The following is a 103,252-nucleotide window of genomic DNA, read 5'->3' as shown; positions in this document are numbered from 1 at the left end:
GGTAACCTTCAATAGATTAAAAATGAATGTCAGATGAGCTTGGTGCCAGTGCTGGCTTATCATTCAGTGATGAACACTGAGATAGCAAATCAGCCCGCCGCATCGCGCAGTTCTGCGGTGTTCATATATTTTATGCCAGAACGCGTATGTTCCTGGCATCAACAACGCAACGCACTCCATGGAGTGCAAGATGATTTTGTGCGATCTCGTGGATAGCCAGATAGCAGCTAATTCAGAAAAAACCTACTCCACAGTTAGCGAAGGAAGTCGCGTCCATTCAGCTAGTTATAAAGTAGGTAGGTCAACACGTACCTTCCTGAACGAAAAACATGCATATCACATTGCGCAAGCCTGGTACAAAATGTTGTTTGTACCAAACCCGCTTACTAACACATTTTATTAGGCGTCGAATTTCAATTCCTGGAGCTGGGTCGGCCACTCTAGTAACCCGACACGGAGATAAGGCGGCCTTGGCACAACCTAAACATTTTAAAAGAAACCCACTCCAAGCTTTCTTGCGCAAATATCAACTTTATAATTTGAAAATAAGGTTATAATTTTCAGTTCTTTTGACTCGTACAACATCAGGGCAATTTCACGCTACGTAGGGCTGGTAGGTAGGGTATTAAACTTTTAAAAAAAGCTATTTTTATTTACTAAGTAGGTATATATTTTAAAAGCTCCTTTCAAGCGCCTGATCTAAAATCTTGCTAGGCCGTAGATACAAGACCCATCTCAAATATTATGTAGTAATATTAAAAACGAATGTATGACAATAATCGACAACCCTATACAAAGCGGATGTTTTAATCTCGAATCTGGGACTCATATTAATGAACAGTTTTAATTAAATGTTAAACACAACACAAATGGCATAAATAGGTGCCTTATCTATAGTTTCAAATATTTTTTAGTAAATTGTTATTGTTCTGAGTGTGTTTCATTTCATCGAAATTTCTTCGGTTGTGAAAACCTATTGAATTTGCTTAATTCTTGGACATCCCGTTAATGTTGGCGATTGGCTACTGCTAGCTTACAGCCGCTGAGTCTAGAAACTTAAAATTTTGCGTGTAAGTTTATCACTATAGGTACATAATGTTGATCTCTTTTATGAAAGGATTTTCCGAATTTCCACCCGACGCGAAGCCGGGGCTGGTCAAGGTAGTAGACCTGAACCCGGCATTGCATAATGCATGTCCATATCGGTTGAGGCGAAGACGATAATAACAGTTCTCAAAAATTGAGAATAACCATCCCCTTTTAGTTGGTATGTCAATCCTCCTATCAGTCACATATCAAGCCAAGAAAGCAAATACGAGGCGCAGTGTTAGTACAGTGATAATAATAATTGCTGCTGGGTGTGATAACACTTAACAGTCATTATCTAATATTTGTACAGCTAACAACGATTAGATAACTTGTAAGATCCAACGCAGAGTTACTAAACTAGTGTAGCTCTGATAGATGAGGAACTATTTCTATTGTAACTAGCTTATGCCCATGACTTCGTTCGCGTGGACTACATGAATTTCATCCCCTATTTTATCCCCTTACGGGTTGAATTTTGAAATATCCTTCCTTAGTGGATGTAAACGTCGTAGTAGCTATCTGCGTGCCGAATTTCAACCCAATCCGTCTAGTAGTTTGAGCTGTACGTTGATAGATGTTGATGTTGTTGGTTCATTTACACGGATTTGTCTAAAATTTTTGTCCAAAATAGAGAAACAAGGGTCATAACTTTCAAAATAAATACACCTACACAGAATACTCATTCTAAAATATGAAGGGATAAACCGATAAAATATCTGGCAGGAACTAACTATCTGCACTCAGGCGGCGCAAGATTGTGGCGTGTGGAATTCCCTAGAAGATACCTATGTCTAGCAATAGACATCTAGCATAATGATGATGATGATGAAATCGATAAATTGGTTTAGGTTTAGATCTAGAACAACAAATAACAGAATAATCGACGTTTTACGTTTCTATGGAGAAGCTCGTATGAAGTGTAACCTTAACTGGAATAGTAATTTCACTCAAGGGCTCAGGCTTTAGTGGGCGCTAAAAATTGCGACCTCCAGTTCAGGCAAGCCTTTTACATTGTTGATACTTCGCAATAATTAGAAAGTCACGTTTTCAAGGGTAGATGTAAAAAAAGAAAACCCCACAATTTGCATACGCTTCGCAGCAAGAACCGGTTGTTCCGTATTTATTTATGGGATTAGTTGAAGGGCATATGGAAATGATAACTTTTTACGATTTACGCCTGTTCTTTTTTTATAGAACGTTTGATTAGTTGAATTCGACGCCACAAAAAGTTACCTACAAAGCACTTATAGACCATACAAGTAAGACAGTTGTCTGGCCGCCAACAAGAGAGAAACGTGTTGAAATAAACTCTAAAACAAAGGAGTTGGCGAGCAATGAGGAGTGAGGGTGTAGTTGGGATAGTTTTGTCGCTGGGCTATGAGCGAGTGCGCCAAGCGATTAGGTTGATCCCTGCGCAAACTGTGCCAGTATTTTGACAGCTAAGAGAACGTCGCTGACCGTTTGTTAACCCCCGACCCAAAAAGAGGGGTGTTATAAGTTTGACGTGTGTATCTGTGTATCTGTCTGTGGCATCGTAGCTCCTAAACTAATGAACAGATTTTAATTTTTTTTTTTGTTTGAAAGGTGGCTTGATCGAGAGTGTTCTTAGGTATAATAAAAGAAAATCGGTTCAGCCGATTGAAAGTTATGAGCTCTTTTCTAGTTCTTACTGTAACCTTCAGTTGTCGGGGGTGTTATAAATTTTTAATTTACACTTGTTTAGCTCTTTTCGCTGCGACAAACTAGTGAAGAGAGAGTTCTCGTAGGCAGTGTGCAAAGTCATTGACCGAATTCGTACATCGATTTGATTACCTATACGTTTCTTCAGCGAGACAATAATTGATACCTAGTCGCTTCGTTGTCGGCGACGCGACGGTGGGACAAGTGCTTCATAGATAGAATTAGGAGGTTATAAATAGCCAAATGCAAAGGAGATAGGAATATAATAAATAATAAATATTTATTATCTAGTACTAAAGCAATAACTAATCCATTTTATTAATACCAGCTCGCAATTACCTACCTACTAATGTTTGGTTTTACCACATTTTACCTGTATCTACGGTGCAGTGTTGCGCCTCCTGCTTACATCACTTAGCTACTACTTCGTTAATCCTTGAACATGTTACCAATTTATGAGTGAACTTAGCAGGAGGTACTCGTAGGTATCACGCGCCTATTAACATTTGAATAGGTGAAGTATAATTCACCTCAATCATATTAATCACCTCATAGTGATTTGCAAAAATGCCGATAGAAACCTTCCATAAACATTATACCTAAGTTTATAATAGTTGACACACTATAAAATTCATATTCATGTATTGAGCGTATCGCTCCGGGCGTGTGACCCGCTACCGGGTGACGGCGATATGATTTTTACTGCCAACGCATGTACTGTCGTAAACGAAAACACAACTTAACAAAAAAAATAGAAGACTGGGTCTCCGTTTTCTTATGGACGCGGGACGTGGACTATATTCAGATACAACCAACCTATGCATCCCAACTCTTGAGGTCGGAGATTTCTTTAAGAACACCTTGCCCCCTTAATCTGAGCTATAGGCAGAGCGAGTCGCAAGCCTCTGTAACACCAAAAGTGTGACAAACCAGAATGTGAACCAAAGAAACAATCAATTCCTCAGGCAACATGGACCGACGATGAATTGAATATTGAAATAAATATAATCATCATCATCATGATCAACCAATCACCGGCTCACTATTGAGCACGGGTCTCCTCTCAGAATGAGGATTTGGCCATAGTTTACCACGCTGTCACATGCGGATTGTCGTCTTCACACACCTTTGAGGACATTATGGAGTACTCTCCTCTTACGTATGCAGGTTTTCTCACAAGGTTTTCCTTTACCATTAAAGCAAGTGATATTTAATTGTTTAAAACATAACTTTTTTTTATTAACTATAGGCAAGCGCTTGACCACAATCACACCTGGTGGAAAGTGATGATGTGGTCTAAGATGGGACGCGTTTACCTAGACTGTGCCTATTCACTCTTGTTTTAAAGATACCCGGATTGAAGAACTCCGAAAAATTAGAGGTGTATGATCGGGAAAGACTCCCGACCGCCCGCATTGAAGTCGCACGTCTTAACCACGAGGCTACCACGGCTCTTTTCAATTATCAAGGTGTTGTTATTTTATAGGCGAGTGTACTCGACCAATACGCTTGGCAGCAATCGAGACAAAGGCTCGTAAAGATACGCAGCGTATCGTAGGCTTTACGTAACAAAAACACTCATTGAAAACACACACGAACGTAATTTACCCAGCATCGCCCTGCCTTGTTGTATTAGCAACAAGAATTTACTCCAATATTGGATTTTGTTGTTTCTTTAACACAAATTCGCTCTCAATTTTAGATTTCCTTTACCTAAACCATTTTCTGTCTTGATACGTAATACCGAATGTAAAGATTTTTTTATAATAATCGCCGTTTATCGAGAAATATTGCAATGACCATTTTGAAGATTCAGTAAAACCTCTAGATATTTAAGTCTAATAAATAAGTTAATTTGTTCGTCGTAAGATGATATACGTAAAACCCCACCATATGGCTGTAAACCCCCAAACCGCGTTTAAAGGCCAAGGGTCACTGGTAGAGATCTCTTATAGAGATAAATGCTTCCCTCTCTTCCTTTTTCTCTTTATTGTTACAACTTTCTGGTAAGTACAAATAAAAAAAAAAATTCAACCTAATGCTCGTTGTAATGAACTGTTGTATGTAATCAAACTGTCACCTCAATCGCAATGTATCAAGGGAAGCCTTATTATGGAAACTTTGCTCTATTCTAACCCTAAACTTAACAATAGGCATATCCCCTTTTATGTAGGTAATAATTTTATTTTAGTATTTTATGAACTTACTGTCTCCACTATATTCCCTGCCTATTGACACTTCATCTTTGCAACCCGCAAAGCTATGTTGGTTACTCTGATTCTCCTAGGGATCTCCTCATTTGACCACGTAGACTCGTAGAGAAACTCCACTCATAGCTCTCTCCATCAACTGTTGAGTGACTGAGCTTATGAGGCCATAATTAGCAACCACGTATGTTTTATATTTGTTTACGATATTGCCATTGGGTTAGGTATCCAGCAAACAAACAGACCTGATATTAAGGGATTACTGCTACTCTTGCAAGCCTGCAGCACCAGATAAGATTCCTAACGCCTTGCTAGCGCTTAAAGAATATGGAAGCACGGAAGCCCAGTAATACCGTAGTTTTGAGGAACTTCAGCTGTCGGTGGCATAGCTTGTGTGTGTGTTGCAGAATTGACTTACTGTAAGGTAATCAGGCGTCCAGGTAGTGAGGATGTTTGTTTCTGCCATGTATCCCAGAAGATCCCATCCCAGATCCCAAGATCCAAGAAAATCGATCCCAGAGAAGGTGATATCAATGAGAAAGAGTGCCTAACTGCCGAATATCATGACAGTTCTTCTCTGTAGAGTCTACTTTCAGGGCCCGTGTAAAACTTTGACACGTCTATCTTCAAATCTTTGTGACATGTAATAAGAGCCACAATAAATTGGTCTAGATAGATAAAATAAGTGTTTTTGAATTTGAAAGAACTCTTCTTCCCGTTATAGAATCGACAACAAAGGGAGTTGAGATCTCTGTGGTACTCTAAGGCTTGGAGCAACTCCCTTTCTTAGAGCCTAGAGTTCTTAGTTGGTGTCCTTAGAGTCTAAAGACTCCAACGTGTGAACGTGTTTTCTATTAGGTAGCTGACCCCCTCGTTCTTACTCAGATGGGAATTCTTATAACACTTTTCTTAGTAGGAGTCCAGGTTATAGAGAAAACTCCATATTCGCAAAATCTCTTGTTTCTATAAGTATTTTTTTTTTGATTCATTATAGGCAAGCACTTGACCACAATCACACCTGATGGAAAGTGATGATGTGGCCTAAGATGGGACGCGTTTACGTAGAAGATACCTATTCACGCTTGTTTTAAAGATACCAGGATTGTAATTGGTAGGAACTACAAGTATGTTTTAACTGTACGCTAACTATGTCAGTCATTATATCCTTTTATACACTATGTAGAATATTAAATAATGATTACGTTCGCCGGAAAGTCACAGCCCTATCGCTTATTTATTATCGCTGACATTAACAAGTAACAACATAGCGAGAAGTGGAAGTGATTTTATTTACGTAAAACCCGCCGTATGTAACGGTTGCATAAAATAATTGAATAATGATTTCCTGAACTGAGCAGGAAACCATATTGTGCACAGTCTAGACTCCAGATTGAAATCTTAAAAGATATTAATCTTTCCTAACTCTACATTCCACAATTAACTAAGAAGTTTGTTCATACTGTACCTACTTATTAGTCTTATTTAATGTTTTTTTTTCTCTATAAAAAAAGAATATTAGCGATGGTAATCATGACTAATACTCCCCTTTCCCCTTCAATTAAGCGTAAAAGCTTGTGCCAGGAGTGAGGAGTGTGTGAGGAGTGGGTACGACAATAGTGCAACGGGTGGGGTTTGAACCGGCCGACCTTTCGGAATTCAGTCCGTTCCTCAACCGTTGAGTTATGGAGGCTAAAATGTTATAGCTATGTCTCCACCTAATTGTAAAATTAGCCACATTATATAGGGACTGGCTATTCCATAAAATTGTGGGATTCCATAATATTGCAGTGCTGGCCATATTGTGAAATCATAAACGTTTGTCGATTTGGCCACCAGAGTTTGGTGGTTTGGCTATACCAAAAACGTAGGCTCACCAAAAAAGATGTTGTAAGTAAATCTATACTGGATTGGGTTGGATTTATTAAGGGATAATAACTGGTAAGTACAGGCCAACCTCTCTGGACCAAGCAACGGCTTTCGAGAGTCGTGACAGTCGTAAAGGCAGATTCCGATTTCCGACCACGGTTGTCCGACCAGCCTTATCCAGTTATGATTTGGATCAACGTGGATTATCTAGACCAATTGGGCTGATCCTCTGCGCTGTCGTTAATAAGCTACACGGCACACAACCGTCACGCATTTTATTGCATTGTATGATAAATAGAAACATCCATGTCCAAGAACAGTAAGCAGGTACTTTTCTCTTGTCAAAGAAGAATAAGCCCTCCGTATAAAATAGATACCTACCTAATGTAATGATTTATTTATTTAATTAAACTTAACACTATGTTAATACCTATTATACAAGTAAGTAGGTACTAACTTGTTTTAATCAGTCTATTATTAGCGTACATAAACAGACGTTATCCTTATTTATATGATTTTGCGTGTCGTTCATTCTAGAATAAAATAATCTGAGCTATTACTAAGACATTTTTATAAATATACACAACACTCGTGCTATGTGATAATTGGTAATTAACTATCATAAAGAACTGTGCTTAATTGTGGAGTAAAGATTGCGTACCTGGTAAAAATAAATAAATCTAAAATGTTTTAAGATGTATTTTTGTTAATTGAGGTAGGTGCCTAGCTAAGTTAAGGAATACAGTTTTCTATTATTTTTGAGATTATATTCTCGGTCTTCTAATTATAAAATTTTATTAAATACAGGACCCCGAACCATCTTTAATTGCAAACCACGCGTGCCATAAAATCGTATAGTTTCCAAGATCAACGATTTTACGAGTACATCGACTTAAATCGAATAAAAAAGCAAAACCAAATAAAAGTTAATGGATCCAGTTCAGTTCTCGTTCGCTGAGCACCGCCAAGTTGATGTTCGGTGTTGCTACTTTACTGATAATGTCATTAAAATCAGCAAAGCTTCAATTACCTACAACACTTTATTGTTTTGATCACGTAAAAAGTTGGCATTTACTTATTGACTAGAGGATGCCCGCGACTTCGTCCGCGTGGATTTAGATTTTTATAGATCCCGTGGGAACTCATTGATTTTCCGGGATAAAAAGTAGCCTATGTCCGTCCCGGGATATAAGCTAACCCTGTACGAAATTTCGTCAGAATCGGTTACACTGTTGGACCGTGAAAAGGTAGCAGACAGACAGACAGACGGACAGACACACTTTCGCATTTATAATATTAAGTGTGGATTATTTGTAAACATATACTTTTTAAAGTAAGCTACGTTTTTCAAACGGCCATTTATATTCACATTTTGCGATCTATTTATTGATATTTAATATTTTATCTACATTTTTTATTTACTGATAATAAAAAAATAGCTACTTTTTTAATCAGTGGGTTTCTTTACATATTTTATAAAATATATTTTTTTTTCATTCAATTTATCGGTAATTTTTGTAATAAATAATAATACATTGGCAACACTAGTTAGTTTACAGAGCTTAATCATGCACTGACTCAACTTCTTGGATAGGTATTGCTCTGCAGTCTGCACAAGAAATAATTTTAAAGTTGATTGACTTTATTATGATTATTATTTTTATAGTCATCTAAATTAAAAACGAATACAGCCCATTAATTTAATAATATTCCAGATTAAGGTTTTATCATCTTAGCCTTTACAAACGTCGAAATACACCTGGGTATGTCTATAGGTCTTTCTATAGCGAAAGTATTAGTTTGGTAGGTTTGGTTATGAATTGAAATGAATGTATACGTTTATTTTAATTCAATATAATACCTACCTAGCTACCTACCAGGCGCAGAGTTTGTCATATTATCATACTAGCTGACGCCCACGACTTCATCCGCGTGGATTTAGGTTGTTCGAAATCCCGTAGGAACTCTTTGATTTTCCGGGATAAAAAGTAACCTATGTGCTAATCCAGGATATTATCTATCTCCATTTCCAATTCCAGTCAAATCCGTTCAGTAGTTATTGCGTGAAAGAGTAACAAACATACACACACACAAACTTTCGCCTTTATAATATTAGTGTGATAGTTAATAGTTAATTATAGTTAATAGTTAATATTAGTACCTAGTAGATATCCGACAAAACTGGTGCATCTATCTAGGTACCCAGTCCCTACCTTGATTACTACTTACTGGTGCACTTAAGTAAAGTACCAGTCGTGGCTTGTCAAGTTTTCTTCTTTTTAATTCGAAAAAATAACATCATAAATAAATAATCACAAGAGGAAGCGTGACTTATTTTCCGCGTAATTCGAAAATGAATCACTTCCAATTACTATTCGAAAAAGCAAAGGTTATTTGAGGTTAATCGCGAAATACCTATTATTGAGTTTGAACGACCTTCACTTGTTTCAAGAACGGTCTTGATTCTAAAATTACACTTACTAAAATGTAAATTATGAATAAATTGAGTACATTTAGTATCTACTGCAAAGACTGCAGCATCTTCGAGATAGCATCTCTTATAGCTTATCAAGAGTCTGATGCATTGTAAAGGCAAGCGCAAACCGCATCATAGTGCTTAGATGGCATAGCGATAACTGTCTGTCGATTGGTTACCTTTCAAGACTAGGGAAAGCGCTCCGCAATAACTTTAATTTTGAATCATCATCATCATTATCAACCACTGCTGGCCATAGGTCTCGTTTACAGACATCCACACGCCACGGTCTTGCACCACCTGAATCCAGGTCCAGCAACTCCCTGCGACTCGTTTGATGTCGTTTGACCATCTTGTGGAGGTGTACGGATGCTGCGCTTTCCGATTCACATTCTAGCGCACCTAGTGACTAGGTGATAGATCTAGATCCTAGTCTCACTCCAACATCTATCAGTTTTTCGAATTATGTGCCTGCCCATTGCCACTTCAGCTCCCCAATCCGTTGAGTTACGTCGCTTAATCTAGTTCTCCTACGGAACTCCCCAATTCTGATTTGATTACGTAGCGAAACCCCAAAGTGAAAATGTCTCAAAACTTGTTTTGAATAGTCAGCCATTTAATCATATTTTATTTCAACGGCAGACACTTAGCTGTGATAGCCTAGTGGTTAGAACGTCCGGCTTCTAATCGGAAGTCGGGGGTTTGATCCCGGGCACGCACCCCTAACTTTTCAGTTAAGCACGTTTTTAATCAATTAAATATCACTTGCTTTAACGGTGAAGGAAAACATCGTGAGGAAAGCTGTATGCCTGAGAGTTCTCCATGTTCTCAAAGGTGTGTGAAGTCTGCCAATTCGCATTGCGCCAACGTGGCAAACTATGGCCTAACCCTTTTAACTCTGAGGAGAGACCCATGCACAGTAGTGGGCCGGCAATGGGTTGATCATGAGACACTTGGCAGAATGCTGACAACTTGGCAGTACCACAGAATAAAATGTGTCAAGCACTGAGCCAGTGTTATGGACTATGGCCGAAACTCTTTTCATTCCAAGACGAGACCTGCGATCGGTAGTGGACCATGATCATGATGTTGATGATAACCTGACAGGTATGAAGCATTACAAAAATCAAACATAATCTACTTCAGCATAGCACGAATGTAGGCCATGTGCGGTGAGCTTAATGTAACATTATAGTTTGGAACGTGCGTAAATGAATTCATTTTATTAGCGAGTCTGGTTCGTTATCAAGTATAACCCACATAAGCTGATATCGGATTCCGCTGCAGTCTGCTGAACATGAAACTTGCTAGTAAAAACAATCTACACTTCCATACTTATTACTGGCTGGCTCATTTCTTGCGCAACGGATAAATAAAACTTATTACTTATTACATTAGTAATATTATAAATGCGAAAGCGTATCTATCTGCCTGTATATCTGTCTGTCTGCTAGCTTTTCACGACATATCTGATTAACCGATTTAGACGGGTACAGAAATAGCTTGCATCTCGGGGGCGGACATAATATGCTACTTTTACTCCCGGAAAATCAAAGAGTGAAACACCTAAATCCACACGGGCAAAACCGCGAGCATCATCTAGTCCTCTGTAACATAAATGACAAAACAATACAAAGTACAGCTCGTACATAACGTAAACGCTCCAATAAGAAAAAACCAAAATCATAGTAAATTAAAAGTTACTTACCTTAAAAAATTACATAGACGTAGGTATTTTAATAATAAGTCTAATGTCTTAAAGTATTATCTTATTAAACTAGGTACATGTACGCGAATATTTCACTATCTTAATATCGCACTTAAACTAAAATATAATACTGTCTTTTTGGGTTATCGGTCCCGAGTGTCTTTGAACCTATATATAAGTTGTGATAACAATAATTTCTATGACAAATTAATTTGTTACTTTACCTAACCTAACCTGATTATTTTCGATCCTAATACATGTGTATTATTTTATTATTTATTGGTAAAAAAACTAAAAATATACCAACTTTATTTTATTTATTTATCTTATTTAATAGCTAGCCTTTGTCCAGAGACTCTTGGCTCTAATATGTACCTAGGACTATAAATTTGCAAATATGTAGTCTGTAATGACATGCGCAAAATTACTTCCCTGTGCACTTTGATCCTAAACTCCCAAAGCGTGAGGCCAGCGGTAATGGCTATTGTCTAGAACCTAGCCGAAGGTGCAAAGGGTATATGCCTAGATAAAACATAATATTGTTTATAGGACCTATTTAACAAAATAGTACTGTTGTTTTGGAGATTTACTGTAATATAAGATATTTTGTTTTCGTTTTTACCCGGCTACGGGAAAACCAAAAGGAAGGATTATGATTTTAGCAGTCTATGTAGTACCTACCTGCCTATGTAGGTTTGTATGTTTGTATTTATGTATGTCATACCGTGTGGGATGTCAAATGAAAGAGGAGAAAATTCTGGGTTCATAAATGTAAATGTACTAACTACAACATTAAAATATACCAAGCGACAGAAAAACAATTTTACTATAATATTTAGCGTTTATTATAACAATCGCAGTCGGGTTTTAATTTTCAACTTTTTGAATGAATGTTTTCTGACTAATAATTTAGTCCAAGGGTCCAAGCGACAGAAACACAATTTTAGTAAGTAGCTGTATATTAATTAGAGCGTTTATTAAGATGACTGTCGGGTTTTAGTTTTGTACTTTTATCTTGTTTATAGCTTCATCTAGGATTTTTTTTAAATTACAACTTTCGTAGTTTTGCTTTTCTAAAGTTGTAATTTTGATGAATCCGACCTCTTCTATTATAATGAGACTTATAACATTATATCTACTCGAATGATAATGAGTCTGTAATCAGGCGATGTGCTATTAACAATTTTCGTCTGCTATCACTTATCAGTCAACAACTTTTCATAGTATCACCTAATGATTAATACTTACTTACCTAATTATTTAGTTAATCGGAGTTTTATCATTCAAAAACAATTGACTGTTATAATAACTCTTCCTTGTGTTATAGAATTGTATGAAAAACAAGGAAATTCATATATGTTTAGTGAAACGTTTATAATAATATTATTTATATATATTATTTACCTAAATATAATTACATATGTACATCGAATCGATAGAAGTACAATTTGTAATAAATGAGATACTTCATTGGCCGTGAACCGCCATATCCACATGCGATAAATATGAAATATATTTACTATAGATACTTATTTATGGTATGATAAATCGATCAACTATAAAATGTGTGTATATCATACTATGTGTGATTATTGCAGCTGCGATCTGACTATGAGTCATAATAAATTATCGAGTGAGTTCTGGTGAATAACATCCAACTAGATACGATTAAAATTCAAACTTTTTTACACGAGAAGATTTAATTTTACCATAGTGAGATAATGAGTAAGTCTAAGAACCGAAGTCGAATTTCGTCGGTAGTGATTCATACAAATAACTCATAGTAGGTATGTATACGTGATAGATGTAGACTGTGATAGCCTAGTGGTTAGAACATCCACATCCTAATTGGAAGTCGGGGGTTCAATCCCGGGCACGCATCTCTAACTTTTCGGAGTTGATCACTTGCTTAAACGGCGAAGGAAAACATCGTAATGAAACCTGCATACATACCTGAGAGTTGTCCGAAATGTTCTCAAAGGTGTAAAGTCTGCCAATCCGCACGTGGCCAGTATTGTAGACTATGGCCAAAACCCTTCTCACTCTGAGAGGAGACCCGTACTCTGTAGTGAGCCAGCGATGCGTTGATCATGATGATGATGATGATGATGTATGTATACGTAGTATGTACGTGCGACCGACCTCAGCGAGGGATGAGTAATGTAGATAGTAAAGTCTCTACTGCAGTGTAGAGGCACATGAGTAGATATCCCTACTTACTATATCTCCCTATCCTTGCTCTGTGGTAGAGGCGTGGATGGTGTATATAATATCACTAGTGAGATTGTAATACCACGGCTTTGACGATATACCTGCGACATATACGAGAACCTCACATTACACAGCTGCTTGGCATGGCAGCCTCTATTTTCCCACCCTAGTGCGAACATGAATGTTCCTTCATATTCAAGTAAGCAGTAATATTTCTGGTGCTTCGATGGTAAATAGTTATATTATGGCATGCATCTAAAATTAACTAGCTCATTGTTATTAGCGGCTGGTGCTCTATCTGACTGCATCGTCACTTTAGCTAACAGTCAACGTAATACTATAACTTGAAAAAAAGGGATTTAAAAGTATAAATTATATTAGAATCATATTCTTATCAATCTCTCTAGGCATTACGGAGCCCATGACAAGACATAGTCCCTCACTGAGATTTGGTACCAATGGGATAGTCATCTCGGTTGGTAATCAAAGTTACCCAGTAACAAGATTGGAGATTGGCTGCTGTTATATGTATGTATTTGTTAGATTCTGCGTATAACACACAAATTACCTACCTAAACCACATGAGCAGATAACTACATATCCACTGAGATACACCTAGGTATACAGGCCCGCTCACTGCTAGAATTATATACCTATTAAAAAGTTTATCTTGTCATGTTGCTGTTTCCTTCCTTATATCATAATATCATTAGTTTTAGTCCTTGAAAGAATGTTTCTTATCTAATAAGTTCTACTCCTACCATAATAATATATCCACATTAATTTATTCTTATTTTGTCATCCACGACTTCCCGTCTAATAATCTAAATACCTTACACCATTTGTGTAATCAAGGAATAGTATACTTGTAGGTGGTGTACATGTTTAACCAAGTGTTCCTTTATTTGGTTTACCACCAAAAATATGAAATATGTACTTTAAAAACTATTCACTCATAAGGCTCTACGCACATGCTGTTTTTGAAAATAAGTAGGTAGATATCAGTCTAGGTATTTCATTTTACATTTCACATTAATCCTACCTCGCGTGTACCTAATGCTCACTATTCTCTCTGAATCTTCAAGAGCCACCCTTCGTTCGTCCGTTTCGAAAGTCAAGGATACTTATCATATCATCGGGTCTTTTCTATTTTCGTGTTTTCTAGATTATCAAAACGTGAAAGTAGAAACTAGAAACAGAATAACTGGATATTAATTACTTACCAACATGCAGCTTAAATCGCTGGGTCTAGAAACTTGAAATATTACATATACCTATGGCTTATATTAACAGTTATGTACCTATACATTTTTTCAAAATCTGTTTCTCTTTCGACTAAGCATACGTATAAACTAGGTACGGCCTAGGGCGTGGTTCGCCACGAATTCACAACCACTGTTTAGGTGCGAGCCTCTTTTTAACCCCCGACCCAAAAAGAGGGGTGTTATAAGTTTGACGTGTGTATCTGTGTATCTGTCTGTGACATCGTAGCTCCTAAACTAATGAACCAATTTTAATTTAGTTTTTTTTTGTTTGAAAGGTGGCTTGATCGAGTGTCCTTAGCTATAATCCAAGAAAATCGGTTCAGCCGTTTGAAAGTTATCAGCTCTTTTCTAGTTACTGTAACTTTCACTCTTCAGGGGTGTTATAAATTTTTAATTTACACTTGTTCGACACCTTGTTTAGGTTTTATCTTGCCGTTTTCTTAAAGTAAATAACCATGCGCTTGGCTGCAATCACACCAAATAATAGGTGATGCAGCACCTAAGGTGGAGCATCACCTATTATTACTTAGTAGGTGCCTATTTACTCTTCTTTTTAAGGCCTCAATATAGAAGTTGGTGCGGAGAGCGGAAGCCGTAAGGGCATGTCATAATATTCTAGCAGTGCATATCACAAACGAGGAAGCATGTGGTTTTGTACGAGTCCGTGGAATTTCGACGACCTATGCAGACCTTAACGATGCCTCGCGGTCCGATAGTAAAATGGCGAAGGAGGACCTAGATTAATTAGTTCCTTAGCATACTTTACCAAGTAGAATAACAGCCAAGCAACCTTACGCCGCCGGCGTTCTAAACTTTGGAGCTTAGAATTGACCCACGCTTGGTCGCCAATGAGTCTCCTGGCGCGACGATCTAATGAATCTAATTCATCAAGCTTATACTTGGCAGAGTCATCCCATACATGGCTGCAGTACTCCATGCACGACCGAACTTGAGCTTGGTAGTTGTATGGAGTTGGTACCTATAGTAATAATAACTCTGTGTACAAGGCAACAAGGATGCAAAGATGATTATAAATAAGTTGTGCGCCGTGTAAATCAACATCGCAATTTAGTTCTCGTGTCACAGTACTCGGCAATATTTGTAGCCGTTCCTCATTTACGTATAAAGCACTAATTGGCTTGCTTAAAATACTCTCTGTTCCTTATTTGCATCTCTACGGTTGTTTTGATGTACTGTTACCTACTATTTTTGGTCTTTCCTTAATAAATTATATACATCTTGTACTTTCATGGTAGGATCTTCATAAAGTATTTATCAGATGCAAAATAGTGGTTGTTGACTTTTCTTCGGCATAGATAACCAGCAACAAAGTTGCAAAATGTAAGTACACGTATTACGTAGTTATGAAAGTGAAACTCAAATAAATGACAAGTACTACACATAAGTACCTAAGTACTTCACTTAGTAGGAACTTACTTAGTTTAATTTAACTTCGTTTCCTTTTTCTGAGGATCTTATCATGATCCTTTTGAACTTTAATTTTTGCTTGATTAGGTCATACAGTCATATTCATAGTCACAAAGTCATAAGTTCTACAAATATTTCTGTTTCATAACATCTGAAATCTGAACTTTACAATTTAGGACGTAGGTATTTAGTATTTATCTACATACTTATTTATTTTATTTGCGCCTGCAAACTCTAAAAATCAAAGGCTTTTTATGCCATCATATTTTTTATTATTTAGGTAAATATGTAATTAAACATATGACGTACTAAGACTGTGTCAAGAATTAAACTTTTAACGCCCTTTAATGTTAATTTAGCTTATCCTGAACCACCTGAACGCCGCGCGCCGCCGCACCGGCCGCCATATTGTTTCCAAGTTATATTTCCATTTCCTAAGCAATAATGTACGCAGGTCCTAGCGCGGAAAAATGCGTCGGTTCACTATTATAGTCGGGGTTTATTGTCGTTACTCTATTGTGTGTTGTGTGTGCGTTCGATAAACTTTGTTTAGAGCTAAATGAGCGATACCGTGGTCGTTGACCCTGCCTGAAATAGCGTTGCGTTCAGATTGCGCGTTGATAGCCCCCGCAAATTGAGATCTCCTTGGATAAATGTGCATTATTAGTAAAAATTACCCCGGAAATATGAATACGTACTTACACACTAGTACTTATAGTAGGTATCTGCAATTAAATAAGTATAGTTTGCTTTAACGGTAAAGGAAAATGCCTGAGAGTTTTCAAAGCTGTCTGAACTCTACCAATCTGCACAAATACACATAATTAACCACCCACCCGAGCATAGGTTACTTATTAGATCCTACTTTGTAGTTAATCTTCGTCGTTTTATTGAGAAATTTAAGTCAATTGTTACAACAACTTAACCATAGCCCTAATCCGATAAAATTTTCCATTTTCTGATAATGAAATTCATTAAATGAATAGTATAGATAAAATAGAAATTAATAAAGTATAATTTCAAACCTCAAATTATGTTACTGTGACATAACCGTTTTTAAGTGATTTGATAATTACAATTGGAATTAACGTCACATGTTACGTACGCTGTAGTAGGTTCTATCTTAACTGTTGCAGTTAATTAATCTATTATTAACTATATCTAACTACTATTATATTTCAATTGCATCATCATGATTCATGATGACAGGAAACTCTGCTTTCACTCCTGTTACAATAACAAATTATAGTGATAGCATTCATTACCTACTTATTTAGATTTCTGTGGATAGCGAAGAACGGAAAACCTTACATAAGTAGGTAACAAGTTTTACTACGTACCTACCTACCTACTACTTATAATATGATGCCCGCAACTTCATCTGCGTGAATTTAGGTTTTTTAAGAATCCCGTTTGAATTATGATTTTCGTGCATATCGCATGTTGTATGTTGCCACCATACAGATTTGTCTGTTCAGCGGATTATAGCAAACTAGAGGATGCCCGCGGCGTCCGTCGCCCGCGTGGATTTCGGTTTTTTTTTAAATCCTGTAGGAACTCTTCGATTTTCCGGGATTAAAAGTAGCCTATGTTCTTCCCCGGGATGTACCCTAAGTCTTTACCAAAATTTCGTTAAAATGAGTTCAGCGGTTGGGCTGTGAAAACATAGCAGACAGACAGACAGACACACATTCGCATTTATAATATTAAGTATGGATTAAGCTTTTGGGTCCTTGTGGACTTCCGCAAAGTAACGCCTGCTTCTATACAATACGTCCATCCATATTTATATGTGTATAGTGAATATATACATAAGTGCCTACGTAGTTATTCATTTAAAACATTTTGGAATAACACAGTCACTTCACTTTATCTTTAGAGATAATCGTCTAGGTATCTAGAGTTAATAGGCACACACTATCGAAAACAATGCCCGATTAACTTTGAGTTTGAGCTGTTTTATTGACTTATAAAACGTTTCAAACCTCTTACCTTTATTGGCTGTCGGTAGTGAGATAATTACAGCTCATTAGATGAAAAATATTAAACTACTAGCTGACGCCCGCGACTTCGTCCGCGTGGATTTAGGTTTTCTGAAATCCCGTGGGAACTCTCTAATTTTCCGGGATAATAAGTAGCCTATGTGCTAATCCAGGATATTATCTATCTCCATTCTGAATTTCAGCCAAATCCGTCCAGTGGTTTTTGCGTGAAGGAGTAACAAACATACACACACATACACACAGACACACACACATACAATCTTTCGCCTTTATAATATTAGTGTGAAGTAACTACCTACATATTTAAAATTCTACATTACCTATGTAGAATTTTAAATATGTAGGTAGTTTTAAAAAACGTGCACAATTGCAAACTTTGAACCCTTGCAATATTGACGTTCCTTTTACATAATATTATTTTCAGAATATTTTATTTTGATTTTGGAAACAGAAGTAGCACTCCGGTTATAACTTTGTCATGTAATATATACTCTTCAACCTAGGTATTACCTATGATACAATATCCACTAGGTATTTTACGTCACTTCTATTACAGCACTGTAACTACTGAAAGTATTATTGCACTGCAGTCGTAATAGTCTATGTACCTACTTACATCTTGCATAATAATGTCCTATAAACTTACCTATAACTATGAGTAGATATAATTTAAACTAGGGATTTAGAATGTGTCCGAAAAATCAGACGTTCCGTAGTTTTTCACCTACCTTTTTAATTTAAACCTATCTGAATAAAAAAAATGAAAGACTCGGCTGGCTGACTTCACCTAGGCAATATTCACATAATATGAAGAGCAATACCTACTTCGGTAGTAAGCGTTGAGAAAAATAATAATTAGGTATTTAGACTAAAAGTGTCTTTCTACATAGTACCTACTCGCGTTTCTTTAGGTAGGTAGGTACCTACCTAACCTTTAATCATCACTAGTAATATTGATGACGATCCCAAAACCTGTTATAAAATAGCCTTGTCTCAATAATTTCCTGGGGTTTATTACTTATCATATCTGCAATGATGTAAGCGAATCGTGTATAGCCGGAGGGCAAACTTAGTTAGTTATAAATTGTCGATTACTGAGCTACATACTAAAATATAAACCTCCATAGTAGTCCATACCTGGCCAACGGTTTGGTGCAAAGATCCCGAAAGTTTATAGACTATGCTTGTAGATTCAAAATTCCCAATTTTTGTCTATTATTGCAATATAGGGGTCCGTAACTCCGTACCTATCATTTTCAATTTTTAGAGTAACATAACTACATATACCAAGTGGAGTATCATATAAAAGGGCTTTACCTGTACATTCTCAAACAGATTTTTATTTATTTTTATGCATAGTAATTTTTGATTTATCGAGCAAAATGTCGGAAAAAATGCTCGTGTACAGAGCCCTTGGAACGCGAGTCTGACTCGCACTTGGCCGGTTTTTTTAATATCAATAAAAATCAATTGCTATGAAAGATCATCACATAAGGAAAGGGTTGAGTGATTTGGCATATATTTTTTTATGTTCGTACTTGTTAGGAGAAGGTTTATACAATGAAAGAAAATTTTGGGAAAATAAATAAAAAGTGCTGCGCGTTTTGACTTTCGGTTCATCAGTGATCAGTCAACTGTACTATACTTTACCTACTAATAAGTACTATAAGTAGTACAAGTAGACAAGATTTGATAATATCACATTTTTATCATAAGACTATTACAGTTTATTTCACTTTTACTGCTATCGCAGGAAGGCCTCGCAAATTGCTTGATACGCTCTCTGATATCAACACAATGACAAAATGAAAGTATCCACTTGCATAATAATAAAACTGTAAAGATCTTGTCTGCGTGTAAGTAAATTAGTTGGAAAAATTCCTTCCCTTTAATAAATAATAATCATACTTTAAAATACATAGACTGCTAAAATCATAACCCTTCCTTTTGGCTTTGCCGTAGTCGGGTAAAAAAAGAATATTACTATTAACCATAACGACTCATGTTGAACTAACCCTTCGACCTCCAACTAAAAGCTAAAATTTATTTTTATTTTTTACTGCAATCTCACCTGGTGGTTTAAGTGATGATGCAGTCTAAGATAGAAGTAGGCTAACCTGGGTATGGCAGTTTTCATTAAATCCATACTCCTTACTACATGTATTTTCTAAAGTGCGTCCTACTTACTAGAAAAATATCAAAAGTATAGTATTCGACAGGTCGAGATGACAATCGGGGTATGAGGCGGGGGGATGCTCCGCACACCCGCATGTCAACCGCGCTATCCCGCACCGGGTTAGCGCGAAGGCTGTGCGGGGCATGCCCACCCAGATTGCCATCTCGACCTGTCGCTACTGATTGGGTAAATCACTTACAATAATATTTCCGATACATCGTGCAATTGAAGAATAATAATTGACGATGTAACAAAGCAGCATAATAAACAAAATATGCGTTTGTAATATTGTTATAACATCGCGTTTTTTATTGAAAATATTATTTCATGATTGCGTATTGTGTAATCGTTTTAACGTAATGCATAGGTAATACCGGTAATACCCACATATATGCAGTTAAGTAAAGGAAGACTGTCAAGAGACGATTACATACTTATTTTAATACATAGAGCTAAGTTGCACATCAGATGGTTAAAGTTACATTACATAGATACCTATGCCGTTAAGGGCAAACCCACACTGCGAAAAATCATGCGCAAACGACAATTTTCATGTCAAAATTCTGTGAAAAAAATCGCGCGATGAAATTTCGCATTGCGGGCTAACATATTACTTCTATACGTTGAACATCATTATGAGCGAAATGAGTTGCACAATTCAAGGTTTGTTTACATTGGTGGTTGGCCCATGCCCCTTAATCATGAAGATCTGAACTCTGAATATTGACTTGTGGCAACCCACTTTGCTTCAAGTACGTAACGTAACTTTAACCACCTGATATTATGCAACTGGCTCTTATTGCATATCACAGGAACAAAGCTCGTTCATACAAAAAATCCGAACAGTCAACATCAGTGTTTTGAAATAATAAATTGAGATGATTGAGACTCATTCGGCCGTTTGGGTAGGTACGAGTCGGTGCCTATACCATTAACATCCGAAAAAAGTCCGCGAGCCAAAGAACGGTTTGTAGACGTGCCTAGGCATTTCGGATATTTTCTAGGTCCAAGAAATGAATTACTTTGGGTAGTTATGAAAAGTATTTAATGCCCGCGGTTCGCCGCCGTTTATTAATTAAATGCAATAACGACATGCGACATCGGAAAACCACTCCACAGCCATTCTTCGGAGAATTGAGCTTTTTAAATTCACCATACATACAGTGCAAGTTTGTGTTTGTTCGTCATCGGCGGCGTGCTGTGCATGACCGATAGCTCGGGCAACGACCTCCTTATCACAGACCTATACACATATCATGCATAGGCATAGGTATATGTAATCTGTACTTGGTCTGTGATTTTTCAGTGTATAATTTTCCTACGTGACTGACCTGAAATTAATACTGCAGTATGTCCTGATCGTCATTGCTGTTATGAGTCATGTCACCCCATCGTTCATAGGTACGTCCAATGGAAGGTTAGGGATTTTCTTTTCGCAGAGCGAGCTTTTGGTCGGTGCCGAAGATATTAAGGTGGCGCTGATAAGCGCCCTGATCCGTCCATCCAGTAGGGCAATGGAAAGTCGGAGTCGTGAATAGCTAGAGTGACCAGTGGCAGCGACCCTGGAGAGGCGGCAGCTTTTTTATCATTCAGATACAAGTTAGTCCTTGACTGCAATCTCACCTGGTGGTAAGTAATGATGCAGTCTAAGATAGAAACGGGCTAACCTGGAATGGGTATGGCACTTTTTATTAAACCCATGCCCTTTTGGTTTCTACACGGCATCATATCGGAACGCTAAATCGCTTGGCGACACGGCTTTACGGTAGGGTGGTAACTAGCCACGGCCGAAGCCTTCCACCAAACCAGACCAGTGATTTAGAAATTCCAAACCCTGCCGGGAATCGAACCCCACTCCCACTAATAAGACCACAGTTTACTACTGCGCCAGGTAGGGCGTCGAAACTCGTCGTACAAGCTGGCGTGCCTACCCCGTTTGTCTAGCGGTTAACATGTTCGACTGCGTATCACGAGATCCCGCGTTCAATTTCCGGGTCGGGCCAAAAATTGTTAAGTAGGTATTAGTTATTCCTTTAAGAAATTCTTAGTACTAGGTGAATCATTTCAAAATAAGATAAAGTGGCAGTTGATGGAAGTAATTAGGCCGACTAATTAGGAAAGCAATTTGACAATGACACTCAAGAAAATTTCCTAATTTCCGGCGCAGATATTACGATTTCTCTCTCATTCACTTAATATGTTTTTTCGAGAGGAAAATCAATGCTACTCGTATAATATTAAAAGTAGCTACTAGCTAAGCATTAGCCATGCAACAGCGCGTTTTTTTTTTTTTAGTAGGCAGGGACGTGGCGTGATCACATTTCATACTAATATTCTTCGGAGTCTAGGTAATATTGTTTCAATACCTACAACGTCGCGTCCCGTGTCTATGAAGAGAATGTTTACTTATGTAAGTAATAATATATTTATGTGTAATTGTAATTAATCTATTGGAGTAAGCCTAAGAAGTAGGCAATACCTGCAATACTGTATGTCGTGATTCGTAACCACAGACAGCGTGTAGCCGTCCGTGCCACGTCTTCCCTGTCCACTACCTCTGTCTATGGTGCATATCTATTATGTACTTGGGTACTTTAAGAACCTAATATAGGTTAATATAGACTTAACTTTCTATAAGTGTAACATAACAGAAAAACTATTATAATTACGTAGTTATGTAATACTTCGAATAGTACGAGTACCTACCTACTTATTAGAATATTATAAGTGCATAGGGTAGTTCTAGTTACAGACTAAACTCTAGAGTATCCCGTTTGGTCCTGCCCATTGCAAAGCCAAACAGAATAAATTATATTATAATCAGTAGGTACACTGTTTGATCAAGTGTGCCTTATCAATAGAGCGCGCTGTTTCCAGTATAAACGGCCCTTTGTTGATTAACCCTGGCAATGGCAACCCTATACCGGATGTGTGCCGTTTAAAATATCCAACATCGCGATGTCACTAAACACTCTTTGAGGGCGTAATTTGTATTATAAAATCAGAGAAAATATTACGGTCTAACGAGAGTACTTAAGGAAGGTTATAAGTACGAGTGCACAGTATTAATTCATCAATCATTATCTCAAGCTCATCAGTCATTATTATTAGAAATGGAATTATTAGCGACATCTATCATCTCATTTATTAGTAACTACCAACCCGCATCGGTTGCGCACGGGTGGCTTATTACAAAGCCCTGAACCTAGAGCCGTAAGGTAGTAAAATTAAAAAAAATATTTCATGACTTTGACATTGACATTTGACAGTGACGTGACAATGACAATCATTTTGCTTTGTGTTACATTACACGACGAATTTTTTGAAACCTAAGTGATCGCTAAAATATTTTTTATATTATTATAAGGCCACTGGGCATCTAAAACATTATAATTTTCATTATGGATATAACGCAATATGTTTAAATACTTATATATTCACGTCGTTAATTTAATAATATACTGCGCGTTCGTGGATTTTATTTCAATGACGTTCCGTGCCCCGTAATTTTTGCCCCTATTTGTGAACGTCAAAAAGAAGTTCGCCGCTCTGTCAAAATTTTGAATACCTATGAATACATTTAAGTGGATTTATTTGATTTTATCAATTCAAGGTTATACTACATTTGTAATTTAATCAGTCTACTTTGCCTGCCCGTCGGCCCTCAACCCAGCTAAGCCACCTACCAGTGCCTGTGTTCATTGTGCTCATTTAGATTTTAAATAAATTCGGCGATGGCGTCGGCGATGCTGAAACTTTTTAAGTCAGAAGTAAGTTGTTTTTCGATCTCAAATTAGTCTGATTTAGCAGACTTATTTGAAACTCTAGTTTAGAAAACCGCGTGTTTATTCAGCTCTTTTCAATAATTCTCTTGTATCATTCAATTACCTATTCATATATTACTTCTGATTTCAATAAGTACAGGGAGTGTGTTTTAGTTACTTATATTTTATTTAAAAACACAATTATTTAGGTTAGGATCGAAAGCTTATCAAATCAACTTGCTGCAGGAGTGAAACATAGAAAGTAGCTCCCCTTAAATTAAGTTTTTGATTTTTTCTTGAGTGGTATCCATGATAATATTATATTGAAAGGGCCCATAATCCCCAGCCAAAAGAAAGAATGATGGAGAGTTAATATGTTAGCTGCGTAGCAACACTATTAATGTCTTTTAGTTTTACTTTTAAGATTCTGTAAAATTGGAATTTATTGTAACTATAACTCAATTTTACTAAAGAATGAAACAAAAATATTGCCTTTAGTTATAACTTATTTTTCCCTAAACACAGTGCTGTTGGGAATGTAAGACAAACATATACATCGCTCAAGCAATTTGGTATTTAAACTGCCTACATTATTCATAGCTCGCTCCAGTGTTTTGTGCGCAGTGGAATATTTGAGATGAGGTTTCATCATGACTCTATCAATAATTCACATGAAGATTTTGCGCAACACTCTTAAAAGAGATTTAAATGGGGGCAATATAAATTATTGTAAGTTACAAAAATTCCATAATCATTCTCACTGATAATATGATGAAGTTTTATGATTGAAATCCTTTTGAGTCATTGTGGATTCTTGGTTCAGAAACTGATATTTAAAGCTACATTAAAGTAGATATCTATGGTAACTATCATTTTACTGTTACATTATAGTAGTTAGTTTACATTATAATTTAAAATACATGCAAAACAAGTAGTCAAATCTGGACATGAGGCATGTGACTGTGCATTATATAAAAACAGATCTCAGCCATGCTTGTGTTAGTGTATTTAATCTTAAGTCTGTGACCTGTGCAAATGCAAAGGCAAACCGCCATGTTGCAACTTTTGATTGGACTACATGTTTTGTGTGCACTATTTAGTACTAAGATAATAACTTAAAATTAAAAATTTAAAAACACCCGACAAAAAACCTCTAATAATCTTCAAACAGCTGAACAGATTTTCTTTGATATAGCTAAGAACCCTCTCGATCAAGCCACCTTTTAAACAAAAAAAAAAACTAAATCAAAATCGGTTCATTCATTTAGGCGCTACTGTGCCACAGACAGATACACACATAAACAGATACACATGTCAAATTTATAACACCCCTCTTTGGGTCAGGGGTGAATAACATAATAAATAATAATATTGAGTTTAAAACCTAGATTTTACTCGGAACAATTATTTACTGTCCTTACATTATGTCCCTAGTGTCTAATTTTTATTTACATAATATAATATATGATTGTTATATTTTTTTCAGTCTCATTTACTTCTCCGTAAACACTATAGCAGCTCAGCGCCAACAACCAAATTATTTATTGATGGACAATTTCTAGAATCAAAAACAAATAACTGGATTGAGCTAACCAATCCTGCCACAAATGAAGTAATTGGAAGGTATAATACTCATTTCTAAATTCATAAACTCAGAATTGTCTCCTCTTTCATTTGACACCCCACTCGATACTATAGCAACATTAGAAAAAATAGAACATTTTTGGATACCCCACACTTTTTTGATGTAACATCCGTTAGGTAAATTTTTTTTCATATAAAATATAGCTTTTCACCCGAACCTTTACAACAAATCAATTGACACCTCATTCATCAAATTTGGTCCAGTAGTTTAGGCACTACGGTGGAACACACAAAAACTAGATTCAAACATACATAGACTGCTAAATTCATAATTTCCTTTTGGTTTTGCAGCAGTCCGGTAAAACTGTTTTTTAAATTCAATCAAACTTTTACAAGTAGCTACTTTTGAATTGTCAAATGCATCTATCTACCACTACTTCGGAATATGAATATTTTATGTAGGTATATATTTTATTATATGAACTATATTTTGTATCTTCATGTGGTACGTATTAATATCTTGTCACAATTAGCTAACAAACAAGTAGAAATATCTCTTATCAGACAATCAACTATTTATACAATTTTGTTATTTGCCATCTTATCCTCAAATGAGATGTGAATGTTTCTATGATCATTATTTTGTTATGGATGTAATAAAACCATCTTTAGCATTGTAATTTTATACTCTCAGAACTCTTGGTATTCTAAGCTTTATGCTTAGTTTTAGAGATTAAATATTTTTAGTTAATCAATAGTAATCCATACTAATATTATAAATGCAAAACTCTATTTGTCAATTACTTTTACGGCCCATTTGTTTAACTGATTTGACGAGATTTGGAATAGAAATTATTTATATCCTGGGGATGGACAGACTATTTTTTGTCCCAGAAAATTAAAGATTTCCCAAAAGATTTAAAAACAACTTCAATCTACACAGACTTAGTTGCAATCATCATTTAATATATTTAATTGACTTTATTGTTTAGAATTAGTACCAAAGTTATATTATGTTACCTTTAGTAATGAATGGTTACAAGTACTATTTTTGTATTGAATTATTAATGTTCCTAGTGTTAAGGTCAAGTAAACTGAATTATTTGAAATTCAAATGACCTTTGTGTGATTAAAATAATATCTTATGTCATAGTTTTCTTGTGATAGTGAAGTTACACAAACAAATTAAGTCATATTATAATAATCGCGATAAAAATACGATTATTTAGCTTCTTTTTATCAACGCATGTCAAATATAATATGGTATGAATTGTTTTTACAACTTCACCACACTGAAACAATAACAAAACAAAAGTGATAAGACAAGTTTTGCTTGTTATGTAATATTTTATTTGGGAACAAATTGCTGAAAAGTTTTCTAAAGTAGTGGGCTTCTTAGACCGATCGCATTTGGAACCATCGTAGCTGCAGTTTACAGATGATAAAAATAATATAATGTCTGTCTATTATTTTAAAACTACATTTTGTTATTATCAATAACATATTAAGTAGGTATTTATAACGCAAACATCATTCATAAAATTAATCTTAATTATTATTCCAGAGTACCAGAGACAACACAAGTGGAACTAAATTCAGCCCTAGAAGCAGCAAAGAAGGCATACAAATCATGGAGCCAAAGCACTATTATGACGCGGCAGCAGCTTATGTTCAAGTAAAATAAATTTATTTAATTTTGCTCTTGTGTAGTGTCAGTTTTGTCATGAAAAGTGCAAAACAGAACCTGCGCAGTGGGTAATTTATCGATCTATTTTATGAGTAAAGATGCGGTAATGTGGATGTATATGTGACCAATGAATGGTTTGTCACTTCTAGTTTCCTGAGCAGTATGAAATAACAGAAAAGATGTGGCAATTATTGCTTCAATCTTGATTATTGCGATTGGATGAATTTGTGACAGAAACAATGAAAGAGTGTCTGCCAGTCAGAGATTGCCATTTTACCGCATTATCATTTTACCGCAATCGAGCCTCAGCACCTATGTGAAGACACATACCATCCACAATGTTTAGACCAGAGCTCTTTTTACCTGAAGCCAATTGTATGCTATACCATGCAATTTTGATAGTTGGCACTAAACTTTGATAAAAGAAAATTTTCATTTTAGATTCGCTCGCCTGTTACGAGAAAACCAAAGCAGATTGGCAGCAAAAATAACAGAAGAACAGGGCAAAACGATAGCTGATGCTGAAGGAGATGTACTAAGAGGCATTCGTAAGTAAAAATATTACTCTGATACTTACTTACTAAACGATGCTCGCGACTGCATCCACGTGGATTTGGATTTTTAAATATCCCATAAGAACTCTTTGATTATTTTTTCACTTTGATGAGAACTCTCTGCCATACAGGTTTCCTCACTATACTTCTCTTCACCATTAAAACAAGTGATATATAATATTATCTCAAACACACATAACTCCAAAAAGTTAGAAGTGCGTGCCCATAATCGAAACCCAGATACCCAAAATAGAAGGCCTAAATCCATTAGGCCATTAGGATGTCATCACTTAATCCGCGATCACAAGGGATCGGAGACGGTCGAAGTGATACTACAGGGTATACCCCCATACCTGCACAGTCCCAAGGCAGAAGAAGAATCCAGGATAATAATTCTGCCCATTTTCTTTCAGAATTGGTAGAACATTGCTGCAGTATCACTACGTTACAACTAGGAGACTGTATCCAGAACATTGCAAAGGACATGGACACTCACAGTTACAAAGTCCCACTCGGAGTCGTAGCTGGTAAGAAGCAGATTTACTCATAAATTAACTATGAAAAAACTAAGCTTTCCATGCAGTAAATGTTCATAACTAGACTAGCTGAATGCCTTAGCTTGGTGCCAATGGAATTTCTGAAAATCTTTTCTACATGTTAATAGAAATAAAACACATTAATATACTTTAACATACTTTTATTTGAATGTTTACATAATTATTATTAATTTACAACCGAGCACAATCGACTATCCGCTATTCCGTGCGTCACTAGAGAGTGTAGCGCCCTCAAAACCATAGACTTTTGGAGAACGTCAAAGGACGCTAGGCCGCGCACAGATTATCAACAAATCCCACCTAACAATGTAAAGTCATATTATGTTGTACAGAAAACCTACACACAAAATCTCAAGTTACTAGTACCAGTGGCTTAGGCTATTGTTGATAACTCAGTCAGTTTATGCTTTTATATGTATGTTTTATAGTCCAAAGCCGAAATTCCGGTATATCGCTATGGCAATCCTCAGTAATGTAGAGAGTGCTTACTCATTAGCTTAATAAAAAGAATTACACGAACCCTGTTATATTTTTAGGTGTGGCGGCATTCAACTTCCCAGTAATGATCCCACTATGGATGTTCCCGCCGGCGCTGGTGACTGGCAATACTTACCTCATCAAACCCTCAGAGCAGGACCCCGGCGCCACGCTGATGATGATGGAACTGCTTCAGGAGGCTGGTGCTCCGCCTGGAGTTGTCAATGTTAGTTTGTCTCCGTTATGTTGTTCCCCTTGGTTCTAAATCCTGGCAACACCTGCTTCATCAAACCCTTTGATCAGGACCTCAAGTGCTACGATGATGAAACTGCTCCAGGAGGCCACTGCTCCGCTTGAAGTTGTAAATGCATACCTACCTCGTGAAGCCGTCGGAGCAGGACTTTGGCGCGATGCTTCTGCTGATGAAACTGTTCCAGAAGAAATCTTAAAAGTTCCTTGCAGGTACAGAAGGTTCACTCTGCAAAGGTGTTTATAGTACATTTTGATACAAGGGAGTAGGTTATTACAAACCAGCTGTCAAGAGTTAGAACAGACTCAGAACTCCAATGTTTACGAGTGAATGTGACATAAAATAATTTTGGTAAAGGGCCAAAATGACCACCACCTGGATATTCCAAAATTATCTTATACATCTTTGCACAGATAGTTCGATTTTTCTGATCTATATTGAATATGGTTCCCAAATGGTTTCCATTCTTGGACATTTGAGTCGTAGAGTATAGCTGTATAGTTCCTAGGTGCATTATTTTTTTTCTCGGGAAATGGGATGCTGTTGAACTGCACAAAAAGCCCCTAAGAGGTAAATTCACACAGTTGTGTCAAACGCTGGTCTAACTTTCTTTCATGTTTTCAAGGTTGTTCACGGAACACATGACACAGTCAACTTCATTTGCGACAACCCTGACATTAAAGCGGTCTCTTTCGTCGGCGGAGACGCGGCCGGGAAACATATCTACACCAGGGCTTCCGCTGCAGGTATATGAAATGTATAAAAAAAAAGGTACCCATAATATTATACATGCGAAAGTGTTTGTTTGTCGCAACAGAACAACGGATTGGTGAGATTTTTCGCATTGTTATAGTTAAAGACCTGGAAAGTTACATAGGCTACTTTTAATTCCGGAAGATTAAAGAGTTCCTCGAGATTTTTAACCTAAATCCACGCAGACGATGTCGCGGGCATCGGCTAGTCTTTAATAACTAATGTCTATGAAAAAATCAATTCGAATGTTATTTTTATTTAGGCAAGCGTGTACAAAGCAACATGGGCGCTAAAAACCACGGCGTGATAATGCCAGATGCAAACAAGGAACACACACTGAACCAGCTAGCAGGTGCGGCCTTCGGAGCGGCCGGGCAGAGGTGCATGGCGCTCAGTACTGCTGTATTTGTGGGTGAGATTCTGCATGAATACAAAAGAACATTGGCGAAAACCCCAGGGTGTGATAATGCCAGATGCAAAAAAAAAACTATTAATTCAGCTAGAGACTAAAAGAAAATGTCTCACTAGCACTAAACAATATTAAACACAATTAAAAATACTGTATAAGTGAAATCGAAAGAACTACACTCTTTCGATTCCTTTCTTATACACCAATAGCTTATTATACAGAGACATATACACACCTCATAAACTAAATTTACAGCTCAGAGGATGCTATTTCCACTGGTAACATTGTGAAAAGGATGGCATTACTTTTGGCAATTACATTATACAATTTGTTGACAGTTATTTTAGACACTAGTGTGTACAACTAAATTAGCACCAAAATCATCTCAACACTTTTCAGGAGAGGCTAAAGATTGGATCCCGGACTTAGTACAGCGTGCTCAAGCTCTGAAAGTTAACGCGGGTCATGTTCCCGGAACTGATGTTGGCCCAGTCATCTCTGTTAGAGCCAAGGAGAGGATTCTTAGGCTGGTTGAATCAGGTAAGAATCTTTGAAAATAATACGCGTCTCGAAAGTTTAAAGTAGTTTGGGTAGTCGATCTTATTATATTAAATATATCAATATCGATTTCGATATATCGAATAAATGATATCGATATATCGGTGACTTTTGAAGAATATAGATGATTTTAAAATAATTGTGTACCAACTTTACCTTGACTAGCACATTAAATAAATACTCAAAAGTTAAATATGGGTAATGGGTGCGGTACTTTTTTTAGGTCAGTGGTGACAACGGTATTGGTATTGGAAAAAATATATCGTTTTTGATAGGTTTTCGATGCTTATCGATATATCAATACATCGCAAAAAATATCGATATATTGAAAACAAAATATGAATATTTTTCAACAAGCCTGACGAAAATGACATTGATTATCTAATAATAACGTTTATTTAACAGGTATCAAAGATGGCGCCAAAATTGTTCTCGACGGCCGAAACGTTAAAGTCCAAGGTTTCGAGAAGGGCAACTTCGTTGGCCCAACAATACTCACTGATGTCAAACCAAACATGGAATGCTACAAAGAAGAAATCTTCGGCCCGGTCCTAGTTTGCTTATTTGTAGACACCTTGGACGATGCCATACAACTAATCAACTCAAATCCTTACGGCAACGGTACTGCTGTGTTCACAACCAATGGAGCAACTGCTAGGAAATTCGCATCAGAAATCGATGTAGGCCAAGTTGGGATTAATGTTCCTATCCCTGTCCCACTATCTATGTTCTCTTTCACGGGTACCCGAGGCAGCTTTTTGGGTACAAATCATTTCTGCGGAAAACAGGGAATCGACTTCTATACCGAATTGAAGACTGTCGTATCTTTTTGGAGGCAGAGCGACGTATCTCACACTAAAGCTGCTGTGGCTATGCCCACTCAACAGTAAATAATTGGACATGGGAAACAATGCATACAATATATGATTATTTATTATTTCCAGTGCCATAATATGTAAGTGAAAGTGTAAAAGCGCATTTATTTATTTTTCTAAAAATATTAAGAGATGTACACCGTTTTATAGTGCTGTCTTTGGTCTCTATATTTCTGATGAACCTACTACAGAGATACTGTGACCTGAAAATCACTTGTCAACCAAGGTGTAAACAGTTAGTTGCAGGTGCACCGATACAGAGCCCGTTTTGAGTCAGTCTATAGACAAAGCGCTATTAAACGGTGCGCACCCCGTAAAGATAGAGATATGTACTATTTTGTTGTGGCCATGTGGCACATTGATAATAACATCGATAGACACTGTATTTTTCTAATTGCAATGACGTCTTCCTTAAATTGTGATTGTAAAAATCTTGTTTATATTTTATTACAATATTTTTGTTTTACAATAAATGTTTTTATTAGATTTTGTGTTTTGTTTATTAGCGTAAAACCAGCTTCTATTTATTAATTTATAACAGAAAAAAACCACTCGGAAGGATAAATTATTTTAATGTCGATAAATTATGTAATATTCCTGAATGAATGAAATGAAAATCAAATGAAAATAAACAAAATCTGCGTCTTATGCAAATATGGTGCCAGTGAGTTGGATAGACAGGGGAGCCAACATAACGCCATAGGTACTATTCGATGAAACGCACTATATAGAGTACAGTTATAGATGTACTCTATGGTGGCTAACAAAGAGTATGTAATTACTGTAACATATAGATTAAAAACGTAGTGATCAAGTGATTATATTCTCTTTGATATAGATTACTTACTCTACTTTTTGGTGGCTTACGCAAAGTGTTTTGTTTACAAACAAAAACAAAACGAAATATTCAAAACATTAATTTCGAACCATGTCCATTGCTCATAGTTTTTGAAATTGTGATGGTCTGTAATTGTGATCTAATTATTTAAAGGAAACAAATGACAATGTTGTGTAAACTTTTATAATTGTTTTAGAGACCCAAATGTTTGATTATGGTTTAAATGAACTGCATGCCATCATAATTTTATAAACAAACACAATTTGAGTTTCCTGTGCAACCTTGTATTTGGCTGGCTGCAAGAATGGAGCAAGCACGTTTGTTGAGGTGCTGCACCACGAAGTTTATTATTTGCGTGTTAATTTTTTCCTTTTGTTCATGTTTAACACCACAGTGCAGGGATGAAAAGGGTGAAGCCGTTGACTGGTAAGTACAGTACATACCTACCTTACTTTCATTTTTTTTAAAAATATGTTTGTAAGTAAAAAATAATTAGGTAAAATATGCAAGCTTAACACCTTTTTACTTACTTACATATTAGCCCTTGACTGCAATCTCACCTTGTGATGATGTAGTCTAAGATGGAAGCAAGCTAACCTGGTAGAGATATGCAGTTTTATGAAACCTATGTTTTTAATCAGTTTCTATGTGACATGCTGGAATGCTAAATTGGTTGAAGATATAGCTGTGCCACCAGGGTGGTAACTGGCCACAGCTGACTTAGAAGATAGTGCTCACCAATGCACCAGGGCAATCAAAAAGTATTAAAACTAATTGTCCAGAAAATATGTCATATTCTCAATTAATTTACTGTAATGTACTTAATGAGTCATTAATGATTCATTATTTGAACAAAGGTTTGAACCTTTGTGGTTTTCCTTATGACACTGTTATTTGATTGTGATGTGGTTTGATTTTCTGGGCTAAAAAGTAGTCTTATTCATGTAGGTGTAGGTGGTTTTAAATCCTGAGGGATCTCTGATTTTCCAGCACATTAAGTAACTCAACTCCATCCTTGTGATGCAAGCTATCTCAGTAAGTACTAAACTTTATCAAAATCGGTTAAACAAACAGCCATGATAAGCTGACAGACAGACACATTTTCTCATCCATAATATTAGTATGGATAGGGACTGGGTCATGACTTCTAAAAAAGTATGCATTATGATTGACATAACTTTTCTTCCTTTCTTAAGTTGGTAAATATATAAATTGATCCTAGAACATTCCTAGAAATGCAAAATTTAATTTCTCTAATTCTTTATTGTTTGATCTTATTTCAGGTTCTATGTCTACAAGTTGCCAAGAGAAAGGAATCACCTGAACCCCCTTGTGAGAAAAGGAGTGGCATACATGCATCTGACTCCATCCAACTTGAGAGGAGGTTGGATAATGTCAGATCTGGCGATAAGTGATCCTCTTTCTATGGTTGGGAGGACATTAGCACCATTGTATCAGGTAAAATTTTAACTAATGGAGTTTTATAATTTTATTTTATACTAAGTATTCTCCAAATGTAAATATTTTTGCTATAATTAGCATCATCCTCTACCAGATGCCTACTTTAAAATCTTAATCTGCACACAGAGACAGTAATGACATGTTATGCTTCCATTGAAACCATTTTTAAATTTTAGAAGTGTCGAATAAATTATGTATTATCTATCAATTCAGAGTTAAAAAATTCACAAAAAGATACTTATACTTAAAAAGTCATTTTATTTTCAGGATAAAAATACAATTTCTCTAGTGTACAATGACCAGCCTCCAGCACCTGAACATCAACCAGATTTGTTGCAGTCTGTTGCTGAAATGTACTCAAAAAGTAAAAAAGGTATCTATCTTAAATTTTAATGACCATTTTCGCAGCGGTGATAGCCTAGTGGTTAAGACATTCACCTCCAATTCTGATTCCGACAGAGTTCAATCCCAGGCATGCAACTCTAACTTTTCGAAGTTATGTGCGTATTAAGCAATTTAATATCACTTGCACTAAGGTGATAAAAAACATCAAGAGGAAGCCTGCACACCTGAAAGCTCTCCATAATATTCTCAAAGGTTTGTGAAGTCTATGGCCTAACCCCTTCTCATTCTGAGAGGAGATCCGTTCTCTGTAGTGGGTCAGCAATGAGTTCATCATGATGTAATGACGATGTCTTTTGCTGCAATCTGATCACAAAAGCATATTCTCTTGGAAAAATAAATCTGAAACTTGGTCACCCCACACTGTTTCAGTGTGTTGATGAATTTTTCTGGAAATATGCACCTTTTCTTTACACAATTATCTTAATAGTATATTGGAGTCCCAAGGTGTCGTGCCCCAAATGGCGTCAAAGCGCAGTGTTGACAGATCCTCCACTAGGTGGATGACCAATGTGTGGAAGTTGCTACAAAAGAAGCCCCATCAGTCGACGATAATGACAACGAAAAGCTGTAATATTATGATTTCCCAATTCGTTTTCAGGTCAAATGAAACAGGCAAGCATGAAAAGATACAAGAAGTTCAAGCTTGGTGATAAGTACTACGATGACTACGATCTGGCAGAAATGTGTAAGATGCACTCCAAGTCTATGAAGACGAAGGCCGAGAGTGGGCACACGAAGGGTGTTATACTGGGAGAGAAGTTTACCTCCTTGTGGCTAGTGCATTCTGTACCGAGGTTTCCCCCAGTACCGGATGGTAAGCATCGTAGAGAATATAGATTCTAGTAAATGTATAGCAAAAAGAACTTCTGGTCGAGTAGCGTTGATGATAAGTGAAAATTTATTTATTATTCGTGTAGGACCATCTGTGCCATCTATGATATGTCAAGAGTACCACCGGTTCAGAAAGCAGATTCCTCTGAGAAGAGTCTGCAATAAACTCAGCAGTTGCTCTTTTTAGAGTTCCGTACCGAAGGTTGCCAACTGGACCTTGATACTATGCCTCCCCTGTTCGTAAGTCTGTCTATTAGCGGCCTGTATCGCGTTGAAATTTTCACAGAATGCGTATTCTAAAAAACTGTATTCAAATAATAAAAATTTCAAAATAGCTGCTATGAAAATAAAAGTGTTAATTCTTGTACGATGGTACGGAATTAAAAAAAAAGTTGCAATATGTAAATATAAAATACATAAGCAATGTAATTTACACTAGCTTGTTGACCGCAATGCAATGCTGACCGTTTTAATGTAACCTTGCCACTAAGAAAGATAAGTGGACGATATGGCTGAGTTCAAACCCCATAGCGCACGCAAACTTAAAAAAAAGGCAGCTATGAGGTTCTGTGATAATAATTTTGTCATTACTTTTCAGTGAACGGTTTGAACGTGAGTTCATACAACTACCCTGCAACTGGCACCAAGTACGGGCAAACGTTCCTTTGCGTCTCTGTACAGACGTCCACGTTGAACCAGATCGCTACACAGCTGAAATACAACGAGCCTAGGATCGTATACCATAATATACCGCAGGAGTTCAACGGTGAACTGCCGAATTTGGTGGATGTAGTGAAGAATAAAACGATAGATGCAGCGCCTTGGTAAATGTAACTTTTTAACCGACTTCTCTTTATTAAACACTAGAATCTAGATGATGCCCGCGACTTTTTATCCTAATGTATAGGGTTCCCGAAGGGCACAATCAAGACTATTACTAAGACTCTGCTCCGTCCGTCCGTCCGTCTGTCAGTCAGTGGGCTGTATCTCGTGAACCGTACTAGGTGGGGAGTTGAAATTCCTATTGCCGCTATAACTAGAAATAATAAAAATTTCAAAATGCCGTCATGAAAATTAAAAAAATTAAAAATGTCTTGAACGATAGTACGGAGGAACCCTTCGTATGCGAGTCCAACTCGCACTTGACCTATTTTTCCTGTTGTCATTGTTGGTTTGATAAGTCATAAAAGTTATCAAATGCGAAGTAGGTGTAGTGCAGATTTTAAGTCACATATTAATATTTCAGGTACCACATAGGAAGTTTCGAATCCTTGGTCGGTCGCAAGTTCCTCTCGTTTGCCAAAAGCGCTATGTTTAACGACGATTTGTACAGTGGACTGGTGGCGGAAGTTCTACAATCAGATTTACTCGTCGAATCTTGGACCAACGGACCGGGGACTTTAGACTCTGAATGTTCCAGAAACTTTCAGTGAGTGGTGTTTAATCACTATAGTGTGGGATGTCGTGTTAGTTAGTTAGTTACTTATTATCGTGTTACTTAGTTTCTAATTTGAAGGCACCCTCGGCGCCAAGCTACCCATCGATAATTTATATAAATGGCATGATATTATGTATATTTTGCATTTATAGTAGTCACAATATCGCTATAGCTTGCGGCTAGCTAGCTAATTGCGGGCTCACTCGCACAAACTCGTAATGTTATGGACAAGCCTACAAATTATACCTGGTTTTAGTTAATTTTCTGCCGACCAAGCAGTTGACTTTGGCGTGTTTAATAATTAGGTCGACATCTGATCTCTGTAACTCTTAAACTAAAATATCTATTTTTCGCATTTGTCCATACAGTAAAGGTAAATAAGTAATAGCGCCCCGTTGGTTCTTCGACTTCGGCCAAAATATTATGCCGAAGTTTTCTAGCAAGCTCCGAAATTGAACGCAAAACAACAGTCAAACTAAGAAAGCCCATTATTTTATTCACTAAACTAATCTCGAACTGAATTTCTTAGGGTTATCAAACCTTCAACTGTGACCAGTGACTGTATTGTGGCTATAGCTGATTGATTGACTTCGGACAGAATGGTCGGACACTAATAACTATAGATCAATTTATTCAAATATGAAATCCATTTTCAGAGTACGCAACATAGAAAGGCTAAAATTTCCAATCGCCAATATGTCGTTTACATCCCACCACGACCATTCGAAGTGGACCGTCGCCGTAGCCAACACAACACGTCACAACAGCCAAGACACCAAGGTCGCAGACTACTGGGTCTGCGTTGGAGACATCAATAGAGCGGTGAGTTTTACCACAAAACACCACAGATATTATCGCAGTAATATGTATGTATATACTATGTACTTTATTGCTCCACAAAACAAATGACAGGTTACAAATTAAAAAAAAGTTGAAAAAACTATAACTCGACTACGGAAAAATGAGACAACTTGAACCCGACTTGGTAGTAAAATTAACTAAAAAGAAAGAAACAAGATAGGTGCTTAGTGCTATCATCGTCTTGAGTAAGATTCAGTACGAATGCCGTGGTCGTGCGTTGTGGACAGCGTATTTCTTATCCTTGATTGACGGCATTCCCAATGATTTTATTTGTCTACCAAATTAGAATATTTTCTTTTTGCTGTCGACAACGCACGACCACGGTATTTGTAATTTTTATGTACGAAATTAGTACTTTTTCTTGTGTAGTCAAAACTTTTTTCGTTGGGCACTTGGGATAATTTTTTTTCTTCTTTATTCATTTGAGGGCTTTTATAAGTTTGGGACGGTAAAAACCTCAAGGTCGCGTCACCGACATGCTGATGTTAATAGTATATCAGTTTTTTTTAAATTCATATACAACCCTTGACTGCGATTTCACCTGGTGATAAGTGATGATGCACTCTAAGATGGAAGCAGGCTAAACACATGCCCCTTTGGTTTCTACAAGGCGTCGTACCGGAACGCTAAATTACTTGGCGGCACGGCTTTGCCGGTAGGGTGGTAACTAGCCACAGCCGAAGCCTCCCACCAGACCAGACTATAGGGACTTAGAAATTATAAGATTCTAAACCCATGTCGGGAATCAAACCCGGGACCTCCCACTAAAGACCACAGCGCTTATCACTGCGCCGGGAGGTCGTCTTTTTTATTTTTTACTAGCTGATGCCCGCGACTTCGTTCGCGTGGATGTAGGTTTTTTTAAAATCCCGTGGAAACTCTTTGATTTTCCGGGATAAAAAGTAGCCTATGTGCTAATCCAGGGTATAATCTACCTCCATTCTAAATTTCAGCCCAATCCGTCCAGTAGTTTTTGCGTGAAGGAGTAACAAACATACACACACACACACACACACATTCAAACTTTCGCCTTTATAATATTAGTGTGATAAAAGAATATTAGCCCCAATTAAGCGTAAAGCTTGTGCCAGGAGTGGGTACAACAATAGTGCAACGGGTGGGGTTGAACCGCCGACCTTTCGGAATTCAGTCCGCTCAACCGTTGAGCTAACGAGGTTCTAAAACATGCTCTTTGCGAGCTCCGAAATTTTTTCTCGGTATAATATTTAATTATTATTTTATCTTTATTCTAGTTGCCACAAGAATCCCGTGGGGGAGGCACGGTGTGTACATCTGGTCCGATACTGTGGGGCAACTTTGCGCATCTCATAGAATCCGTTCAGTCGTGTAACAGATCCACTGTTAAGACACAATAGGACTACTAGTCAAATGAAAAATCATCAATTTAGTGTAAATAGTAGATAAGTAATGTGTAGTGTAAATAGTTAAGCCATAAAAAGTGGGACGTGAATTAAAGTATGTTGCCTTGCCTTTAATAAATTAGACCTATCGTAGGTCTATCTGAATTATATAATTTATTTAGTTATTCCTAATTTTGAATTTGGAGTAATTAAGTGAATACTTACTTAATTTAAATTAATTTTGTCAATATGTCTATTTGCTCAAGAAAAGATTGTAATAATTACGGACTGATTCATGTGTCTTATTTTGAATATCATACTAGTATTATGTACTATGCCTTGTGTATTTGTATGTACAATTAAAAATATTAAGTAAAATAAATTATTACGTTGCATTTTTTTATTTTATTGGTACATTTCTCAAAGGGCGCCTTTAGGCAAAGCGCGAGCGGAGGCAACGCGACTGCAGCGCTGCGGCCGCGCTGCTTTGTAACACCATATAAATAAAAGTCGATGAACTGCCCCCCGATTGTGTAAGAAAAACGTATTCATCGCAATCGTTATCGACAGCGAATTCTGCCCTATGATTGGTTGATTCGACGTTACCTTTTTTCACAGCCAATTAAGGGGCAGAAATTGTTAGCGATTACGATAACCATGAATAACGATAACCATGAATACGTTTTTCTTAGACAATTGGGGGGCTGATGCGCGGGTGTAGAGCTGCAGCCACGCTGCCTTCGTGCAGCACTATGCGACAAATTTGAAGGCACCCTAATGGTATCACCACAATAACTTAAACAAGGCTTAACCTTAAACAGGTTCATTTGTATTAGTTTAACGTTTGAACCGCTTCTACAGTTTTTGCTGTTAGTCAGTCTCTATTCTGTTCAAACTATGTATAAATAAACTACGAGTTGATACGCTTTATATATACCTATAGTAAAAAAAAACCGCTAAACGGATATTTTATTACTGGTAATATAATTTTCATAACATTTCTTATCGAACATAAGTTTTTTGTATATATATGAGTATTACATGTGAAGTAAAAGTGCTGTTACTCATGATAAGTGTAAATAGAAATATTTTGTTCATAGTGTCCTTATTTCTTCAGAGTTCGTCCTTGAAAACCCAAGGATGGGGTTATATCAACTTACATTGTAGAAACAATGATAATTCCCCCGTAGATTGGTACTCGTAACTACTCTAAATTGGTTTATTCTTTTATTTCAAAGTCAATATTGCTAACACAAATCCTGAAGTAAAGAATAGCGCCATTAGCAAATATACCAATTACTGTCATAATTGCAATTCTTCAAATGGACTGCAATTTGTAGCAAAATATACCCAGGCTCGGTTTCCACCTGAGCGGAGCTTTCAAACCATCATGTTGCAACTTCAGATTGGACTTTTAGAATTTGGGCACAACTGTATTAGAAATATTACGACAATGTGGCTAATTCTTTTGTACACTAAATTCAATGTCAAATTTAACAGGGCTCTCTGCGTCACTCGTTTCCACTCGTTTCATACAATCGTAGTTCCAATTTCATTTGAATACTAAGCAACCAAAGTCCCATGAAATTTTGCAGACATATTCTAGAAACTAATATCTGTGTCTGTGGTGTTTTAGATTTTTCTAAAAATATGTAGTTTTAAAATTACAGTTGCTCAAAGATTTGTATGAAAATTTTTAAGACCGCGTAACTTTGAAACCGAATATTTTAACAGAAATCTGGAAAACCACAGACATAGATATTAGTTTCTAGAATATGTCTGCAAAATTTCGTGGTATTTGGTTGCTTAATATTCAAATGAAATTGGAACTACGATTGTATGAAACGAGTGACGGAGAGAGCCCTCTTAAATGTAGTATCTCCAGAAGGTATCTCTTTCATAAACCTCCCTGAGGAAAAGTACAAGAACGGATAACACTAGATTTAGATCTGTCCATTTAGTTTAGTTTTGAGATTGTGTCCAATAGCCAATTGTGAATTAGCCACAATATTTCTAGATGTTACATCAATTTCAGGTGGTACATTTACAAACCGCCAAGTGACGTGGTGCCTTTCTTCGAACTGGGTCGAAACTTCACGTTCATAACTCCTGACTCGCTTGGGAGATGGGAGGTGTCCGATAAGTATATCACTTCCAACTCGATGCTGCAGCACACACTTGCTCCTATATTTAGGGTAATGACATCTACAATCTACATAGTACAATATGTGTCTTAGAAATGGAAAATAAGGCTCTCGCTTCTCTGTTTTTTAACGCCCGACCCAAAAAGAGGGGTGTTATAAGTTTGACGTGTGTATCTGTGTCTCTACACGTGTATCTGTGTATCTGTCTGTGGCATCGTAGCTACTAAACTAATGAACCAATTTTAATTTATTTATTTTTTGTTTGAAAGGTGGCTTGATCGAGAGTGTTCTTAGCTATAATCCAAGAAAATCGGTTCAGGTTATTATCAGCGCTTTTCTAGTTACTGTAACCTTCACTTGTCGGGGGTGTTATAAATTTTTAATTTACACTTGTATTACATAGATTTTGTGGGCCCCAAATCAATCTTAAAGTTAGAACACTAGGTGATAAAAGAGATGTCAGCTCTTTATTCGATCAACTTTTTAATAAGAAGTTCTTTGAAGAGTCCTTCAAACTGATACCACCTTCCCTATAATGTTATCGCACTCTACGTGGCTATACCTAACCATCCTCACCACCTGAATGCATGGTATTCTCTCACCTCCTAGCCTTTTGTTTGGCTATTCCTTAGACTGAATAATTTATTATGGCATCTTACCCAAATACCAAAGTTTCAGGTTTGTAACTCATTTCGTTTACGAGATAGAGATCTGAGACACGCGGACAGACAGACAGACAGCAGAGTGATGTTAATAGGGCTTCGTTTTTACCTTTTGGGTACGGAACCCTAAAATAACAATACATTAAACAATTAAAGAACAGCTGTCCTAGGGCTAAGATCTCATTGAAAGTGTCTATCCGATTCGTTGTATTCTGTTGCTATTTCAGCCAACTTATGTAGATTATCTAGCAGTAGCAATATACGACAAACGCGATGGTAAACGAAGTTTCGCAGGTTCTGTAGCCCGCGGTGTTCTTATGGCAGATGAGGTGGGAGGAGTTTGGATATACCATACTGTACCAGGATTGGTCAATATGAGGAGTGAGTATATCTCTAATACTTATTTTAGGCCGTAATAGTGTACCTGCCTACTTATTTAAATTTTTTGTATCCATTTTGTAGTCGTCTGAAGTGTCCCTACTTGTTTAAATTTTTGCATCCATTTTGTAGTCGTCTGAACCATGTTACATTTGGTGTCACGAAAAAAGTAAAAGCTTTCACGTAAAAACTACACCGGGGGTGATTCATGGATCTGTTTCTTAGTAGGTAGGTACTAAGTAGGTACGAAGTGAGCCGCGTTGGGCGGAGATGTTTAACGGTGCTATGCTATTAGTTTTTCAGTCAAACTTTTAGTTCTCGCACAGTAAGTACTTAGTATGTGAGAACTGTATGCGCAGACATAATATTTTCTCCACAGCCATCCAGAGCCTTTTTTACCTGAAACTAACTGTATAGGGCGAATAATGATGTAAAATGTGTTATTGTCTCGTTATACTATCTCGAAGAGAATCTTATCTATCTTTTTCATATTGATAGAAGATCGTCCATCATTCCCCGATGGAGAAAGCGCCAATGGTCACGTTCTAATGTGCTTGTCTTTGGATTTGGAAGCTGTCAACGCAATTGTTCATAATCTTAGGAATATCTACCCCAGGGTGACTTATCTGAAAATTCCGGAGAAGGTACAACATTTGCTGCCTGAATGGAATCTTCTCGAAAAGCCTTTAACAGGGTAAATCCTGTTCAATTAAATTGTTTGGAAGGGATACCTAGGTAGTTTTATACTCTGAAACAGATTCTTAAAAAAATATATATCAGGTACACAAGGCTGATCCTGCTTTGAAATAGGTAGGAATTTTTTGCGCACCGAACGTTTTGCGTCATCATTCCTCATATCACATATGGCTAAGGTTTGAAATGTGTTTCCTCCAATTACAATCCGGGTATCTTTAAAACAAGATTGAATAGGCATCTTCTAAGTAAACGCGTCCCATCTTAGATTCCATCATCACTTCCTAACAGGTGTGGTTGTGGTCAAGCGCTTGCCTATAATGAATAAAAAAATTATATTGCAAGTTTGTGAGAAGAAAATCCACCGCTCATTCATCTCTATAAACTTTTACTAATGGGGTATCCTATTAGTGGGACCTTACACCTTTAGAGCGTTTTATAAAGGCAAAGGCATGCGCTACATATACACGCAGCGTACTAAGGAATCCCTTGATCGTAATTAAACTGATCTATTTCAGAAAAAACTCAAAATCTCTCAAATTCGAGACACGTGGAAACGGTTTGCTTGTAGAGGTCCTCATGCAGCGTCCGGGCGCCAAGCAATCCGTCTATAAAAGATTTGCGAGCTCTAAGAACATCGTTCTAGATGTTTATGGACAGACTGACAGCGAATATCTCACATCAATATGTAGTAAGAAGTACAGGTAAGAGGCATTAGTAACGCTACCTTTTGACTACTTTATGGACTATTTGTGAAAATCATCGATTTTAAGTGCCACCCCCACGCTTGTTTTTCCAAATAGGTAATTTACAGGTAGGTACAGGTAGGTAGGTAAGGTAGGTTCATCTTCTTTTCTGCAACTTTGGCTATTTTTTATGGTCCTTACGTATAATATTGATTACCTGCATAATATTTTATTAACATTATATTATTTCTTTCTCTTTTTAGTGTCCGCAATATCGAAAACATATCTCTTAAAGTTCCCGAAAGTGTAATGTATCTAAGGAACAAGAGAGATCGTATGTGGTTCGCAGTAAGCACGGCTGCACATTGGCAAACCCAGGGTACTGGACCAAGGCAGTATTGGACGTGTATAAGCAACTTGGATAAAGAGGACAAAAGAGGCATAGGGGGTGATTTAGTTTGCGTCGAGAATTATAGAGTTTGGCATACGTTTGATAATTTAAAAGTTAGTGAACCTAATTGTATACAGTAAAAGTTGTGTGGCTTGTATCGTTTCTTTTCTTTGGACGTTTTATTAAAAAACTCTAATTCTCTCTCTGTTCTCTCCTTCTCTCTCCCAATCTTTTTATCTCTGTCTTTCTCTATAAATGCTCTTGAATATTGATTAAAAAGTCACTTACGAAATAAAATTACTGTAATTCTACTCCGAATATTTATTTTTCCTGTAGTTCGTGCTGTTGATAAAACTTTGAATAAGTTTGTCTTGAAACATAAAATAAGTTTGTAAGTAGTTGGAAAGCCACAAACTGTTACTTTTTAATAACTTAACTACTGAACCGATTTTTAACAGGCTCAGAACTTAGCCGACTTGAATACTTATGTTTTTAAATTTTGTAGAGGTACATTCTGGTTGATTTTTACCTCGAGAAATTGTATTAGCCCCACCCGTTTGTAATGGTAATATCTTGAAATAAAAGAAGCCAATAATACGAGAAATGTTTTATTAACACAAACATTATTTACACGAGTGTTTATTAAGTTGATCATTAACTGTTAATATTAATGCCACCAACCGTTACAAACGCACACAAGTTAATGAAACCTATAAACATAACTGATATAAAATATTATGTCACTGGTGAAGGCACTCAAGATTCAACGAAGAAATGAGACTGTTATAATATTTTTTAAGTAGTCATTTACAATATATTTTTAATTGAGCTCGGTTAGGTACAATATCTTCTTAGATTATTAGGAAAAGCTACCAAGTATCTATAGGCAGAGCTAGTATTTAAAAAAACTACTAGTCGTGCCAAATGCTTTCAGCATTAGATAATAATAATCTTTCAGTCCATCGTTATCTTCATCTATCAATGACTGTGTCTCATCTCTTCGCCTTATCGCTTCGCCTTATATCCTTCAGTAACTTTCTAATAAACCAATGTAGATAATTGGCACTATATGTGATTCGAAAACAATCGATAGCTTAAAGCAAAAGTTGATATGAAATCGTGATGTGATCATTCCATCACAATCGTCAAGTCGAACAGTACTGACTTTACAAAGACTTGATTTGATCTAAACAAATCAGTACACAGAATTTGACACGTCTACTATCCCGTGCCTTCGATAAGGGATCAGTAGGTCGAGATACTTACCTTAAATAATAGAATATACTTCAAAATACATAAACATTTATAATATAGCAATAAAAAATTCAAATGAAAATGTGCATAACTTAGTTATTCCTGTTAAGTGTGTATGTGTCTCTTTGGATAAATGTATTTTGGTAGATGATGGCCGCGACTTCGTCCGCCTGGATTTAGGTTTTTAAAAATCCTGTGGGAACTTTTGATTTTCTGGGATAAAAAGTACCTAGCTTATGTCCTTCCCCGGGATATAAGCTAACTCTGTACCTTTCATCAAAATCGGTTAAACTGTTGGGCCGTGAAAAGCTAGCAGACAGACACTTTCGCATTTATAAATAGATATAAGTAGGTATGGAGTATGGAAAAATTACAATTCTTATCATCAGTGTGGCATTTAGAATTAAAGCATTTTGTCCACTATATGATAACTTTCTTTTCTTTCAACAGTTAAAAAATAGAGATTACTATTTAATATCATTAAGTTTCGATTACGTACACGGATAAACAAATCAATATTGACTTAACATTAATATTACATTATTTACAGGAGATACTTTTAAATACCCAATAATAATTTGACTTGTCTTGAACACGTTGAAAATGGTTTTACCTAAACTGTGATTCAGAAAAACTTCCAACTTTAGCAATAGCAATAAAAAAGTGTAATCGAAAATTAATGAGCTCTCAAAGAGGGCATTCGCGTAAACCAAGAATCTTGCTTAATCTTCAAATAGTAGGAGTCTCTCGGCGAGGGTGACGTCAGAGCTTCCTCTAAGACCTTTAAAGCGCTTGTGGGCAACACCTTTGCACTGTATTCAGCTGCTTCTCCGGGCATGGTCACTGCGCATGTGGCGGTGGATGATGAGCTCACTTCTGAACTTGGGGTTTCTGGTCGACTGTAAGGAGATGACAAGAATTATTATAAAAACTAGTAGATATACCTATGTTATACATGATCCTCTTCGCCCCGAAAATTGGGGCTATTCGGATATTTCTGTCTTCAAGTTTTTAGTCAATATTTTGAAGAATCTTACATCCGCCACTTAACCCTTTGCTGTAGACTCTTCACACGGAGAGTATATCTCTGCAGCAGACAGGTCTGGCGCATGCAGCAATACTGAAGTTTTCGCGTTCGAGCCGCTTCTCACATCCGGCATTTAACCCCAGTCGCGCCTGCCTTTGCTGGAGACTCCACACGGAGTTTCATTTAACAATAGGATGTATGAAATACCTGGACGGCTGGCTAGGTTGTGTGAGTTGCACGGGCGGAGCGTATATCTCTGCAGCAGACAGGTCCGGCGCATGCAGCAATACTGAAGTTTTCGCGTTCGAGCCGCTTCTCACATCCGTCACTTAACCCAAGTCGCGCCTGCCTTTGCTGTAGACTCCACACGGAGTTTCATTTAACAATAGGATGTATGAAGTACCTGGACGGCTGGCTAGGCGGTGTGAGTTGCACGGGCGGAGCGTATATCTCTGCAGCAGACAGGTCCGGCGCATGCAGCAATACTACATGAAGTCTTCGCGCTCGCAGCGAGGCGCGCAACGCTCGCGCCGCTCCCCACGTCCCCCACCGAACCGCGGCCGCGCCTGCACTGCCTTCGCTTTCCGCGTCTGGCCGGCTAAGGCTATCGCATGCGGTATCTGATGTGAGTCCTGCAAAGAAACGAAGTAAGTAGATGAGTTGAATTTTCGCTTGAAAGTTTGATGAAGTGACATAGATAGATTTGAATTTTGAAATGAGCATTGCATAACTGAAAGTAACTTGAAGATAAGTTACAATGAATGACAAGGTTTAAAAGCTCTAGATAAATTCTCGAACATTTTTTAAAGATCAGTTACAATATACATATTGGAATATTATGTAGGTATGGAATTATTCCATATAATCTCCACATTGGTTTCATTAGGTTGTAGCTATCTAGCCACGAAAATAGCTATAGGTGTCGGTTCCCCTCTATGGTAACTTTGCGCACCTAGGTTCCTATCACTACAGTATCTAAAGGCCGATTCACACCAATTGCGTACATGTGCGTATTGACGCGTGTAAACCCCTAACACACCGGGTTACACATACGTCCGCGCTTTACGCAAGCGGAGTGCCATGTTTCATACAGTTCCATACATTACAACGCAATGGTATGCGCTACGTTTACGCTTACGCAGCCTGTGTGAACGAGCTATAAGGTGGCTTTGATTACCTACCAGCACTACCCACTTACGAGGTGTTATTCACCAATATAAAATAGTCTTTTAGTGAAAACTCCTACACCTCTGTACAGCCTTCCACAGAAGGTTTAGGTATCTTACCAATGTAAAATAGTCGTCCAGCATAGGGATGGTCGGAGGCAGCCGCGGCCAGCATCGGCGAGAAGGATCGGGCGACCCGCAGCGCTCCGAGCACGTTGCTCTTCAGCGCGCTCTCCCAACAAGTTGCGCCGCCGCGACCGCTGCTCCCCGCAGTGTTGATGACTGCCCATACACCTGGGTAATAAAATTTGAGGGTTTATAATCCTACTCTATGGTTATTAGCTAGCTGGGCGACATCTATCTTCTAAATATGTAAAAGAAAAGGCCTAACCGATCTATCAACGGCAACGCACAGTTCAAACTATTGGACGGGTCAGGCTAAAAGGCATGCAGTGAAGATAGCTACTTACTCGTATAATATTATGATGTAGACATCTTCTAAGGATTTTAGACAATTCAACCTCTAAGGGGGGTAAAATAGGGGGTTAATGTAGGCAATCCACGCGTACGAAGCCATGGGTATTTAAAAGCTAGTTATTTTATAAGCATGTTACTCGAGAAGAGTGGCATCTAGGTACATGAGTCACAATTTGTTCGTCGAGATAACTTATCGTGGTCCTGCTGGCAGTCTCTTCGTGCTATGTACCGACTAACTTGTACAGGGTTCGGCAGATGGCACTAGGCATCACGAGGATATTTAATTCATCTCTAGAAGGCATAATATTTACACATTTGTTAATTTCGTTAATTAGTTATTATTAAACGTTTTTGATGTTATAATTTACTCGTAACTACATTTTTATCGATAACTTTTTAAATTTTAAAAGCGTAGTTAACTTTTAACCAATATCAATAAGCACTGCTGGTGTAGTGGTATCATGCAAGATTCCCATTCTTGCGACCCGGGTTCGATTCCCGGGCAGTGCACTCTCGTTTTGTATTCCAATCGTTTTTTTTTTTTTTTTCAAAAATACGTTTTGCAACTTGCTGAAATATAGACATTTTTTAATTTAATTTTTGCTACCAACTTTCGACCTTATTAGGTAGGTCTATAAAATGTACAGAGCTATTTGTTTGTGTTTATTCCTTTAACAAAAATTACAGGAAATATAAGCGGTAAGTAAGAGTACCCTAGTGGGTTAGAGTTAAGACGTCGACCTCTTATTCAGGAGGTCCTGAGTTCGATCTTGGGCACCTCTAACTTTTCGGAGTTCCTTAGGTGCGTTTTGAACAATTAGATACTTAGAATTAGAACGTGCTTTAACGGTGAAGGAAAACATCGCAAGGAAACTTACTTGCCGGAGATTTCCGTAATGTTCTCAAAGGTGTGGGAAACCTGCCAATTCGCACTTGGCCAGTGTGGTGGACTATGGCCAAAACTCTATTTCTGCGAGAGAAGACGTCTGTGCTCAGTAGTGAGCCGGCGAAGGGTAGATCATGATAATCATGATGGCAAAAAAATCAGGAAGAAATCTTATTTACCATGTTCGCCAGCCGGTAAATGCTGTGCCGTCGCCCGCGCCGCTTCCTCCAACAAGTCTTCCCTTGCCACATCCAGTTCTAAAGTCGCCAGCCTCGGCGGCGGCTGGTCCTCAGGCGTGGCCGCCACGTGAGCTTGCAGCCAGGACTCTGCCAAGCGTGCCCCCAAGCCTCCGGGACGACAGCCGGCTATTACACGCCATCCTTTACCGCTTAGGTAGGTTGCAATCTGAAAGATATTGAGACTCCTGCTTTATTTTTTTTATTGTGAGATAGGCTTGCGCTTGATGGCAAAGCAATGTAGATAAGGTCAAGGTTGGGGCGTGCTTACCTAGAAGGTATTTAGGTTGAACTTGGCAAAACATAACGCCGGAGGGGCATGGCACACCTTAGCGGATCGTATCAAAGACGTTAAACAAAAAATTTCGTACGTGTAGATTGGATGTCAAATTGTCTACCACATAACGGTGCTAACGTTCTCAAATTCTCGTGGTTCTGTGACAAAATAGTGAACGAGGGACAAGATTGTGAAGTTCCTGAGCACACTCTCCAATGTAGGTATCTATATCCGATATAAAAGACCTTTAAACAGGTGACACTGCATAGGTGCTGTAAACCAAGCAATATCTGACTGATCTACAATAATAATTCTTAGAACGCGTTGACGATTTAACGAGTCTAATGCATTGAGTTGGTACTTGGCAGAGCCATCGCAAAGGTAGCAGCTCTCAGTACTCCATGTCTGACCAAACCTGAGCTTGATACAGAGTAAGGCGTTGTTTTAGCGTGATTTAGATTTAGCGTCATTTCTGATTTGATTACGAAGAGCAACTTTAAACATGCTTGGAAAAGTATAGGTAGGTCTCTCCATCACCCGTTGAATATTTACCTGCAATCCGAGTGCGGAGTCAACAGAAGTGACGAGCACAGTCTTCGCGCTTTCAACGGGCAGCACTTCAGCCACGCGTACCTTCCTCAGGAGATACAACAACAGTGCGCCGACGATGGAGCACAGAGCCGCTAACTGCAGCCCCAGCGACAACCACGTGAGAGGATCCATTGTCTTATAGCGAGTGCATTATTTGAACTATTATCTGGAACAAGAGAATAATGTCTATGAGAAGAGGTTTTGGTGGTACCTCAAATTAGGAGTAGCTGTTTAGATTGTTGTGGCCGGGGTCTTAATATTTCGATTATCCTGTGAAGGAAATGGGGAAATCTGTTCGGGGCTGTTTGGCCCCCTGCGTACGATTTCTGTCGGACACCGTTTAGACGGTGTGGTCCATGGTTAGTCATCGGGACATCTGTTCTAGCCGGCTTGGCTAAGGCGTCTTGGTCTACTGTACCTTGCAACTCGACTCGGATAGAGCCTTCCTGTCTGAAGGACGAGTGTGCCACGTAGGTGGTCTTGTGACGAGTGGTCCGCTCGTGCGAACAGCTTTGTTACTACTTACTAGCTATTGAACGAACTCGTCTGTCTCGATTCGTAAATCTCTGAATGATAGAATTCCTTACGTATCGAGAGGCGTTCAAGATTGTTGTGGCATAGGCCACCCTTCCCTTTCCATTCGGATTAAGGTAATTGCTATTTGACAAATCGCAAAAATGCTGTACTTTGAAGTAAATTGTTTATTTTTCTAAAGCATTAACAGCTATTAAATACATGCAATTAAAAACTTCAGTTTGTGAAGATTATAAGGGCCTCTTTTTATTTAGTATACATTATCCCAATAAAAAAAAAAACCAAGTTGAAAACATTGCTGTTCGCAACTTGTTCTGTAAAAGTTTTCTTTAACATCTTGATACTTTGAAGCCAACCTCCAGAAAATGATATGTTTAGGTTTAGCAATCAATTTTAACTGTTAGTTTTATACTAAATGTTTTTCGTTTCTTAAATAATCTAAAACTAACCAAAAAACTTCCTGTGCTATTTATTTTCTTGCAGGCGCTCTATGGAATTCAGTGTCCACTGGACTCCAATGGCGGACGGACTGCGCGCGTCATTTCGTCGCAAAATATTATTTAAAATGAATTTAAGCTTATTATTTTTGAATGAAAGTTGTGTTTATAATCGTTGAAAAATAAAATAGGGATTTTTTCATTTCTAAATGAAGCCTGCTTATATACTAAATTTTATTCTAAAGTTACGGTTTTACCAGGTAAATACTCGGAGGTTGTCATAGATTATGATGACAGATAGTAAGTGTTCTAAATAGGTATTATACCTATGTTAGGAGATAGCGCGCCTCGTTCCGGGTGCCGTGTTCCGAAATGGATTTCGTAGTAGTGCAAGTTTGGTGCAAGCCCCACATGACGGAGGGGTATGCGTCAGGCATTTCCTGTGTACAAAAAAAAGACCTATATTTCGGATCCATATTTCATCACTGACAATATGCACTATTCAAAGACTGTTCTTCAAGCATTGAGGAATTTTGGACAGAGACATCTCGAAGGTTCCCGAAGGCTGCCTGAGTTAGATTTGTCGGCTAGCTAGCTAGGACTTACTTAGCTGGATTGTGTGTTAGAGCTTTCTTATGAGATATTATATGTACATAATATAACCATGGGTCTCATAAGAAAGCTCAGATTCATGCTGCGGGCAATGGGGAGAGCCTAAAGGTTGGAACGCCATTTCGGCGGCCGTGTTTCCTGCCATATATACCTTAGATACCTGCAAGCCAAGAGTGAATAGGCATCTTCTAGGTAAGCGTGCTCCAACTTGGACCTCATCATTGCTTTCTTTAAAGCATGATTGTCGTCAAGCGCAAGCGCAAAGATTCAGGCGGCGCAAACCCGTAGCATGTGGAAGACCCTATTAAAGACCTATGTTCACTGTGGACGTCTGTCGGTTGATGTTGATGATTATGTCTTTAGTGCAAGTAGTTCAGTAGTTTCAGAGTTTATCGATAACAAACAAACAAACCTTTCCTCTTCATAATATATGTAGTTAGTAGCGCAAACTTGGAAAAAAATCTCGTGGACACTCTTTGATTTTCCGAGATAAATGTCATTTTACCTGACAGCCCTAATCAATTTTATCACTGATATTAATAACTAATTCATAACCGTTAAACCTAAGTGTCAAAATCTCGTTTTTCTAGTCGAGTTCCGTAGGCTCTTTGAACCCACTGCATTATTATCCCAAGAAAACCTACTATTAGATGTAGGAATAATGGAAAGAGGTCACAACCCTCAGCAATAAAGAATACGATGCGGAGAGAGATGTCACTCTCAAGGTCTTTAAATGTATCCATGCAAAAAACCACGTCGACTGGTTGCTCCGTTGCAGCGTGATTGAATATTAAACCAACAAACACACTTTCGCATTTGAAATATGGCCAGTGATTATAAGAAACAGTTTAAATCTCTCTCTGCTCTCCGAGAGACGTTAGGCAAAGTGAACACGAATTATGACACTTCTGTGTTCTTATACAAGCTTAGGTCTCTCAATTTTGACAATTAATGTCAAATTTCTTTCTCAGATCAAAACCTAGTAAGTGGTTTAAATTCAAGAGAAGTTTAGGAACACACCTTTGAGAACATGGAAAACTTGCAGGTATGCAGGTTTCCTCACGATGTTTTCCTTCGCCGTTAAAGCAAGTGATATTAAATTGCTTAAAACGCACATAACTGAAAAGTTAGTAGTGCGTGATTCCAGGATCGAACCCCCGACCTTCGATTAGGAGGCGGACGTTCTAACCACTAGGCTATGACAGTTTTTAAATTAAAGGGGTTTAAATATTTTAGTGTGAAGACTGGCCTACACATTTATTCATTACATGTGCATCATTTTCTTTTTTATGGTTCCGTACCTCAAAATGAAAAACGGAGCTCTTAAAGGATCACTTTGTTGTCTGTCCATTTGTCCGTCCGTCCGTCAAGAAAACCTATACAGTACTTCCCGTTGATCTAGAATCACGAAGTTTGTTCTCGGATTTATTCCTTTACTTGGGCTATGAGAGTTGCGACCTATCTACCTGCCCCTTTTAAAATGGTCAAAGCGACTTACTAGCTTTTAATTTTACTTTAATGTGGGTGTCCTTACAATACAACGGGACATACTATGAAAGTTAGGCTTATGACATAAAACGATTTTCGGAAAAATGACATTTACTTTGTTTTGATATGGGGCGGTCGATATAATTAGGTACTAGGGTAAAGGCTCGAGTAAATGAACAGATTGGACGTTTTTACATGTATTAAGAGCTGGAATAAAAAACCGGCTGATATACCTTTTTTAAATATTTTCTTACAAATTCTTACACTTTTTTCAATTTCAATTTCAAAACCGTGTTCCGTTCAAACCGTTCAAAAGTGCGTGTGCGTGCGTCCATGTGTGTGTGTGAGTGTGTTGTATGTTTGTACGAGTGTTTGTGAGTGTGGTATTGCGTTGTATAACCACATGAGTAGCGAACAGAGTCAAAGCTTCATACAAGCGCGCTACGATAGGTACACTACTACAAGCTTGAGGCGCGTGTGTGCGTGAGCACAGGCGCTACGTCGCGTACGGAGAGAAATCGGTTTATACCGGCTCGGCCTGTGCTCAAGCTCAGGGGCTGCAGTACACGTCGCGCGTCGTGTTTTCATTTAATTTAATGTTAATAATAATAATTTAAATAGTGTTTAAAATCTATTTTCTTGAACTGTCATAGATTTTGTTCAAAATCAATATCTGAGGATCCCTAGGATCACAAAACAGGAAATTGTTACCAAAATTTAAAAAAATCGACGCCATTTTGAAATTCTTTGTTAATTGACCGATTTCGTTCAAAATCGATATTTAGAGCTCCCTGGGATCACAAAATAAGAAACTGTTACCAAAATTTAAAAAAGTCGACGCCATTTTGAAATTCTTTGTTAATTGACCGATTTCGTTCAAAATCGATATCTAGAGCTCCCTGGGATCACGAAATAAGAAACTGTTACCAAAATTTAAAAAGTCGACGCCATTTTGAAATTCTTTGTTAATTGACCGATTTCGTTCAAAATCGATATTTAGAGCTCCCTGGGGATCACAAAATAAGAAACTGTTACCAAAATTTAAAAAAGTCGACGCCATTTTGAAATTCTTTGTTAATTGACCGATTTCGTTCAAAATCGATATTTAGAGCTCCCCGGGATCACAAAATAAGAAACTGTTACCAAAATTTAAAAAAGTCGACGCCATTTTGAAATTCTTTGTTAATTGACCGATTTCGTTCAAAATCGATATTTAGAGCTCCCTGGGATCACAAAATAAGAAACTGTTACCAAAATTTAAAAAAGTCGACGCCATTTTGAAATTCTTCGTTAATTGACCAATTTCGTTCAAAATCGATATTTAGAGCTCCCTGGGATCACGAAATAAGAAACTGTTACCAAAATTTAAAAAAGTCGACGCCATTTTGAAATTCTTTGTTAATTGACCGATTTCGTTCAAAATCGATATTTAGAGCTCCCTGGGATCACGAAATAAGAAACTGTTACCAAAATTTAAAAAAGTCGACGCCATTTTGAAATTCTTTGTTAATTGACCGATTTCGTTCAAAATCGATATTTAGAGCTCCCTGCGATCACAAAATAAGAAACTGTTACCAAAATTTAAAAAAGTCGACGCCATTTTGAAATTCTTTGTTAATTGACCGATTTCGTTCAAAATCGATATTTAGAGCTCCCTGGGATCACAAAATAAGAAACTGTTACCAAAATTTAAAAAGTCGACGCCATTTTGAAATTCTTTGTTAATTGACCGATTTCGTTCAAAATCGATATTTAGAGCTCCCTGGGATCACAAAATAAGAAACTGTTACCAAAATTTAAAAAAGTCGACGCCATTTTGAAATTCTTTGTTAATTGACCGATTTCGTTCAAAATCGATATTTAGAGCTCCCTGGGATCACGAAATAAGAAACTGTTACCAAAATTTAAAAAAGTCGACGCCATTTTGAAATTCTTTGTTAATTGACCGATTTCGTTCAAAATCGATATTTAGAGCTCCCTGCGATCACAAAATAAGAAACTGTTACCAAAATTTAAAAAAGTCGACGCCATTTTGAAATTCTTTGTTAATTGACCGATTTCGTTCAAAATCGATATTTAGAGCTCCCTGGGATCACAAAATAAGAAACTGTTACCAAAATTTAAAAAGTCGACGCCTTTGAAATTCTTTGTTAATTGACCGATTTCGTTCAAAATCGATATTTAGAGCTCCCTGGGATCATAAAATAAGAAACTGTTACCAAAATTTAAAAAAGTCGACGCCATTTTGAAATTCTTTGTTAATTGACCGATTTCGTTCAAAATCGATATTTAGAGCTCCCTGGGATCACGAAATAAGAAACTGTTACCAAAATTTAAAAAAGTCGACGCCATTTTGAAATTCTTTGTTAATTGACCGATTTCGTTCAAAATCGATATTTAGAGCTCCCTGCGATCACAAAATAAGAAACTGTTACCAAAATTTAAAAAAGTCGACGCCATTTTGAAATTCTTTGTTAATTGACCGATTTCGTTCAAAATCGATATTTAGAGCTCCCTGGGATCACAAAATAAGAAACTGTTACCAAAATTTAAAAAAGTCGACGCCATTTTGAAATTCTTTGTTAATTGACCGATTTCGTTCAAAATCGATATTTAGAGCTCCCTGGGATCACGAAATAAGAAACTGTTACCAAAATTTAAAAAAGTCGACGCCATTTTGAAATGCTTTGTTAATTGACCGATTTCGTTCAAAATCGATATTTAGAGCTCCCTGGGATCACAAAATAAGAAACTGTTACCAAAATTTAAAAAGTCGACGCCTTTGAAATTCTTTGTTAATTGACCGATTTCGTTCAAAATCGATATTTAGAGCTCCCTGGGATCATAAAATAAGAAACTGTTACCAAAATTTAAAAAAGTCGACGCCATTTTGAAATTCTTTGTTAATTGACCGATTTCGTTCAAAATCGATATTTAGAGCTCCCTGGGATCACGAAATAAGAAACTGTTACCAAAATTTAAAAAAGTCGACGCCATTTTGAAATTCTTTGTTAATTGACCGATTTCGTTCAAAATCGATATTTAGAGCTCCCTGGGATCACAAAATAAGAAACTGTTACCAAAATTTAAAAAAGTCGACGCCATTTTGAAATTCTTTGTTAATTGACCGATTTCGTTCAAAATCGATATTTAGAGCTCCCTGGGATCACGAAATAAGAAACTGTTACCAAAATTTAAAAAAGTCGACGCCATTTTGAAATGCTTTGTTAATTGACCGATTTCGTTCAAAATCGATATTTAGAGCTCCCTGGGATCACAAAATAAGAAACTGTTACCAAAATTTAAAAAAGTCGACGCCATTTTGAAATTCTTTGTTAATTGACCGATTTCGTTCAAAATCGATATTTAGAGCTCCCTGGGATCACAAAATAGGAAACTGTAACCAAAATTTAAAAAAGTTGGCACCATTTATAATTCTTTCTAAATTGACTGATTTCGTTCAAAATCGATATTTAGATCTATGGATCGATATTTAAAGATCGATATTTAAACTAAGCAAACACAACAAAAACAAACTTTACCATCTTGTTGAACAAATAACTATTGTTAATTAAATTGTATCCTCCAGTGCCAACCCTACCAAAATAGTTATAAAATTTGCTCGCTTCTTAGAAGCTTTGCCTCTGTTTGCTACTCTGTGGTATAACACCATGTTAGTAAATCTTAGTATATTTTTAACCGACTTTAAAAAAAGGAAGAGGTTCTGAATTCGTCGGTATCTTTTTTTTTATGTATGTTCCCCGATTACTCAAAGACGCCTGGACTGATTTGGATTTTTTTTTTGTTTGATAGGGTATACTTTGCAAGTGGTCCCATATAAATTTGGTAAAGATCTGATGAATATCTTTGAAGATGGAGAACAGAACTCCTCAATGGATAAGAGCAAATTCAATTTTTTTTTTAATGTATGTTCACCGATTGCTCAAAGACGCCTGGACCGATTTGGAAATTATTTTTTTTTGAAAAGCTAGGTATACTTTGCAGGTGGTCCCATATAAATTTGATGAATATCTTCTGAGATGGAGAACAGAACTCCTCAATGGATAAGAGCAAATTGCTCGCGATCAGTGTAATTGCTTAGTAAACAGTAGGGTTTTAGCTGGGCATGGCATATTATTATAGTACAGTGGGGCCACTAAAAATTTTGAAATAAAAAATTTTCAAAAGAAAAATAAAACCGACTTCAAAAACCACAATAACTTAAATTATTTTTTACTTTTTAGTGTTTGTGATTTTGAAATCGGTTTTATTTTTCTTTTGAATTTTTTTTATATTTATTCTGGTATTCTTCTTTCTTGGATATGGATCCCTCTTGGGTATCCCCATTTCTCTCTGTCTTTGGTACTATCAAGCTAATTTTCTCTCGCGATTTGCACAATAGCATTAGACCAACGCGTCTTCGGTCTACCTACCTGTCCTTCTTTCATCTGTAAAAATCGATACAATATGACCATTTGCATTTCAGTTTTAGGGCATGTCTCAAGGTGTCTGTAGGCTTTGTCTTTTTTCTTATGTCTTCAATTCTCACTTTGAATATTTTTTGCTTAATTTATGCAACTTGCCATCGCCCTTTAGCAAGTTACTATTTCTTTTTATATTCTTTGTCTGGACCCATGTTTGGCTGGCATAGGTAAGGCATGGCAGGATGCATGTATCTATAACGGATCTTTTAAGATGTACTGGGTAAGCTCCTTTCATTCTTTCCTTTTGTGCCCAGTAAAACAAGCATACTCGGGCCACTTTGAGAACCCATTAGCAGCTAACAGCAAGGCCTGGACTCCAATTTTTATATGTGGAAGCTGTATTTCCTCGTTGCGTTTATGAGCAAATAAGAATAGTTAACTACTTTTACTAAAAAAAAATTTTATTATTTGGCGCGAACCATCTAAACACCATGATGATTATTATTTCTGCGTTGTGAATATTACCAGAAGAAACAGCAAAAAAATTGTTCCAAGCGGCTCTATTGTAACTTGCAGTCTGCAATTTGAACGATTCTGACTTCTGGTGATAAATCTGTACCTCAGCCCCAACCCAGTACCTCTAATCTACCATTTCAAGAACTTTCAGAAGGTAGTGACGATGTAGTGACTTTTTTACATCTCAACTTAGACCATTCAATCAAAATTATTTGGATCACTTAATGAGAGATCTTAGATTGTCTAAAAAGCATCAGAACATGTGACTTCTCGGCTCAAAGGAACAAATCTGATAACATCAGACACTTGTGTTACGGTATATTATTCTCACTACTCTTCCAGCGACTTGGATGCAACAAGGGCGTTAAGTTTCATTTTCTCTGTAGTCATTTGGACTGTTTTCCAGAAAATTTAGGTGACTTTCAAACTAAGATAACTATACCAAAGGGGATAATATCATATGAAAGGGCTCTATTATACATTCTAAAACAGGTTTTATTTATTATTATTATGTAAAAGAGTTTTTGATTTATCGCGCAAAATGTAGAAAAAAATATACAATAAGTCAAAAACTGAAAATCTGACAATTTTTTTTAAATTCCAAGCCGAAAATATACTTAAGAATTTATTAATAGGAATCGAGAGTTTATGCACTAGATAGAGTTCGTTCATTCACTGAAATTCCCAGTTCATTTACTGGCAATTTATCCTTTTGTTAAATAAAATAATTTATAATAATTAATACCACGCATTTTATTTGATTTTTTGATATACTGTGTACAGATACACAAAAAATAAAAATTATATATAGAACAATTCTCATATATCTTAATTTTAGGTGAAAGTCAGGGTAATCCTTATTCGTTCATGTACTGGATCTTTTACCCTCCTACGTCAAAATACTAAAAGTCCGCGTAAATTTCGCAGATTGAAATGTCTGCTTGATTAATTGTCAATAGAGGGTCATGACATGTCAAAATTGCTAGTTTGAAGGTGGTGAAATCGTCTAAGTCATTCGAGATGGTTTTCCTCTTAAATTCTATAACTATTGTTTTATTTGTTTGTCAATAGCTCCATCCGACTGCGTTTAGTAAACAAAGCGCACAATAGCCGGCATAATTCATAACCCTCGGGTATTGTAGACATTAGACAATGTCGTTCTCATGCTCCATGCAAATGTATGCGCAGTTCGCACCTAGACTCTGGCTCGCTTTTGTTTAGAATAATTTAAGACGTCTTATCATTTCATTTACATTTTTAATCCACTGTAAATTATTTAAGGTTTGTTATTAATTGTTGCTTGAAGTGTTTCGCTTAACATTGTAATGTATAATTTCATTTACTTAGGGATTTATACATGCACCTTCAATTAGCCCGTGCTTACTTGTCTACGTAATCAAATCATAACGGTATCTGTCTCATTATTTTTAAGAACACATTACCTTTTAAATACCCATGTAAAAAGGTAATGTCTTCACTTTGAAATAATAAATTAAGTTTATTTCTGTATTGTCAGTAAATAAAAAATACAATAATATGTATTGTATGTATTCGTTTACGATGGACGCTATATTGTGTATCAATCAATAACAAACTAGCTTTTCCCGCGATTTCGTTCGCGTATAATTTATAGCCTAAGGTTCCATTTACATTGAAAAGGAAGCGAATTTCTAAAATATTAGTTCATTTTAACTTATATCTCCACCACGGAGGTAAAACGTAAAACTTCTTGCCCAAAATAATTTAAAATTTTGCCTTTGTAGATAGGTAGGTATTCGGTATTCGTGTAGACAAAGATGAACGCACAATAAATCGGCCTCACCTCAAGCAACTTCCAATTTACTACTATAAAACGCTTTTCGTTATAAGTATGTACCTACCTAATCAGTTTATAACAAACGAAGGTGAAAGCACAGTAATCGGCATCAAGGCAACTTCCAATTTACCGCTTGCGCTTGTTTTCTACAGTAAAATTTGCGGCTGTTTTTACGAAAGTCCTTTCGATATGAAAGAAATCGAGAGTTTACTCTGACTGTTAGCTTTTGTTACGCACCGCTACCGAGTATTTAGCCAACAGCGTGTTAAAAATGGTTTCTTGCTTTAAAATTACTGTTAAGAGGGCTCTCTCCGTCACTCGTTTCATACAATCGTAGTTCCAATTTCATTTGAATATTAAGCAACCAAAGTCCATGACATTTTGCAGACATATTCTAGAAACTAATATCTATGTCTGTGGTTTTCCAGATTTCTGTTAAAATATTCGGTTTCAAAGTTACGCGGTCATAAAAATTTTCATACAATTCTTTGAGCCCCTGTAATTTTAAAACTACATATTTTTAGAAAAATCTAAAACACCACAGACACAGATATTAGTTTCTAGAATATGTCTGCAAAATTTCATAGACTTTGGTTGCTTAATATTCAAATGAAATTGGAACTACGATTGTATGAAACGAGTGACGGAGAGAGCCCTGTTAAAGTTAAATACGAAATGTCTATAAATAATGTCAAATTCAACAATAGTTGTAAGCGATTTAATTTCATTAGTAGGTAATATTCTGAACAGAGCCTTGATAGCCTGGTGGTTAAGATGTTCGCCTTCTAGTCGTGAGGTCGGGGGGTTCGATCCCGGATATTCACTAACTTCGGGACTTATAATTATTTGATGATCATTAGATGGGTCTTCGAACTGTCTGAGCCATCGATGTATATGTCGCAGTGTAATGGTATAAACCGGGATATGCTTTCAGGGATATGGTCGACTCCCGTGAGATGTCAAAACGACAACTCAATTTGACCATTTCACTAAAAAAACCTAGTGATATAATAAAATTCTGAGCATACTTTAACGATGAAGGATAACACCGTAGGGAACCTGCATCCCTGAGAGTTCTCCATAATTTTCTCAAAGGTGTGTGGAGTCTACCAATCCGCATTGGGCCAGCGCGGCGGACAATGGCCTAAACCTTTCTCATTCTGAGAGGAGACCCGTGCTCAGTAGTGGACCGGCGATGGGTTGATGAGGATGAATAGAAGACTATTAATGGAAATTAAAATCATGTTCATGTTGTTGCCTGTTACGTTAAATTTCAATTACATCACCTTTCACAGAGTAGCATTAAAATAATTACATAAATACGTGGGCGTGGTTCAAACTGCATAATATAAAATATGAGAGTAGAAAAAAGCAAGAAAAACTTGCTAGTAATAACGTAGCTATAGATGGCTAGCGGTGAGTTAAGTAAGCGCTCATTTCAAACAGCCTAGTCCTTTTGCTTTCACGACTTGTTAATGAGTTTGAGCTGAGAAATGTGGGTTTTATTTCAACACATGACGTGGGTGCAACACATTTTTGGCAAAGAAGGCAGGTATTTTTGCAGCATGATATTGATAAGTGATAACATTCGCTTCACTAGGGAACTATGGCAATTTTAAAATCTTCAAAAGAATGAATAGGCATCTTCTAGGCAGGCGCGCTCCACGTTAGGCCACGGTTGCAGTCAAGCCGCCCGATACAGCGTCTAGAACCTATGTAATTATAAGAGTTATATTGATAAAAAAACGCAGTTCTATTTAGTTTTAACCGACTTATAACCTTTTATAGTCAGTCAAGGAGTTATACAATTTTGTGCAAATTGCAATTTTTTTTAATTTTGCGAAAAATGCTATAGCATTAGAATTTAAATGGGTACGTTTCTCTTTATGAATTCAAATTTAAATATTTAATTATCATAATCCAAGATGAAGCAAATAAAACATAACGATGTGTTTGTTCTCTCTGCAACACTGAATAAAAACAAAACGGAACATCGCTTGCAAGCATTCGTGTTGGAATAGTTTTTCTTACAATAGATCCTAATCTGATGGACATAAGAGATTTACCTAATATACCGTGGGCTGCAGACTGTGTCTATGTTTGTTATATTACTTGTTAAAAGAAAACATTTGCAATGAACATTCTCATTGATGAACTAGGAATGCCTACAGAGTAGATATACACTAAAGATAAGAGATAGATTAGATTCATTTAGTTACGCGTTTGCGTACCTCGGCAAGTAATTCGCAACAACGTACTAACACGTACAACGTAGTTAATAATTAATATTATAGCTACTGACAGAAGAGAAAGCAAAAACGTTCGTTTTTCAACGAGGAGGTAGAAGAAAAGCTTATAGATCCATGAAACGTCATGAAGTACTTAAGAAAAATCGATTCCAAAATTTGTATCGAACAGACAAACAAACATATAGAGAGAATGGTAGTTGGTACTTTAAAATAACGTCTCCTGTGAAGTTTATTAAAATACTGTTTATCTTTAATTTGGAACTTACCTAAGTTGGGTTTTTTAGTAAGACTACTCGAGAAAAGCAAAATCAAATCAATCAAAATCGGCATGATGTTTTACTCTAAAAGTAAGAAATAAATATGGATAATTGTGTATTATAAGTGTGTATTCAATTCATGGATGTCTAATGATAAATAAAAATTGTTAAAACTGAGTTAAACTATAGAAACCTACAGTCAAATTAGGAATATTCGTTTAACATAGCACCATCAATAACACCGGCGGGCGTGTTGAGCACAAAGGAAGGCAAGAAACTAATGATCATGATCGTTATCATTACGAAGATCGTCCGATAAAAACGTGAGAACGCTTTTATTGTTTATTGTCTTCTTGTCACCGAGACGAGGAAGTTCATGGTCAAAGTTTTGCTAATCTTTTACGCTGTTTATAATTTTGAAAGATGTGACTCACTTTGTTCATTTGCTGCAACTAAATATTCGCGAAATAATTGAGTGTAATTTTGAAGGGATGCTTGTTGCTTACCAACATCAGCCCGGCTAGCATGGGCAGTAGATAAAAATTATATCTACTGCCCATGCTAGCCGGGCAGGAGGCCTTCCGCCTTAGTTTATAAGCTAGATACAATGTGACGATCGCAAACAAAATGTCGTTTTAGATAAATATAACGTCAATGGTGGCAGGTAACTACGTATCACGAAAATGGTCATAGAAATGTAAATGGTAAAAAAATTACTTTTCTTCTAATTTGGTATCTACATCAAGATTTTTAAGGCGATGATGATAACTAGATAAGATAGTTAGGTACTAGCACAGTCCTAGGTTGGATCTGTTTCGACGGACATCCGCTGGCGGAGTAAAGAGGACTTGCCGGTGCCTTGTGCTCCGTCGTTAGCGGTGGGATGGAACTTTGTGGGTTTTTAGTCAGTAGTAGTCCGACATAACTACTGTGCTACCCCGTGGCTGGTGGTATCCGTGATGGATAGGTGATTCGTTACGAAAGAAAAAGGTACACTAAGTATCTACAAGGACAAAATAAAACTTAAGTCATGAGTTATTATCTACGTTATTACTTATCCACTACATAGTAGATACTAGATACCTACGCGAAGGCAGTTGCAAGGTATCATCAAAATTCTAGCGCACCTATTAAAATAACGATGTATTTATTGCACTGGCCTTCATTCAACGGAAGAAAACAGTTAGAACTGATGTAATTAAAGTCCATCCATCCGATGTTGATGTTATGATAAATAATATTGCACGTGATTTAGCGTTGTATGAAACTATAGTTAGTCGTCCTACATTCGAAGGTATGTTGGTAAGTATCATGTTAAGATATGTAGGTACGAGTAGTAGGGACCTACTCACAATCGAAGTTCTAAAATATCACGTGGGTTTGGCTGCGACTTATAAAAATAAAGCTCAATTCAAAACCCGCTTTTAAATAACACAAGCAAATATTATGGATTTTAGGGACAACAAGCCCTTGCATTCTTTTTTCAATAGTCCAGGAGCCTGAACCAAAACAAGAGAAAATCCTACGAGTTAATAAATAAATTATTTATCTTCTCTGGGAATCGCGCTCGGCGTTGAGGTAAAGTTTAGGTAAAAACACTTTAATAATATGTCAGTAAGAACCACACCTACCACACCTCTATAATTCCTCCAGCACGATATATTATACCTACATCACAGTTTTTCTTAAGACTTCGTTAAAGCTAAAAAGCCGTAGAAGGCGAGCTGTTAGGACTTAGGTACAAAGAAGGTTAGAACCTTGTTAGGTATTCTATAGATAGCACGTATGTTACTTACTGCTGTATTAATGATCAGTAAATTATTGTTCATGCAAAAAGCTGCTCACACATGAAATAGACTAAGAGCAAGTAAGTCAAATTTAACTCTCTAGATAATATTTATTTATTTGTTTGTTTATATATCAGTACCAGAAAGTTGTAACAATAAAGAGAAAAAGAAAGAAAAAGTGGACAGGGAAGAACTTATCTCTATAAGCGATCTCTAACATTGACCCTTGGCTGTGCGAGAGGTTGTAAAAAGAGTAGAATAGGTACAGCAAAGATAGAAATTATTCATGAAAAAAGCTATGTAAAAATTAGATGTTATGTTATATTATATTCTATGTTACAACAGGTTCTAATACTTAGGTATAAACTTTTGTTGATTCTCAACATTTTTATTCTAAAAACTGTTGGTGCCGTTTTATTCCAATGTTAAATTGTCAACTCCTCAAGCGGTAAAAAGATTTTGAACAATGACCAACTTAAGAATTTTAAGATTCAGAAGTGGTTTTTCTGATTTCTGCACGACTGAAAAGCTATGTATTATTCAAACGAAATTCCAGAAAATTAATAGAAATATCGTATAATAAAGAAACGAATAAAAAAAAATATCAGAAGATTTACATACTGTAGGATACTGTACTGTACCGAGGAAAAGATTGCACTCAAGCAATTTGTTAAAAAACTCAAATTATAAAGTTTTAAAAATAAGCTACGATTATGTTAATTAAAAACAAACAATTTCATGACATTTTAGGATTTTTTTGAAAAAGAGATGAGATAAGAAGAGATGTGTGGAAAAGTTTTCGTATTTTTTCTATCGATGAAATTAAATCGAATCGTTTTTCTATTTCAAAAATTTTTAGTTTACAAATTATGGGCTTCCAAGTGAAAAGTGTTACCTAATTTTGAAAAAAATAAATTTAATTTATGACCACTGGCTCCTCTGCTACAACGGAATGCTGCGAAATGCAATAAGATATGTTCATATCCAATCTCAGTCCTCGTATCAATTTAGCTGACTAGTAGGTACTGGGTACCTGTATGCAGTGCCATGTTTCACAATCCTAATAACTTGAATGTAGTCGCTAAAACCCTTTGGTATCTTGATTAGAGGGATTTAATATGAACCGGTTTATAAACCGATATTCGATCCGACGTTTTGAGGAATAAGATTTTTATTTCATAGGTAGGTGTAATAAAGCTGTTAGGATTTAACCAGGGATGTGTGAACAATAACGCTTCGTTTTCATCCTTCTGCCTGTATCGTATTCCTCATTGCTGAAAATTCAAACCCCTTTTCCATTATTCAAATAATGGTTGGGATAGTAATGCCGTGGATTCCCAGACACTTACACATACAACTCAGTTAAGAGTACGAGATTTCGATCCTGTTTTTAAGTTTTTATCAGATATTAGTGATGGTAAGTCTTATCACATAGATAGGTACGTGATAAGACTAAGTGGAGGTCTTCCCTTACTCGAAACACTTAATTATTTACTACAATAAAAATACGAGTATGATCCAAATGTCCTAAACATAAAAAGTTTTATGTTTACATGAAATAAAAGTCAAATACGAATAACTTACGCTTAGCTGGACGTCTGGTTACTGCACTACGAACTTTAGCACTAAGCAGCGAGTCGCTAGCGGCTAGGCAATAAACTGAGCTTTCCGAGGAAGCTGCTGTTAAAATTAGCAAGACCTGACGCATCTAGCTTTAGCTCTCGATTTGTTCCATTAATCTTGTTTTATTTTATGTTATCCTGGTACTGTGACTCAATATGAGATAGTTTTTTATTTTTTCTTATCTGTACAGTATATTTAACTCATTGTGATACGAGAGCGGGACCCGAGCCGTAGGTGAGGATTTATCTATCATCGTTATAAGATCACAATAAATCTTTACAAACTTAAGTTTTGCGTCCCAAACAAAGTAGATTAATTGGAGTGACTAGCATTTGGCCGGTTTTTTGATTAAAAATTAGACTTTAAATTAATTTTAAAAAATGCGAAAAAATCGCACTAGGGCAGTAAATTTAGCTTCAAGACATATAATATTATGTTTACCAGCATTGAAAAATGTCTTAGAATAATAATTCTAGAGATTTTCACCAGATTTTCAACGTCTAGGACTGATAATTAAGTAGGCATAATTATTTATTTCTCTGCCAAATCCTACTCGTATATACCAGATACGATTAATAAATTGCCGTCCTTAAAATCGTAGTAGGTAAATAAATGAATAGAGTATTGACGATCACACACAATAATTCGTCTTGAATGAGCTATTATTATTAGTGGGTGTTGTTCATTGTATCATTGTATGATGTATTGTTTGGTAAATATCTAGCTAACATACCTACGTCAAGAATTCTCATCACAATACATAGTTTATTTACATTAAACATTTTCTATTCTTGTATTAAAGCTCTAAGTATTATTATTAGCATAGGAAGATGTGGCCTAGTTGTGACAACACGTGTCAATCAATTGCGATTGTTAAGCAACGTTGAGCCAAGTCGATAAATGGATGGGTGACCGACTTTGAAGGTTTCGTTTTCTACGTGCTCAGATAGAGAGCACGTGAATCGTGCTAACTTTGATTATAACTTTTAAAACCTAAGAGTCTAAATCTCGTTTTCTCGAGTTGTGCCAATGCGGAAAGATCTAGGAACCCATCGCATTATTATTTCAAGGAAACTTTTATCATTAGGAATGGTCACAATCCTCAATAATGGGGAATTTGACGCGGACGCAATAGGATTAAGTATATTTTAATGATCTGGTCAACATAAAATCGGTTGATCATAGATATATCTATGCGTAATCGATTAGATACTAGGTATACCGCTATAGATCTAGAACTTTCTCTACTAATTAACTTAATCCCGAAGACTGAGCAGTGAGCATACTCCTACATCGAACGGAATAGATATTAATATTATGATTATGAGTTATGAACAATCACGTACCTACCTATTACAAGCAGATCCGACAGGCCGTGTTGGAGCGTTACGAACCATTTCGCCGTGGACAAATTACCGTTGCTTAACTCGGTGTCCGTATACCGATATTGGATGTGTGGTATAATGACATGTAAATATTCAGACTGTACCGATTTTAGTTTCGAGCAAATCACACGCCGCCGAAATTAATTACGAATTTACTTAATTGCAGGAAAGTAGAGAGCAAAAGAGACCAGATCACGAGGAAGGTCTCCAACTCGATAGCCAGATCTAATTAAACCGGTGCGTTGAAGTATGAACGCGTACGTTGGAAGAAATAGACAAGCTTATGTATCACTAGCCGATGCCCGCGACTTCGCCCGCGTGGATTTAGGCTTTTCGAAATCCCGTGGGAACTCTTTGATTTTCCGGGATAAAAAGTAGCCTATGTGCTAATCCAGGATATTATCCATCTTCATTCCAAATTTCAGCCAAATCCGTTCAGTAGTTTTTGCGTGAAAGAGTAACAAACATACACACACACACAAACAAACTTTCGCCTTTATAATATTAGTGTGATTAGTGTGATGGTGATCCTCAGACGCGAGAGACCGACTGGAGAGAAACCTACCTACCTAGAATAATATATATAGTATAGTATATATACTAGTATAATATATATAGTAGTATAGTATAATATATTTATAAACGATGGTAAATATACACAGTGTCTGGCAAACAATTTGAGCAACTGTGCAGTATCGATTTTTAGGTCACTTTGCTGAAACGAAAGAGGCATGAAGGGATTTCTACCGTGCGAAACCACGCGATTGGTTGATCAGTCGTCCCTTGTTTCTTCGACGCGTCAATTTTCTATCACTAAGTATCGAAGTAAATAAGTTATGCTCAAATTACTTGCCTACGTAGTGCGATGGCAAACAGCAAAAACGTTTCTAGTAAAACTAAAGGAGGCTAACAAAGTCACCTAACACGGCTAAGATAATTTAGTCTGGCTAAGATGTATGTTTGAAATAAGGTTCCGCTAAACTTACAGGTACGCTAAACTCTTTTAGTATGGGCCACAATCAGAGTTCGCTACTTGTCAGATATTGATATGCGTGAAGCGTGTTCCATTGCCTACACGCTAAACTGATACGGGTGCGTATAAAAATGTCTTAACGTTTAATTTAAGTAGGTATATTTCGACATCAGCTGTCGCAGTTTGATATGTTTTAAGTGCCATTTAATTTTTAACAGCGATTTCAAATCAATTACCTATTTTCACATAAAATATATCTAATAATGCTCGATTCTTGAAAAAATGAAAAGCCTTAAAAATAAAAAATAAACAAGTTATATTGCACCAATTCACCAGTTGAAAGGACTTCCACTTATTTGAAAAAGAAATATTGTACCTACTATTATGCTGAAATGATCACTAGGTAACTATAGAATAGTCAATAGATAATACTCAACAGATAATAAGGCTTTCTAGGAATATTATACATTGAAATGTTGTAGTATCATACTTTCTATCACTTGCTTTATCGATAAAGGAAAATATCGTAAGGAAACCTGCATGCCTTAGTGTTCTCATAAATGATGGTCTGAAAGGTGTGTGAAGTCTACCAATCCGCATTTGGGTAGCGTGGTGTATTATGACCCTAAACCCTTATGCTCATTCAGAGACCAGTGTTAAGTAAGTAGCGGTCATGTTTATTATTGGGGCCTCTGTAATTACCGAGCGACGGACAGAGTAGTAAGCTCACCACAAAAACTTAAACAAGGTTTAAACTAACGTTGAACAGTACATTTGTATGAGGTAAACGGGTTTAACGTGTGTTAAACCGTCTCTAAAGTTTTAGTGGTAAGCCAGTAACTGAAAATGTTTTTAATTTTTTTTTATCAGAGTTTTTATGTGACACCTTTGTTCTGTTATAAGCATCAGCTATAATAAGCTAGAAGTATAATGTACCTATGATGCAATGGCTCTTCATTACAATCTTCATTGTGTGTTTGTTTGAACGTCCGCGTCGCGACTAACGAGTGAAAGTCGCGAAAGTTGTATCGGCGGAACGGAATGGACATTGGAAATAATCATTCGATTGTACTGTCTATTGTTGTTGGATATCAATGTTATTTGTATTGAAAAGGATATAAAAAAGGATACCAGTATGCTGTGTGATTGACACTCTTTAAATGTTCAAGAAGATTTTTTAAAATAATTTAACAACCAAAAAGTTAGTACTTATATAGTTTCGCTTCTAAAATGGTATGAATTATGATATTTGATGACTATGTAATTTTATATTATGATAATTGCAGATAGAGCATCGAAAAATGTAAAAATTATAAATTAACATGCGTGGAAAATTTTTGAATAGGAATATGTGCAGAAATATTTTCTAAATGGGTAAAATGATGGAATGAGATGATTTAAGTATTTGTAAAGCGCTTATTCTTGAAACTCTTGATTCTCTGAAACAGCCAACCTAGGGTGTAGGGTAGACTCAGTAACGTGTCCTTCTAGCCACGGACTTTGACGGAATTTGTATATAGGTACTATTTTTAGTCCGGGGTGGATAGACGAACATGTTATGTTAAAGTAAATATGGTGTTAGACGATCAGATGACTGTTTTAGGGTGGCTAGGTGGAATAAGCGTGAAAAACTGCTTAGGTACATATCCCCGCTGTGTCGTGAAGCGGTTGTTCATAATAATTTTCACGGTTTTTAGATTCAACAAATAACTTTGCATGTATTACACCATGACGTATAGCGTACGTAGTTAAAGCGAAGAGCAGATCATCGCCCTTGTAAGGTAATTGTCCTCCGTGTGGGTGTAGCTTAAAGAATGGGAGGAAATGAGGCCGGCTATTGAATAGCGGCCACGCGTCTTGGTGCTTTCAATGCGAGCTGAGGTACCAAAGAATTCTATACATATTCATTCTACCTACCCACCTTCTTTCGTAATGTAAACTGTAATAGTAATAAAGATAACTTTTTACCGCTGATATGAGATCTGATTGAAATTTGAGTCAGCAAGGGATCTGCTCATAGACCTATCCTAGATATATAAATCATTAATGATCAATCAAATCTAATCTAATCAATGATTTATCAAACTCAAATTTGAAATTAATTTACTTATTGCGCATCTTTAGAAAAAATTCTAGGCTATAATATATCTACCTACCGTTAATATCATTTATAGGTACCTATCTACATCCTAGTACCGACTAGGTATTTTTTGATGATTTGGGTTCGAATAAAATTTGAATCGCTCATTGTACTCGTACCTACAATACTAATTAGTAATGGTTTTCAAAGAAAAGTCTTTATCCTTCAATGATAATGTCACGCACTGCCGGTAGCCTTATCCACATCCTATAGGTAGGTACTAGGTAGAGCCTACTTAACATTTAATTATATAGTGAACTAGCTTTTGCCCGCGATTTCATCTAGAATTTAGTCACTTTATAATCCTGCGGGAACACTTTCCTTTCTCGTTATATGGAAATATTTTATTCTATATCCTTCCTTGTTGCTGCGTGGCTTAGTTGAGGCGGAGGCGTACAGACATCAGTTAAAAATAGTTCAGATTTATAATATTCAGTGTAAGGATTCCAGTATTTCTGTCTATTCACACTCTGTGTCTATGGTTCATGTATTCACTCTACTGTTTATAGCCATAAAATACGCGTTGTAAAGAAAACGCACTCGCATTTATAAAGGGTAATCAGAGGCACGCTTTCTAAGCGTCAATCGCTATGGAGTCAAATACCATGTAATCTTCCATCGAATGGTCGTAAGCGACAAGTGTTACCATGTCCGAACCGGTTAAATACCTAATTAAGTTCAGCTTCTGTCGTGTAGGCTAGCAAATTTTCTAGTGATAAATTAATATCGCGTCGAATATTTCCTAGAATGACTTATGGAGAAATTTAACAGTCAATTAAATGCAGCGATTAAACGAATAAAAAAAAATGATAATTATTATTACTTATAGTGAAAAAAAGTGTAGAAAATAAACGGATTAATGTTCCGTGTCAGTAATAAATTATTAGATCACACTAATATTATAAAGGCGAAAGTTTGTGTGTGTGTGTGTGTGTGTGTGTGTGTGTGTGTGTGTGTGTGTGTGTGTGTGTGTGTGTGTGTGTGTGTGTGTTTGTTACTCCTTCACGCAAAAACCACTGGACGGATTTGGCTGAAATTCGGAATGGAGATAGATATTATCCTGGATTAGCACATAGGCTACTTTTTATCCCGGAAAATCAAAGAGTTCCCACGGGATTTGGAAAAACCTAAATCTACGCAGACGAAGTCGCGGGCGTCAGCTAGTATTGTAATATTTTTTTAATTAGAACCTCATCCGAATGATATCCCAACGGCCAACCCAAAATATTATGAAAACAGTCCGTAAGTGGACGTAATATAGTGACGCTCACTTCCACTTAAAAAAAGGATCGTGACATTAACCGTTCCCGAAATATCTTCTGCTTGTAACAAAGTCCTGCAGGAAACATTAAAGAAACATTCCAGCTTTATTACCAGTTATTTGTGGCATTGCCTTTTGATATTCCGGAGTCCTATTTTCCCTAAAAGCATTTGTAATAACCATTTTAGTATAATCACTGTTCTTATCGTAAAAATATTTATAGTTATTATGCATACCTTATTTTTGGTACACTAAATATAAACCAAGGACAGAATAGTGGCTTAAATAACGTATGGCGAATATCGTAAAAAAAATATTATAACACCAGGGTCATAATAAAAGACTACTTTTTATAAAAGTATCATTAAACAAATAGAGAGCATAATATAAAACTTCGTGGGGGTTCGTTCTAACATTCTGAGAAAATGGATGAAAAATATGTCAAGGTGAAATGTTTTCAGAGTTCATGTACATAAGTACTACATACGAGGAATAAAAAACTCACATGCATCGTTAGAATCCTCAGACCGTCCTAAGAGAAATATAAGGCTATAAATTTTTGAAAAAAAAATATAATATGACGGTTGTATGGCGTCATTTTCAAATCTTACTTTGTAATTCGCTTTTTTGGCAGGGCAGTCGTGTTTTTTAATTTTTTAATTACGACTTGTTACTCAGTCATTATATTTTTTTACATCACACTGCACCATACAAATTGACACTACATACGCATTTATTTTTCATTGATCTTTGACTCACACTTGACAGGCTACCCGTTTTTATTTACGGAGCGATTGCCATCTGACCTCGGCATCCGGAGAAACCAGTAGCACAAGTTTAAAATTATTTACATCTAGACAATAATAATAAAAACGTAAGTTATCTTCAGATGTTAGTGATAATAACTGGAGTTATTAATTTTAAGCGAGCTTGAAAATAAGCGGGCTCTTTTGCCACCATAATATGAGGCAATTAACCGCTGGTGAAATGTCCCATAATATTTTAGCACTAAGTACCCAAGGCCTCAGGAAACAGGATGACTTGTATTAAAATCATAAAAAATCGAGAAATGTGATCGTTCTGCTCGAAAGATGGGATAACATGAGTAGATATTTTATAGGAGTTTCGAGAACGCCGTGGTTTCAACCAAAAAGATTACGACACCTTTTATAACGACACCCTGCCTAGCATCTACCTATTTTTTATCTTTGAGGGAGGAAAAATGCTGGCGGGGTGTGTCCGACTCGCACGGACTAAAATAACCTCACCGTGTCTTCCACGGTGAGCACGGAACTGTGTGGCATTATTTCATCCTGACTCTGAAATCTCTACTTTCTTCTTTTTCTCTCTCTTCTCTTCTTATCATTATAGCCCTCAACATTTGGCTATATTGTTGCCAGGCGTCTTCGCTCGACATTCGCGCATAAGGCTTCGGGCACTCATTCACACCCTCCGCGTCGGCCTCAGGCCTCAGGTTGGCACAACAAAGACATCATAGATCGCATGTCTCGGGGTGTCTTCCTCTCCGCAGAAGTAACGGTCTTCGCTCAGTGCTTTTCCGATTGCGAAGAGGTACGAGTATGTTTTATTTCCTGACAAAGTCTACCTTTTCAGAAAAACGGGCTACCAAAACGGTCACGAATATCGTAGTTATCTACTACAATAGGAGTAGTTATTTTAACTCCTAAGTACAACAGATTTTATCATTCCTAAACACAATAACTCATGTTACTAAACGGAATTCGTGATCAAGTCAGCAAAGTGCCGCTCCCATACATTCCAACGGCTCTGGCATACATTTCAAACTGAATGGATGTGTTCGCGCGTATGTAAGAAACCGATTATAATTGCTTTATTTGGCTAAGCATCTTCTGTTTAATGCAGGGAATGTGGAGGGTGCGAATGATTGGCAGTAAATTGAATTATTGCTATTTTCATTGTTCGTCTTATTGGGGTGTTAATTGACCTCGTTTTTTTTGCATTTTTTCTGCACAAGACATCCAATGACGTGAATGGGATGCACTGTACGCATACCAACTATAGATGCAAATCGTCAAAACACTTTTTTCTATTATTTATGAAACTGAAATTATACATATATTGTACTAGGTATGCCTCGTGAAGTGACAGTAGGTATATTGTAAAAGAAGATGAACATACCTATAATATCATGACTCTGACTATATTAGCACTACACTGCGCAACTTCAATATTTTGTTTGTGAAAATGAAGTTAGGTACAAAAGTTAAAACGATGATGTAAACACTAGATAAAATATCTCTTGCCGTTCAAGTTTCTCAAAATGTTGCCGAAATACGTAATCAGCCATTACGAAATATAATTTAAACAAAGTTATCTTCAAAATAAGTTATCGTTCGATTAGCATACTTGAATCAAGTTCACGATTGGAAATTAACATAGCTTAAGCCGTTGGTAAATTAATTTTGTCCGAATGTGTATTCAATTTGTGTTTCGAAAGGCTGACGAGTTTTACATATAAGAAGAATTTAGTTTAGGCCTTATAAAATTGTAAATATTTTTTTAAATTCGAATTCTACCTGTCGATCACCTGGTTTTAGTCAAAGTGAATAACAAAATATTGTGGTTAAAATAGTTAATCGAGAGCTGATCTAAGTATGGTAGCACATTGTCGAAATAAAACGAAGTAAATGATATCTATTTTATCAAAAAAATTGATATTATTTGAAGGAAATCGCTGGACATAGGGAGAACCTTTGATTAGATATGTAAAGGGCAAAAAAAAACAGTGAAGTGTGAAAATCACTATTCTTTCTCTCCAATGATAGTGAATAGATATAAATAGTAGACAGAAGATAGTGAAGTGAAGAATGTCAACTTGTCATCCAAAACGTCAACTGACGACGCACGACTACTTACGATCTTTATTACCACAGCTATTACTGTCAAAGTAGACGGATAAAATCGCAAGAGACGGACGGTACGATACTGATTAAAATTTCCTATAGGTACATTATCGTATCGGATACAAACACAGCTAAAACATACCGAAGGCTTGTAGGTGTTTTGTAAACAGCCTCAGTTACGTGTTCGTGTGACGCTTAGTAATGGTTAGAAAGTTTTATTTTTGTCACTGTGAAAGCGTCTGCCCGCGACACCGCCGCCCGCGCCGTGACGTCTGAGATTGATGAAGGAAACGTATAATACATCTTGCTATACATTTTATCGCTATTTACTGTTTTCATGTTCTCTTAGCTTAGAGATCGAGCGCCCGAAAGACAAGTGATGAAAAGTTCATTAGGTACCTACTGAAAATGTTTGTGTAGTCAAAATGCTGGTTAAGTTACAGCATCAACGCTGTAAAAGGTGGTAAAAAAAAGTAAACGAGAAGTGGCAGCAGAAATTACTTCAGTGCCAACTTCTGAACATCTCTCGATAGCTCAAGCTAGCGTAGCATAGCGTAGAGCCTCGATAGCTCAACGGTTGAGAAGCGGACTGAATTCCGAAAAGTCGGCGGTTCAAACTCCACCTGTTGCACTATTGTCGTACCCACTCCTGGCACAAGCTTTACGCTTAATTGGAGGGGAAAGGGGAGTATTAGTCATGATCAGCATGACTAATAATTTAAAAAAAAACTATCAACATACTTATCTTCTATCATTGTATCAACATTTCTTAGATACTCCTGATGCAGCTTAAACTTGTTCTTATTTTAAACTAGAGGGTGCCCGCGACCGGATTTGTGTTTTCAAAAATCCCGTAGGATTTTTTTTGATTTTCCGGGATAAAAAGTAGCCTATTCCTTCCCCGCGATGTAAGCTAACTCTGTACCTTTCGTCAAAATCAGTTAAACTGTTGAGCCTTGAAAAGCAAACAGACACACAGAAAGACACACTTTCGCATTTATAAAATTAGTATGGCAACTCCTGCACTCATGCATGTCACCTCATGGTTTACCTCTGGGCCTTTGAATGGTGGTATCTAGAACGCGTTTATCAAGACATGCCGCTGAAAATAGTAACAAAACTAGATTTTTACTAAAATTAGTAGCTATATTATATCATTAACTAGATAAGGTACCTACCCAATTAAAAGGAATCATTAGTAAAAGAAACCATCTAAGGTCCGAATTCTAGCTTTGATGAAAGCATAACGTTTGATGAAAACCCAGTCGTACTACATTACATACCTTGTCTTCTTATCTACGCTTGATAATAATTTGTAATACTGATTATTACTTAATTAATACCTTTGAAAGAAAAAAGACTTACACATTATTTTGTTGATAAAATGCATTAAAATTTAATTTCTAAATGCGTGAAATAGTTTGCGTTTTCGACACAACATCTTGTGCCATCAACTTCTTTTACACAAACCATCCAAGGTTGCGGACTATGTAGGTTAGATAAACGAATCTGGACGTTGATTTAGTATAAATGGTGAAATTTATTTAGCTCTCGTCCGTAAAAACGTTTATCAAGACAAATTTCAGCGATTTGTGAAACGTTGAAAGAATTTAAGATGTTTCAGGAAGATTTTTTATTAAATTGGTATCTAATTGTAGATTCAGTCTTTCATTGCACATTGAATCGTAATTCAATTGCTTTATTTTGAAAAATTAGTTTTTTATTTTAGTTTTATTGGAACTACCAAAAGAATTACAAATAAGGATGACATCTTGGGATGACATACATAATTATTTATAGGCCTTTAGAATGATAGGTACCTACCTACACATGACTAACTCCATTTATATCGTATAGGTAGGTAGGTACATCTTTTAAAAATGGCATACCTAAACCTATGTATTTTTATGCCGAAAATAATTTCAATGTCCCAGTAGATAATAATATAATTAGTTTTGTTTCTATAATATGAGCTGACGGATAATATAATATATCTATGTTAAATATTTGTATGGTACACTTTAATATGGAAAATCTCGTGGAACTTGTTCAAATTCTTAAGCAAATCAGGACCTCTTTTAATTAACTCCTCGAGTGATAAGTCGATTCCATGTTTGCTTAAATTAATTAATCAGCTAAGCAATTCAGCACGGAAATGCAACTAGCATTCTTGGTTCCAATTTGCATTCTACATGGACTTCATTTGTATAATAAAACCTTACTTGTAACTTATTGCTCGTTTGATTAAAATGTTTCTATATTGCAAGAGAATAATTTTATAAATGAAATAAGTACCACAAGGCAAATGTTCTTTAAAGTTGGAATTAAGCCATATCCATACTATCCATATTATGCGATATTTTAAAATGTAAAAGACGTGTCTGTCTGTCTGTGTGCTACGTTTTCACGGCCCGTCAGAGATAGCTTGCATCCCTGAGAGGGACACAAGGCTTTTTTGCCGGAAATAAAAGAGTTCCCACGGGATAGTAAAAAAACGAAATCCATGTGGACGAAGTCGCGGCCATCATCTGTTTGGTACAGAGTTACTTTTTATCCCGTAAAATCAAAAAGTTACCACTGAATTTTTACAATACTTCTTTTTCCTAGTTCTTACTTCTTAGTTTTTTTTTAGTTATTTGTAAAAGAATTAGAATGCCTGCAAAGAGTATGTAAAGGAGTTAGATATTATCTACTCAAATGCCGTGAATGTTAAGGAGGGAAAGCATAATTATTCCCATTTATAGCCGGTGGCCATAACTAATAATAGTAACTTATAAGTTGTTTTGGTAATCGAATGTAGGTCCCAGCTGCGATTAGCCGTGCGTGCGCGGGTCGGGCGGCAACATAAAAGCAATAACGGTTCTATTAATAAGCAAAGGCACCGTTACCTTTTACGAGGTCTATTGACCAAATAGAAAACAATGCTTACAAGAGAATAACATTAGTAATTAATTTATCTCTGGCAAAATCCAATGAAGTGGCAGTGGAAAGAGGATGGCGGGAAGCGGCTAGATAAACTTAATTTTGAAGACCGGCTCCATAGTAAAACTTACCGTGACTTACTTACTGTGAGAAGCCTGTAGGTATCCAGCAGAGAACTTTAATAATAATGAAACAAGAATTTAATAATAAGAAATAATGAATCATTTTTTTTTCTCAAAAAATTAAGGGAGCTAGGTAAGGTAGCAACTTAGAATAATCACCCAGAGTAGGAAAATATAAAAGTCCCTAATTCATCGGGAAGCAATATTTGTACCTAACAGACAAACAAAAGACCTTGTCAGTTTTCATTATTTATTTCCAAATACCATAGTACAACAAATACGGAACATTTGATTGGTGTTTATTTTTGATTTAAAAAAGGCTATTTGAATAAAAAAGTTTCGGCTATTCTGATAACAAAAAAATATTTAATCATTACAATCTGTTGAGCGTGTGTTGAAATCATGTAGTAATAACACATTTATAGTTGAAATGAAGCAGATGTAAATGACAGTCATTATCGTGTATCTTATTTCGATTGCAAATATTTCGTGAGTCTAATCATTGAGGAGTTATTACTGTACGAAACAATGGTAGCATAACAACATCGGTATGAAATAAGCCCGTGGGACGATCTACGTGCCATTACAATTAAGCGGAGTCAAGGTTACGACGACGCGAGCATTCAATGATTAATGATTAGCTTGCCACATACACACACAAACACACACACACACACGACGTGAATATTCACGGCTTAAAAATAATAGTATTACCTACCTGTTTAATGCGTTAATTGCTGCGCTAGAGTCATTTTAACTGTGTTAAGAGGGCTCTCTCCGTCACTCGTTTCATACAATCGTAGTTCCAATTTCATTTGAATACTAAGCAACCAAAGTCCATGAAATTTTGCTGACATATTCTAGAAACTAATATCTATGTCTGTGGTTTTCCAGATTTCTGTTAAAATATTCGGTTTCAAAGTTTCGCGGTCTTAAAAATTTTCATACAAATTTTTGAGCCCCTATAATTTTAAAACTACATATTTTTAGAAAAATCTAAAACACCACAGACACAGATATTAGTTTCTAGAATATGTCTGCAAAATTTCATGGACTTTGGTTGCTTAATATTCAAATGAAATTGGAACTACGATTGTATGAAACGGACGGAGAGAGCCCTGTTAATCATCAACTAGTTTGTTGGGCAGGTCGCTGACGTTTTCTCGTTTATCTGCGTAGTAGGTATTTTTATGGACACAGCATCAATCAATTAATATTTTGTAGTGTAATTTGGTGGTTTTCTTTGCGATAATTAGGCAGGTTTTACAAGTTATTTAAAATTATACCTAATATTTTAGTATTTTAAACTTAATATATTTTTAATGAAACGTTTTATTTTGCGTAGGTACATTGATAATAAATAACCTTAGAATATTAGGTTAATAAATTCAATAGTTTACGGATACGAGCTTACATATCCAAATATTTATATTAAACGGAAGGTAGCATTATTTGATCTTCTCGATTACTCAACCAGTAACCTTAGATGGTCAATTAAATTGTTTAATCTAAATTAATTACTGAGATCGGATATCAATCGCCCGATGTCGAAACTACAGCTGTTGATCCGACGATCAATTATTCATTTAGGTACTCGGGATTGGTTTAATTGACAGAATTGGATAACTGTTGGCTGGATAGAGTCGGAATAGCTGGATAAGATTACGATGGCCAATGAAATTATAAGAGAGCAATATTATAACTTCAAGAAGTTTTTTGGAAAATCTTTAGTGGTAGTTTAGTTTACTATAGTTGTAAGTATCAAGTTAGCTGAAGACGCTGGTTCAAAATGTAGTCCTACTAGCCACCTAAGTATTTGTAAGTGTTAGCCATCAAAATAATTTATCAAAGCTACTTATCTACATTTTTTTTTTCATTGCGCTTGGCAGTGTGCCAAAAAAAATTGTATAATGTAAAAAAATTGCATTGCTTTGTAAGAAAAAAGCGATTGAGTATAAATAGTTGTTACATTTGGAATGGTGAGTCATAATTTGGTCAAGATTTATCTTTGAGAGTTAAATACATACCTACCGGTGCCTACTTACTGTATGTGCTTGGAAAATATTGAGAAAAACGAAAGCAGCATTGCTTACTTATACAAGAAACAGTTTTCTTCTACATACTTGTAAAATACCAGTAGAATACAATGTAAGTTGACAAATAATTCACTTTCTTGCGACTTGTCACGCTATAAGTATACCTACTTAGTTGATGTCTTTCATTTTGCGGCTAGGAAATTATAGTGTGCCTTACCTACCTACTTGCAGGTGCAATATTGTCTGGTCTTCCTGTGTTATGCCATTCACCTACATTATGCGTTCGCATCTTGGTGTGCTTGTATGACGTCTATATGTATACATTTTTAGGGTTCCGTACCTGAAAAGGAAAAACGGAACCCTTGTTGGATCACTTTGTTGTCTGTCTGTCTGTGTGTCTGTCCTATACCAAATGGGGTATCGTATGAAAGGGCTTTAACCTGTACATCCTAAAACAGTACTTATTTATTTTTATGTATAATAGTTTTTGATTTATCGTGCAAAATGTAGGAAAAAATACCCGAGTACGGACCCCTCAGTGCGCGAGTCTGACTCGCACTTGCCCGGGTTTTTTTTAAATAAAAGTAACTACACACTAAGATTTCAGTTGGTAAAACAGCACGGTACGCGAGGTTTTATGCAAGATACTATGTTATTTTAAGACCATAGTCTTTTTAAACTATTTTCTATACTTAAGTAATTTTTTTTTGCAAAATTTTAGAGACTCAGTAATTTCGGAGTGAAGGGAGGAATAGTTATTTTTCATCTATTTTAGGTAGGTATACCCACACCTGACAGATTCTTATGGTTTATGAAACACATATGAAACAGGTTCATTTCAAAGTTATTACCTTGCGAACATTAACATTTTAAGTAGCACTTAAATATTACCTACCTAACTTATATAAGTTACCTAGATGTAGTCAAAGAGCTGAAATTGCTCAACATATACCTATTTTTAAAAGCCCAATAGATACTGCACTGATTAGGTAAGTCACGACATTAGAATACAGAGATCTTTATTGAAAAAATATTCGAAAGTTAAAATTTCATACGTAAAATAATCATAAGAAGAAAGTTTTCGTTTTGTGCATTATTTATTACGTAAGTACTTACCCACACCGGCTTCACTCGGGTGGTATTTTTGCAAATCCTTTCTAGCGGGGGTTGTTTTAGAGAACCTTTAGGCTTTCAAGCTCTAGTCCCTAGTCTAGTCTAGTTTGAGTGTCGTTAGTCAGTTTATATGGTTTTATAAAAAGACTATCTGACGCCCGAGACTTTCTTGGCGTGGATTTAGAATTTCTAAAACGTGGGAAAATATCGAGGGAGGCGACCGTCGCGCGGCTGACGTTCCCACTTATGGTCGCACAGGGTTTGGATAATGCTTTAAAACGAGACAGATTGATGTAGAGATATAAATCTATCTCGGTTTAGTCTAATAAAAGTCAAAGTGCGCTCTATAGATTCACTCTGATATCACTATCTCATAAACTATTACTACATGATTACTACTTAGGTTTGTGGTAAATGGCTTGACAGTACATCAAATACATGTCAACTTAGCAACAGGTAAGGTTTCAAGACATCGATTTTAAGCAATAATTTTCAAAATGGGAAGAACCTACGAAGCTATAAAGTTTAAAATGGTTTGCACGATCGAATGAGGAGCTGCAAGGTAATTGAAGTGTAGTCAGTCAGTAAGTGGGTCAGCGTCAATCGGCGGACGTACAATGTTTACTAACAAATTGTTTTTCTTGTTCCATTGTGTTGTAGGAAATGTTTTTTTTTTCCTTTTTTTTCTGTGTTGTGAAATTTTCAAGACGCCAATACCAGCTCTGCATTCCTCTAATTATAAGTACCTACCTTCACTACATAAATTACGTACGAATTAGTTACACGTCACAAAAAACTAAAATTGTTTCATTAATAAGTAAACAGATTGTTTTCGTGTAATTTCTCCAACAGCTAAAAACATTTGGCTACGGAACCCTAAAAAACCTACCGGGGTGTGGATGACATATTAGATTTATAGATTGTGTAGCAATGATCAATGTACCTATTACTTATTTCAGAAGTGGGATTAGGATTTACGACTCTCTAAACAACACAAATTGTTTTAAAATTGAAATCAATTAATTGCATTACGAACTTTCGCCAGTTTTGTATGTATACTAAAACATAAGCACATACCTACCTATAACTATTATGTAGGTAGGTCCACTTATTTTGTACTTATATCATAGTATTTTGATATTCCTTAACGTAGGTGCAATGTAAACATGTTTAAGTATGATTTACTATTCACAAGGAGGCCGATCGCATACCTCTGAATCAAGAAGGTCACTATTTATCAATTCATGAGACGGGAAATTGCCGGCGATTTGTCTGCGATACAAAACTCAATTACATACCACAAAACGAATAAAAATGAACTGTATTTTATTTGAATACGGTGCAGTTTTTAAAGAATGATTATAACAAAAGAGCTAGAAGCAGTTAGTTCAGACGAGCCATATAGTTAAAGTTAGGTACTTTGAATCTTATAATCCTTACATAAGTGGGATTTTTAACCCCCGACCTAAAAAGAGGGGTGTTATAAATTTGACGTGTGTATCTGTGTATCTGTCTGTGGCATCGTAGCTCCTAAACTAATGAATCGATTTTAATTTAGTTTTTTTTTTAAAGGTGGCTTGATCGAGAGTGTTCTTAGCTATAATACAAGAAAATCGGTTCAGCCGTTTGAAAGTTATCAGCTCTTTTCTAGTTACTGTAACCTTCATTTGTCGGGAGTGTTATAAATTTTTAATTTACACTTGTTGTGACAAGAAATCTCTCAGATAGTTAAAATTATGACTCATAACAATCATAATCATAATTTATTTATTGCAATTTACAGTAGGTGGTAAAAAAGTTTTCAGGTTACTTTGTATTTACCATTATAATGGGTGTGCAATATACAGACTTTTTTATTAGAGCAGAATATCTGAAGGAATTGTGGCATTTTATGAATAACTTTATGAATCAATTTTAAATACATATTCCTATAGTCAATAATTTTTCAAAATCATTACTAACTTTAATTAGATACACGCGCTTTATGGATAACAAAATTGAACATTACTTTATTTTGTAACAAAGTGATTATGCCTCAAAAATTAGCATATCTATTCACCCGATCTCCATACTGCGATCGGCATATGTGATCTAATAGAATAAGTTGGTTAATTATGTTAATTGTAACACATTGCGTAGTTTACACTTCTCAGTTTCGTAATGGCTTCGTAATAGCTTCACTTGTAATTTATGGACCATGACCGGAATCAGCCGAATTTTGCGAGCATGAAATTCGTTCCAATTGGATCGAAAATCCTATAATCTCATGTGTTGACTCCATGAAACGTGAGCATTAATTAACTTGGGTTATGTAAAGAACAGAATATGTATTAAATAAATAAATAATCTACAAAAAGTTGAGTTTTTGAGTCAAATATGTCTCAAGGCTGTGTTTTCACTTTTGGATTTATTATGTTGCCAATATGTTATTTATAGTTTTAACACATTTCAGTATACTGCGGCATTAATGATCTATTGCGAAATCCGTTGTTGTGTACATTACAGTCTTGTTACGTAACCACGATTTTGGGGCAATCAAACTAAGTGCATCCGCTGTTTCGTTTATAAAATTTAATTAGTTAGTTAAATATTTTTAGAGAATTACAGTAATTGTTTTTATCATACTAACTAGTGATTTAGTTTTTACTTTTTAAATAGTTCTATAATAGATATAATAAAATATAATGTTGTTTTTAATATTTATGGCAAATTAGAGGATGCCCGCGACTTCGTCTGTGTGGATTTAGGTTTTTAAAGATCCCGTGGGAACTGTTTGATTTTCCGGAATAAAAGGTAGCCTATATCCGTCCCCGGGATATAAGCTAATCCTGTACCCAATTTCGTCAGAATCGGTTAAACTGTTGGGCCGTGAAAAGGTAGCAGACAGACAGACAGAGAGATACGACACATTTTCGCATTTATAATATTACTATGGATATCTATTTATAATAACTCGATTTTATACCTACCGAATTATTTTATTTTAGAGATATAAATAGTCTACCTAATTCAATAATAATTTGAGTTCTACGTGCTCTAACTATTGAGATAGATACTCGTACCTATCACAATACACGTGATCACGTATAGCTTATATTGAGATTTGGGCTAATTTTTAAATTAAAATAACACGTCTAAATGTACTGCTATCCCTTTCATAATGCTCCCCGCGGAAAAAGATAGCACTAGATTTAAAACTGTCCGTTTAGACATTTGGAAACAACAGAATTAGGCACATTTATCACAGTTAGCACAGCCAGCTAGGTACCTATTCACTATGACTTAACTTCAAATTAACTTTTTTTAAATGTTCCGAAAGCAAGGAAGTCCGAAAGAAGATCAATAAGGAAACTGTAGCCACATAATAGATACCCAGCTGGTATTAGCATAGTGTTTTTTAACACTACAACTACTTACTATCGGTTGCAGGTAATCGATTACCTCTTGATTATTCAATACTTGCTTTAAACGGTTTTGCAATCGATGACTGAATGACTGAATAATTATGGTAAATATTACTTACCTACCACAATTCATATTGTAAGTAATCGGGACTCTAATAAGCCTCCGCCGTCTGTCCGTCCGTCTGTCTATATGTCTGTCAGCAGGCTGTATCACATGAACTGTATTAGATAGAGAGTAGAAATTTTTGTCCCTAAATGTGTATTTATATTGCCGCTAAATAACAAATAATAACAATTTCAAAATGGCCGCCATGAAAATTAAAAGAGAAAAATCTAGTCATGTTTTTTTTTGATGGTACGGAAACCTTTGTGTGCGTGTCCTACTTGACCGGTTTTTAGTAAATCCCTATGTCTTTATATTGTATTTTAATTTTTAACGTTACTTATAGATATAAGTTATGAAGATTCCAAATCGGTCATACAAGTGGTCCCGGAAAAGTGGGGTGCACAATTTCAATATCAAATTTTTGAGATCATATTATTTTGGGCATGATGAAAAAAATACTATGTGTGTTATTCAATCCTGAACCATTTTTAACACATTATTTCTCGACTTCCTATATTTTGAAAACCTACTTAATATACTGTAACATATACCTGCCTATCTACGGTAGAGGTAAAAAACATACCAATACTTTATGATCATCGAAGCGAAAAGGACGGTCAAGGTCAAGGCCGAGATGACGCCAGCGTCAGGATTGTCTCATAGATTAGCTAATTAAAACTATACGAAGCATAGATATATTTGTATCTTATTAACGTACGTAGAGTCTGAATAGAAAACTCTATGTCAGAGACAGATATATCGACTGTGAATGGGCAACATGTCTTGCCTCAAATTGAAGATTTTACTTTATACTATTTCGTTCTCACCAGTGGTCACAGTTCAAGACAGTTATCTTGTGTCTAGCAGCTAGTTTGGAACAAAAAATAAGCAGGATATTTAGTAGCGACTAGCGAGGCTTCACCTACGCTGGCAGGAGTGTCAGGCATATACATATAGGTACAAGGCGTAATTATATAATCACTATTTACTCAGTTGAAGGAAACAAATTTATTCCTTCATCTTTTCTGTAAGGTTATAAAAATTGACATAGCCAGTTCATAGTAGATATAGTTAAAGATGGCTAAAAATTCAAGTAAAAGCTACTGAAAAACTTTAAAGAAAAGAAGCCACGACGTCTACGTTTAAAAATATCATTTTAACGTTCTGTTAATTTAAAGTAGGTAAGTAAGTAGGTATCTATATAATATGATAAAACAAACTTCATCGATCGATATAGAAGTGGTTTCATTTGAAGATACCTATTTATTTGTGCACTGTTAATTTTCTTACATAATTTATTTTTCTTAGCATATTATTACATTTTCATTTCTTTCCTTTAATTAGTTTAGACTTTAGGCGCTCCTTTGTTTTTTTGGTCGGAACCGACTCATTGTGAAAGGTTCATTGATCTGATCACGTACGTACCTCAAAAGTAGGTAGTCATAGAGAGCAATAGGACATAATTTGTTAAACACGTTCTACACGTATTCGAGTACTTACTTGTGCTTTCTAAGACTTTTGACCTTAAACCTTGATTTGTTATGACTTTCTACTAGAGTACTAGACTGAACCACTTTATTCTATTTTAGTGAATCTCAAAATATCTGCTTTTCAAACGATTTTGAAAAGCTACTGAAATGTTTCAATATAACGGCCAAGCCGTACCTACTTTTTTAACAAAGCTGTAGGGTTTGTAGAAACAGAGCTTGTAAATAGAGTTATTTGTTATTTATGGTTATTTGTTAGTTGTTATTTATTGCTAAAAATGTGATATATTCAAGAGCATTTAGGAGCTACATACTTTGGACTTGGGATAGGTTCCATGGGCAGCACAAATCTAAGCTCTGTTAGGGGCTTGGCTCTATGGCTCTACTAGAGATCTCATAACTTTTTAACAGTGAAAGCATTATGAACTTGTGAGTCTTGGCAACCTTTACATGCAATGTTTTTGGTGGGATCACTTATACTATTAGAACTTAAGCGACTTTGCTTTTTTCATAATATTAGTATTTTGTGATATTAGTAGATATAATGAGATGCCAAAAAAAAACATTTTTTATTTGTCTTGGCGTTTTGTATTGAGTAACGATAGGTATATTCCAACAGTCAGTAATGCAAGCAAAGTACCTCATTATTTCGTAATTTTTTTACATGCACATAAACCTTGTAACTGTAGTAAGTAATTTGTACTGTCGTAATAGTACAGTCAGCAACAAAGCTAAGTTTGCACCCACCAGTAAGCGACTATGGAAGGGTACCACTTTTGGAGCCACTGTATAGGTACAGTGGCTCCAAGTGCTTTGTTCATATCTAATAAAAATTACCTATGCACTTTGTTTGTTGTGGCACAAACTATGTATGTTCTCATATTATATTGTATGTTCAGGTAATTTTCAAAATAAAATTAAAGATACAAAAATATATATATTTTTAATATTTTTAAGTAGGTAAAAACATATTGCGTACGTCAAATTGCATGCATCGATACAATAAACACTGAAAAGTGTTGTCACAATAAAAAAATACCAGTTTGGCCTCACGCGTAATTGGCCTTTTTTATAAGGATTAAAAACCTGCAACATTGCCTACTGACCAGTTTTTATATTTGACGATTTTCGTAATTAATGTTAAACTCCGATTAGCTTAACTGGAATTTCATAAATGCAGTAGACTAGATTATTAATTCAATAACATAAAATATTAAGTATACATATACATAATCATTATTATATTAAGAAGTTAATTATGAGTCAATCTCCATCGTTTACATTCTATTTGTAATGGATTCTTGTACGAGTAGGTGTATCCTGTATGTGCAATAAATAATGCAGTTATTTTTAGGATTTTATTGACTAAACCAATATTTTGTACGTAGGATGCGCGCGCACACGTCTCGTTGAAATTTATTTTTGCAAAATTTCTTGTCATAGTTTTTTGTATTGTATATTGTATTGTATATTGTTATCATCACCATCATGATCATCATCATCAGCCTGTGGATGTCCACTGTTGGACATATAGGCCTTCCCTAAAGAGCACCACCACACTCGGTCCTCAGCCTTGTTATGGCTAGATGAAAATACATGCCTGGAAGAGATCGCTATTTTAGCGATAAGGCCGCCTTTTGTACATAAATCTATAATGTTATTAATTTATTACTATGTCTTGTTGGTGAACAATAAAAAATATTTTACTTTACTTTTACTTTACTACCTACGAGAGTGGTTTTTACTTACTTACCTACTGCCATACTGTAAAAATGGGGCTGTTTTTGGCTAATGAAATCAGTTTAAAATAGAAGTTATAGGACACAATGGAAGCTAGTAGGTAATTGGCTCCAAATACATTACATGGTTTGGCCTCCAAGCTATGTACAAAGTTACCTCCCTAATAACAGAATTGAACGTGTTCATAAAAAAGTTTTATCAGTAGATACCTAGAAACAGATTGATTGAGTATTTCTTACAAAAAAATAGAAACGTTATAATTTTCATGTCTATAATATCACGTCCGTATGCGGTTTGCTAGTTGCTACCTAAGTTACCGTTCGATTGCTTGCCTTTTCAAGTAAGAACTCCAATTTTAGACTACAGTTTTATTTTTTACCTAGGAAATAACCAACATTTCTAAAATGTTTTTGATTTCGTATTACTTTTAAGTTTTCCAAGCTATAACCGCTGTTTGTAAGCCAAATCGATTAAGTAGATGGCAAGAAATTATCTATAGTTAGAAAATAATTACATATTTTTAACCGACTTCCAAAAAAGGAAGACAAAAGAGGTTCTCAATTCGTCGGAATTACTCAAAGACCCCTGGACAGATTTGGATTTTTTTTCCCATTTTTTTTTGTCCCATATAAATTTGGTGAAGATCTAATGAATGTCTTCGGAGATGGAGAACAGAACTCCTCAATGGATAAGAGCAAATTGCTCGCGATCAGTGTAATAGCTTAGTAAACAGTAGGGTTTTAACTGGGCATAGCATATTATAGTACAGTGGGGCCACTAAAAATTGTGAAATGAAAAATTTTCAAAAGAAAAATAAAACCGACTTCAAAAACCACAAACACTAAAAAGTAAAAAATAATTTTTGTTTAGCTACACGTGTAATGTACCTAGGTATCAAGATAAAAAAAAATCAATTTACTCGTTTCCGATTTTTTTTTAATATCACAAGTTGAATTTTAAAATGTAAATGTAAACAAGTTTAAAACTGAATTGAATTGAAAAGTTAGTACCTAAGCTATGAATAAATTGTCCACACATGGCAGTTCCGCTGGGCAGGGACTGAACGGGTACTGGATTAGCATTTGAACCACACATTGTAGTCACGTATTGCCGGTTGTCGTCACGTTGTTCTTGTACAGATAACGTAAATAACCTCCATTCGTATTGGAAACTATAAACATTATTTACCCTTGAGATTGTTTGTTTTCAATAGACCTACACGTTTTTGTTTTTTTTTAGCATATTTTGTTTTTATAGAATATCTAATATAACATAACAACACTTAACATAAGTATACCTATTTGCAGACACCTAGATATCTTATTTACTCGTAACATAGAAGAAAACGCTAAACCACGAGGCGTTTATTGATAAAATATTAGCACTGTATTAATTAATATGGAGAAAGATGTGGAAGACCACTGTATTATTATCCCGAGAAAATCATATTATGATATTAATGTATTATTTTACTAGCCTCCGTCGAAACCTCTTTGATCGCTAAAACCTAGCCTGCATCATAGGATATTGTAAATGCTAAGGAACTCATTTTATTTGTTTGTTATAGCTGGTACGTCAGCTGGTACTATGTCAGAAACCTTCCGGCAAGTGTCAAAAACAACTGTACAAAAGTTCAACTCCATCCAATATCATCAACCATGCGTGGATGCGTGAGACAGTCAGAGAAACATTATTTTTTTATATAGATAGATAGATAGATGGATAGAACACTTTATTGCACACAAAAACATATCATTATAAGATAATACCGAGATCGTTGGCCATCTTTAGATAGGCCAAGGCCAACGATCTCAGTGAGTTAGGGCACGTTAGGGCCATGAAAACTTGAACATTAAAAAAAAATATATGAAATTTTTTATAATTTTATTTCGTCATTATAATTCAGCATTGTATTTATCAGATCAAAGTAGCATGGGTACGTGTCGTCTTTATATACTAATTACCAAACACCCTGTATAAACTTCTTTATTAAAATATATATACCTTATTGCAAAAAGGATTTTAAGCAATGTTTACTTTATAAATTACAAAATATGTGTTACAAAGGCATGGAACAGATTTTCTCGAGGCGCGAATGATGTTTCGTGTAATAAATAAATCAATTTCCAAGCCACGTTTCCGAAGTAGATTTCCTTGCGTATTTCCGCCGTGCAGCAATAAAAGACGTCGAAAATGAGTAACGAAACTAGTATTTATACTATTAGTATTGATTTATTATTTTCGTTTAATGTTTAAGGGTGTTTGTGCACTCATTTGATTCGGTTCGTTTTCGAGTTCGTTTTGTATGACGGCCGCTTCTAATTGTTTTTTCACGAATCATGAAAACGAACCGAATACGAATCAGTGCGAAAACGCCTTAAGAATGAATGCAACAAAATAAATTCGTCACTTTGATTCATTTTTGAATATAATTCAATTCGTTAACCGAATACGAATGGGTCCAAAAACGCCTAAGAGTGAATGCAACAAAATGAATTCTTACTCTTATTAATTTTTACCCCCGACCCAAAAAGAGGGGTGTTATAAGTTTGACGTGTGTATCTGTGTATCTGTGTGTCTGTGTATCTGTGTATCTGTGTATCTGTCTGTGGCATCGTAGCGCCTAAACGAATGAACCGATTTTAATTTAGTTTTTTTTTGTTTGAAAGGTGGCTTGATCGAGAGTGTTCTTAGCTATAATCTAAAAAAATTGGTTTAGCCGTTTAAGAGTTATTAGCTCTTTTCTAGTTTTCTTGTAGAAAAGAAGGTTAGATAACCGTTAGGTTCATAATATTATGTCAATAAACAAATGTCAAGCTGTCAAGATGGACGTTGCCTAAATACATAATTATTTATTTGAAAATGATGTTTTGGAAAACTCAAATACTTTGGATCGTCGGGGGTGTTATAAATTTTTAATTTACACTTGTTTAATATAATTCAGTTCGTAAAGCGAACACTGCTACCTTTCGTTACCAGCTATTTTCCGCCAAAACCGACGTCTAAAAAACTCATTTTTGCCACAGCGCCGTGGATATTGAACTGAAAACTTCTTTAGGCACGTTGAGCAATTTTGGCGTAGATACAAACTTCAAGTTTGCATCACCGTCACCGACATGCTAATGTAAAAGTGCCTATAGGCGTAACAACTAAACTACTTACTGTTTATGGTTTTAATTTACAAATTATGAAATGCAGCCATTATTCTTGACACCATTCCATGCGAGTATGATTTGTACAGTAATTAGCTAGCTTGAAGTTCAATTTTATTAATTTTGGATACTTACGTAGGTACTACAATTAATTTTGATGTTTTTTTTTAATATTGAAGTCTCCGTTGCAACTCTAAAATGTTCTTATAGTAAATGTTACTTCCAAATCAGTCTTCTTTGTTTAGTAATGAGTAATTTTGTCTCATAACCATAAAGCTGTTATTTTAATATCAAAGGATATCCTGTCATTGTTTGCGTAAACAGTTTATTTTTAGATTTTGATGCAATTGATGGCAAGTCACCAACTAAAATATCAACACATCAGCTTGCACATCAGTTAATCTTTAGTTTAATTAATGTGTAGATTAATATATTAGTCTATTTCGGATACCTAATTTAAATGTTACTTAATTTATTAGAAGATAAAATTAGCTTAAGTTTGCTACTATAACTTCTCTTTGTAAACTTGTGTTAGTATGATTTCTTTTGAGAATAAAATTCTTTAACCACAATTTACGGTGTTTTTTTACATTGTAGGTACCTACCTATCCAATAAGTTTCTGTAAATATATCTAAGTTAAACACTGTAGGCCCAGCGTGCTGGAGTGGGTGTCTCTCTGAGGAACAAAATTCGTAACGTGGGAATCCATAGGAGAACCTAAGTAATTGATATAGCTCAACGAATGCAAGCTGAATGTAGGCCTAGGGTAGAGAAGGGTAGGGAAGGTAGGCTGTGGGTAGGCCATGTCTGAAGCAGACGTGTTTTGGAGTGGAGACCGTGTACCAGCAAGCGCAGTATGGGACGACCTCAGACCCGTCGGACTGACGATCTTTAGAAGGTAAAGAGAAGTGGGTGGATAAGGAAGGCGGGGGACCGTATGTGGTGACGCACTCTTGGGAAGGCCTATGTCCAGCTGTGAATGCAAACAGGTTGATTGATTGAAACTGGTATACTACCTATATTCCAAATGGAATCGCAAAACCATGTGGCCCGTCAAAGTTTAAATCGTCATCAGCAGACCCTGGTCAAAATTGCAGGTAATATGCTAGGAAGAAGAAGAGTTTCTAAATTGCCACAAGAAAGAAGCAAATCTGTGATCATAGCCTCAATAGCCCAACGGTTACAGGAGCGGACTGAAAACCGAAAAGGTCGGAGGTTCAAACCCCACCCGTTGCACTATTGTCGTACCCACTCCTAGCACAAGCTTAACGCTTAGTTGGAGAGGAAAAGGGGAATTAAGGGGGGATTAAAATGACTAATTTCTTTTCTAAAAAATAAAAAAAAAATCTGTGGTCTGGTTAAGAAATCACGAACCGCTGCGCAAGAGTGGTCGTCATTAGACGTACTCGTAGATCACGGCATGTGAAATGAGCAACCGCATCATCCGCGGGAAACTATTAAGATATACACGATAACGTAATATCAAGGTCAGTTATTCTTTCCACGGTGGCTACTGTTTTACGAGCTAAGAATTGCGGTAGTGGTTACATTTAAAGCTGTATATGAAATTTAAGTTAATGTTTGTTTGTCTATACGTCTGTATATTGTCGTTGGCCTCCCAGTCGGGAAGTCCGGGGTTCGATTCCGGGCACGCACCACTAACTTTTCGAAGTTATGTGCGTTTTAAGCAATTTAAGTATCATTTGCTTTAACGGCGAAGGAAAACATCGTGAGGAAACCCGCATGCTTGAGAGTTCATGACCAAACCCTCCTTATTCTGACAGGAGATCAGTAATGAGACAGCGATTGGTTGAAGACGATGATGATGGCGTCTGTACATCTTTAGTTTATGGATTCGCGCATCACTCATCCGATTGAGTTTAAACTTTGTGTAGTTGTTGTTGGGACTTGCGGAAAGGTTTCTAACATATGGATAAATATCATGATAAATGATGGATGGGATCATGACCGTTAGCAATCAGGAATACGATGCAGAGAGAGAAACTCGTACTTTCGCATTTAAATCTATACTAATAAATAAAATTGGAGTGTCTGTCTGTAATTTCGAAATAACTATCGCATATTAAGGTCATATGGTTATTTGAACGATACTATAACTGAATCACACGTTTTTAAAATTTTTGTCTGTCTGTCTGTCTGTTTGAAAAGGCTAATCTTCGGAACGGCTGAACCGATTTTGACGGGATTTTCACAGACAAGTAGAGAATTGACCAGGAAGTAACATAGGCTACTTTTTTAACCGACTTTCAAAAAGGGAGTTGTGTTTTTCTACCTATGTACACCGAAATCTCCGAGATTTCTGAACCGATTTGCGTCATTTCCTTTTTAATCGATAGAGGAACTTTGCGACATTGTTTCATAAAAAATTTGGAGTCCAACTCCTCAATCCTGATGCTGCAGGGGATCTGACCAATCCACACGGGCGAAGCTGCGGGCATCAGCTAGTTAATAATAATAATAGAACAGGTAGATACAGCTAGAGCGTTTTGTTTGAAAAAATATCTCTGTAGATAATCCACACCGACGTTATTGGCGGGTAAAAATGAGCGGTAAATCATTTTTGCACGGTCACAGCGAGCGATCGAGTTGAAAGAAGAAAATAAAACAAGCAACATTCAATTCGACGCCGAATGTAAGCAATATCTGCCGGTAGTCGGTACGTTCACCCTTCGGTATTATGACGTGATCCGCAGACAGTATTGAAGCTGGTAGCATTTTGGATGGGTGGAAAAACTGTAGTTTTTTTTTTGGAAATTCTTGATAAAAACTAAAATTTTGTTGGTCGTTGTTGGATGTCTGATTATGGTCAACTAGACTTGCCAGTACGTTTATGGTGTGTTTATTCTCTGGGGATGATTTAAAGCATAAGGTGTGTGGTGGATAAAATAGAAAGCGTTTTTAAAGGCAACCGTAGAGTAGGTAGAGACTTAACCATTTACTTCACCCTCTTATTATTTTTTGGCCGTAAATCCTTGAATTAAATATGAATACTTATATATAATACTAATTACTTATAAATAATATAGGCAATAGTTTTAACACAATGGAATTGAAACACTGGAAAGCGCATCGTTAGCAGACGCTCTACTAGGTGGATAGAACATCAAACGTGTTGCAAGGAGCCGCTGGAATCAATCAGGCGGCACAAGACCATGTGGAAGTATCTACAAATCTACAAGAGACGACGATATAAATATACAGAACCATTTCGAAAATATTCTCGCTTGACCAAACTGCAAAAATTATATGAGTTGCATAAGCTAATATAAAAATCGGCTAACAAAATAGGAAAACGGAAAGATGATCATTACGCAATGTGCAACTAATGTACTCAACATATTATTATTACGAAATCGTGTGTGCTTCTTTTATTTTAACATTCACTTTTGCGGTGTCGTGGATGCAGGTGCAAATATATTTAGATGGCTAGATATACAATTATAAAAAAACCGGCCAAGTGCGTGTCAAACTCGCGCACCGAGGGTTCCGTACCTGGGTATTTTTTCCGACATTTTGCACGATAAATCAATTGGATAAAAATAAATAAAAATCTGTTTTCGAATATACAGGTAAAGCCCTTTTATATGATACCCCATTTAGTGTAGTTATCTTAGTTTGAAAATTGAAACACATTTTTATTTTTTTTAAATGCTCCACTAACCACTAATTTACAGTTTTAGAATTTATTCCTTTACTTGTGCTATAAGACGTACCTACCTGCCAAATTTCATGATTCTAGGTCAATGGGAAGTACCCTATAGGTTTTCTTGACAGATACGACGGACAGACAGACAGACAGACAACTAAGTGATCCTATAAGGGTTCCTTTTTTCCATTTGAGTTACGAAACTCTAAAAAGTAGGTACCTACTTACGTTTTTGTACGTAATATATTTTAGAATTCAAAATGAAACGATTGCGGTTGCAACTCATCATACAGCTTTCTTCGGGGACAACAAGTGAGTTGCAAGTTGCAACCCGTTCTGCATTTGGTCCTTCGTTCTCATATTTCAAGTATAACCTATGCTCCGTGGGACTCATAGCAGAGTCCAAGGATTAGCGAGAGAACACATGGATTTCTATCTATTCTAAAACCTTTCGGTCGGTAGTTTGATCAAGTTCCAATAACATGGATACACTGCGCCTATCCAGCTCATACAATGCTAATGATGCATCACAAACTCTTTTCTCCTGGAAGAAGCTGGTTGGAAGTGAGTTTTCGAATTATCTATTAGATACCTACATAAAATACAGGTACGTCAACGTATCAAACCAGTGGGATTAGAGATCATAAATCCAATGATCTCATAATTTTAATGACATAAACTCCTTTATACTACATCCAACATCTATAAATAGAAAAATATTTCAATTTCATCTTTTGAATTTGTTAGTGTGTAGATCAAGAAAGGTCCCAATAAAATCTTTCTAATCCGTTATTTAACTTTAAAACGTGATTTCGTAGTATCATCCTAATAGGTAAATGTGAAAGGTATTTTCTCATTGGTTATTTCTTTCTTGTTTTTCCACTTCATGTAGTAGGTATCTATTGGCATTTGAGTGTTCTCTAACATTATATAATTTATCATTCGTAGGTTTGCGAATAATATTATCTATATTACAATAAAACTTAAAGCTAGCCTTATCTAATTACTATACAAATCATGCCCGCGTGGAATGGTGCCAAGAATACTGGCTGCATTTCCGTCTCGTAATATTATCTTACTATGTTATGCAGATATTACTTACCTAAATGGTTTTTTGTTAAAATCAAACTCATTCATCTAATTTATCGCTTTGACTTTAGATTTATTACTAAACCATTGTACTATTATTATCATCATTTGCTCTATACGTGGTTAAAAAACGATAGGCACACAAAGTTGTATTTTAACGTAACAGTATCAAATACGGCAACTCTAATTACTCGCACAATCTCGTTAACTCGTTAGTTGGTATCTGCATTATATGTAACCGTCGCAGCAGAAGTAAGCACACTCTACAAGGATGACATCACGGCGGTCTACTTGGATCATCTCAGCTAATGAACTCTAACGGTATTGAGGTTGACATACTTCGACGGCCTTATACATGTAAGTGCTCCTTCGTGCTAATGTAAACACTGAGTAGTGCTGAATAGCTATAGGATCATTCTTCTTACTTTAGATGTATTGTTTGAGTAGGACCAGTAGGACGCATTTAATATTTATTTTACATGTAGATTGAATACAATCGAGGCAAGAATCTTATACGCTTTCATCCGCAGCAGCGCCCAGACAAGTCGCCAAGACTTCAGGGCGCTAAAAATACAATGTAAATAGTTGTAAGAATTATGTAAATACAATAAATAAATAAATAAATCCATGCAACAAGTGCGTTGAAACTTAAACCACATCATGTTTTTTACAGGCATAATTGACTTATCTATCAAGTACAAGCCTCAATTACCAAACAAATTAATACAATACCTCTTATAGCACGATATAAAAAGAAAAATCCTACTCATCGACCGACTGACTCATAACGCACAGCCCAGCTCAGATCCTAGAAAGCTCGTACAGGATTTCCCTTTACGAGTATCAGGAAAAAGGGGAATATTTCAAAATGTAGTAGTCCACGGAAGTAAACCGTGGGCGGTCGCTAGTTTTACGATAAATTAATAATTAGATCACAAATGATGTGGCGGATGCAGTTTATTGCACGGTTTAATTAGAATTAGCGAGTACCGGATGTGTGGCACTGTCTTGTCTCCTCTTATATTATGACGTTGATATACAAAGATGTTGCGCACACATCCCTGGACTCCTACAATCCCTTATTAACCCATATGTAGATAAAACATTCAGATGACTCAGCACATAAGTGTCCACCGCGTCTTTATAACAACTTAGATGATAAAAAAGGTACAGTCGGTCACTAACCAATTGCTATTAGCTTTGAATAATTAGGCCGCACTGCTTTATTTACAGCGTCTTAGAAACTAAACATTATTATGTAGGTACATACTAGAATACATCAGTATCTTCAAAGATCCAGAAACGTATTGAAAACCATAAATAACCTACTCTTACATCAGGCGTCAAGAAACGATGAAGAAACCACTATTCAGATGCGGATTGGTTTTTAACCCCCGACCCAAAAAGTGTTATAAGTTTGACCTGTGTATCTGCCTGTGGCATCATAGCTCCTAAACTAATGAACCGATTTTAATTTAGTTTTTTTTTTTGTTTCAAAGTTGGCTTGCTCGACAGTGTTCTTTAATCGAAGAAAATCGGTTCAGCCGTTTGAAAGTTATCAGCTCTTTTCTAGTTACTGTAACCTTCACTTGTCGGGGGTGTTATAAAATTTTTAATTTACACTTGTTTTAAATTAAGCAAAACTTTAGTAAGCATAGCATATGTAAATTAATATATATTCGAGAGATGCAGTGTTGGTAATAATACGTTTCGTAAATGAAGTGAATCCGAATAGTGGCTTTCATTTACTTAATCCTGATTCAGCGGAATCAGGATCCTTTCCTCTGAAAGGACCAAATATGATGGTTAAATAACGTTCTGACTCACTTTAGTAATGAATCTTGATTTCTGTAAATTATTTAATACTAGTTACTGTAACCTTCAATTGTCGGGGGTGTTAAATTTTTTTTATTTTACACTTGTTTAAAATTTGCATTCTGAAAAGAAATTATTATTAATGCACTATCAAGACATGTGATACCCGTTTCGTGATAGCTTACGACTACGCTCGCTCGAAGCAGTCGTTCCGCATAACTTAATTGGAAACTGTTCTCCACGCGTATAGAAAACTAAACAAAGTTGTTTTACAACATTCGAACTGCTATATAAACGTTAATACGTAAATTTTCTACTTTTCAACACGCGCTCTTTGATACATTTAAGAGAGGTCTCTCCGTCACTCGCTCCATACAAACGTAGTTCCGATTTCATTTGAATATGAAGCAACCAAAGTCCATGAAATTTTGCAGACATATTCTAGAAACTAATATCTATGCCTGTGGTTTTCCAGATTTCTGTTAAAATATTTGGTTTCAAAGTTATGCGGTCTTAAAAATTAACATACAAATCTTTGAGCCCCTGTAATTTTAAAACTACATATTTTCAGAAAAATCTAAAACACCACAGGCACAGATATTAGTTTCTAGAATATATCTGCAAAATTTCATGGACTATGGTTGCTTAATATTCAAATGAAATTGGAACTACGATTGTATGGAGTAAGTGACGGAGAGAGCCCTGTTAAAGCACATAACTCTGGATTTGAAAATAAACTATGTAGAATCCAAGCAATTCATCAAATTATTACGAGATTTATTTAACAAAAAAACTGAAATAAAGATTAAGGCGGATAGGTGGGCGGCTATGTAAAACTGAAATTATCACGCAACCCGTTGTAATACTTGTTATTAATTCTCATACATAATCAGTTACAGTTACAATTAAAGATTCCACTGTTATTACGGTAACTCTATATTTTTTCAGTTCAACGAGCGTTTTTTTTTTTAATTTAGAAAGATAAGTTTCTTATCTGATGATTGTAATTTGTAATGAATTGTTTAATAGTTAGTTTGATAAAAATATATTGTTAGTAAGTATTGTGTTATTGTTATTGTGTCCTTATAATAATTTATTCCTTTCACGGAAACTTGCAAAACTCTTCGATAGAAAGAGCCCACTTTTTGGGTTTAAAAAAACTCATCTTCATCTCGTAAGTAATTGAAGGAACCTGGACTCCATGATCCACTGCCGCAAAGCTAATCACTAGAGTTAAACCAATGACTAACGAAATGTAAAAACTACTGAACGGATTTGGCTGAATTTCGGAATGGGGATAAATTATACCCTGGATTAACACATAAGCTACTTTCACTCCGGAAAATCAAAGAGTTCCTACGGGATTTTTAAAAAACTATATCCACGCAGACAGGTCGTGGGCGTCTGCTAGTAATATAATATGATTGGTGTATGAAAGCTATATGTAGATATCTATCGTTAGTTAATCAAAGTGCATATAATCGTAAAGTGTTATTATAAGGGGTCGACGAACGGAGCCGCAAGCAAAACTATAAAGAGGAAAGATTTGTCTACTTATTAGCACGCCACTTATTTACTAGTGACAGTTACTTCCATTATTTTACGTGACAGATTTTATGTACCATTGCGGAAGTAATATTATGCAAAGACTGTGATTTTTATTACACGTGATATTTTAGAACAAAAAACATGGTCCAACTATTCTTCTCGATTTCACATCGTATGCTTTGAAAATAAATAAAAGTATCTTAAGATATATTTTTTACACAGGTGTTTACTTGATCAACGTACTAGAATTGATCACAATATCATATTAAGTAAAATTTTAAAAATTTATCTGTTAGGTACCGTTATGTTGGTATGGTATTTGACCATAAAATATTCTGTAATGTTTATCTGTTGATAACCAAAAGCCTTCCGACTGTATCTTTTTTATTGCCTAACCCAGTTAGATAACTTTTGGACCACCACCATCACATTGCATAGTTATTTCAAACTTTGTCGTACCCTATTTGTCGCCATCTTGTTACGTAACTCACTCTCATATCACTCATTTTGATAATACAGCATATTTACAATGTCCATTGTGATTCTTTTCTGTTTTGCCCTTTTATTTCGCTCCAGGTACTTTATACACGTAACATAAAATTAAGTTATCAAGTTTGACTTAGTCCAAGACGCACCGACGAAATGCTTCCTCTTTCAATAGAATTTTATAAGTCTTATTCAAAAGTAAAATGTAATTGCATTTATAATAAAATAATTCATTGTGTTTCAGTAAAATCTTATTGATCCAATTGCTTGTATCTTAAAGACCAAAACTTAAAAAGCTTTGTAAAAATAAACAAACAAAGAACTCAATTCATTAGTTGGTTTGATGCCCAGATAATCCGAGAGACAAACAGACATAAATAGAATTACAAAAAAATGATTATTATGATTATGATATTGTCGGCTATAGAAACAACAGCTGCTTTGAAACAAAACTCGAATGTAAATATATGTAAGTTGATAATATGAAAACCAGTAGTTTAGTGGGAAGACATGGGCAAGACTACTACAAATTACAAGGCATGGCCTAAGTCTAGCAACGGATTTGCGTAAAGATAAAGATGTCTTCTATTAAACTGATTGTATGATTCGATTTTATTTTGTACATTGACCTTTATTGTGATTTTGTAGAACTACTGAATATACATAATTTTTATTATACTCAATATCAATATCCATAAAATTGAACGAAAACCACTATCAATGCAGTTAGTGTTATTTTATCAAATTGACAATAAAAACGAATCGAACACCGTTCATAGTACGACAATGGATAGTTGATTGGATCTAGTAATGACTATTGCCATTAAAGTTATGAATGTTAAAGAAAAACCAGTAAACTCATAAACTAATACCTTTAATTATTTTTTTTATGTGTTGGATACGTAAAAATAACATATTTGTAATTAATAATAATTAGATATTAGATACAACAATTGATTTTTAGTTAAAAAAATTGTAGAGATATATTATACCTACTGAGAAAAATCTAACTGAAAGTTAAAATGTTACCTAAAGAAATTGACTGACGGGCTTCGTAATGTACTTGCTCAAACCACTTGATCAAGTAAGAAAAATAATTTTCATAAATGCCACAGGAACTTTTATAAATATAAATTAACACTTTAGTGTCTAATCACTGAAAATTCAATCAAAAATATATTATTCAAATCGTGATATGTTAAGTGTTATGATAAATCGTCTGTTTTTGCGTAATATTTCAATTTCTTCGAAGATGTAATATTTAGCCACAATAAATTATAATTTATATCCCGTTTGCATGTTTGGAGCGCATCTAGGCCGATCGTCGAGAAATCTCTTCTGTAAACAGATTTAATGTCCATGCAAATCCAAGCGCGGAATGTGAGTGAAATTGCACCTACATTTTGTTTGCGAATAGAAAATGAAGAATGTTTAGAAGGCATCAATACGAACTGTATTATGGGTTCTATATTTGTGATTCGAAAATTAATATTTCGAGATATTATTGGATGGGGCGGGACATGAACACTAAACATGATTCTCGTCTTACTCATGTTTATGTTCTTATGGATACGAGGCATGGGCCTTACGAGTAAGATCAGAGACACTCAGCAGGCGAGTGAACTATGCTTGGAGTTTCTATACGTGGTCAAATCAGAAATGAGCAGATTCGTAGGAAAATCAACGTAACCGAGATAGCTCAAATAAATAAATATTCGTTTATTTGGGACTAGATAGCGCAAACACAGAACACAGGAACATACAGAGAAAAAAAAAATACAAATAATCACCTTAAATACCTAAATATTTGCTTAAGATACCTACTGCTTTCTTCCATGCATTTCAGCCGAGAAAACCGAGAAACTCAATGGGTTGCGAAGCCGAATTAGTGGCAATCGGCAGGGAACATTGTTCGAAAAACCGATAAATAATAGACTTTGGGTCCCAAGGTGTTAGAATGAAGATCTTGCAGCGAAAAACAACCCCCTACTAGATGGACAGACAACATCAAACAAGTCGTAGAGACTAGAGAGAAACTGGATTTAGGTGGTGCAAGACGGTGGCGTGCGGATTGCGGAAGCCCCTACAAGATACCTATGTTCAGCTTTAGATGTGTACGGTATCGGTTAGCGATGGTCATGACTGATGGGGAATCACACTAATATTATAAAAGCGAAAGTTTATATGTGTGTGTGTGTGTATGTTTGTTACATAATCCTATAGTATCCTGGATTATGATAGTATCCTGATAGTATCCTGGATTAGCACATAGGCTACTTTTTATCCCGGAAAATTAAAGAGTTCCCACGGGATTTCGAAAAACCTAAATCCACGCAGACGAAATCGCGGGCGTCAGCTAGTAGTAAGTATGATCTTTATTATTAATGACCGAGTTAACCTAGAGTAGAACCAGACATCTTAGAGATATCATCAAAAATATAAGAGCCTGCTTCTATAGGTATTACATAACTTTCGATACAATCATTTTGATCGTACTTGTAGCATCTTCTAATAGCTGATTTTAAAGTATTGTTTTTAAAACTGCTGTAGACAATAATGATAGTATCAGCTATTAGCAATGATTGCATCAAAGTTAGGTAATCTAAAAGAGGTAATATTATTTGGGTTTTAATTCTGACGAAAGAATATTGTGTAAAAAGTTGTATTAAATATGAAACATAATATTAATAATATAAATATTCAAACAAAATAAAGTAATCGATAAAATGGATGTAACAAACTTTAATTTAACGTAGTTATCTGAAAATCAGTGTTTTCAGTATTGTATCCGAAAAGACCGTTAATACCAAACAAAACTGGAGATCGGCTTTCAGTTGTGAAAATATACGTTGAATGGAGTGAAAATAAAACGAAAAGTGGGCCAGTGTTGCGAATTTACGGATAGTTTGTAAACTATGTTGGAAACTGGGAAAAGAGTTGGCGGCATTTCTGCAATGAAACAAAAACAGTGATTTTTCTAAAATAATTTCAAAGGTGCTTAAATAAACGGGATAACAAGTGTAAATTTATAACACCTCCGACAAGTGAAGGTTACAGTAACTAGAAAAGAGCTGATAACTTTCAAACGGCTGAACCGATTTTCTTGGATTATAGCTAAGAACACTCTTAAAAAAAAAAAAACAAAAATAAATAGATAATATTCTACGTCCAAGATAATTTCAGCTGGGTTACATCCAATTCGGGATTATAAAAGTATATTTCTTTAGTCAGTTGAAACCAGGTTTCCAATTTACATAAAGATGCATATGAATTTTTGTAAGAGGTCGCACTCGCAGCCAGATGTGGAAATGCATCTGCCTTCAAGTGATTGACTAACACGCAGAATAACTTATTCGTATGCTAATTAGCACCTGTGGTAAGAGACGTGACAATATTTTTTAATTTAGGAACAACTGAGTAGGTATGCCAAGTTGTGGCATTTGACGAGCCCAAAAGCAATGGTTTATTGGTTTATTGATTTGCAAAATCAGAGCCATAGATTCTTAATATTGAAAAAAATGTGTCTATCCGCACATTGTCCAATTTTACTTAATTGAAGTTTATTCAAGTATTTTTGATCCGTTTGATCTGAATTATATCTATGATTATATATATATCCATGGTTAAGAGATAATTTAAACGTGATCATCATCTTGGAATACATAGCTACAAGGATGCTCTGCCTCATAGTTAAGTAGGTTGTTCTACTATGATTCGAGTAGAGCATCTCGGTTTTAATAGAAGAAAATGTATGAGTTTTGATTCTTATTTCTAGTTTAGTCTTTCTTTTGAGAAAATCAAAGGCTAGAATTTTCTAGCCTTTAAATACAAGTTAATGCCAACTAATCTTACTAAAGTTAAGTTACAGAAATCAAAACTTTTTCGAATTAACGGTCAAAATAACAAATCTGTTTAAACTGCAGGTTCGGCTGGAATCATAAATCTTGGAACAAATTTTGAATTAATGACAGCTATTTAATCACAGTCATTAAAATTGATCTCCCTAATCACCAATTTAGTTTCAAAACCAATATATTACTTATTCAAATTCCGTATCACTAAGTAGTCACCATTAAATTAATACGTACTTAATCAACAATCCCGGTGTCCGAATTGGTATCCAATCCAACGAAGCACTCAAATGTTATAACACTGGCCACTTTTTGATAAAGCAAAATCAGTTTAAAATATATTTTTTCAACTGTTCGAAGTTGGCACTACCGCGAGAGATCAACGCGCCGCGAAGGCGTCCTGACGATGAAAAGTCTGCTTTCCAACTGCCGACGACGGCAACTTCTTAAGTCGACGGAGCAATGTACATCGACTACCTTGCCAGGAATGCCGTGTTACAACCTCAGCAGTATTTTTCTACATGGAAACAGGTTTCGATTACAGGGCAGAAAAAGACAAAAACGCTGGCTATCAATTTTGCCATCTCGATTCCTCGGGATTTTCGGCGCCTCGATTTTCTTAAAGAGGCCTTTAGGCAACGTTTTTGTGCGATTTAAATATAGCCTTTTGACTTTATGAGATTTGC

The 103,252-nt window shown here is 36.0% G+C and overlaps 3 protein-coding genes and 1 non-coding gene across 6 annotated transcripts; 3 read left to right on the top strand and 1 right to left on the bottom strand.

Moving 5' to 3' along the window:
- Positions 1–23,507: 23,507 nt before the first annotated feature.
- LOC123873005 (probable methylmalonate-semialdehyde dehydrogenase [acylating], mitochondrial) lies at positions 23,508–32,063 on the top strand. Of its 2 annotated transcripts, XM_045917650.1 has the most exons (11): positions 23,508–23,879; positions 24,474–24,735; positions 25,360–25,496; positions 27,022–27,132; positions 27,586–27,692; positions 28,112–28,225; positions 28,792–28,958; positions 29,608–29,728; positions 29,998–30,147; positions 30,544–30,684; positions 31,108–32,063. In XM_045917650.1, exons 2-11 carry the CDS (start codon positions 24,733–24,735, stop codon positions 31,590–31,592), a joined length of 1,536 nt encoding a protein of 511 aa, XP_045773606.1. In that variant the 5' UTR covers positions 23,508–23,879; positions 24,474–24,732; the 3' UTR covers positions 31,593–32,063. The 2 variants fall into 2 exon arrangements, with proteins under 2 accessions (XP_045773606.1, XP_045773605.1); XM_045917649.1 differs by lacking the exon at positions 24,474–24,735 and having other exon boundaries at positions 23,511–23,879.
- A 378-nt stretch (positions 32,064–32,441) lies between these two features.
- Positions 32,442–43,915, top strand: LOC123873024. The gene is made up of 13 exons (XM_045917677.1): positions 32,442–32,841; positions 33,699–33,873; positions 34,144–34,249; positions 34,880–35,095; positions 35,711–35,936; positions 36,359–36,541; positions 37,207–37,372; positions 38,665–38,756; positions 40,808–40,967; positions 41,806–41,959; positions 42,455–42,650; positions 43,168–43,353; positions 43,599–43,915. The coding sequence occupies exons 1-13, from the start codon at positions 32,720–32,722 to the stop codon at positions 43,864–43,866; spliced, it is 2,250 nt and encodes a 749-aa protein (XP_045773633.1). The 5' UTR covers positions 32,442–32,719; the 3' UTR covers positions 43,867–43,915.
- Positions 43,916–44,318: 403 nt separating this feature from the next.
- LOC123873284 lies at positions 44,319–103,013 on the bottom strand. 2 transcript variants are annotated; one of them, XM_045918074.1, is made up of 6 exons: positions 102,804–103,013; positions 49,602–49,806; positions 48,716–48,941; positions 47,294–47,467; positions 46,411–46,639; positions 44,319–45,879 (listed from the first exon to the last, which is right to left on the bottom strand). In XM_045918074.1, exons 2-6 carry the CDS (start codon positions 49,770–49,772, stop codon positions 45,657–45,659), a joined length of 1,023 nt encoding a protein of 340 aa, XP_045774030.1. In that variant the 5' UTR covers positions 49,773–49,806; positions 102,804–103,013; the 3' UTR covers positions 44,319–45,656. The 2 variants fall into 2 exon arrangements, with proteins under 2 accessions (XP_045774030.1, XP_045774031.1); XM_045918075.1 differs by lacking the exon at positions 102,804–103,013 and adding an exon at positions 65,345–65,395.
- On the top strand, positions 48,090–48,160 carry Trnag-ccc. Its single transcript has one exon. It is a non-coding gene; the product is annotated as a tRNA-Gly (tRNA).
- Positions 103,014–103,252: the final 239 nt, after the last annotated feature.

This window comes from Maniola jurtina, chromosome 16, assembly GCF_905333055.1.
Source record: "Maniola jurtina chromosome 16, ilManJurt1.1, whole genome shotgun sequence".
NCBI classification, from domain to species: Eukaryota; Metazoa; Arthropoda; class Insecta; order Lepidoptera; family Nymphalidae; genus Maniola; species Maniola jurtina.
Note: the sequence above shows the minus strand (reverse complement) of the source record. Positions and strands in the feature narration are given on the sequence as shown.

Bases quoted from the DNA above. Each gene is read 5' to 3' on its own strand.
- LOC123873005 (XM_045917649.1), top strand. From the start codon at position 23,844: ATGGCGTCGGCGATGCTGAAACTTTTTAAGTCAGAA. The intron at 27,693-28,111 runs GTAAGTAAAAAT...ATTTTCTTTCAG, and splicing joins AGATGTACTAAGAGGCATTC to AATTGGTAGAACATTGCTGC. The intron at 29,729-29,997 runs GTATATGAAATG...ATTTTTATTTAG, and splicing joins CACCAGGGCTTCCGCTGCAG to GCAAGCGTGTACAAAGCAAC.
- LOC123873024 (XM_045917677.1), top strand. From the start codon at position 32,720: ATGGAGCAAGCACGTTTGTTGAGGTGCTGCACCACGAAGTTTATTATT. The intron at 33,874-34,143 runs GTAAAATTTTAA...TTTTATTTTCAG, and splicing joins CATTAGCACCATTGTATCAG to GATAAAAATACAATTTCTCT. The intron at 38,757-40,807 runs GTGTAACAGATC...CATCAATTTCAG, and splicing joins CTCATAGAATCCGTTCAGTC to GTGGTACATTTACAAACCGC.
- LOC123873284 (XM_045918074.1), bottom strand. From the start codon at position 49,772: ATGGATCCTCTCACGTGGTTGTCGCTGGGGCTGCAGTTAGCGGCTCTG. The intron at 46,640-47,293 runs GTAAGATACCTA...GTTTCTTTGCAG, and splicing joins TGGACGACTATTTTACATTG to GACTCACATCAGATACCGCA. The intron at 45,880-46,410 runs GTACTTCATACA...ATCTCCTTACAG, and splicing joins CCGCCTAGCCAGCCGTCCAG to TCGACCAGAAACCCCAAGTT.